General features: G+C 44.0%; 11 protein-coding genes and 1 pseudogene across 15 annotated transcripts in view; 9 read left to right on the forward strand and 3 right to left on the reverse strand.

Annotated features, from left to right (window-relative positions):
* Window positions 1-6,652: 6,652 nt before the first annotated feature.
* Window positions 6,653-10,847, forward strand: slc2a11b (solute carrier family 2 member 11b; the record flags this gene model as incomplete). The annotated part of the gene is made up of 12 exons (XM_083645330.1): window positions 6,653-6,724; window positions 6,919-7,017; window positions 7,509-7,669; window positions 7,764-7,888; window positions 8,053-8,182; window positions 8,353-8,501; window positions 8,733-8,920; window positions 9,139-9,249; window positions 9,329-9,430; window positions 10,220-10,295; window positions 10,423-10,550; window positions 10,650-10,847. 12 exons carry the CDS (start codon window positions 6,653-6,655, stop codon window positions 10,845-10,847), a joined length of 1,539 nt encoding a protein of 512 aa, XP_083501456.1.
* A 3,855-nt stretch (window positions 10,848-14,702) lies between these two features.
* On the forward strand, window positions 14,703-24,900 carry rbm19 (RNA binding motif protein 19). The gene is made up of 25 exons (XM_083644436.1): window positions 14,703-14,803; window positions 16,196-16,240; window positions 16,330-16,512; window positions 16,960-17,073; window positions 17,364-17,411; window positions 17,942-18,176; window positions 18,255-18,511; window positions 18,654-18,713; window positions 19,175-19,253; window positions 19,403-19,474; window positions 20,034-20,243; window positions 20,362-20,492; window positions 20,655-20,779; window positions 20,914-21,010; window positions 21,183-21,293; window positions 21,444-21,644; window positions 21,737-21,806; window positions 21,959-22,080; window positions 22,305-22,365; window positions 22,590-22,669; window positions 22,764-22,819; window positions 23,936-24,052; window positions 24,145-24,250; window positions 24,390-24,510; window positions 24,614-24,900. The coding sequence occupies exons 2-25, from the start codon at window positions 16,205-16,207 to the stop codon at window positions 24,694-24,696; spliced, it is 2,775 nt and encodes a 924-aa protein (XP_083500562.1). The 5' UTR covers window positions 14,703-14,803; window positions 16,196-16,204; the 3' UTR covers window positions 24,697-24,900.
* A 217-nt stretch (window positions 24,901-25,117) lies between these two features.
* Window positions 25,118-29,608, forward strand: plbd2 (phospholipase B domain containing 2). The gene is made up of 12 exons (XM_083644231.1): window positions 25,118-25,327; window positions 25,547-25,640; window positions 25,766-25,924; window positions 26,036-26,136; window positions 26,245-26,459; window positions 26,665-26,759; window positions 26,859-27,019; window positions 27,828-27,923; window positions 28,067-28,138; window positions 28,237-28,389; window positions 28,553-28,715; window positions 28,839-29,608. The coding sequence occupies exons 1-12, from the start codon at window positions 25,149-25,151 to the stop codon at window positions 29,007-29,009; spliced, it is 1,659 nt and encodes a 552-aa protein (XP_083500357.1). The 5' UTR covers window positions 25,118-25,148; the 3' UTR covers window positions 29,010-29,608.
* A 955-nt stretch (window positions 29,609-30,563) lies between these two features.
* On the forward strand, window positions 30,564-34,900 carry LOC310783464 (transmembrane protein 248). The gene is made up of 7 exons (XM_083644328.1): window positions 30,564-30,699; window positions 30,895-31,087; window positions 31,973-32,243; window positions 32,366-32,468; window positions 32,662-32,800; window positions 32,913-33,053; window positions 33,265-34,900. Exons 2-7 carry the CDS (start codon window positions 30,929-30,931, stop codon window positions 33,283-33,285), a joined length of 834 nt encoding a protein of 277 aa, XP_083500454.1. The 5' UTR covers window positions 30,564-30,699; window positions 30,895-30,928; the 3' UTR covers window positions 33,286-34,900.
* Window positions 34,901-35,281: 381 nt separating this feature from the next.
* morc2 (MORC family CW-type zinc finger 2) lies at window positions 35,282-57,669 on the forward strand. 4 transcript variants are annotated; one of them, XM_083645166.1, is made up of 29 exons: window positions 35,282-35,423; window positions 35,995-36,180; window positions 41,274-41,327; window positions 41,458-41,492; window positions 41,593-41,661; window positions 41,823-41,913; window positions 42,024-42,132; window positions 42,403-42,562; window positions 42,697-42,808; window positions 44,473-44,526; window positions 45,071-45,196; window positions 45,297-45,376; window positions 45,491-45,573; window positions 45,911-45,996; window positions 48,083-48,223; window positions 48,310-48,464; window positions 49,835-49,963; window positions 50,058-50,163; window positions 50,285-50,417; window positions 50,506-50,592; window positions 51,087-51,308; window positions 51,470-51,718; window positions 52,837-52,965; window positions 53,300-53,357; window positions 53,489-53,627; window positions 54,159-54,326; window positions 54,979-55,072; window positions 56,203-56,391; window positions 56,601-57,669. In XM_083645166.1, exons 2-29 carry the CDS (start codon window positions 36,113-36,115, stop codon window positions 56,667-56,669), a joined length of 3,195 nt encoding a protein of 1,064 aa, XP_083501292.1. In that variant the 5' UTR covers window positions 35,282-35,423; window positions 35,995-36,112; the 3' UTR covers window positions 56,670-57,669. The 4 variants fall into 4 exon arrangements, with proteins under 4 accessions (XP_083501292.1, XP_083501295.1, XP_083501294.1 ...); XM_083645167.1 differs by having other exon boundaries at window positions 35,283-35,414; XM_083645169.1 differs by lacking the exon at window positions 52,837-52,965.
* Window positions 57,670-58,263: 594 nt separating this feature from the next.
* Window positions 58,264-66,936, forward strand: LOC310783966 (acyl-CoA dehydrogenase family member 11). The gene is made up of 15 exons (XM_083644907.1): window positions 58,264-58,352; window positions 59,141-59,423; window positions 60,914-61,137; window positions 61,406-61,505; window positions 61,617-61,734; window positions 62,155-62,297; window positions 62,489-62,641; window positions 63,386-63,480; window positions 63,885-63,984; window positions 64,097-64,237; window positions 64,335-64,427; window positions 64,621-64,728; window positions 64,830-65,001; window positions 65,470-65,536; window positions 65,651-66,936. Exons 2-15 carry the CDS (start codon window positions 59,160-59,162, stop codon window positions 65,763-65,765), a joined length of 1,893 nt encoding a protein of 630 aa, XP_083501033.1. The 5' UTR covers window positions 58,264-58,352; window positions 59,141-59,159; the 3' UTR covers window positions 65,766-66,936.
* Window positions 66,937-67,464: 528 nt separating this feature from the next.
* slc8b1 (solute carrier family 8 member B1) lies at window positions 67,465-78,010 on the forward strand. Its single transcript, XM_083643947.1, has 14 exons — window positions 67,465-67,910; window positions 68,445-68,597; window positions 70,475-70,532; window positions 70,869-70,974; window positions 71,084-71,251; window positions 75,183-75,296; window positions 75,387-75,455; window positions 75,570-75,700; window positions 75,871-76,012; window positions 76,123-76,244; window positions 76,537-76,690; window positions 76,799-76,879; window positions 76,996-77,063; window positions 77,217-78,010. The coding sequence occupies exons 2-14, from the start codon at window positions 68,521-68,523 to the stop codon at window positions 77,406-77,408; spliced, it is 1,482 nt and encodes a 493-aa protein (XP_083500073.1). The 5' UTR covers window positions 67,465-67,910; window positions 68,445-68,520; the 3' UTR covers window positions 77,409-78,010.
* Window positions 73,138-74,151, forward strand: LOC310783155 (alpha/beta hydrolase domain-containing protein 17A pseudogene; annotated as a pseudogene). Its single transcript has one exon. The product of its transcript is annotated as an alpha/beta hydrolase domain-containing protein 17A pseudogene (transcript).
* Window positions 78,011-78,159: 149 nt separating the features above from the next.
* Window positions 78,160-92,955, reverse strand: tpcn1 (two pore segment channel 1). The gene is made up of 26 exons (XM_083644182.1): window positions 92,276-92,955; window positions 89,102-89,235; window positions 88,678-88,854; window positions 87,439-87,552; window positions 87,071-87,201; window positions 86,663-86,751; window positions 84,445-84,479; window positions 84,257-84,315; window positions 83,945-84,044; window positions 83,606-83,722; window positions 83,351-83,475; window positions 83,209-83,257; window positions 83,048-83,111; window positions 82,860-82,904; window positions 82,708-82,764; window positions 82,533-82,586; window positions 82,358-82,430; window positions 81,724-81,831; window positions 81,457-81,618; window positions 80,397-80,512; window positions 80,158-80,204; window positions 79,973-80,041; window positions 79,760-79,856; window positions 79,138-79,277; window positions 78,964-79,044; window positions 78,160-78,859 (listed from the first exon to the last, which is right to left on the reverse strand). The coding sequence occupies exons 1-26, from the start codon at window positions 92,364-92,366 to the stop codon at window positions 78,734-78,736; spliced, it is 2,460 nt and encodes an 819-aa protein (XP_083500308.1). The 5' UTR covers window positions 92,367-92,955; the 3' UTR covers window positions 78,160-78,733.
* Window positions 92,956-93,569: 614 nt separating this feature from the next.
* On the forward strand, window positions 93,570-97,435 carry drc10 (dynein regulatory complex subunit 10; the record flags this gene model as incomplete). The annotated part of the gene is made up of 4 exons (XM_083645331.1): window positions 93,570-94,247; window positions 96,182-96,415; window positions 96,555-96,626; window positions 97,083-97,435. 4 exons carry the CDS (start codon window positions 93,570-93,572, stop codon window positions 97,365-97,367), a joined length of 1,269 nt encoding a protein of 422 aa, XP_083501457.1. The 3' UTR covers window positions 97,368-97,435.
* A 759-nt stretch (window positions 97,436-98,194) lies between these two features.
* On the reverse strand, window positions 98,195-100,765 carry cfap73 (cilia and flagella associated protein 73; the record flags this gene model as incomplete). The annotated part of the gene is made up of 7 exons (XM_083645332.1): window positions 98,195-98,272; window positions 98,360-98,518; window positions 98,606-98,827; window positions 99,877-100,074; window positions 100,193-100,297; window positions 100,424-100,556; window positions 100,710-100,765. The coding sequence occupies 7 exons, from the start codon at window positions 100,763-100,765 to the stop codon at window positions 98,195-98,197; spliced, it is 951 nt and encodes a 316-aa protein (XP_083501458.1).
* A 12,032-nt stretch (window positions 100,766-112,797) lies between these two features.
* The window catches only part of tbx5b (T-box transcription factor 5b), a gene marked incomplete at both ends in the record, with an annotated part of 13,742 nt that continues 10,151 nt past the window's right edge, over window positions 112,798-116,388 (reverse strand). The window contains 3 exons of the mRNA XM_083644469.1: window positions 112,798-113,387; window positions 114,919-115,145; window positions 116,338-116,388. The exon at window positions 116,338-116,388 is cut by the window's right edge and continues 41 nt beyond it. Coding sequence (XP_083500595.1) covers window positions 112,798-113,387; window positions 114,919-115,145; window positions 116,338-116,388 — 868 coding nt within the window. The remainder of the gene's footprint in view (window positions 113,388-114,918; window positions 115,146-116,337) is intronic.

Raw genomic sequence — 116,388 nt, forward strand, 5'->3', positions numbered from 1 at the left:
CATGCCCGTGACACAGTCATTCAACAAGAGCTTAAACGTATTGTAAGCCAAAATCCCACTATTTCCCTACGTGAGTTTAGAAAGGAAGCACTCACCTGGGTGGGCGGCCGAGAGAAGCTCTCTAGGCATTCACGCTCTGTATCAGCCGATTGTTCCGCTGCGATAGAAGTAGTTGACTGCAATGCTGTTAAAATGCCTAATAACCCTGCTAAGATGTCTAGTAACCCTGATCTTGCTAGTGTCATGGAACTTCTTTTGAAACAACAGGCTCAGATCGACATGCTATGTAAGCAGATGAACATTCCTCCTGCTGAATCTAACAAGCCCTACAGGTCCAACCTCCCATTTACTGATGATGGGGTCCCGATCTGCCTGCAATGTCATCATCCCGGCCACATGAAAAGGCAGTGCCGCCAAGGCCAACGTCCAAGGGCTGACAGTCTACCCCACGGAGATGCACGCAGGCCGGGTATGAATCCCCCTCTAACTGCCACACAGTCTTCTATCCTGGATAATGTCTTTTCTGATGCAGTTTGTCCAAAGGTAGTTGAGCAGCTAATTGGGAAATGCTCCATTAAGGAAGTTTTAATGGGAGGTGTACCTGTGTCTTGTGTAGTCGACACTGGCTCTATGGTAACAACCATCACAGAGTCTTTCTTTGAAAAACAGTTCAGGCCATGGGGTCCCCACAAGCTAAGGGAGTGTAGGTGGCTTAAGCTGAAAGCAGCTAACGGGTTGGGAATCCCCTATGTGGGGTATTTTGAGGTGGACATTGAGGTCATGGGGCGGGCGGTACCCAGGCGTGGAGTGCTCGTTATACGGGACCCACCAAACTTAAATCCTCCAGGGGCAGACCCAGTGCCTGGATTATTGGGCATGAATGTCCTTGATAAATGTTTTGATGACTCACTCTGGCAGGCAGGAGGTGTTCCCTCCTTATCAAAAGCAGCATCTCCACTGGGGGTGACTCCCCAGTGTCATAGAGTAGAGGCCCACCCCGCTACCAGGGAGAGTAAAGTTCGTGTGGGTAGCAAGTCTGCAGTCTACATACCAGCAGGTAGCATGAAATTTATCTCTGTGATCAGCTCCCAGGATAGGTGCAAAGCACGTAGGACAGCTTTATTAGAGCCAGGTGGGTCCAACCTGGGCCATGGTCTAATATTGTCTCCATCCTTGGTGGTGATAGAGGGGGGGAGGGCAATGATCCCAGTGGTCAATGTGGGAACTACAGGGGCTACCCTCAGGCCCAGGCAGCTGTTGGGGAAGTTCCAGCTAGTAACCGGGGTGGAAAAAGGGGTGGAGTTCATAGAGGGGGAAGATGAACAAGAGCAGTGTGCCACCATATCTCTTCAGTCAGCTGGCCCCGACATGATAAATGAGGAGTTGTCAAATCTTCAGTGGCCACAATTAAGTGCAGAAGAGCAAAAGCATGCCCGAGACCTACTGCAGAAATACAGCCATGTTTTTGCACAGGGGGAGGGTGATGTTGGTTGCACAGATTTGATTGAACACGAAATTCATTTGCTAGACGAGGCCCCGGTTAGACAACGCTACAGGCGTCTTCCACCTTCCCAATATGAAGCCGTCAAGGAGCACATTAAACAACTGCTAAACAATCAGGTTATTCAAGAGAGTTGTAGCCCTTTCGCTTCCCCTATCGTGATTGTACGCAAGAAAGATGGAGAGATTCGGTTGTGTGTCGATTATAGGGGCCTGAATGCCAAAACGAGGAAGGATGCGTATCCCCTACCTCGTATCGAGGAGTCCCTTGATGCCCTGGGTGGGGCCCAGTGGTTTTCCACCATCGACCTGGCCAGTGGCTATAACCAGGTTCCTATGGCCAACAAGGACAAAGCTAAGACTGCATTCTGCACACCTTTTGGATTGTTTGAATTCAATCGTATGCCATTCGGCTTATGTAATGCCCCTGGAACCTTCCAGCGCTTGATGGAACGGATCTTTGGTGATCAAAGCTTCACATCTCTGCTACTGTATCTTGATGATGTCATTGTGTTCTCCAACTCTGTCCCACAACACCTACAGCGGTTGGAGATGGTCCTGCGGCGGCTGGAGCAGACAGGGCTGAAGGCTAAACTTAGCAAGTGCCACTTTTTCCAAGAAGAGGTAAAATACCTGGGTCACCTGGTGTCAAAGGAGGGGGTGTCAACGGACCCAGAAAAGGTATCCGCCGTGGCCAACTGGCAGCAACCTCGTAACCTCACCGAGGTACGGTCCTTTCTGGGTTTCACCAGTTATTACCGCAGATTCGTACAGGGGTTTGCAAAGCTGGCGACGCCGCTCCATCAGCTGGCTGCAACTCTGGCCAAGGCTCCCACTAGCCGCCGGACCCCTACCATCACCCCTGAGCACTGGACCACAGAGTGTGAGAAAAGTTTCACTCAGTTGAAATCAGGCCTGGTGAGTGCCCCTATACTCGCCTTCGCAGATTTCAAAAAGGATTTTGTTGTGGAGGTTGATGCGAGCCATCTGGGGTTGGGGGCGGTTTTGTCACAGGAGCATGATGGGAAGCTGAGGCCCATAGCGTTTGCCAGCCGAGCTCTCAGAAAGTCTGAGAAGAACATGGACAATTATAGCTCTATGAAGTTGGAGTTCTTAGCTTTAAAGTGGGCTCTCTCCGACAAATTCCGTGAATATCTATTGGGGCATAGATGTATCATTTATACTGATAATAACCCACTGAGTCATTTCCAGACCGCCAAGTTGGGGGCCGTAGAGCAAAGGTGGGCCGCCCAGCTGGCAGCGTTCGACTTTGAGGTACGTTACCGGCCTGGCCGAAATAACGGTAATGCTGATGCACTTTCTCGCCAATATACAGAGTCTAAGCCGGGGGAGTTGGAGAACATCCGGCCAGGGACCTCCGTGCCACTGGATCTGCAGTTGGCATCCCCCCATCCACAGCCCCTCCCAGTTAACACTGTGAGTGTACTACCCTCCAGGTCCCGCAGTGACTTGGGGACCCTGCAGCAGGCCGATCCAGCCATCAAGGCATTTCGACCATTTTGGCAGCGGGGGGCCAGGCCAAACCATGTGGAGAGGAACCGTCTGAGACCGGACGTGATTGACCTCATTCGTCAGTGGGACCGGATTCATGAACGAGATGGGCTTCTATACCGGCTGTCCCATGCCAGTGATGGGGGAGACGTGTACCAACTGCTGCTACCACAACAACTGAGGAAGGAGGTACTGGAGAGTTTGCATGATCAACATGGCCATCAAGGCATAAGACGCACTATGGAACTGATTCGGCAACGCTGTTACTGGCCTAGAATGGGGATAGATATCGAAGGCTACTGTAAGAACTGTGAACGATGCACGCTGGCCAAAGCAGAGAAACCTGCTGTAAAGACATACATGGGCACAGTGGTGGCCACACGGCCACTTGAGATTTTGGCCATTGACTTTACTGTTTTAGAGCCAGCTACTGATGGGAGGGAGAATGTCTTGGTTCTGACGGATGTTTTTTCAAAATATACCCAGGCCATACCAACTCGTGATCAAACTGCAAGGTCAGTAGCCAAGGTTCTCATCAACAACTGGTTCAATATATTTGGAATCCCCACAAGGATCCATTCGGATCAGGGGAGAAATTTCGAAAGTGCTCTCGTTGATCAGCTGTGCAAGATGTATGGAATTTTAAAATCCAGAACTACCGCCTACCATCCTCAGGGAAACGGCCAATGCGAGCGCTTCAATCGCACCCTACACGACCTTTTGCGCAGCCTACCACCAGAGAAGAAACGCCGCTGGCCGGAGTACCTGCCCCAGCTTGTGTGGGCGTACAACACAACTGCCCATCGCTCTACAGGTCAGTGCCCACATGTGCTCATGTTTGGTGTTCAACCCCAACTGCCGATAGATTTCCTCCTGGGAGCAGAAATGGGAGCTGGGCCGGAGCTGACTGTCGATGATTGGATACAGGAACATCAGGAGAGACTCCAAACTGCGCATGCTACAGCCCAAAGGAACTTGGAGAAAGCAGCGGACTACCGGAGGAAGGTATACAACGAACACATAAATGACACACCCCTGAGGATAGGACAGTATGTCTACCTTAAGAACCACAAAGTTCGGGGGAGGAACAAAATTCAGGATGTTTGGGCCCCGGAGCTGTATACAGTGGCAGAAGCCCCAAACATAGGGGGGGTGGTGTATGGAGTGATTCCTCACGAAGGGGGGGCAGTGCGAAGGGTCCATCGAACTGAAATACGATGTGCTACTCACCACCAATCTCCCCCTAGGCAAAGTCGTGAAAAGGCTACCCCAGACCCGGTGCCACAGACTCCACCACTGCCTGTCCCACCTCCCCAGTCCAACCACTGGGAAGGGCCCTTGACCTTGGTATGCCAGGAGGAACAACTATCAGATGGTACGTCATTGATGGACACCCCCGTGGAGCCGGGCGCAGCGCTGACTGACAACGCACCAGAGCACCATACACCACGTGCGACCGGGAGTCCAGCGGGAGCATTGGAGGAGGTGGACCCTGAAGATGTTGGCCCCCGCCGCACAACCAGAGCCACAGCAGGGAGGAATGAAAACCCTCATAATCTACCTAGATCGGCCATAGCAAGAACTGAAACGATAGGTGCGTCTGCCTCTTCGAATTTGCCTTCTGGCCCCGCCCCCTTTAGGCCCTGGTGTTGACTTAATCGTCGGGTGACGATTCAACTTGGGGGGGACGAATGTGGTGTCCTGGGACACTCAGTGGAGGCCCAATAGGGCCAATCATTCAATTAAGCACTGTAACTCTCCACAGCTGCATAATCACCACACCAGGGGTGAAGGCATCATTAGGGTAGGTCTGGCTTGCTTGTCTCCATAGACAGAAGGAGACGTTCACCTGTCTGGTTGTACGTCGTGTCTCTCCCACACAAGGCACGACAGGGACTCTTGACTGCATTGCTCATTCCTGTAAACTGGTAGGCTATGCTCTGATAGCTGAGGTTTTAATGCTGTTATGTGTGGCTGTGTTTTAAATTTGCTCTCTGTGCCCACAGAAGGAAACTGGAGAGCTTGATGCCGGCTGTATATTTGGCTTTCACTCAGTGCTCTGACTGGTATGCCGTAATGGAAGTTGAAATTTACACTGTTGTGTGTGTGTGCTAATTTGTTTTAATTTTATCTATCTCTATGCCTGCAGAAAGTATAGGAAGACCGGGCAGAGACTTATCCATTTGGCCCATTCGTGGCATGTAACAAGTATGTGTTTTGGTTGTTTTTGGTTTATTTGATTTATTTTGTTATATATGCCATTCTAATGGTGTGTGTGTGTTTCTCTTCCAACCAGACGGACAGACATATCTCAGTGTGGGGCGATCAGCCACTGTTTCCTAGGGCTTTTATTGTTGGGTTGAATATTTCCATTGTTACAAAATACTCTGTGATTTCTACATGGTGATTAGACCATTGTTTGCACAACACCAGTGCTGTAGTTGTGACCTAAACATTGTCAACCTTTGTACTCCTTTTTGGTCGACCACTGACTCGCAGCTGGGCCGGGCCAGCGCGTCCTGACTCTGGGTGGGCTGTCGGGTGTCCGCCTCCACCTTCGTCGCAGCTGCCGGTGTGGGGCACTGGTGGGGGGAGCTTTTCTTCATCCTTCCACGTGAGGTGGTATAGTGATACGTTTTAGTCTTAAGTGTGCACAGGGTTGGCGTGTAGTCTGTTGTTTGTAGTGGGACAACAGGGGAGTGCATGCTTCCCCTTTTTGTAGTGGTCTTTGCATGCTGGCTTGTAGTGCTGTTTTCCCTCCTTCTCTCCTTCTCACTAGGTGTTCCGGTCGGTGGGCTGCGGCGGGGCGTGGGAGCGCGCTCAGGCACCCCGGGGGTTTTCGGGCGGAGACGGTAGAGGTGGTTGGCCAAACTGGATGGCTACAGGCAACTGTACTTTTAGGATAGGCACTTTTATTTAAACTTTGTAATAAAACTGATGATTGTTATAAAATACACGTCCATGCCTCAGTGGTGATTCCATTTGAACAAACGGTCATTTATCCTTTTTGTCATTGGGTCGAGCTCCTTCCGCTCTTTAAACAGAAGGTGGCGTTGTCATCCTGGAAATTCTTAACAGGTGCATTTACAAACTCTTAAAAGGTGCATCCTAAAGTGCGGGTTACCACACTACATATGCACTGATCTCCCGTGGGGACTGGAGCCACACCATGAGAGTCAAAATGTAAACTGGGATAATCAGCTGTGCTGCTCATCTCACAAATGCAGGGTCCTTACATACAGTATGAGACAGTGTTGTGAAGAGAAATGAACAGGCTTTCATATAAGATAAGATACAATACAATACTGTACTGAGTGAGGACACAGTAACAGCAGAGATATGATCATCCAAACACAAGTTTCCAAACTTTTTGTGTCGAGTTTACATTGGACCAGCAGTTATCTCTATATAAACTGAATCAGTTTCCTTTCTTCTTCCAAGATTTGGTTGCACGCTAATGAGAGCAGAAACCCCGTGGCATGAAATCATGCAGTGGCTGATATAAATGTGGAAAAATGTCTCATCCTATAAAGGTTTCCCATTGAGATTGAGCATGTTGTGAGGAGAGTGCGAGCTTTTTACATGCAAACGACAATAAGGATTTCTTTTTATATTAACCATTTTAAACATCGTGGACAAAATGCCAAATGAAAATGGAGATGAATATCAGCCCTTGCTTAATAACATCAAAGAATCTGAGAGGAAATTTAAGGTATGTAGTTTAAAATGATTCAACATTTTTAGAAAAACAACATTGCCTATATTCTTCTGCAGTTAATGCATGACAAGTTTTTATCAGTCAGCCAAGGTTATGCTCATATAGCGATATTGCACGTTGACTGCCTATAAAATATCTTTGTTTTGAATGAATGATGAATCTCTATTGTGTGTCTGACTTGGCTGCAGTTTCCAAACAAATCACTGCTGCTGGCTGTCTGTGCTGCCTGTATAGGGGGGACCTTTCAGTATGGCTATAACATTTCCATCATCAATGCACCCACCAAGGTAAAAACAAAAAAGACTACTAGCCCACTAGCTGTCAATCTGTGAATGGCAGGAAGTATGTGAGAGAATGCCAGACAATGCAGGCCAGCATTTATGTTTCTTTGTACAAGCACAAAAATCATTTGAACGGTTGTGTGTGTGTGTGTGGGGGGGGGGGTCTCATAAGTAATGTCACTCGAGCAATTGTTCTGATGTCATCAGTGATATCACTCGAGCAACTGTGATGTAGTATGAGCCAATGGCCCACAGTTGCACGATGGCGCCTAGGTGGGTGGGCGGTGTCCGTCTGTCTGTCAGTCACGATTTTGGGAGCCTGCGGAGCGGGCGATTTCCATAACTGCAGCCATGGCGCATCATCCGGAGTCTCAACCCTAGGAATCGAGCATGCGTAGTGCGCGAAATTCCTAGTTTCATAAATTAGATCACGGATTACAGTAAGTCATTGTTAGTTCATTGGTTAAGTATTGATTTCCTCCCCTTTTTTCCTCTAGCCTGTGCAGAATTTCATCAACCAGACCTGGCTGGAGCGTTATGAAAGGAACATCTCAGAGCAAGCTCTCACTCTGCTGTGGTCCACTATCGTATCTATATTCACCTTAGGAGGGTTTATTGGAGCATCTATTGGTGGAACATTGTCTATTAAGTTGGGGAGGTATGGAGATAAAGTTAAATGATCTATAAAATGGTTACTCTTCTTTTCCATTGTTCTCCTTTGTAACATTTTTTTTTTATTACATCTGCTGCAGGAAAGGGACATTGTTGGCCAATAATATATTTGCCATATTGGCCGCAGTGCTGATGGGCCTGAGCCAACCTACAGGATTATTTGAATTACTCATCATTGGACGTCTTCTCACCGGATTAAATGCAGGTAAATAATTCAGATACACTTAACGACCTTATTCCTATCTTAGGGTCCATAGAAACAGATAGAGAAGACATCCTACCCCTTTTTTCTCTGTAAAGGCTTGAACACCGCATATAAAACAATTGAGATGCTTAATCTTGGGTTTAATCATAATGTTATTTTCAGAGGCATAGGCATCTGTGTTCAGCCTCTTTACTTGGGGGAAATAGCTCCAACGCCACTTCGTGGTGCCACGGCAATGGGAACCTCCATTTTCATCACTGGTGGCATCTTGACTGGACAAGTGATGGGTCTCAAGTGAATACTGAACATATTAACACCACACAACATTCCTATACACTTAACCTTTAACCAAAATATGGGTTTCAAGGTTTAACATTGCATCCCCTTGATTGCTAGGCTAATTAGTTTTGCATAGTGTGATTTGAAAATGCTGAGCAGACATCTATATAAGTGTGGCTTTACAGAGAGCTGCTGGGTGAAGAAGAGTACTGGCCCATTCTGCTCTCCACCACCTGTATCCCAGCGATCCTGCAGCTTCTGGTCCTGCCCTGCCTCCCAGAGAGCCCGCGCTACCTGCTGATTGACAGGGGGGATGATGAAGGCTGTAAAAACGGTACGATGAGAGCAAAGATGCCCTCCCACTAATTTTGGTTTCAGTGCCATGAAGTGAAAATATGAGGCTGTTTTGAAATGTATCGAAATCATTGTGAACTTTGACCGACTTCATGTGGTGCACATGACCACATGGTTGGAAAAGGCGCTTCGGGGGGCAAGGCAAAGAAATGTTGTGCCAGGTCTGTATAGCCGTGTGAGTGAGCGTGTGTCTCGTGTCTCCCATCTGCAGCACTGAAGCGACTGCGCGGCACGGACAACTGTGACAGTGAGATGGAGGATATGGAGAGGGAGAGGATTATGGCGGTGGGAGTCCAGGCCAAGAAGCCCTGGGAGCTGTTCGCTGACCGCAGTCTGTCCTGGCAGCTTCTCACCATCGTCCTGCTCAACTCCGCACAGCAGCTCAACGGCATTAACGCTGTATGTCCATTATAATGTCTCACCATGTTGAATCTGTTCCACACTGGTAGTTCCATCAATCCCCACTACAACATCTACTTTAGACTTTATGATGAAACAAGCATATTTAAGAAGTAAAGCATAAGCAAAAGAAGTGAGTTTCTTGATTAGAACAACAATATAGTCAATATTGTTGCAAGGGGTGCACATTATGGTGTTCTTGTCTGTATTTGCCACAGATTTATTTCTATGCAGATTATGTGTTTAAACAATCCGGTATTCCCCATGATAAGATACCGTACGCAACTGTTGGCACTGGCGCCTGTGAATGCATCACAGCTTTAATTTGTGTAAGTATCAGTTACTTGCTGTATTTTTGTGACTGCCGTGCTGCAGAAAGCCTGGTGACCTGCTGCATGTGTCTAACAGGGTTTGCTTATTGAAAGACTGGGAAGGAAAGTGCTCATCACAGCAGGATATGTCCTGATGGGGATCTGCTGCATTTTATTCACTTTGAGCCTCACCTTTCAGGTAAGTAACAGGTAGTGTAAAGAAATATGCACAGGCAGTGTTGTGTCATGCATTTTCATTATGTAACATTTTGTTGTTTTTGTAATTTCCTTAGGTTTAGCTACTTGACATGACTTTTTGTGAATTTCACAATTCTCCTCTTTCCTTTATAATTTTTTTCCCTTGGTATTAAAGCCCCATTATGTAGTTTTTCTATTTTGGGGGAAACTGCGCCCTCACAGTTTACATATTTTAATACACTTCCCTGTTTGTATGTTCAGATATCAGCCTTATTTTGCTGTTTGTGTTTGTACTCTCTACTTTGCTAACCTTTCTGCAGTGTTTATAACTGATTCACTGGAAAATAAATTACCTCCAAATATCCCCAAATGTTGTTGTCTCGACATGTTTTAGTGAAAGAAGTGGGTAATCACGCTGCTGATCAAGCTAGCGAGTGATAAACACGTTTTACTTCCTATACGTACTTCACAATAAAAGCATCCCATTAGTTGAGCATCCCATGAAGGAGCTGCACAGGAAATTGAGTTACAAGTTCCAGGCAACTTGACATGCTCCGTTACAGGGTGCAGGAAAACAGGCAGAAAGTGGGAATGATAGAGGCGCCACTCTTCCTATTAGAAGTCAGTATACCATCAAAATGATGTAAAAGCTGTTGTAGTAAGGTAAAAAAAAGTTACATATTGGGGCTTTAAATTTATGTTTTTCCTGCTGTGGAACCATATATAAAATTACTTAAATTATATGCTGGTTTGTGTTAAGAGTGCTTTTATGTGATCTCTCCTCTCTCAGGCTGCCAGCTCACTTGTACCATACTTAAGTATGGCATGTGTTTTTGCTTTTATCTTGAGTTTTGGCTTAGGACCAGGTAACTGACTGAATTACCTTTAATTATACTCATCCTCCATTTAAAGTCTATATGTATCATCAGGAGCCACTCTGGCACTGTTGTTACATAACACTGATTTTCTTTTGTTGTTTCTTCTGCTCTGAAGGTGGCGTGACTAACATCTTCACCACAGAATTATTTACACAAACCACGCGCCCTGCTGCGTACATGATCGCAGGGTCTGTGAACTGGCTCAGCTTCTTCCTCATAGGCATGCTCTTCCCTTTTATTGTGGTAAGTGTCAAGTGATGAGATGTAAGGAAGTAAGTAAGACTTACAAGCTTGACTGTTTCAGCGAGTTGGTTTCAACAGTTAGATGTTCTGTCTCCTCAGACCGGGCTGCAGCAATACTGTTTTCTGGTGTTCTTGGTCATCTGCTGCTTGGTTGCAATCTACATCGTCCTGGTTGTTCCTGAAACCAAGAACAGAACTTTCCTGGAAATCCATAATGAGTTCCAGTCCAATGACAAGAGCAGCAAGGCCTCCAGCACCAATGCCCCGAGGACAATACTGATCTCAACTCCTCTATGACATGTAACTGATGGAGTCTAGCATAACAACAATTTAAAAACACATTCCATGTCTCAAAATATTTGTGTCACGAAGATGAAATTTTGTCATGGAAGATTTTCAGTGTTGTCATTTCCATGCATTTGATATAGTCCAGTAAACAGCAGTTTAATTATTTGCATGCTCAACACAATAGATCACAATTCTGCATAATAATCAGTCATAGTCATAGTGTATGGTGGCTGGTTTTAAGTTCAGAGATTACTGGGTAATTCATATATTCCTAATTATATATTTTGTACTCTATAGCCAGTTTGCATGCATAACGTGAAACAATCTCAATAATTTGATGTAATATTTTGATAAATGTTATATTTGATAACATTTGTAACTCTTGTGAAGGGCACTATCCATGAATTTTCAATAAAAATCTATTTATGAATGAATGAATGAATGAATGAATGAATGATTTTATTTCGAGTGTTTAACAAAAAACAACCGAAAAGGATAGGTGAGAAGCCATAGGCTTATGGTAACCTACCCACTTACAACAACACATTATTGCTCAATCAATCAAGATAGAAGACAAGTAACAGTGTCAATTCTATTACAATTAATGCTAAGTGACTAATAAAAGATAACAAATTGTAACCGATTGTTGCTAAGAAATGAACAATGACTTAATGTAAAGAAAGCATATTGTGATAAAGAATATAAGATAAGTAATAAATGAGACATGGTCAATAGCTTAAGTAATACAATCTAAGTAAACAATTCATATAGAGCAAAGAACAATACCTACAACTCATCCACCGGATGTTATTATATTATTATTATACAAGAAGATTTATCAACAACATGTTCACAAATATCAAAAGGCTCAAAGTAAGTCTCCTGCTTTCCCGTTTATGCGATTTAGGCTGCCTGACTTTCAATTTTAATTGGCAGCCTATTAGCCTTTTAGCAAGGCATGTGACCTGCAGAACAAAGAGAAGGCTGTCAGGAGGAAAAGGTTGAATAGCTTTAAGAAAGAAAATTGCTACAGAACAATTGATGCATAACTCTTACATAGGCTAGCTAGATGACCTGCTTCTCGCATCATATGGGTTATGTAAATAAATAAATAAATCACATACAATACAATTGTACTCTAAGGATTTTGTTTACCATCTGAAAAAATTAATTCGGCCTGCAGTCTTCCTACTTGGTGCTTGTCTACAAACGGTATGATAGTGCTGTCATCATTGCCGTGGGTTGCCTAAAATCGGTCCACGGGCCGCAATTTCGCCCCTGGGCTGGACTTATGCCTGCTGGCTTAAGACCTTCAGACCAGTCTCTCTCCCTCCTCACCGATGTACTTTTTGGTCTGTTCATTTGTTTATTAATGGCATTTCTGTTGTCTAGGGATTTTCACTTAGTTTTACTTAAGAAATAATTGTTTTAACTTTTACTTGGTGTATGACTCACCTCATGTGTTACTTCCTTGAGCCGGGTTACACATGAGGGGTCATACACTAGCCTGCTTGCCTGGAAGCAGGCTGCGGGTCTAAGCCCTTGTTCACACAGGACGCCGAACATCGCAGAGCTGAAGCTTGAGAGGCAGGAACAAGCTGAACTGACGCCTAACCGTTCAGACAAGAAGCCTTCTCTTTTCCTCTCAGCGCCTCCTCGGCGCGCCTTGAACCCGCCCACAACTCCCATTGACTTGAATGCCTGGCAGCTTCAAGCTTCACGCTTGGAAAATATGACTGAATCCTGAACGATCGCTTGAGCAAGACGTGAGCTTGGCTTCAGTGTGGCTTCAGAGTGACATGCGCGCGGGTGGTGTGAACGGCCTCACCTGTTAACAAGGACGCCTTAATGAAACTTGTGGGTTCAGCGTAGGTTGAGCGTTGATTCGGCATATGGTGTGAACGGGGGCTAAGCCTCGGTTCACACCAGGCGCTATTAAGAAGCAGCGCTTAACAGAAGCTGTGTGCCACGCTAAACCGGTCACACCAGAAGCACTCTCTTTTGCTCAGCGCCTCACTGCGCTGAATTGACTTCATGCCTAGCAGCTTGGGTGCAGGACGCTGCATGCTTGAAAAATAGAATAGAAGCTGAAACTATCGCTGCAGCGTAGCTTCAGCGTGGCGTGGGGCTGGTGTGAACGGTCTCACCTGTTAACAAGGACTGTTAACTGCCATAGTGCTCGTGGCTTTGGCGTATGGTGTGAACGACGGCTAAGCTCTGCCATTGGTGCCGACCATTTCAGTCAGAGCAAAAAGGGATTTCCCTTCCTGTGTGTCGCTCTCAAATGCCTCTGCCGCTGTGAAACAACAACCACACGCTGAAAATGGCAAGTTTTGACGAAGATTTGGATTGTGCAATAAAGCAGGCCTGACCTGCTTGGTACTTTTGGTGGATGGTTGTAAAGATCTGTTGATGTCTGAGGAAGAGCAGTAGCTCGAAACGTCACATGTGTTGGATGGCTGAATAAAAAGGTAAATTGGAGCTTCCCCTCTTTTATACTGTAAAGATAACAGAACCTTTTTTACCACTAGAGTCTCAGTCCAGCGGCTAGATCAAATTGAGAGTAAAAGCAGCCAGACTATCTCCTGTGCGGGTATGGTGCAAAACAAGAGTCTGGCAAGTGAGACTAGTCATATGCCAAAGTAAAAGTTTAAACAATAATTTAAAAACACAAACTACATTAACAACCAAACAGAACAAAAGGTGTACACTGTACACAGATGAGGAGGGCCCAATGAGTGCACTGGGCCCAGGTGCACCCAATCAGCCCCCAACTCCTGGCTCCTGCAAGACAGGACCAAGAGAGTGGGAGGGTTACTTTCAGATGTTTTACAGAAAGTGTATGAACCCTGACCAAAATAGTCAGACATTCTGTCATTGTGTTACTTATGGTTGGAATTCCAGTGAAAATAATAATTATTTTTGCTGGGGAATCGCCTGGAACCCCCCTCAAGGACCCCGGACCCCACTTTGACAACCGCTGGCCTAAAACACACACCAAGTAGAAGCAATAACATTGCCAAATCCAAAGTATGAAAATTGGCTTATAAAAGGTGGGTAAACAAAAGACCCCTTATACAGCTTGTCAACATTGAGCTGCGCGCGCAACGTGTAGGCAGAAAGTCCTCATCCCAGCATAGACAGACAGCGAAAACTCTGTCAAAGCCCCGCTGTCAGGACTGCTCTATGCCCATCTGCAACACACAGTTATATTTTAGTTTTAAAATGCAGTTCTCGGCTTACTACCACAGCTTATCGCCTGGTGATAAGCAATGTGCATCGAAATTAACGTTGTTTAATGGGACATGTCTTACAGACCCATACGCACTGGCGCTGTCAATTGGCCAAGCCTAGTGGCCGGCAATACATATCGTGCATTCCTTTATAACTGGGGATAGCGTAGATAATTATTCTGTAACTTGCAAAGATATATTGTTATGTTGATAATGCACACAACTCAATGACATTATGTAACGTTACTTGGTCGTTAACTAACCGAGCGATGTGGCTGAGCAGCCTACAGCTACAGGCAGCTTACCTGATTATGAAGAGCACTACAAAGTCGGGCATTTTTAATGATGTCCTCGTTCCAATCAGTTCAACTTAATAATGACATTATTTAACGTTACTTGGTCGTTAACTAACCTAGCGATGTGGCTGAGCAGCCTACAGTTTCAGTTCAGGCAGCTTACCTGATTATGAAGAGCACTGCAAAGTCGGGCATTTTTAACGATTTCCTCTTTCGGCTTGCAACCAAAGACACCTACGGTTAGCATTAAAAGCAGTATGAGTTGACGGGATTCGGTAAAACTTTACTCCTTGCTTTGTTGATAGTGTAACAGACTGTTCAGTGTTGTGTTGTGTTCTATTGCGTGTGTGCGAGGCTAACCGTAGGTGTCTTTGGTTGCAAGCCGAAAGAGGAAATCGTTAAAAATGCCCGACTTTGCAGTGCTCTTCATAATCAGGTAAGCTGCCTGAACTGAAACTGTAGGCTGCTCAGCCACATCGCTAGGTTAGTTAACGACCAAGTAACGTTAAATAATGTCATTATTAAGTTGAACTGATTGGAACGAGGACATCATTAAAAATGCCCGACTTTGTAGTGCTCTTCATAATCAGGTAAGCTGCCTGTAGCTGTAGGCTGCTCAGCCACATCGCTCGGTTAGTTAACGACCAAGTAACGTTACATAATGTCATTGAGTTGTGTGCATTATCAACATAACAATATATCTTTGCAAGTTACAGAATAATTATCTACGCTATCCCCAGTTATAAAGGAATGCACGATATGTATTGCCGGCCACTAGGCTTGGCCAATTGACAGCGCCAGTGCGTATGGGTCTGTAAGACATGTCCCATTAAACAACGTTAATTTCGATGCATAACATTGCTTATCACCAGGCGATAAGCTGTGGTAGTAAGCCGAGAACTGCATTTTAAAACTAAAATATAACTGTGTGTTGCAGATGGGCATAGAGCAGTCCTGACAGCGGGGCTTTGACAGAGTTTTCGCTGTCTGTCTATGCTGGGATGAGGACTTTCTGCCTACACGTTGCGCGCGCAGCTTGCTTTGTTGTCATTGTGACGTAGGCGTATAATTGGTCTAAACAAACACTCCAAGGTGAGTAGCTTACCCACCTCCGTATAATATTGTATAGGTTTGGAGCAAAGCATTAAATTCAGGATTTACAAAGTGAAATTAACTACTAGCGTTAGACTAACGTTAACCAACGAGTTATAATATTGAGCTTTCGCTAGATACCAACTTGATGCAGCTCCAAAAAGTGAACCACTCTCACGCTCTCGCCTCTTTCTATCTGGCTCTGCGGCTCTGCCCACTTGCTCTGCCTCATAAATCAAACGAGCATCATCGTACAGGGTTACATGCTGCCACTCCGACGTGCTGCCACTCCGACGTTCTGCCACTCCGAAATATCGGCACTCAGAAAGGGATCATGTCTATGTTCCCCGGGTTCTATATTCCCCATTTTCCCACGCCAAACCTAACCTCCCCCCATGCCTAAACCTAACCTCCCCCAGACCCTAACCCAAAACCTAACCTCTCCCACCCCCACGCCTAAACCTAAGGTCGGCATTGCGGCTTCTAAGGTGAACGACCGCCAGTCCGAATAATGGAAGTTAACGTTCGGAGTGGCAGGGCTTCGGAAAGGCAGACAGTTACCATCGTACAGAATGAGTTCGTCCGAGTCATGGTCCGAGTCCGATTACTCTAGTCTTACCAATTCCCCGGATGATCAGGCTCCTCCTACTCAACATGGCGACCTAGCGAAGAACTCCACGCTTGTTTGTTGACATCCACCAAAATCCAAGTTCTCGTTTATTTTGTGAATTCACAGTCTGTAACCATGTCAAGACTCATCGTTAAAAACCTTCCCAACGGGGTAAGTAGCTAACACACCCGGGATAAAGCCATAGCTAGGTGTGTGTATAGTGTGGTGAGTTTACAGTATCTGAACGTGTGTGTCTGCAGATGAAGGAGGAGAGGTTCCGGACTATGTTTGCAGCCTTTGGGACCCTGACAGACTGCACCCTGAAGTTTACAAAGGACGGCAAGTTTCGTAAGTTTGGTTTTGTGGGTTTCAAAGCCGAAGAAGATGCGGACAAAGCGCTGAAACATTTTAACAGGAGTTTCGTGGACACTTCCAGAGTGACGGTAAGTCAGCTCAGTGCTACCAGCGGGTTTAATGGGCTCTACACATCAAGAGCGATGCGAGTGTGGGCCTCACATGTTGTTGATATTAACACACACACACACACACACACACACACACACACACACACACACACACACACACACACACACACACACACACACACACACACACACACACACAGCTGGTCATTTTATACAATTTGATCAGCTAATGGGGATCCTTTTAATAAACAAATAAATAAACAAACACACACACACACACACACACACGCTTAACACTTTAATCGTGGTACTTATGCTTGTGGTTTTCATGCTGAAAGTGATTGATTTATGTGTTTGACCTGTTGCATGAGGATGAATGTTCCCTTAATTTACGGTAATGCACTGTCTCCGTAAGTGGCTCTGGATGAAAGCATCTGCTAAATGTCTAAGTTGTAACTTGTCCAGGTGGAAATGTGTAAGGCCTTTGGGGACCCGACTAAATCAAAGGCATGGAGCAAACACACCCATAGCTCTGGCCCAGGAGCCACCTCTCCTTCAGATGACAAGGACAGCAAGAAGGTAATGCTGCAAAATGTCTGTAAAACTACTATAACTGCTCATAAACCTGAGAAAATTACTTAGATGTGTCTGTTCTCTCTCCACTTTAATGAGATTCAGAATATTGATTTGAATTACAGACTAGAGATGGTCAAATAGACGATGACACTTAGGTTATCCCAAAATATACAGTGTTTCACTTGTCTTGTTTCTCTCTGCATAGCTACACTGTGTTCCAGTTGGTTGTCAAGTACCTAGTCTTTTTGTTGCTATTTGGAATCAAATATATTTCCTTTTCTTTCTGCCTTTAGAAAAATAAAAAGAAAGAGAAAAAGGAAACCTCCAGTGTGCTGGGCAATGTAAGTCAGTCTCATGTTCATGATTAGGATGCAATATGTATCAGTAACAACTGTGTCTGTGTATTGAGCACAAATCTGTCTTGTGGGCTGAAACAAATTCACTTCTTCACTTTAACATCTGAACTTGTATTTTTTGCTGCTGTAAAATGCTTTGCCCCCCCCCACCAATTGAGATTGAAATTGTCATAATATAAAATAAATAATAAAATAATTGGCAAAGTAAGGTACAGCGTCCAAATTGGTGTTTTAATTTAGAGGCTATGTTAGTCTTGATTTAAGAGTTGCAACTTGAACTTGCCAGGTAAACATTGTCTGTCAGCCAGAGGTTTATGAGGACTGCAACCACTAATTCCTTCCTAGATTCAGTACAATTCCCCAGTGTATGAGCCAGCAGTCTGGCACACTGCAGCAGCCTAGCATGCTCTATTAAGCATAAAATAAATAGATGTTATATGATATACAGTAAATGCCATGTGTTGTTTATGTGATGTTTACTCACAATGTGCACTGCATGCTTGTGTGTTTGCCAGCTGGAGGAGGACCAGGGTTTCAAGGAGTTTATGTCAGTACATCAGAATCGCAGTCAGGTACCAACCTGGGCCAATGACTCTGAGCTGACTCTATCAGCTGTCCCCGACACTGGAAAAGCAAAGGCCCAGGCCAAGAAGAAAGCGGCCTCTGATGATTACCTCAACTTTGACTCAGACCAGTCAGAAGATGAGGAGGAGGAGGAGGAGGAGGAAGATGGTGATGGTGAAGATGAAGGTAGGTATCCCTTTCGAAGTTTGGGTTGATAGTGTGCGTGTTTGCGCATGTGCAAAAATAGTCTGTTGCTGCTTTCAGGTGCCACTAAAGAAGCTCTTAAATCCAGCTTGTCGGATATGGAGTACCTGCGATCAAAAGTGGCACAAGCGGAGGACACCATGGGGGAGAGCGGAGAGGAGGATCTTGGTGAAGATGGTGATGATAAAGAAGATGGTTGTGTCCCGGTGCATCAGGCCGACAGCGCCTATGAGAGTGGCGACAAAGACAAGGTCCCAAAGACCAAAACGTCAATCTCCTCAGTGGATAAGAAGCAGGGCAAAGCTGCCAAGCAGGAGGTGACTGATCATACAGCTCGGCGTCTTCTCTCTACGTGTTTAACATTACTGCTTAATACAGCACAGCACTTTCTTTCAGTTTGTAATGTATTGCTTAAAGCCCCTCTATCTCTTTCTTGCATCCATCCCATGCCTTCCCCAGACTGAGCCCACTACAGAATTTACAATCAAACTGCGAGGAGCCCCTTTCAGTGTTAAAGAGGTGAGTGAGCAAGATCTCCTTTGTGTTGTGTATTTTAGTAGGGCTGCGAAATATACTGATATTATATTAATATCATGATATGAGACTAGATATCCTCTTAGATTTTGGATGTTGTAATATTGTGATATGGCGTGAGTGTTGTCTTTTCCTGTTTTTAAGGGCTGCATTACAGTAAAGTGATAGAGTTTTCTGAACGTACCAGACTGTGCTAGCTGTTCTGTTATTTGCCTTTACCCACTTAGTCATTATATCCACATTACTGATGATTATTATCAAACATCTCATTGTGTAAATATTTAGTGAAAACACAACATTTAGTCCAATGCTGAGATATATATAGCATCTATCAGCATTCAGCCTAAAAATATTGTGATATGATTTTTGGTCTGTATCACCCAGCCTTATATTTCAGTATACAATTAAGACATAATAGCATTTTTTTTTATGTGTGATGTCAATAGCAACAGGTACGAGAGTTCATGACCCCTCTGAAGCCTGCAGCCATCAGAATTGGGAAGAACGAAAGTGGCAATAGAACAGGTATGTGACTGAAACTTTTGGAAGATAGACTTTTAAGTTGTTTTTGGTGAGCATACACGGTATATCTCGTGGTACAACAGTGTATGTCTATATATACTGTATTCAGTATATGTATCACTACAGATATCTGGGGTGTGTGTATGTTTCAGGTTATATATATGTGGACTTGCACTCTGATGAAGAGGTGGAAAAGGCCCTAAAGAAGAACAAAGACTACATGGGTGAGTAAAATATGTTCCATTCTGTTCATGTGCATATTCATGGTTACTCCTGGGTGTATGTTAGAGGTCGGCGAGACGTTTGAGCATCTTAATACATGATCACTTATTACATTTTTCACAGGGAGATCGTGAACATGGTTATATATTATCATAACTTTTGCTTTTACCATTTATATTCATTGCTTTCACCTAGCTTCTTAACCAAATCACAGTGCAACTTTTCTACTAACTAACCTTAAAGCTTAAACATGTTTCAACAACTTGCCTGAGAGTGCTTTGTTGAGTTATTCATTTTACTAGTGTTTAATAAATTTGTTACTACCTTTTTTGTGTGTGCATATACTTTCTGTAGACTGCTTCAAATGATGCTGCAAAAACTACTTTTACTATTGTACTTTTCAGTAACTTGCAACCTAGCCTTAGAAAAGCAGAATGATTTTTTTTGTGTATATCGTGAATCGTGAAAATACCTGAAAATGTTGTGATGCTGTTTTGACCTCACCTAAACTTAGTGCATGTATGGGTCCTAAAGAGATGAGCCTTCTGCGTGTGTTTTCAGGTGGGCGTTACATTGAGGTTTTCCGTGTGGACAGCTGGAAAGGAAAGGATCAGAGGGCCAAACGGGACAAGGAAAGTGACAGAGACTTCACCAGAAAGTTGAAGGAGGATGAGGAGGAGGAAGATATCGCTGAGTCAGGACGACTCTTCATCAGGAACCTTCCCTACACTTGCACCGAGGAAGAGATCAAAGACCTATTTACTAAACATGGTGCGTTAAAAAGCACATGATGCACACATATACACAAGCAAAAGTGCATGCAAGTTTGCTGTCATTTTTTTTTATTCATTCTTATTTATCCAGGTTTATGATTCTATGCTCTCTGCAGGTCCCTTATCTGAGGTGATGTTCCCCATTGACAACCTAACCAAGAAGTCTAAAGGATTTGCTTTTGTAACCTACATGTTTCCAGAAAATGCAGTAACAGCTCTGGCTCAGTTAGATGGACATATATTTCAGGTATCTGATGAGTGAGTGAGTGAGTGAGTAAGTGAGTGAGTAAATGTAAATGTAGTGAGTGAGTGAGTGAGTGAGTATCTGCAATCTACTGAGTGCACTTATCTATTTTAACTCGATTTTGAGGAGGCAGAATGCAAACGTTTCTTTCTCACATACTTTCAGGGCAGGATGCTTCACCTCCTTCCCTCCACAGTGAAGAAAGAGAAGACTGAATCCTCAGACTCTGGTCCCGGCTCCTCGACTTACAAACGGCAAAAACAAGCTAAGAATAAAGCTTCAAGTGCCAGGTACACATGCTTACACATTTGTATCTGCATGTGTAAATCCATTTAAACAATTTCAGTTTCTTATGCTACATTGTATTATCTCTGCCTATCGGCTTCTGATTTTCTTTGAATTTCCTTATTCCGCTCCTTTCTAGCTCCCACAACTGGAACACCTTGTTTCTGGGCACAAGTGCTGTGGCAGATGCCATCGCTGAGAAGTACAACACCACCAAAAGTCAAGTTCTGGACCATGTGAGCAGCACCCCCCTTCTTTTCTCCTCTACCACATTTATGCATGACCCCCCATTTTACGCTCCAGCACAGCTCATCTACGTCTGCTACATACACCTTGATTCTGAAACAAGAACCATTATGCACATTCAGACTAGAGTCACTCTTAAAAACGTAATGTCTTCCCCTGCAGGAGTCGAAGGGTAGTGTTGCAGTGAGGATGGCTCTGGGAGAGACCCAGCTCGTCCAGGAGACTCGCCAGTTTCTACAGGACAACAGTGTGTGTCTGGACTCCTTCAGTCAGGTCTGTTAAGCAACAATTCTTCTTTACATGCATGAAAGCAGAGTCCTTACCTTGAATCCCACTCTTGCCCTTTGTTGCATGTCTCTCTGCCCTCACTTTGCTGTTGATCTCTGCTACTACCTATCAAGAAATGTGGCTTCTTGCGTCCAGGCAGCAGCAGCGAGGAGTACAACTGTGATCCTGGTGAAGAACCTCCCAGCGGGGGTGACTGCGTCGGAGCTAGAGGAGCTGTTCTCACCCCATGGCTCTTTGGGCCGGGTTCTGCTGCCACCCTCAGGACTCACTGCCATCATAGAGTTCCTGGAGCCAACTGAAGCTAAACGTGCCTTCACTAGGCTGGCCTACAGCAAGGTGAGTAGCAGCTGTTCACCAACGACACTGTGCATTCACAGGAGAGAAACTTTAAAGTCTTGTGCTTACTACATTTCTCAATTCCTTGTTAGTTCCAACACATCCCGCTGTATTTGGAGTGGGCACCTGTTGGGGTGTTTATGGCAGCCAAGCCTGAACCAGGTAAAATCCCACAAACACACTCACAGACATACAGTACTACAGTATTCTTCAACATTTGAGTTTGGCTTTGAATGTTCTCTAAAAGGAAGTTTGTAGATATGAAAGAGATTATTTGAATAATCAGAATGTCTTCTGGATCTGTCACTTATCAGCAAAAGAGGCGGCAGTGGAAGAAGAGGAGGAGGAAGAAGAGGAGGAAGAGGAGTCTGCTCCGGGTTCCACACTTTTTGTGAAGAATCTTAATTTCAGCACAACAGAGGAGAAACTACATGAGGTGGGTGAATTTGGGAATTAAACTCTCACTTTCATTGAATAACATTGAACAGGACTAAGAGTCTAGAGCCCCGCGACGTTGAGAAAGCTTCTCTGCCGGGAATCGAACTCCGGTCTCCCGCTTGAAAGTCTATAAAGTGGTGAACAGAGCAAGCGACCAACATACCAAAGGGATGATGCATAAAATTGATAGATGTTGAATATTGTTTTTTTCTTTCTTTCCAGACATTCTCAAAATGTGGTAAACTCAAGACCTGCACCATCTCCAAGAAGAAAGATAAAACAGGTACTAAAAATCCACAGTAATAGCTGTCACGTATTTGAACAGACTTAAACATTAACTTATAGGCTTTTCCTGTCAAAAAGTTACACATAATTTATTAGAAAATATATGATTATGTTGTGAGGGGAAATGAGCATTCCTTGCATGTGTGGTGTCGGGCGCTGTGAGAGCAGTGGGTGAAAATAAGTGTTAGGAGTTAACTTTCCTAACTGTTGGTTTGACTCTAGGCAAGTTGTTGTCCATGGGTTACGGTTTTGTCCAGTATCAGACTGCAGAAGCAGCACAGAAGGCCATCCGGCAGCTGCAGGTATTGCACCCATTTCCTCAGTAATACACTTACACCCCATCTCCATCACCTTCTTGTCTGCATTTGGCTAATGCGGTTTCCCTCTCTCCTCCAGCACTGTGATGTGGACAACCACCAGTTAGAGCTGAAGGTTTCAGAGAAGGCCACAAGGTAAGATGGGCTCGAAAGAGGCTTTGGCAACTTTATTGGCAAAGAAAATATTGCTCACTTAAATAGAAGGTGTTGTGTATGAGCCTGAGCCTCACTTACACAGTTGACTTGTAATAAGCCAGTAATGAAGAGTGAGTAATAGCATAACAGAATAAAGCAGTCCATAAATTTAATTCAAACAGATTCTCAGTATCGGAGTTTGATGAGAATAAAACAATTTGCACTGATTCTGCCATTGTCCCATTCTCTGCTCTTTTTAAATAACATGCAGCATGGAGAGAAGTACACAGCAGTGGCAAATGCACTTTTCTGGCTAGTGAAGTGAAGCAAAGCAGGAAACATACACTATAAGAGAATAGGGGGGTTAAACAGCTGGGCTGATATCTTGAGAGAGCCAGCCATCCTTGAATGTTGTAATGTTCTGGAAAACAAGTTGTATAATGACTGAAATAATATAAGTATACAAATACAATATACAGATATGGCAATTTTCTCCATAGTCTGTGTAGTGACCTTGTTGTGCATTAAATTAGGATTTATGTAAGAAAACTCTTCTAAAGACTCCTTCAAAAGACCTTGGATAATGTTCAACAATACTTGATTTGTGACGATCACTGTACAAAGCTCAATCTGTGAAGCCTTCATATACTTCAAGGCCTTAAAAACACAAACCTAACATGGACCTACTTTGTTCTTTTATTCCTGTTGTGAAGCATTGAGACCCAGGATGCATCCCACGGTGATCATTATTTGTCTGTGACATTTGTACAGGTTACAATAAATCCAGAGAGAATATTTAGTTTAGGTGAAAATCAAATCAAGGTAATGTGGTGAAGGTTTCCTCCAGGATCTCCAGTGACTCTGATAGTTAGAAGCTCAAATGGGCAGGAAATAAGTCTGTCTTTTCTTTTCCAGTGATATTCAATGAATGCATATTGGACTATCATAAGTCGATGCCTGTTATTGCAGTAAAACTGGGTTTATTTACTGGGGCAGATGACTTACCTAATCAAAGGGCTGGATGTAAGGGGGTTATGGTGCAGAATGCAGCTTGCAGATAAGCAGTTGATCACTACCATTGCCGCTCACTATTCAGCCCTGTTTCCCCGTGTTTAGGTCTGCCGAGGTGTCGCGCAAGAAGAAGCAGCTTGATAAGAAGCAGACGGGATCCAAGATCCTTGTGCGCAACGTTCCCTTCCAAGCCACTGTCAAGGAAATTCGAGAGCTCTTCTGGTAACAACCACACACACATAGTTATTTTTGTTTAGACTTTCAGAGCAGGATAATGTTGATAATGACATGATTTCATCCCTCTGTCCTCACAGCACTTTCGGAGAGCTGAAGACAGTCCGTCTTCCAAAGAAGGCAGCTGGGACTGGGAGTCATAGGGGGTTTGGCTTTATTGACTTCCTCACCAAACAGGATGCCAAGGTTAGTGTATGCGTTTTTTGTCCATCTCTTTTTTGTATTTTGAGGTTTCGGAAATGTATTGGAAAATTTAGAGCAGCAGTGCTGGAGTATATGTACCAATGCTATGCTGATAAATGCTATGCTTCTGTGTCCTCTTCAGAAAGCGTTTTCTGCACTGTGCCACAGCACCCATCTGTACGGGAGACGCCTCGTGCTGGAGTGGGCCGATGCTGAGGAAACAGTGGAGATGCTGAGACGGAAAACTGCCGAGCACTTTCATGGTAAATCTACCAACTTCCACTACAAAACACAAAATGTAATTCATTGAAATAACCACACATTCACAAGCTTCTTTCTCCCCTCTCATTCATTTCTTCGTCTCAGTGGCCCCCAAGAAACGACGGCAGGCAGAGGTTTTGGAGGGAATTATGGAGAATATGGAAACTGGAGGCGCCCAAGACAACTGAGATCAGACAAGCCTGAACACTGCTCCTGTGTTATTCTGTGTTGACAGGACAACATATGGACTTGAATTGCAGAAGGAGCGAATTAAATTCAGTTTATCAGCCAGCCGCGGTCCAAGTTTTACAGAACTTCACCTCTCACTAGTCACTTCCCTCATGTAATTACAGATTTGTGGTGTAGAAAAGATGACTGTAATTTTTTATATATATCACATTAAATCATGTTATAAAATACAGTGTATATGGTATGTCTGGTATTCTGTTAGAAAGGGGCTAGTATTGTGTCTGTGTGTTAGAGATGATGTTATGTCTGGCAGATGGAAACGCAGGAGGGGCGGGGGGTAGAGCCGTGTGGGCGAACTTGTATTTTGAAAGGTCGTGGTCATGTGACTAGTCATATGACTGGCGTTTATTTTGTAAACATGGCGTCCAGGATTCGAAAGGCGTCTGCGACAATGAGGAATATTTCACTGATTTCATTTTCACTCGTGTTGTGCTTTCTCTGTGGATCGGGTCGAGCTGAAATACGAACTGCCGTGATTGATAAGCAAACCGGACAGCTGTCTGTCCTCGAGGGATATCACGACGAGTTTGTCGCGTGGGCGAACTTTACCGACGACATCAAAACCTCTGGGTGAGTTGACGTTCACGGCAGTTTATAGTAGTAGGTCTACATGGTCGGTCGCCACCGACTATCATCGATTTCCGTATTGGGCTCAATTTTGTTATTAATACGGAGGGTTTCCCTTGATCTTTACTCTGTGTTAAGATGTGTAACGTTACATATAAAGCACACAAACATACGCACATACTTTAGTCTCTGTTTCCGTAATTTCATGCCCCTTCATTTCAGTTGGTCTTTCCTGGAGGTCACGACCAGCAGAAAGTACAATGACAGCATGCAGGCCTATGCAGCTGGGGCGGTGGAGGCTGCACTCACATCACAGGTCAGACGAGGTCACCAATCTCCAGTCTCTGGGTGCAGTCTGGGCAAATCTGAATTGTGTTGCCTGCAGCTAGTTACACACTTACTAGTTCAACTAATATGTAAGATGATGTGTGTTCATTTTAGCTCATCTATAAGCACTGGATGAACACTTTGATGAGTTACTGTGGGCCGTCCACATTTGAGTCAGGCTACTGCCAGCGCCTGAAGGCTTACATCACAACCAATCTGCAGTGGATGTGGGAACAAATAGAGAAGCAGCCAAATTTCCCCTACTGGCACCAGGTTGGTACTTCATTGGTGTATGTAGTTTATTGAAATGGTAATACTGAACATAAACTATTCAGGCCCAGAGCTGCCGTGTCGTGTGTCTCCATCTGTCTCTCGTCTCGTCAGGTGCATCTGGCGCTGCTGCAGCTGAAAGGTCTGGAGGACAGTTATAACGACCAGCTATCATTTCCTACAGGGCCCTTCTCCATCAACCCATTTGGCTTCCTGTGAGTGATAATTCTGTATGATTCAGATGTGTGTACTCAGTTTCTCAGACCAGAAACCTTGCCTCTTACCCCTGTCTCACATTCTCCACCACTACTCTTCCCAACCAGACTTTTCCAAATGGGTGGGGATGTTGAGGACTTGGAGTCTGCTCTGAACAAATCCAGCCAAACTCGACCCCTGGGATCAGGCTCCTGTTCTGCTCTCATTAAGCTATTACCGAACAATAAGGAACTGCTGGTGTCACATGACACCTGGAACACGTACCAGTCCATGCTGCGCATCATGAAGAAATACAACTTTGACTTCAGCATGTCTTCTGCAGGTAGTCCATTCCTGAATGTCAATTTGTCTAATATAAGTTCCTTTACCTCCCCATTTTCTTTTATACCAAATTTTGCAAAAGGGTGCTCACTTTTGCTAAATCAAAACACAATTCGCTCCCCCAAGTTTGCAAGCCTCAGTGATGGACTGGCATCACAGTTGTACCGGTTCAACTCGGATAACTTTATGTGGTCTGATGTTCTCAGACAGTGGTCTGCTTCCTGGAGGAACCCAAGCATTCTCCTCTTACCCTGGATCCATCTTCTCTGGAGATGACTTCTACATCCTAAGTAGTGGACTGGTGAGAGCCGTTTGTACCAGTTGTTGTAATCATTGAGAAATACAAAATTAGGAAGGCTGGATGATGTGGTTCCTTCAACTCAGTCTAGCTTGTCTGCAGGTCACGTTGGAAACCACCATTGGCAACAGCAACCCTGCTCTCTGGAAGTTTGTTCGACCCACAGGACAAGTCATGGAGTGGCTGAGGAACATTGTGGCCAACCGACTGGCTGAAACCGGCAAGCAGTGGGCAGAGATCTTCAGCATGTACAACAGTGGAACGTGAGTTTCATTAGAGCTGTGCATCTTCACTGATCTCACGATTCGATACGATTCGATTATACAAGTCTACGATTCGATTCGATTCGATTATACGATGCATCTTAAATCGATGCATCACTTTTTCCGCAATACATGATTTATTTTTTCTCACTTTCTTTTTTCTCACTGTGTGGCTACTTTTAAAATAAAAGTGCATTTGGAATTGCATTGTATTATGATCCATAATTAAAATAAACAACTGCATGTACTTACATTCTATTTTATTTGATTATATTTTTTTATTTTTTTATTTTTTTAATAATCGATTTTTGATATTTGTTAATCGATTCAGAATCGTCCTATTAAGCATCGCGATGCATCTCTGAATCGATTATTTTCGGCAGCTCTAAGTTTCATACACTCTGTCTTTACGTTTTCACTTTATTAACCCCCATTCTTTATCTTTACTATAGGACCAAATGGAATTTTCAACCTAGGGTCCGGGCTGTGTTAAATTCCGGCTTATTTCTTTGTTTTATTCAGATTTCTATATGATGATTAGATTTGAGTGGGTGTAGAGACCATGAACTGTCCTATGTATGGGCAGGAAAGGAGGCAAATAGGCATTATGCAGCCTCTTCTAATCAGCCGTCACATGAGAATTTTGCCACGTTACATATCAGTTAAGGGCTAGTCAGCATTTGTCTTGGCTGAGTAAGCTACTTCTACATTCTATTTATAGATCTCTCAAAGAAATCACTGAAGCTTCATGGGCTAAAGGTCATTCATTCAGGTTAGACTGAAGTGCGCGCATGTGTGTGTGTTGCAGGTATAACAATCAGTGGATGATTGTGGACTATAACCACTTCACTCCAGGGAAGACTGATATTGATGAGGGGCTACTCACTGTGCTGGAGCAGATTCCGTAAGTCTTTGCAACCCCATCTTTAACAGGCTCCAATACTGGCCCTTTAAATATTTGTGCAGCCTCTGAATGGCCTGTATGTGCCATCTGATTCACTGAGTGATATGTCTAAAATATGTTTGTCTTATCTCTTAATGCTGCAGGGGACTAGTTCTTTTCACTGATAAAACACGTGAATTGCTGGAGAAAGGCTATTGGGCAAGTTACAACATCCCGTAAGTTCCCAGCACTCAGGAACATCAAGTTTCATAATTTGATTGCATGTGTTTTAATTGTGTAATATGTGTGTGGATATTTTATTTTGTTCGTATAGGTACTATGCAGAGATCTTCAATGCCAGTGGCTGTAATGAGCTGGTTGAGAAATTCGGCCCATGGTTCTCTCTGGATCAGAATCCAAGGGCTCAGATCTTCAGACGAAACCAGACAGCAGTTACAGACTTGGATTCAATGGTCCGCCTCATGAGGTAAGGTCAGTGTGGTGGAGAAGTTTGAGGTGAATACTTCTGTAAGGTCCTGAACTGGTCCTAGTGATGGAAACACTTTAATTCAACTTTTAACACTGTTGTTTACATGCATGATGATTTCATTGCCATGTTCATGTTTGAGGTGTTGTGTGTCTCCTTTCAGGTACAATAACTTTAAGGAAGACCCATTGTCCCGATGTGATGGCTGTAATCCACCTGGTAATGGGGAGAATGCCATCTCAGCCCGGTCAGACCTGAACCCAGCTAACGGCACGTACCCCTTTGGTGCCCTAAGGCAGAGACCCCACGGAGGAACGGACATGAAGGTTTGTATCTTTCTCATTTCATTTCTCACCCTCGCCCATACGTCTGTCCTCTTCCCTGAATAGCCCCTGTTTGTGAAAGAGACGCTTCCTAACTCTGACCCTGGGTTGTGTGTACCTGTGCAGCTGACCTCATATGGGATGTTCAGTGAGTTCGGTATGCTGGCAGTGAACGGGCCAACCTGGGACCAAGTGCCGCCCTTCCAGTGGAGCACCTCCCCTTACAAAGACCTGCTGCACATGGGTCACCCTGATACTTGGACATTCAAACCTATAAAAGTCACCTGGTCTCCTTAATCACTCTGCCACACACAGACATACAGGTGGCTTCACAAGTGTACATACAATCAGCAGTGCTGTTGGCAGTTTTGATAAAAGGGAAATGATGCCTTCAATCCAGTGACACATGACATTAACAGCCATGGTATTCATGGGATGTCCACCCTCAGTGGCTGTAATGTCCTGGAATCAAAATATTGCACTATGTATAGTGGAAATGCAGAGGATCAAAGAGAGCTGTGAATGTGAGGCAATATTGCCTGATCTGGCCAGACAAAGAACCCTTGCTGCTAAAGTTTTTTTTTTTTAATGATTATTATTATTATTAAACAATGTCCTTCTCTGTCTTGTTTTTAAAATAAATTGAAATTCCACACAGATTTATCACTTGGCCAGTTTTTGAAAGTTTTGTAAATTGTTACATTAAATATTGTTGTCCAAGCCACATGAACAAATTCTATTCAAATTAAACTGTTTTAAAATGTATTTAACTGTAAATGTTTGAAGTCTTCCTTGCTTTACTCTGGTTCAGATCACCCAAATTAGTAGACCAGAAAAGTCTATCTGGAGGAAAATGTTCTGTAATATTTTTAATTTGTTTATTCTTACATCATGTATCATTAAAGGTCCTCACATGACCAATGAATGTTTTTTTCCCCAACTTATTCAATTGGACAATTACATTGAAAGAATTCTTAACAAAGCACCATTTTCAAACCATCTTTTAAAGTGCTGTTGAACTGAATCTTTGTCATTCCATATAAAGTGTCTGGAGAGAAACTATCAGCTAATATTTTTTATTTTATTTATCCTTTATTAACCAGGTGAGTCCCATTGAGATCGAAACCTATTTTTCAAGGCTGTCCTAGGGAAATGCAGTACAAAAATTAATCTTATTTGTGAAATCTGGCCATGTCAGCTGGGATGTTCACACACATTTCAGCAGAATCTCAAGGCCACCTGCTACTATAACGGTGTTGAGGAAAAAATATATTTTGGGCTGTATTCAAATGAATCTACAGTACTGTATAAACGGGCATTAAGCTTTTTGATACTTTTGTAGGCCGATTTAATAAATATACAAACTTATCTCGACATTCTTGACTTTCGAAAATGGAGCTTTTTCCGCAAATAAATATTTTCATAATTAAAACTTTGTTCATTATATCAATCAATGATGGGAACAAATCACTATATAGCCTATATACTTTTCAATCAATATAACAAGTGACCGTAATTAGACCTGACACCACAGAAAAGTAAATACAACAATGCTCGGTCTTTGAAACATAATTTCTATGCTTTGATCATGTTTTGTCAAATCTCCAATAAACGGAGCTAAGCTCAGAAATATATCGGCACATTCTGTATAGCTATTTTCACAGATTATTTTGGCACCAATTACGATCTAAAAGCAATTTCCAAAACAAGCCAAAGTGCGTCTTTACTTTGGGGGTGGTGCCATGGCGGTCGACGTCGCAGCATAAATATCCAATGAGGATGCGAGCTCTTACATCCAATCAGAGTACAAGTAGGAAGTAAATAGATCTGGTTGATTTGGCTGTTCGGTGTTGGCAGTTTCCTGTTGTTTTAACTGAACTTTAAACTTTTAGATGTTGAGCACCGACTTACATAAAGCTGTAACGTTAGTAGGCCTACTTTGCTAGAACTGGCGACGTAGTCGATGAGGACTCTGCGCAACTCCAAGGTATAGTAATCTGCCACAGGTTCTGATGATTGACAAGTTACACGGCGGCTGTAACTGAAAATTGGCTTTGATGCTTATTTGTTGCATTTTCATAATGTCAAAACACTCACCAATCAGATAATACCGCCAAATTTGAATTGAACCGAACTTGCAATTCAACTGAATTGGTTTTGTTATGCTGTTCACACTTCACAGCTCACGGCATCCCAGGTATATAAAGAGTTTGGTGATGGGGTTCTGGCAGCCAGTGACAAATCTTAGAGACTACGTATCCCTGAATCCTCCAGGGGTGACCTTTTTCCTGTGTTTGTTGACTCTGGCTCTGTCCTTCATCTGCCTCATCTCATACAGCCACACCCACACTCTGCCTAACCCTGATACAACAAAGGTCAGTATTTGTTTATCCAAACTTTTTGGGCAAAGACAGAACATGTGCTTTCAAAATGTGAAGCATGCAAAACAAACACCTGCTCAGTGCTGACACACCTGACAGTTTATTAGAGTTAATTTCCATTTCCATTACGTCATTTAGCAGACGCTTTTGTCCAAAGCGACTTACAATATCACAATTTGTCAACAGTACAGAAAACCACTATGCAACACAATCAATGACAGCTAAGATATTTTGATAGACTAGCACCATGTAGGACCACCATGTAGCACCATTTACTTGCACCAAGCGGGTATGACTGAGCTTATATATATATATATGTATATATATTAATATAATATTAAGTTAATTGTTTTTCTGTGTAATCTTACCTTTTGTGCAATAGAGAGGCAAAGTGAACGTCACTATCTGCTTCAGCACTGTACCAGAGATTTTCTTCCGCAATTTATTTTCCCATAGACATTTTGTAAAATGCGTATAAAAATAGTTTTACTTTGTCAAACCAAACAGTTCAGCTATATTTAGAATCGGGAGAGACCATAGAACATTTCACTCAGACCAAAACTTTAAAAAAACAACATTGAAAAAATATATTCTTTAAACCCGCAATGTTATGCGGTCTCTCCTGTTTCCAAATATCTATGAACCGTTTGTTTTGAACAAGTAAAACTATTTTTATAAGCATTTTACGAAATGTCTATGGGAAAATAAATGGCGGATGAAAATCTCTGGTACAGTGCTGAAGCAGGAAGTGATGTTCCACTTTGGCTCTCTATTGGAAGGAGCATACTGTAGTGCAGGTGTGTTACTGCATGTACATGTGTTTTTGTGTGTATCGTTGTGAAATTGATGTGCAAAACCTAAGCTCTCATCTCCCGACAGGACTGGAACCACCTCCTGTCATCCTTGGCACAGCTCCAGCTGTGTGTGAAAGCCAATGTCAGTGCAGTAGAGCTAGTCTCTCCCGTCACATCCCCTCTGATGGTGCCGGAAACTGGTGGGAAGCCACCCGTTAACTCTACCAAGAGCCCTCCTCCTGTCACCCAGTTGCATCTGAAGGTCCCATTGTTTGTGTTACCCAGCTCAGACAGTTACCCCCCAAAAGGACTGAGTCTGCACACCAGCTTGGTGGCCAATCAGCTAGGTCTTGCAGGTTGGCATCGCATGATGGCTTGCATACAGTTCATAAAGTACTTGATGCATCGCGGGGTATAATAATTGTGTTGTGAAGCAAAGTACAACTGTATCATTCTTTCTATTTTTTACACTACCCAGGCAATGAGACGGTGACTCTAAATGTATTGTCCCAGCCGAATGGAAATGACACCTACACCTGCCTCACCATCAGTGCCCCAACATACCTCCTGCCCCTGACCATGTGAGTTCACATTATGCAGCATACTATTACACACTTTAAAGTCTGTTTGTAGGACCCAATGGAGACTTATTTAAACAAAAATATATTAGTAGTATTACAGTAATTATACATTATAAATAAAATTACAATTACTAATTACTTTATTATATATATATATAAAATTCTGTCAACACATGACTAAATCTTTTTTAAGACTTCCTCCAGATTGTCCAGCAAATGAGAGAATCATTTCACCTATCCATGTGGAACCGAGCAGCGAGTCTCCGCCGTCACACACCTGCTACAGCCTACAGTCCAATCATGACCCCACACTCACTGTCATGTTAACACGGGTACAATTATTACACACAGATGAAAACATCATTACTCTACCAGAGTCTACCATACTACTACAGATACCCTCTTTTCCCCCAACTCTTTCTACTTCTTCTTTTCATTCTCTAGGAGCAGCAGGGTGTGTCTGAGCGACATCTGTTGGAAGTCAGTGTGTGTTTACTTGCCGTTTGTTTGATGCTCTGTTTCGCTGCAAGTCTGACAAACTCACGGGCACGACGCTACCACAGCAACGGACAGGATCCGCATAGTGTAACGGTTCATTCTTATTCATTCTTGTCTGTTGTGTTTCTGTAACCCTGCCTATGGTATGATATTATAGATTACAGCATTGGCTCTCATTGTCAGCAGGCTATGTTTTTAATAAGTCTTTTATTATGCCCCCCCCCCCCCCCCCCCCTAATCAAGTTGTGAAATGTGTAGAGATGATTGAACCTAACCTTGTTGTTTCCTTTAATTGCAGGAACCTTTGATGGAGTCCTGAATGTTTTTCAACCACTGGCCACTGCATACTGAAGAAATCAATTGGTGGACAGGAGAGAAGAAGGAATTTATACTTTGTACTACAGCATGCGCTGGGACGTGTCATCAGTGATGTTAGCTGGGGTCGTAAGGTGTTTCGGGTCTGTCAACATCATACACCCTCGCCCAGTAGACCCGGCCGATTAAGACCCCGAAGCAGCCGCTCACGGATCAGCCTTCCTACTCTGTCTGCAACGTTGCCCGCGGAAGGGTTGATCATGCCCAATCCGCTGCAATAGAGTTAGTGCTACACCGCAGCATTGAAAGACTCTTCGGTGCATGGAGGGTCTAAGGCCCTGTGGGTGACTCCAGGCCGGGCTCCTCCTACAATGTCACATTGTATACATTTGGTCAGTTCCCAGCAGGAATAAAAACAAGACTTGGTCAAAACCTAGTATATGGCTGAACCGTGTCCCGCCGACCACCAGTGGTGTAACTTCATCAGTCAGTCAGATTTGTGTTTATAGGACTGGTCCCGCTGTTACGCTCCGGCCAGAAATAGACCACCAAACAACAAAATGGACCCCGCAATGCAATGTCACTAATCACCAATAGCGGATTAACAGTTTAGTGTTGTAGAGTGGATTTTTCCTTAAAATAGTAGCTCAGGGACCAGGTTACCCTTTTAATATACCGTAGCTTGAATGACTATTCCAGTACTCCCCCCCCCCCCCCCCCAACACTCTGAGGGATGATCATGATTTTATCAGATTGTTAATAATTTTCTAGTTTTACTAGACCCAAGGGCTTTGGCTTTGTTTGGCTACTGTCTGTTTATTTTACTGCTTTCATTTCCATACCTGAGGTTGAGACGTCCTTGAAACAAGATGCATCTGTGAGTAATCAAGCGGCCAGAGCCTGGCCAATTTCCCAGACTTAAGGGAGAAGAACTGCAAATGTCAGGTGCAGTACATTTGAAATTCACATGCTTGTCCTCTGTCCTGTCAATGGCAATGAAGTGGTGCATCAGTCTAACACCAGCAAAACAGTGCTGTACAGAGCTAGAACAGTCTCGTGACTAAGCACTTGTCCTGTAGTACTGTAACATCCTATCCTCTTCAAAGAGACAAACTGCAAGTGTGTGAGTAACTGATCCCACCCAGGATTGTTTTGTGCTTCAAATAATACTATATCAGAAACTGATGTCTGCAGTGCACAATATGCCCATTCTCATGCTTGCAGCAGAAGGGAAATGTTGGTTGATGTATTTTACCTGCCACTTTTGTATGTAACCAACACTTTCTATTTCTATTTTTATGCTTGGCTAGTTTTGGGATGTGCCACAGCCACTCTGTTTTGTGCACTTCTGTTCTGTTTAAATTTAAAAGTGGCTTGGAATCAATCCATGCATATGTCTGGACTTGCTGCATGCACACATGTGACATGCCATTGATGGTAACAATAAAACATGTTAAATTACTGCAGTTGCTGGTGCCATGAATGTCAGAGAACTGTTGCCCAGCAAACTGGAGTAAATCAACTTGGCTCCTAGTGCAGTGGAACCCAGGGCCAGTTGTAGAGATGTCCCTCTTTCCCACACAGCAGGAAGGATATAATTTAGCTTTTATAATTTTAATATTGTGTACCACTTTTCAAAAAATTTTAACCAATATGTTTGAATAATTTATAACAGATTTGCATTTCCTTTTGTAATAAAAGCTTTCAACAAGTATCTGTTTTCACACCGCCGCCCACCTAACAAGCACAGGTGAGTAGGCCTACTGATCAACTGCTAAACAACTTCAGATGAGGTTCTCATGAAATCTCCAGCATGTTCCCCAACATTGTAGCGCTACTACTTTTGACACCACCTCGTCCTTAAATTGCAGGATTCCTCCTCCAATCAGCGTTAACATTACTCACAGATCGCTTTCCTATAGGCTGCGTATCGAAAAATATAGGCGGGTTTTCTCATTGGCGTCTGTGTGCGCGAGAGACAGTCAGGCAAGGAAGGAACCCGACTGCTTTCCGCGCGGCCTGCGGCGGATTGTCTCATGTTGTTGAAAAAGGAAACATTACGTTACAAACTCTCCTCGGACGGATTATTGCATTAACGCGAAGCCACCCCAAAGCCGCCCTCATATTCAAACGGTTTGCAAAGTTGGTGAAATCAATTTGACATGGCTATCGTTGCATGCTACAGTCGCTAGCTAGCAAGCTAACCTTACGTTGTCCTATACGAGACGCTAGCGAGGTTATGCTAGCTACGTTGCTAAGTTACTTATTGGTATAACCGCTAATGTTAGATAGATGTAACGTTAAGTTAGGCTAGACAGACGAGTCGTTAAGTAACGTTAATAGTTTTGTATCCTGTTATGCTCTGTGATCACAGTATTGTGAATTAACGTTACTCCCTAGCAACATTGGCTGCCCAATATTCTGTGGAAAATAGAAAAACATTGTCTAACGTTAATAATACCAAAAATACCAAAATTGAAAGGATCTCAGGGCAGGCAGGCAGGCTTCCCACGTGAGTTTACTGGATGGAAGGAAGTGGGTGTTTACTGGGCCTTGTTGGGAACAGAGCAGCAGTCACATTGTTGTTATTATTATAGGCAATGCTATGTTAATTTAACGTGTTCATGGAATCAGGTAACGTTCCAGGCTCTTTCAACAGAATTATCAGAGAGAAACCTTAACGTGTAGTTTTCTTCCCTCTACTGTTTTTCAGCGCCTCAATTAGTCGGTTGTTGTGGTTTAGGATGAAAGCTCTGGAGTAGAGTTTGGTGGGTTAAGAAGAGGCCAAAGACAAGACCAGGAAGAGGGCAGCAAATAGTAGTAGAGTGGCTATGGCCTTCTCAAACTACAGCAGCCTCAACAGGGCACAGCTCACTTTTGAGTACCTGCACACAAACTCGTAAGTACCAGTTAACCTACAATACATGCCTATGGACGTGGATTATACAGCATTTTCACTGTAGAACAATCTAATGGACAGCCGCTTAGGTGATTGGCTCAGCAGATCAGGAGAGACAGATGTCCTTAGCTGATTGGATATTGGGAAATGGAGAAGGGGCAGTTGTGATGTCACTCGAGCAATTGTGATGTCACCAGTGATGTCACTCGAGCAATTGTGATGTCATCAGTGATGTCACTCAAGCAATTGAGATGTCATCAGTGATGTCACTAAGGAGTTACAGACCCTGAATGACGAGCGGCATGTACGCATGGGGTGCTCTAAACTATGCTGTAGAGGTTGGTCTTCCATGATTGAAATTCAGTCAAAGACCACACTTCAATCATGAGAGACTCGTAGGAAGTTTTAACAAGCTTTATTGAACAAATAACCAGTTTAAGTGTGGCGTATGGCTCCATGATATGATGACGCTCCTCTTGAGATGAGAGAGGGGGACGTCAGTGACATATAGGATAGATAATCCCGGGGGATTTTCTATCTCATACAGCACTGACGCCCCCCTCTCTCATAGCAAGAGGAGCGTCACATCATGGAGTCATACGCCATACTCAAACTGTCTATTCCGATTCAATAAAGATTGTTAAAATGATTGAAGTGTAGTCTTAGACTGAATTTCAATCATGGAAGACCAAAAGGCATAGGTAAAGCATGCCATATACCAACTCATTCTTGCAAACCTTTTTGCTAGGCTTACAGAGCTTTAATTTTGCATTCACCACATGAGCTCAAATGTTTACAGATAATCACACGTTGTACACCCAAACAAACACCTCTTATACTGCTGTGAATAAACCAAACCTAGATCAATCTACACATCAACCATCTTAATATTGTTGATGTTCGTGATTATCCATACAACCAGTATTATCATTTCACAGATTAACAAAGCCTAGTAGAGCAGTGGTTCTCAATGGGGGGTCTGGGGACCACCAGGGGTCTTTGAGGGAGGCCCCAGCAAGTTGATGAATTGCTAAACTTGAGCATTTGCAGTAATTATTCTACATTCTCCCATTGTGTTAACTTCTTCTTAGAGAATATAGAATAACGTTTAGGTCATAGTTTGACTGTTATCTACCTACCTACAATACAGATAGTCATGGAATTCTGGACAAAATCATATCAAAATCTCATCATCTCATGGGGTGCAAAAAGTTTTAAAAAGAGTGATCTTCACAGACAATGAGCACATACTAAATTTACGTTTCAACATATTAGCCTGTGCGTACATCATTCCGTATTGTCTTTGAATGTCCCTATCATCAGACAGGTCATCAGTTAGATAATGTCCTAAATATTTAACCTCTTCACATGTTTTGAGGACAGTGCCAGAGAGAGAGAAGGCGGGGAATGACAATTTATTATCTTCCTTGCTTCTGACTATCATAACATTACTCTTTTTCCCATTAAATTTAATATCAAAGTCAGAGCCATATTGAGAGCATACTCTTAGTAACTGTTGAAGACCAGCACTATATGGACACAGGATAACCAGATCATCTGCGTACATCAGGTCGTTTATAATGGTATCACCAACCATGCAGCCTGTTCTGCAACTGTTTAGCCGATTGGAAAACTCGTCCATGTAAATATTATAGAGAAAGGGAGATAAAATGCTCCCCTGTTTTACTCCATTGCATACATTGAATGGAGCAGATGTAGAATCACCCCATTTCACATACACTGACTGGTGTGAATACCAAAAAACTAGGATTCTTACAAGCGATGTGGGAACCCCTTTGCTTTGCAATTTATAAAATAATTTTCCATGGTTTACACGATCAAAGGCCTTAGAGGCATCAATAAAACACAAACATTGTGGAATTATGTCTGTTATACAAATCTAAAATCTCTTAAAGCAAAAATACACATATCTGTGCTAGTGCTGCACGATTTGGGGAAAAGGTGCGATTAGCGATTAGGGTGGACAATATTGCGATTGCGATTGTGATTGCGATATAATAAACAAGAGTTTTTTTTTTACCTTTATTTATACAGGGGGAGTCTCACTGAGAGCAATGCTCTCTTTTTCAGGAGTGCCCTGTTCACATTCACACACACATTCATACCTGGAAGCTGACCAGTACAACCACAGTCTGATCTGCTGGCCACTGATCAGCTCCACTGGAGCAGTTGGGGTTAAGGCCTTGCTCAAGGGCACCTCAGTGGTGGTAATGAGGGAGGGGCAAGCGCTGCCTTTTCACTTTCCCCACCCAGATTTATCCTGCCGGTCCCGGGGATTGAAGCTCGCTTCTCTAACCGTTGGGCCACCACTGCCACTAGGTATCTAGGGATGTGCCGGCATGAGTTTTTGACGGTATGATAACCTTGGACAAAAATACCACGGTTTCACATATCACAGACTAAAATACATGAAATATGTTACAATTTAAAATATATTAAAACTAAAAAAATAAAACAATTTGAAATTAAATTATCTTTACAAAAAAATAAAACATTTTGAGACATTTGCCTGTCCCAAACATGTAAAAAAGAAACACCAGTCAAATAGAAACTGCACTGTGTTACAGCACATAGAAGATGGCTCAGCAAAGTTGCAAAGTTAGTTACATGTCTGTCCAGCAATACTAATGAATGATACACCCCGTTTATTTATTTTGTAGCGACAGATGGCCTTAAACGCCACACTCACGTGACGCTTCTTGAGAGAGAGAGGTGAGAACGTGCATCTGCAGACTTTTAACGAGGGGACCATGAAGGCGTCATGTGACAGGCTAGTTAGCTAGCCTGGAGGTGATGCTGCCAGTGCTGGCAGCTGCGACAGTGTTTTGCTATCAACCTTGTTAATCTCGTTATATTCTTCATCACAGCGGGTCATCCCCACTGTGTACTTAATCGCGCACTAGTTCTGCATAAGCACCTGCAGCTCTCTCCTTATTTTACTGACGTTCTCACTGATCACACGGCTGTTTACATGCGTTTCTGAACGAACGGCTAGCTAGTTATTAGCATAGCTTGCTGTTAGCGATCATGGATGTTCTCTCTCGCCCTCTCTGTAGATAATATGTACCTTGCTGCACATAACATTACTTATTTGCGGGAGTGCATGGGAGAAGTCTCCCGCTAGTATTGATGCCCAGTGTGATGGCTGAGAAACGTGTGTTTGCTGCGTCGCGTGTAACGTTAGTTTAAAGGAGGCTCTCACACACAGTGTGTGTGTGTGTCACACACACTCAAAAAGACGTGAAAAAAATAAAATAATCGCACACTTTTGCGGTTATGCAATCGCACGTGCTGACATCGCGATTGCGATTGCGATTTGATTAATCGTGCAGCACTAATCTGTGCCATGTTTAGGTTTGAAACCAAATTGATTGTCAGCAGTCAGGACGAACTGTTCCTATTGTTTTTGTGCTGGTTTGGTTCAAGCCCCGAAGGGGCTGAAACCCTATTGTTTTTGTGCTGGTTTATTATTCTGGTTGTCCTTGTCCTTGTCGTTGTTCATCTGCCTCGACGCAAATTCCTGAGTTGGTAAATGGCAGAGACCTGAAATTTGGCACAAAGATAGATATTGGGTGCTAATTTCTGCTCAAGGAATATTTTTCGAATCGGCCTGAAGGTGGCGCTATAATTAGAGGTTTTACCTTAAAGGCCATAACTTCCACACCCTTTGTCTGATTTTTTTTACATGTTCAGGTGAATCTGCTCTACAAATTTGCCTCAAGGACCCTCAAGGTCCGCCTGGAAAATTTTTGAGATATTTTGAAAAGTTTGGAAAACACATTTTTGACATCTCCTCCTAGACCGTTTGACCGATTTCCACCAAAATCGCCAGGAAGCATCTATGGAGCAAGTTCTACAATCCTGAATGTTGGATTTTTTAAATCTACTTTCGTTTCGGAGTTATTCATCGTTTTGTGAGAGGGTGTGGCCTCTCAGCTAAACTGTCATAACTTCATGACCGATTAACGAATCTTCACAAAACTTGTTGGCGATCTTCGGAGACCATCCCAGACCATGTGTGTCAAATTTTGTGCAATTCAACCAAAAGGGGGCGCCATAAACGCCAGAAATGGGCGTGGCTTAACACAAAAAAGGCCGTAACTCCGCACCTGTTTGTCCAATGATCGCGAAACTTGGCAGATATATCAAGGAGGATGTCCTAGTCAAGATCAGACGTTTTGTCATCATTGGTGAAATTGGGCGGGGTCTATGGTGTAAGCATGTAATAGCTGTAAATCAAGTCCATTCGCATAATCGGTTGCAAACTTCTCAGCCTCATCTGGAATGGCATTTCTGACATGCTATTTCGCAATTTGACCAAAAGGGGGCACCGCAGATTTAAAAAGTGGGCGAGGCCTAACACAAAATATGCCCTAACTTCACACCCGTTTGTAACTCCCAGGCTGTTTCTCCAATTTTCAAGCAACTTTTTTTCCACATGTTCACCTGAACGTGCTCTACAAAATTTGCGTCAAGGACTATTAGGTGTTCAATTTGCGCAAGGCTTGAACCCCTGCCATTGCTGCTTGCGGCGATATTTTAACATGATTTTGCATACATGATGAACCATATCGTGATATTTATTGATAATATGGAGAAAAATCTTTATGATTATCGTGATATTGATCTCAACCATATTGCCCAGCCATATCCTTATGTCAAATCTCTCAAATGGCGATGATCATTTTCTGCAATTCCAGAATCTGCACAGCAAACCAATTTATGGCTTCAGGGATGACGTGAGAATCCAGTGGTGTTAGAAGCAGTTAATCTAGCTAAATTTATTACAAAGTTACTGTATTTGAAAGCCTGTTTTTTATTCCTTCCCTACTGTAATTTTTCCAGATTTGCATTGATGCACAACCCTCAGGTGCCTTCCTGGTTAAATGCCAAGTTAAATACATAATTAACACCTACACAACACTTAATACATGGGTTTTAGATCCTGTCACCAAGTATCTCTTATCACTAGTAGAATCTCAGTCCTTTACCAGTTTGCACTTTGAGCCCAGAATGAATCCTTTTCGATAGTGAAGTAACTTGAATGAAAACGATTGGCTGTCTGTTTTCAGGACAACCCACGAGTTCCTATTTGGAGCCTTGGCGGAGCTTGTGGACAATTCCAGGTACCCATAATGATTTGAAACAGAGCCACTGATTATTTACAAGATAATGTGGTTTGAGAAACCTGATAATAGCGTTATTCCTCTCTTGTCTTAAGTAGAAAGTCTCACAATTGATTTCTTTCTTTCACAGAGATGCCAATGCCACGCGAATAGACATCTACACAGGTGCACACCACACCTCACTCACACCCAGTAACACACTGAAGTACATACATATTTACAGTCCTGTCCTAACGCATGTTCACCACCCCTGTTTGGCTGACAGAAAAGAGACCAGAACTGCGGGGCGGCTATATGCTCTGTTTTCTCGACGACGGCACAGGAATGGACCCTTGTGAGTGCCACTCTGCCATAGTTACAGTTACAAACATGCTTGTGATTAGTTGATTGATCGAATGATTAATGGTGTTTCATGTTGGTCCATTTAAGTTTTCTGGTCATAAATGTACTTTGTGGAAACATTGGTACTAAGTGAACACCTTTTCTCTCTGTTAGATGAGGCAACCCACGTGATTCAGTTTGGAAAGTCTAACAAGCGGTTGGCCGAGTCCTCTCAGATCGGCCAATATGGAAATGGATTGAAATCGTAAGACCCGAGCTGAATTCCCAAGTGATTCTGGAACTGTGTGGATATACTTAGTTTGATCGTCTTCAGAAATAATTGAAACACGCACACGTATGTTTGTATTTCCACAGGGGCTCTATGCGTATCGGGAAAGACTTCATGTTGTTCACAAAAAAGGGAGACACCCTGACTTGCCTTTTCCTCTCAAGGACATTCCACGAAGAGGAGGGACTGGATGAGGTCAGAGACGAGGATTAGATTAGAGTTGTACAACGGAAGATGTCCTGTTTATTACTGCCTTATGGATTACTATGTTGCCCCTTCTATCTCCTTCATGATTGTGAATGAGCTTGCTATAAGCTGCATCAGGCTGCCCATTGTTTATAAGTTACACCAAGGGCACAGTTCTTACTCCAGACTGGGAATTAGCCTGATTTTGGCGGGACTCATCAGTGTTTTTCAGACATCTATGAACTTCTATTTTTATGTTGTTTGGTCTTCGGTCTTCAGGTGATAGTGCCCCTCCCCACCTGGGATCGGAAGACCAAGGAGCCGGTAGCCACTGACCCGGAGAAGTACGCCACAGAGACAGAGCTCATCTTCAAGTATTCACCCTTTAAAAATGAACAGCAGCTGATGGAGCAGTTCAACAAAATAGAAAGTAGCAGTGGTAAGTGTGTGCATGTGGACTTGTTTCATGTGTGTTCTCCATATCAAGAGTTTCATTACAAGATGAGATATCATCAATTGAACAAGTTCATGCTTACTATTCCAAAATTTTTGCGGACTTCTTTTTGTGAAAAGGTACTCTGGTGATCATCTATAATCTGAAGTTGATGGACAACAGAGAACCTGAGCTGGATGTAGAGACTGATCACCAGGACATATTGATGGCTGGGACACCTGCTGAAGGAGTGTATGTATTTGTTTGATTCTCTGCTCCAAATTACTTGCTTAATATAATCTGTTAACTATGAGATCACTAACCCACATCGATGGGAATTGTTTTTATTAATCATATCGTTGATTGTCCTCATCAGAGGTTGTCAGTCAGGCATTAAAGTTCTCCGTCGCCCGTAGTCCGGGTTGTTAGGGGATGCTAACCTGACGCTGCCATTTTTTATTTTTACCGAACCATCTAGGAACTCGATCTTGGAAATCAGTTAAAAAGAGGAAGGCACTTTCAAAAAATCCTTGGCAGGTGATTGGACGAGCCATTTGTCTCTCACCGTCTATCACAGACTAACTTAAACCACTTAGGACCGCCGCCTCCTTCCTCGGACGTGGAGTTGAGTCAAAGCATATCTGGCAACATGACAAGTGGATTTCTTGTGTGATCTCGTTCTCGCGAGTCCAGCTGCCTCGCAAGCTTAATGGGATGCCACCCCCCTTGAAATAACAATTGTCAAAAACCATCCCCTTTGTAAAACTGCCACCCCCATTTCATCCCTCTTCATGGCACTAAGATATATCATTTAACCTCATAAAGAAATGTGTAAGCCGCGACGCCCGGGTGGTGTAGCGGTCCCTCACCACCAACACAAGGGCTGCAGGTTCGCGCCCCGTGTTACCTCTGGCTTGGTCAGGCGTCGGGACAAGGGTATGTGTCCTGTTCACTGCACTAGCACCTCCTGGGAAGGTGAAAAGAAGTGGCTGGCAACTCCACATGCATCAGAGCCGCATGTGGAGAAAAAAATCGAAAAATCCCCAAGCCATTTATTATTGATATTAAATCATTTTAGAGCAGGAGTTTTCAAAGTGGGAGGCGGGCCTCCCCAGGGGCGCTCCAAACTGTTTCAGGAGAGGGGAGGCTCAGTGAATGGCAGTGAAAAAATATTGCATTACTTATTACATAAGTTATCAAAAGGAGGTCACATACAGTAGAATAGCCTAAATGTGTGTGATTTGGTTAAAAGAGATGCAGTAGTTCAGAGATACAGTAGTTTGGGGGAATTTTACAAATACATGCCTTCAGACAGACCTTTTTTATTTGTTGTAGTTTAAGTATGTCAACAGCAATACCAGCTATTCTGGCTCAATTATTGAGTGGCAATGGGATAAAAAACATCTTGATTGGTGGAGGGGGGCTTTCTCCAAGTGTCAGCATCTGAGGGGAGGCTCACAGTCTCGGACTTTGAAAACCCCTGTTTTAGAGAATATAGCGCATCTGGAGTTTTCTGTAAATCCCAGGGCTGGGGGCACCTGCATTCAGGGATGGACTGGGCTGACCATCGAGCCGCTCGTAACTGTGGTTCACATTTTGAGTAGAGCAGCTCAATGTGGCGCTGTTTGGACCTGTAACTAGTTTTAACTCATTTTCACACGAGCCATCGTAAGTGAAATTACTATCGCCTAGTGTAACTATTGCTACCTAGCAGGGTATGGAAAGTTAAGGAAGATGTAGCTATCTATTGTTTCATTAACTGCAACTAAATATTAGCTTTAGATAAATAATTTGCAGTGGTGCAGCCTATCATATATTATCTTTGGTTAAACTGAATATTGTCATTTAAAAAGTATCCTATAGATACATCCATCAGTCGTGTGACTTCTGAATTCATGCACTGATCTGTTTAACAGAGCCAAATGGAGGCAGGACTCACAGATTGGAGAAGACATACCAGTAGAGTTCAGGTGACTCAATGTGTAACAAAGCCAAGTGTATTCCTGGTTTTGGTAAAGATGTTGTTGATGCCATAAAAGTGATGCCCATCTACTAACTTGCATCCTTGTGATAAGGAGCTATGTTAGAGCCATGTGGTTATCTGAAATGACCAACATCCCTCCAGCCAATCTTAATGGACAGCCAGTCCATTGTATAATAAATATTATGGGTGGTATTTTGTGTGATCACCTTTTAAAGTTAATGCCCATTCTATCAGTATCATAGCAACAAGAGATGGAGGGAGTCGGGGTCAGAGAGACAGGAAAGAGCAGCCACGCCAACCAAACACCAAATCTACACCAGACACTGCACCATCCATGGCATCCCCCCCCCATTTTTATTTTGTTTTATTTAATTTTCTTACTTGGAACTTGTTTTACGAAATTGAGATGGGGAATATGATTTGGCCCGGTGGGGGGAAAGAAATCCAGTCAGATTTTTTACTTTATTTTTTTTTTATTTCATCCCGGGGTTGTGTGTGTGGCGATGGGTGCGTCATTTCCCCTCCCACAGGAAACCAGAGAGGAGGTCGTTCCGAGCGTATGCAGCTGTGTTGTACATTGATCCACGCATGAGGATCTTCATCCAGGGACACAAAGTCAGGACCAAGAGACTGTCCTGCTGTCTTTATAAACCAAGGTAGGGCGTTAATATGCACAAGCAAACACAATTGTACTGTGTCTGTAACTACCTTATTCCAGGGAACAGGTGTCCATGTGTGTTTGTGGTTTGTCAATAGGGTTTATAAATACACATCGACTCGCTTCAAAACTCGGGCTGAACAGGAAGTGAAGAAGGCAGATCATCTTGCCAAGATTGGTGAGTCCAGTTTAGCCGAATGTATTTATTTCATTCACGCTTGGCATTGCAGTTTGACCTAGCTGTGGCTGTCTTATTAACTGACTTAATGATTTTGTGTGCATTTTTATTCAGCGGAGGAGAAAGCACGCGAGGCGGACAGTAAGCGAGTGGCTTTGGAGATCAAATTAGGAGATGACCTGTCAAAAGAGTCGCGGGTAATCCAAACGGTTTTTTGGTGCATCACACTATCATAACCAAGTCTATGCTAAAAAATATATTGTTAGTATGTGGTCAAGATGTAAAACCAAAACTGGCACCAACACCTGATAATTGTACTCCTACCTTAACCCCAACCTTAATCTGTAGTAACTCAAAAACGTACACCTAGATTTTAACCATTTTAACAAGCATTTTCACTTTTTACACATTACCCAAACAGCTGCCTTTTTGTTTGCATGTGGCTAAATGAAAAATAACTCACCCTCTTAAGTGTTACAATGCCTCTATTCACTGATCTCTTAATTTCTCCCCTCTGTTGACTATTTTCTCCAGGCAATTCTGAGAAAAACTCAGGACGCAGCCATGATGCTCCGACGGGATGCTGACATGAAGAAGAAGATCCAGGAAACCAAGCAGAGGTATGAGTGACAAAACTGTAAACCCCCAAAGACAACTGTACCAGTCACATGAATTGCCTTGCCTTTCTTTTTCATGGTATAAATACAAACAGAGAAGATGGAGGCCGTGTCGACTGGGCGTCTATTCCTATTAAACACTAGAAGTACGCTGGGGAGTGCTGATCCCAGCGCACAATATGCAAGGAAGAAGGTTGAAAATAAAGTTAGCTCAGCAGCGGTGGTTAGCTTGATAGCTGACAGCTAACAACAAGCTAACAACACACGTACCAATCTGCTCCCACAATTGAGCCTTTCTGTCTCTGTTGTCATAGTTTCTCCATATTAGTTACATGAAAAGCAGCGCCCGATAGAGCTGTGCATCTTCACTGATCTCACGATTCGATACGATTCGATTATACAAGTCTACGATTCGATTCGATTCGATTATACGATGCATCTCCGATGCATCTCGATGCATCGGAGATGCATCTAATGCCTCCCACACACTAGAGGATAAAAGGCCCGATTTAATGCCCGATTCCCCTCGGGGGGGCGTGGCCCGATTCGAGGCTCGTCTCAACCGATTTTTTGTCAAAATAATTGTCAAGTGTCTGGTGTCAATAAATTATTGATTGAATCGGAGCCTGCCCGATCTCGAATCGGGCATATCAAACATGTTTGATATTTACGATGGCTGTCTCCCGACGGAACCTGCAATAGCCAATGAGAGCGAGCAGACCGGGACGCGTCGACGCGTCATACCCGGATGTTAATGCTGCGCTACGAGTTGTGGCAACAGCAGTGCCATGTAGCTCCTCTCTCCAGCATCCTCACAGCTTAAAACAGGGTGGACAGCGGCGGATGGCTCTCCAAACATGTGCCGAGCGGAGCGGTTTGCTTCAAGGGAGCAGATATGCTGTAATATGAGCTCTCAGACAGGACGTTGTTTTCCCTCATTTTGCGAGGGTGTCCGCGCTGCTTGAAGTGGACCCGCCGCTCGGTGCATGTTTAGAGAGCCATCTGCTGTTGTCTGTGGGAAAAAATTGCGGTTTTGTGGGATATAAACAGCCTACAGTCTAGTTGCTGGAATCGCTGTGAGTCGGTACTTCAAACGGCTGGTGTGTGGTCTCGCAGTCTGGCCGAATCGTCTAGTGTGTGCGTTCAGGCGATTTTAATGTTAAAATCTGATGAAATTGTCCTTATGTCTGTGGTCTCTCATGTTTTTAAAATCGGTTAAGATTTGAAAATCCTCTAGTGTGTAGGCAGCATAAAATCGATGCATCACTTTTTCCGCAATACATGATTTATTTTTTCTCACTTTCTTTTTTCTCACTGTGTGGCTACTTTTAAAATAAGTGCATTTGGAATTGCATTGTATTATGATCCATAATTAAAATAAACAACTGCATGTACTTACATTCTATTTTATTTGATTATAAAAAAATAAATAAAAAAAAATTAAATAATCGATTTTTGATATTTGTTAATCGATTCAGAATCGTCCTATTAAGCATCGCGATGCATCTCTGAATCGATTATTTTCGGCAGCTCTAGTGCCCGATACCAGCGTCTTTCTGAAAAGTTCAGATATTTTCAGCTGGGAGCCGGAGCACTAAAAAGCCAGAGCGCTCTGAAAAAAGACGCTGGTTGCAGCGCACCTTCTCTAGACGGCCGTAGGCGCCCGCATACGCTCTCTGCTCATTGGAAACAACTGAAAAAAGATGCCGGAGCTTAGGAATAGACGCCATATTGACACACAGCCTTACTCTAATGTCTTGTCAATATGCAAGCTAATCTTTTCTTAGCAGCAAGCAAAAATACATCAATCAATTTTATATTTATATAGCGCCAAATCATAACCAGAGTTATCGCAAGGCGCTTTACAAATCGAGCAGGTAGAAGACCAGGCTCTTTATTTTAGACGCAACAATTGAAACAATTCTCACATGTACTGGCGATTTTGTGGCAATTGAAAGAATTTCCCAACAAGAGCATGCACTTGGTGACAACGGTAAGGCAAAATAGGCCTTTAACGGGGAAGAACCTTTGAGCAGACCTGGCTCCTGTTAATTTGTCCTCAATCTCCTTTTCCTTTCTCCCTCCTCAGAGCATTAAAGGAGCCCAAAGAGCTGAGTTTTATATTTGGCGTGAACATAGGACAGAGGGACCTGGATGGGATGTTTGTGTACAACTGCTCTCGTCTCATCAAGATGTATGAGAAGACAGGGCCCCAGCTGGAGGGAGGCTCGTGAGTAACTTGCACACAGAGACAGTCAAACACAGCAAGGTACAACTACCAGTTGAAATTCTTTTATTGATTGTTTTGTTTTTCAGGGCCTGTGGAGGTGTGGTGGGAGTAGTGGATGTGCCATACCTAGTGCTAGAGCCTACACACAACAAACAGGACTTTGCAGATGCTAAGGAGTATCGACATCTACTGAAATCCATGGGGGAGCATCTAGCTCAGTACTGGAAGGACAGTAATATTGGTGAGTTTTTCTGCATTGCAGCATCTCCCCTGTTGATTCCACAACAGGTACCGTGGCAGAGCTCCGTCAACAGACTGATTTCAGTTAAACGTTAATTATCTGTTCCGTTTTCCATCTGCCTGCCTCTGCTAGATCCTCTCCTATGTCTTAGACCCTAGTCCTCTGCATGTTCTCGCCAGTTGACTCAGCTGCAGCCTGCTGACTGTTCTGTGTGGCCATTACATTACAGTAACAGGGTCTAAAATTCGGTGCGGGTATTGTGCATAATTTAAATTCCCACAAATCTGGCATTAATTAATGCGGGACAAATCCCGCACACATATACAGCGATATCTAATAATATTTAACCTATGTCCAAGGCGGAGCTGCCTGCATGGGCAGTGCAGTGCAGCTGTATGCACGCACACTAGGGATGTGATGTGACAGGGACAATGCATATTATTGGACTTTGCGGTAAATATGCCAGAATTAGCCAAAATGCTAGTTTACATCTGTAGTCGATCACTAATGTATCTATAACATTACTTCATCTTCAGCAGCGGTTACAAGCATTTTTTGATTAAATTACTCAATTACCGTTGCGAGACAAACATGAAGTTGTGCACTTTCTACACCGATATGTCTGGATATACAAGACTAACGTTAATTGATGATTTATCGTAGGGCGCTCGAGACTTAAGTGTCACTCCACAGAAAATAAAGAGCTGGGCGATGTTTATAGGCTAATTGACAAACGTTAGGTTAATTTAACACAAGTCAGGTAACATTAAACTTCCATGATGCAGAATAATCGCCACCACCGAGAGTGGCTGAGCCTGCTTTGACGTTTTCATCTGACGATAACAAGGATAGTAGGGTAGACTGGGGGAAATTGTAATCCCCACCCTTTTTGACATTTCGCTCCTAACTCACAGATAAGATCAAATACAGCAATCATCCTATAAGAAACGTATATGTGCACCAATTGATATATTTTCACTGGGTGAATTTAGGGCAATACTATAAAATAAGTAACAGTGAAACTATATAATATATATATATATATATATATATATATATATATATATATATATATATATTTGCAAAATGAATTGTAGGCCCTGCTAAATTACTGTTGGTGCTGCAGAAACATTTAGTTATATTTCAAATATAAAATACATTCTAATGTTCGTAATGTCATGTATTTTTTTTACAATATATTTTTAAAAAGCAATTATTTAGTAATGAAAAATAACCAATAATTATTTTTTGTTGGACTCCTTGGGGCAGAAATGCCAATACTTCTGGCATTTATTGAATAACTATCCTTTATTTGAATAACTAGCCTGTTGCTGTATTAAATTCTATGTATGTGTGTGTGTATTATGCAGCTCAGAAGGGCATAGTGAAGTTCTGGGATGAGTTTGGCTACCTGTCCGCCAACTGGTCTGCACCCCCTTCATCAGAACAGAGATATAGGAGACGTCGCGCCATGGAGATACCTATTACCATACAGTGTGGTAAGATACAGATCTGTGTACACAAAACACACAATCACAGGTACTCACCTCAGCAGACTTACACCCACCCTCCGTTTCTGCCCTCTTTCCTTAGATAAATGTTTGAAGTGGAGAACGCTGCCCTTCCAGATGGATGCAGTGGATAAACGTTATCCAGACAGCTGGGTGTGTCTGATGAACCCTGATGGCACGCAGGACAGGTGCGCACACAACACAGTTTTGATGGATTTGTCTCCATTTCTGCCAGTCAGCATGGGTTGAATTATCTGTATCACTTATGCAGATCTATTTATTATGTGATATGTTCATGTTGTGTTTTAGGTGTGATGCTCCTGAACAAAAACATAACTTCCCATGTGGTGTCCTGAAGAAAGACACCAAGACAGCTGAAGACAAACAGAAAGAGCTGACAGAGAAAATCAAACAGCAGCAGGATAAACTAACGAGTCTGCAGGTACATCTCTCTCTCTCTCTGTTCTATCTCTCTCTCTCTCTCCTACAGACATACATGAGTATGTAAAGACTATATTCCCTTCTCTCAGAAAACCACCACCATCAAATCTGCGGCAGATTTGAAGAAGCTACCTCTGGAGGTCAGCATGAAACCAACCACAGAGAGCTCCTCTCAGGTACACACGCTCCAGCCTGCACTTATTATAGTGTGCTCTTTCTAGACCTGGGCCATTTTCAAATACTTAAAAAAAAATCCTTTCTTACAGGATAATGCTGGTGTTTTTAATGCATTTCTTACCATCAACCAATCCTATGAAAATAACAAAATCGACAATGTTTTTGTTTGCATCCCCTCCTTGTAGTCGATGCCCAATGAAGCCATGTCCCAGTAGTCATGGCGTTTTGTGTGTGTAAAAAACAAAAAACATTAAAAACACGTCAAAGAGCCATGTTGTTTCTGTGGGCAGGATATGTCATCATTGTGATGCACCAGGCCAGCCGACTTTTTCCACAAACAACTTAATAAGCAGACTGTAAACACATTTTGAGATCTCAGGAAAGTAGTTATTTAGCACCGAAATAGTCTCCATTGAGATGAAGAATTGGTTCCTATTTGATTTGGTCATAACGACAATAGTCTGACTTTCCGTTTCTCTCTTTGACCCCCTAGGCAACCAGGTCCTCACGCCCCCGCTCCCCGCCTCTTCCATTACACCTCAAAAATGCCCCGAGTGCCCCTCCAACTCGTTCCGCTCCTCAACGGCCCACCCGAACGCCTGCCCCTCCGCCTCCGCCATCCAGAGGCAGACCTGCAGCAAAGCCTGCATCGCCTGCAGCAAAGCCTGCACCCAAAGCTCCTGTCAAAACCCCCCCACCCACCCGCGGCTCACGGGTAAGTTATAGGATTTATGGCCATATATTCTGTCGGTACTGCAATGTCAGGAATCGTTGCAGAAAGTTGTTAATATGGTTGCACATGTCTGTCTAGTGCGGTCCTATTTGTCAGTGGTATTTGGTTGCATAACCAGTGATGTCTGATCCCTCCCTCCATAGACACCAGCCAAAGCATTGCCTGCCAAATCAGCACCTGCTAACCAACGCAAGAGAATTGTAGAGCCAGAGGACAGTGAGGAAGAGGATGAAGATGAGGAGGAGGAGGAGGAGGAAGATGAAGATGACAGTGAGCAGGAGAGTGAAGAGGAAGAACCACAGACTAAGAAATCCAAGATGGCTGCAGCAGCTCCTAACCGTGCGAAAGTTGTGGAGAAGGTCCTACCTCCCAAACGTGGGAAGTTGGCAGAGGTATACACACACACAATAGTTCAAAATTGATAGTGGATGATCCATGGCATTAAACATTCTTTATTGAGACAGTAGAAAGGTTCAGAGCTAAACAGAGACTGGGACATACAAGAGGAGGTTCTGGTTGAATTAAATCAGCAGTGACAAGGGTTTGCCCGTTCCAAATGTGCATCTTACCACTACTACTACAACACCTTCAAAAATGGTAGATGTAGTAACCAGCACACAGACAGAGGCTGTGTGTGTGCATCAACATTGAAACTATGACGCCACAGGTCTCTTTCTGAGGAATTGTAGCATTGTATCAATGACAGTTGATCAGTGTTTCTCATGCCACAATAGAGTTTGACTGCCACATATATTAATTTCAATTCAACCTCTTCATTTTGCTCTCAGAGTGCACCAGATTGATGCATCTTACTTTAAAATGTACAAAATTTTCTTTCAAGAGGGTCCAGGGTCTATCCACCATGATCTCTCCAAATCCTCAGGGAAACACTGTTGTGTACATGTGTGAGTGAGCGAGCATGTTATTGTTCTAAATATACTTTTTTTTTTAGTTTAAAGGCAAGGTTTACCTTGCCTTTGGGTTAGTCACACAATTTATTCTCTTCAGCTTGATTCCTTCCCAGCCTATCTGAATTCTGTTGTATTGATACACTGCATAGAAGTTATGGCAAACTAAGACCGTTTAGTTTTGCAATCTCAAACTCAAAATGTATAGTAATTGTGTTAGTTGAAGGTGTGTCGTTGATGTAATCGGTTACAGCTCGAAGTGGCGATGGGGTCTTGAAATTTATTGGAAGGGCCTTGAAAAAGTCTTGAATTTAACTTGAGGATTGCTGCATAGACCCTGTATTATCAACTGTGCAAACCATGAACCATCCAAAAGTTAACGTTGATTTTGTGAATCAGTGTGGTGAATTGTGGAATGCAACTGTAAGGACCGAATGACCTGAAATCCAGATAGCAGCCATCTTTATGGCCCTTCATCACCAGTAATAACTGGCTACAAAGATGCAAAGGTGGCTACAGGTTGGTACTTACGTGGCCAGAGGTCTCTTTAAGTAGGTTACTGCAGCTCCAATCAGAACGCCTCTGTGCTGTTGACCTTGCAGGTCGCCACACCTCCACAACCTGAGAAGAAAGGCCTAACTACTACTCCTACTACACGGCAGCCCCCGACCACTCCCTTCTCTGTCCCCAAAGCCACCCCCATGCAACAGCAAGGCCAAGCTATGGCCAAGGTAGATTTACCCTGTCGCGCTCTCTACTAACTTGAAATGGAGCTGATCTGCCTCGGCTCACGCAACTTCTCAATACTACAATGTTTTTCTCTCTTCTCTGATCTGGGTGTACGGTTTTCCACAGTCTCTTCTGGTTATCTTCTCTGTGAATAGACGCAGTCGTGTCCTTCTCTAACAACTCTCTTGTACGAAGCATGTCATTCTCACCCAACTACTAGAGACCACCCTTGGTCTTTGATCTCTCTACTACTTGATTGACCCTACTACTCATCCCCCCAAAAAGGAATAATATCTTTTTCTGGCTGCGGTGGTGTTGACTGTGTTGTGTTTGCAGGCACCTGAGAAGGCTCCAGAGAAGGAACCAGAGAATGATGCTAAGAACGCTCAGAAAGGTGAGACAAGGGACAGGTAGCTTCAAGCACAGGTGATGAGTCGCTGCTGAACTTTGGAGGGGAAAAAGAACCATGAGGCTGCCGTGAGGAGGAATTTGAGCAGTTGTTTTGTTTTATTTCCCCCCCTGCAGATAAGGGAGTGCTGGTGGAAGTACGGGTGAATAAGGAGTGGTTCACAGGCAAAGTCATTGCTGTAGAGACCAATAAGCAGAGTGTTCGCTGGAAAGTGAAGTTTGACTACGTACCCAGAAACACGCCAAAAGACCGCTGGTATGCGTATATGTGTTCTTGGTGTTTGTGCACTCAGCACATTTTGCCATCATGTCCTAGATCAGCGGTTCACAACCTTTTCCAACTCAGGGCCCACCTCCGACCCCATAAAAAATACTGAGGCCAAATAATGCATGCTCAGAGCACTTGTTATTTTCCACAGTTACTAACACAGCATCTGAAACATGTTCCACAGTCACTAACACAGCATCTGAAACATGTTCCACAGTCACTAACACAGCATCTGAAACATGTTGCAGTCACTAACACAGCATCTGAAACATGTTGCAGTCACTAACACAGCATCTGAAACATGTTGCAGCATTTTCATTGTTAGTTTTCAAGGAGCTGTCCAACAAGTTTCTTTTAAAATGTGTTTTAATATAACACCCCAACCTCACCCCCCACCTCCCATGATTTGGCGGCCTACTTGCAATACCTCCGCGGACCATCAGAGGGCCGCGGCTCACAGGTTAGGAATCGCTGCCCTAGATTTATTTCTCTTAAATGTGTGTGTCTGTGTCTGTAAAGGGTATTCAAGGGTAGTGATGATGTTCGATTGATGCGGCCACCGTCTCCGATCACTCAGACCCCTGACACCCAGCAGGAGACGGAGAAGGGGCCTGCCCCCATGGAACCAGACACTACTCAACCAGGAACTAGTCGAGAGGTGACTGATAGCATGGTCACCATGATGAGGTAAGCTGCCTATTGCGATTCTACAAGTATTGCGATTCGATATTACAATTTTTTTTGATTTTTGTTTGCTTTTTTTAACAGTAGACCTTGGGATTTTTTTTAATCATACACTTCTAGAGACTGTATACGAGTCATATTTCCAAAAACAATAAGATCACATCAGTCTTTCTGAGATTTATTTCAGCAGCATCATTGCTATACTGCATATAAAAGTGGTACATAAAATATACAATGTACACAGGTGTGTGAATTGACATGCATATGAAGCGTCCGTAGCACAAATAATATAACGTAACAATATATATCATTTATTTATTTACATATTTATTTTTAATTATTGATTCGGGTATAAAAAGATTGATTCAAAAATTGGGAAATAAAAAAAATCACAATAATCCCCCCCACCCCTAATATTTAATCAGTGTTAAATTAGGATTGTCAGGGGCGGAATCATATCGTTTCAGTCAGTTGAGGATGAATATTCATAAGATCTTAATGTATTAGACAATATAGAGTCTGGTTGTGGCCAGAAAATTGTCTCTGGTCTCAAGTACAATACTCATACAACTATTACATAAAAAAAAAGCACAGCAAAAAAAAGTTTGGGGTTTCTTGAGGTGATTATGGTGAATTGTGTGCTTTATCTTTCCAGGACAATGCTGAAGTACTTCTTCCCTCCTGATTTCCGGATTCCAAAGGATGACGTCAACAGCATGACAGCTGAGGAGTTGGTGGCTTTTCCTTTGGTAAGACAGATATTGGATGATTTTATGGATTGGTCCTCAACTCAGTTTAGCTAAAATTGATAGATGAAAATGTAGTTTTGCACTTTAAGTAATCAAAATCTTAAAGATAATCTGTATCTGCCTGTGACACAAGCTGAATCCAAATGTCCGGACTTCACTGCACTTGCAGACTTGGCGGCGTAAGAAAAACCCAATTTAATCATAGTCCGGTCTTTATTTACAAACATTTCTGTATTGGAATGTGTGTATAGCCTATATGTTGTATAGAGATAAAGACCTCTGTCAGCTGCTTATATAATGTCACGATAAGTACGACTGAAGTCCACAACCCGGAGGGTGGACATTTGGATTCAGCCATAGATTGTGTCCCAACGTGTTACACATTGAAACTAGAAGGCACTATAGCATCCCACTTAGCCACAGACCGCAGTGACCAGGACGCAGCATATATATATATATATATATATATATATATATATATATATATATATATATATATATATATATATAATTTTTTTTATCAAGTTTTACTCCCCAAAAAATATCATTTTGTTGAGTGAAACTGCAGCTTTAAAGCTGCTTTTAAAGGCCCATTCCGTAACTTCTGACTCTTAGTTGGGTGGGTCAGGGTTCTGATCTGACTCACTAAATTTGCATAATGATATCAGAATGGAGTATTGGCCTAGGCGGAAGCATGCACTCTCCGAGTGCACTTCTAGTTTCTGCTATAAAGTTGAGCATTTATTTTAACATGGGGTTGACTCCCTTTTGGAGCCAGCCGCAAGTAGCCATTCGAGGAATTGCACTTGTAATACTTCCCCATTGGCCTCAATGCGACCAACCAAGACATCCCCCTCCCCTTCCCTGGGCCAGACCAACTGCCCCGCAACATCAGCTCCACTGGGCTACAGTTATGTGAATCCATTTGGAAGTTAGGCCCCTTTTTATGAGTGACCACGCCCATTGTCACACATCCTTTTGGCCAGTGTGTGTAGAAAGTTAAAACGTAGTGAAAACATGATCTCTCTGCCAACTCCGTTCCCGGAGCGAAGACATTTTCAGATCTGTGTGCATGTGTTTTGTGTGTTCATAATGACTGTCAATGTATTCTTGTGATTCTCCCCATTTAGAAAGAGTATTTCAAGAGTTATGAATTGGGTCTCCAGTCGTTGTGTAACTCGTACCAGAGCAGAGCTGATGCCAAGAACAGAGCTGTGGAGGAGAATAGCAAAAACCTTGAGAATAAACTGAAGGAGGGAGAGGAGAAACTACAGAAATTACGAACCAACATTGTAGCACTTCTGCAGAAAGTACAGGAGGTAAAGCTGGCTGCTTATTGTTTTATACTCCACATTATTGATAAGCCACTGAACAGAAAGTCTCTAGAAAGTGGGGCAAAATATACTTAATAAATTTTGTCTTTTTAGCAAATATGTTATTACTGTAAATACGTGCTGGATGTAATTACTGTACAGTACTTTGCATGTGTATTGCTTATAAACATGTTTGTTTATTTCAACACTTTCAGGACATTGACATAAACACAGATGACGAGCTAGATGCCTACATAGAGGACCTTCTCACCAAGGGCGATTAAAGAAGACCGCGAAGTCAACTAAAGAAAGAGTGGGACAAGGATACTGTCACTTGCACACAAACTGACTGACTGGACAGCTCTTCATTCTAGCCTAAAGATTCATCCTTGGTTCTTGCTTCTGTTCTGGACATGCAGAGTGCTTTCTACTTGCTTAGGCTCTGAGGATATTCTCAAGTTCAACCCTTCCAAGTTGTTGCATCACATTATCTTAATTTTGGCCTTTTTGTTTCGGTGTTTTAGTTGGCACCAGCATGCTCCTTTAGTTTGGGCAGGTTATCTGGTGGTCCTACTTTGTTGGCCTTTTGGCCTGTGGTTTCCTTTTTAGTCCTTTTTTTATATACCTGCTTGTGTACTGTATGTTAATCTATGTTTAAGCCATCCTATGATTGTTCATTGAAATAACTTGTGTAGGATTAATACAGTTTCTGCTCCCTTTATGTCATCAACTAATGCTTTGACATACTCTGGTCTGGATGATACATTTATTCCCCCTTTTGACACACCAATAAGTAATTCAAGACCTGTTCAACTCAACAGGATATCTTCTCCACTCTGGCCTGTATTGAAACATTCAGTTTTCTTTTTGTGCATCAAAGGAAAACACTTGTCAGTGTTGCTCATCACGCTCCTACATCCTGGACCTACAGAGGCGACCAGGTTTACCTACCTACCCTGCTGTTGGGTGCGGTGACACCCACAAGCAGGAACTACTTACTGGGTTTTATCAGTATGCTTATTTTCTTAAATCCCTCCTACCATTATACTATGACTGTTTTCTGTTTATTTTGAGAAACAAAAAAGAACATACTTCAGTTAAACGCAAAGGTTTTGTGTAAGAAAATATTCAGTGCCTGTGTTTCCTCCTTTAAACAGATTTTTAACATGTCATGGAAATGTTTTATTAAAGGGTGCATGTTTTCAGTCTTTTTGTTCTGATTGGAACAAAGAATGCTGTATTTTTTGACAAATCTTTACAACAATAAACCGGCTTCAATAACGACTGAGGCATGCATCCTTGTAATTATTGCACTTCCAGAAATGGCAACAGCTGTCAACAATGCAATATAACATTTCCCAAGGTACGGTATGTATATTATTCAGTGACAGTATTTTTTTTTTAATCTAGTTTGAATTAATGCTTTTATTTTGAAAATTCCAGTCCGCTTTATCCAGCCGTTGTAATTAACGTACTACATCAATTAATAATAGTTATAATGGCAAATGCTCTTTCTATTATCTTTGGCCCCATGGACCGGGGGCAGTATGGTTACTATCTGCTGACTAGAAAACAAGAAATATGGAATGCATCATACCTACAGCTGTGCCCATGTTTTTGTGTGTGTGTGTGTGTGTGTGTGTGTGTGTGTGTGGGGGGGGGTCTGTAAAAGCTGTTACGGTAGCCTATGTATTGCAAAAACTAGTCAAATCCATCCTCCAATTACCGTAGTTGGGATGGAGCTTTTATTTTGAAGGCGCGGAGAACAGGTTACTGTAGCCTACTTTACGACTAACGTAAGTCTTTATTATTATCTTGCATATAACCAGAGACGGATCACGGATCATTTGAAAAGTCTCTGATATAACGATAGCTACTGTACGTTTGAGGTTACGGTATATGCGATCGGCTGGATTACTCATTCAAACTGCTCAATCGTCTTGTGATTGTTTGGCTTGGTCCTAAAGGTTTGGTTGTCCTTATTGCATACTGTAACTACATCGCCAGCGGCTTATGTTGTATTGCAAGCACGACTCCTTTGGTGTCAACAATGTTGCCAGTATTCAGGCTATAGCTCAAGTGTTTCAAATATGATTACTGACCCCATGATTAGTCTACTGGCCCAAAGTGTATTCTCTGCCGTGCAAAGAAAGAACCGAGGACTCGACCGCTTGACCTGAGCCAGAAACTTGAAGTGAAGACGCTATCCTACGACTAACATCCTCTTCTTCTAAATAAATATAGTTGCCGCTTCCAAATTGTTGCATAAAATCCACTTTTCTGTCTTTGAAAAACCAAAAATCATTAATCTGGAGCAACCCGGAAATACGACTCACTGTTTACTAAGTAATGGCCCCCACACTTCCGAAATGGTATTGCAACTACATTTCTGCGTTTGTGCAATGGTTTGTGCCAAGCAAGTTGAAATACCATATGGAATGGCTGGAATGAAAACCGGAATCTGCTCACCCGATATTTGAAATACTGAGCAAGCAGACAGCAAGAAAACATTTGTTTTCGTGCTGATTAACCTCTCTCCCTCACACACGCATTCACGCGCACACACACACACACGCACACACACACACACACACACACACACACACACACACACACACACACACACACACACACACACACACGAAAAGACTTAATATTGTTAATTTGACTAAATTGTTAGAAGTAAATGTCAATTTCCCTGACTGCCTGTACACTACATATCAAAACACTGTGTTGACCACTTGTCTCACCTCAGCCTCTCTAGGTCTTGAGCCATGTCGGTGTGCTCAGCCCTCCTCAGCCGCTATGTAGCAGCGGGGCGCGGGGTGCCAGGGCTGCTCCGACACATCACATCAGCCGGTGCAGCTGCACCAGGCACAACAAGACCCCATGATGAGCCTCTGTGGGAGGCAGAGGGCCACCTGCTGTTCTCTAGAGCCAGGGCAGGGCCCTTCTTCCAGGACAGGCCACTGCTGAACAACCCCTTTCTAGAGGACGCCCTGCTGAGAGGATACCTCAGGAGACACCTGCCTGAGGAGGTGAGAAGGGAGCAGCGCGCTGCTTTCAAGTGCTGTCAGAAATATTGAGATTATGAGCTGAGTGTGCATGAAGGAACCAACCACGGAACCAAAAGGAAAGTTGGAATTTTCACATTTCAAGTGGCTGAGATTTATGTTATTTCTTTAACCTTTATTTAACTAGGAAGTCCACTCTTGGGATTCAGAATCTAGATCTAAACTATCAAGTAGGCCAGGGATACTCAACTTGCTTTGCCCAGGGGCCACTTTCGTGAAATGATAGAAGGCCAGGGGCCAGTTAATAAACAAACAATATACATTTTTCTGTCGCGGATTGTAGGTTTTTGGGGTGTCAGCTGGAGTTTAGTCTGACAATGTTGTGCACACCGGATAGATAGTTAGGTTAAGTTAGTTAAGTACATACATAAGTGCCTGGGTAGCGAGCAGACAGCAGTATTTGACAATTTAGCAGCTAAATTATAGATTATTGAAAGATATTCCATATTCCAGACTGAAATGCTATAACAGAAGTGGAGTATTGGCCAGAGTGACATGAACATTTGGACACTTATTCAGCGGGTATCTTGCATATTATTATTTTTTTCAATTCCATCGCGGGCCACAAGTTGAGTATCACTGAAGTAGGCCTAGTTATACAATTATACACAATAATACAAAAAAAACAATTAAATACATTATAAAAACAATAAACAGTTAACAGTTAAGAGCACATCTGACCCAGCAGAGAGACCGCCACAGCGACAAATCGCAGTGAGTAAACAACCTATAAAAAGCAAGATCAGAGTCCAATCGACTCACCATGTGTCTCACAAAGGACTTAAAATCGTTCACTGGGATGATTAATATTTCAATCATTTTCCAGCTTGATCTAAGTAGTAGGGCTGACTGAAACAGAGCCATAGAACAGTGCATAGAAGTGTTTCTCAACGTAGGGTCCGGGGATCACCAGGGGTCCTTGAGGGGATTCCAGAGGATCCCCAACAAATTGATGAATTATTAATTATTATTATGATCATTAAGCTGCCTTCACATGATAAGCGATCTCTTCTTTTCTCACCGCAAGGTAGAGCGGAGAAAGGTCAGTGGTAAGTAGGTCAAAGTTTAAAAAATTTCGATTGGTGCGCAACGCCAAGGGCCGCATAGTTGGGAGGCTGCGCTCTCCCTATAGGAAAATAATGGCACAGCGGGCGCAGAGCTGTTTTATCGCATTTTCAAGAAGTCAACACAATCAGAGAATGTAGAAGAATGACTGTTTTGATCATAGTTTTTCCGTTATCATTCTACCTACAATACAGAATCTGCACAAAATCAAACGATAAACATCACATGGGTTCTGTGGCTCTAATGTGGACTGAGTTAGGGTCCTTAAACGGGTTGAGAATCATTGACGTAGAACATGGAAGCCATTTCAACAACTTGATGGTTATAGAGATATTTTTTGTTATTTTCCGTTATTGTGAATTGATGTTTGATGGACTCTTTCCCCACAGGCAGCATTCTCAGACCTGTGTGCGTTTGGAGAGCGGGTGGCATGCGAGGTGGACGGGTGGGGCCGGGAGTGTGAGGTGACTCCTCCGCGGTTGGTGCAGTTTGACCCCTGGGGTCGCCGAGTGGACCACATCGTGACCTCCCCGGCCTGGAGACGCATGAAAGACCTGTCAGCGCAGGAAGGGCTGGTTGCCATTGGCTATGAGAGGCCGTTTGGTGAATGGAGGTCTCTTTTATTTCAGTTTTATTTTGTAGTTTTTAATAGGACTCATTCAAATAAAAATGGAAATTTCCCTTATTCTCATATCCAATTGTTAGCTGACAGGATTGAGACTCAACACACAAGACATCATGCTAACGATCTGTGGTGTGTGTGTGTGTGTGTGTGTGTGTGTGTGTGTGTGTGTGTGTGTGTGTGTGTGTGTGTGTGTGTGTGTGTGTGTGTGTGTGTGCGCGTGCGTGCGTGCATGCATGCGTGTGTGTGTGTGTTCCAGCCGTGTGTACCAAATGAGTAAGCTGTACATCTACTCTCCCTCCTCTGGTCTCTACACCTGTCCTCTGGCTATGACTGACGGAGCTGCTAAAGTCATCCAGGTGTGTCGGGGAAAAAACATCATCCGACACTGAGTTTCGCAATTAGTGACGATGAGAATGTTGATGTTGATGTGAATTTAATGTAGTGATGTTCGCTCTGTGTATGTGTAGTCCCTAGGTGTGCCATGGCCAGTAGATGAAGCCTACAGACGTTTGACCACTCGTCACCCTGAACGCTTCTGGACGTCTGGACAGTGGATGACTGAGAGAAGGGGAGGATCTGACGTGGGTCAGTAACACACTCTTTATGACCTATTATGAACTCCACCTGACAAAGGCAAACAGCAGTAGCTTATTTTTTTTTACTTTATTTTATTTTATTAAACCTCTATTTAACCAGGTAAAAGACTCATTGAGATTTAAAATATCTTTTTCAAGAGGAACCTGGCCATTTGTTTAAAAGTCTCAAGACGGACGAAGGTGTAGATTTCATAGGAAGAATTCTAGGCATAAATGCTCTTAAACGATATACAGTCTGCCTCTGTCGACAGTACTTTCACTGTTGTTACAGGAGTTAAACTTTGAGGAAATTCTTCTTCGTTTCAGTACTCGCACAGTTGCTACTCTTTGGTTTGGTGGTGCAGACCGACAGTGGATCCAGGGCTGTAATGCCGTGTCGCTTGCCTCTCCCTCTCTTGCATCCCTTCAGCCAGCGGCACGGAGACGGTGGCTGTCCCCCAGGCAGACGGCTCATACAAACTGCATGGCTTCAAGTGGTTCACCTCTGCTACAGATGCAGACATGACTCTCACACTGGCCAGAGTGCAGGACAGAGAGGGAGCAACCACACCGGTATCGTTCCCTTCAAGAAAACTCTGTTTGACAGGTTTATTCAATCTGCAGGGTGGTGGTATCAGGCTAGGGTGGTGGGAGACAAGGAATTCTAAATCTGGATTATTACAGTGTTGAATATTCATGATTATTTGAATTATAGATCAAATGTAATAATGTACAGTGTATGCGTGCATGTCTCCACTCCACAGGGTAGCAGGGGCTTGTCTCTATTCTATGCGGAGGTGAGCCGAGACCAGGAGGGCCGGCTGAAGGGTATAGAGGTTCAGAGGCTGAAGGACAAGCTGGGCACCAGACAGATGCCCACAGCTGAGCTACTGCTGGATGGCCTGCAAGCACACAGGGTCAGTTACATAATCATTCATCACAATGACAAACCGTGGATGTTTTCTCTGGTTTGTATAGATCATTTGTAGTGGTAATGTGTATACTGGTAGGAGCATTGCAGTTGTTCATTCCTTTATCACAATATACAAAACAAAGAACAATCGGACACTGTTTTTGCCAGTTCTCCGTGTCATAAGGTACACCTATTTCAGAATAAAAGCCCCCAAAAATTACAAAATATATATATTTTCTCATATATTTCTATATCAAAGATTACTTCATACAAAACGTGTATATTTTATGGTTGCTTAATGGTTCCTTCATTCATATAAAACATGTAACTTGTAATTGATATGAGTGATAACATGATGGTGGTGGGTTTCTGGGTGTTCACACCCCAAAAACCCGGTTTCCTTTTTCTTGGAGGCATGGCTGCCTCCCGGTGGCTGGAATGTATTCAGTTTTGAGTATCTAGACTTTGTGACAGCTCAAGATTATTATTAGCAAAGCATTTTTGAACTCTTGAGTTCAGTTGAACTGTCTCGCCACAACATCCTGTTTCAAATAATGTCAAATTACAGAAGCAAAAGATGCAATGCTGTTTCCCCAGGACTTAAATGTCCTGCTGAGACAAATCTGGCTAATTTATTTTCAGAAAATAAGCTTTTTTGGAGATGAGAATTTACCATAGAATAACTTATTATGTGTATACAAAAACATGTCATACGCCCTCTCATCTGTATTGCCTCCAATATACACAGCTCTCGGATGAAGGAAGGGGTGTGGCCTCCATAGCGAACATGCTGACAGTAACCAGAATCCACAACAGTGTCTCTGCAGCAGCAGCCATGAGAAGGCAGGATGTTTATACTACCCATACTACTGCACGGAGCATGATGTACTAGCTTGCAAAAGTGTGATCTGATTAAGCCAGTGTTTCCCAAACTATGGGTCGGGACCCAATTTGGGTCGTGGACCCGTAGGGGGTGGGTCGCCAACTGGTTGTCATGGCAACTCATTACCCTATGTTTTTTGTGAGTTTGGGTCCCAGGGAGACACAAAATGTATCTTTTGGGTCCCAATATGGAAAAGTTTGGGAACCCCTGGATTAAGCCATTGAACTGTGTGTGTGTGTGTGTGTGTGTGTGTGTGTGTGTGTGTGTGTGTGTGTGTGTGTGTGTGTGTGTGTGTGTGTGTGTGCGTGCGTGCGTGCACGCGCGCATGTGTGCGTGCACGCGCGCATGTGTGCGTGCATGACAGGGTTCTCCAGTTGGCTCGTGACTACGCCACTCGTCGCACAGCCTTTGGAAAGTCTCTTAAAGATCACCCACTCCACATGCAGACCCTTGCTAGGATGGAGGTAAGCGTCACTTAACAGATGCACAAACTTACTCTAATCGTAATGAGCATAATTGTAGACAATCTAGCCAATGCAGTCACCCATGCTTGCTTCCGTCTTCCCTGCCTGACAGGTGGAGACCCGTGGAGCCTTCCTGCTGCTGATGGATGTGTGCCGCCTGCTGGGCCGGGAGGAGACCGGCATGGCGACGCAGCTGGAGACACACCTCCTGCGCCTGCTTACGCCGGTGCTCAAACTCTATACTGGGAAACAGGTGCGCGCTTGATACAAACACACTGTCATGGTAAACTGTTGACTGGCTGCGGTGACGTTGGTTCTTCCCGGTCATTACACTCTGTGTTTTGTCTCAGGCGGTTGCTGTGGTGTCCGAGGGTTTGGAGAGCTTTGGTGGACAGGGCTACATTGAGGACACAGGGTTGCCGGGGTTACTTAGGGATGCACAGGTAAGGTGATACCATACATGTGAATGACAGGGACAGCAGGGGGAATTGGCCAAGTACAATTTGGGAAAAAATGGGGGGGAAAGATGGGGGAAAATAAATAAAGAGGGAATGACAAGACTGCTGTATGCTTAACATCTGCCTTATTCCAGGGACCTCTCAGTCTCATGCTATGTCTCTGTTTTCCCTCTGTCAGGTGTTAAGTATATGGGAAGGCACGACAAATGTTTTGTCCATGGACGTGCTGCGCTGTGTGGCTCGCAGCTCAGGAGTGGTTCTCGAGGCTTACTTCACCCATACCAAGGTCAGATCCTCTCAAACCAGTTCAGTGACTATAATGTGATATTATTCTATGACAGAGTTGCACAGGAATGTGATGTGCGCTTGTTTTTCTTCTTCTTGTAGTCCCTGCTGGCAGGTGCCTCCAGCATTCCCTCGTTGAGACCGGCTGTGAAAGCAGTAGATGGCGCCCTCTCTGGACTGGGGGAGTTTGTACAAGTAGCAGCCGCCAAACCACCCAGCTACCTACAGCTGGCAGCTAGAGACCTGGCATACAGCCTGGCTCGCATCTACATGGGTAGCTGCCGCCATACCACACACACACACACACACACACACACACACACACACACACACACACACACACACACACACACACACACACACACACACACACACACACACACACACACACACACACACACACACACACACACACACACACACACACATTTTTGTAATATTTTATTCATTCATGTGATCATCACACATAATAGTAATGACGCTTATCCACTCAAATATATTGCTATCATTGGGCAAAACCCTTATTATCCAAAATGTCCAGAACGACGTTTCCTTTTTAGCATAATGGCCAGGCATTTTTCAGTGTTATCAAATGTGTTTTTGAAGGGGTTTCATAAGCCCATGATGAGCATGTATAATCATTTATTGCAGGTTAACACATGAGAAATTACCAAAATTGGAATTACGACAGTTTGGCCTCTCTTTCTCACTGTTTTGTGAACTAATTATATGCTTATTTCAGGTGCCCTGCTCATTGACCATGCTTCTTGGGAAGGAGCCTCTCCATCTGATACTTATGCTGCTCTCAGGTAAAAACAAACAAACAAACACACAACAGAAATTATATTCATAGTCATCATTTATATTGATGCCATTATCAAGTCCCACTGTTGATGTAAATCTTTGTATCATTAACATACTAGGTGGTGTGAACAGGACTTGTGTCCAGTGGTGACCAAGGAGGCTGGAGGCTGGTACAGTTCCAACACTCCACCACTGGATGCTGCGTTGGTGTACGACCAGCCACCCCAACACTGAGTGTCCAATGAACATTGAAAAACGTGCCTCTTGATCTGCTGTTGATGAATCTTCAGTCTAACACAGTTGTAGATAGTTATTGTATCATAGCATTGTAAATTGTATAGAAGATTGAGCACATACATGGTGAAACATAATGGTTCCTTTCTGTATCCTATAAGCTTGTGTTGGAAGTGCTGGAGGAGGACCAGTAGGAGGTGTTCCTCCTTTTTTTGGGGGGGGGGGGGCATTTTTGCCTTTATTGGATAGGACAGTAGGCAGACAGGAAAGGTGGAGAGAGAGGATGACGTGGCCACGCAAAGGACTAAGCCAACCGAGAACAGTTGTACCTTTTGAGAGCAGTCACTCACCACAGAAAGTTTGAGAGCAGTCACTCACCACAGAAAGTTTGAGAGCAGTCACACACTAGCCTGGGTAAACCCATCCCCCACGTGACCTGCTCTCAGACCTGTTCTCAGTCACTAGTGACTGGGAACTGAGAGAGCAGGTCACGTGGGGGCTGGGTTTACCTAGGCTAGTCACACACCACAGAAAGTAACAGATGTAACCATTTTGGACAAACCAATAGCTTTCTTTGGCTCGAAACCGAGAACAGTTGTACCTCTTGACAGAACTGTTGTCAGCCAGTCACACACCACAGAAAGTAACAGATTCACCTTCCACAGTGGTATGCGCTCTACCAGGTGAGCCACTCATCAGGCATGATGAAGCCTCCTGCGTGAGGTGAAACGTTGCTGTCTTGGTGGGGGAATAAAACACGGGGAGGGAGAAGATATCTTGTGCGGTAACCTCTGAAGTCTATGATACCAGCACTCATTGGAAAAGTCTTGGAGGATGTGCATTCTTTAACTTTTTTTAACTAAATTGACACAGGCCTTCCCTTCCTTCCATCATGGCCACCTAAGAATCCCTAGATATCTAATTGGCAATTTCAGTCCAACTCTCCACCGTGATAGCTCCACCCCCCACACACCCCGATATGTGAAGCACTTTGGGTGCCCTGAAAAGCACTATTATGCTATAAATCCAGCAATTATTATGTATTGTAATATACAGCCTATCTCATTCTCTCTCTTTGAAGCATTATGTGATATTTACTTCGAAATCTAAATATAAAGTCTCAACTGAGATTCAATTTTTTTTAGAGCACCACTTGAATTTCTTTCTATAGTATAGTGCAAAAATGTTGGTATACTGAGTATACCAAAATTTGTATTGGTGGAGCTTGAACAAAGTCAATAAATGAATTTAATGCTGGACTCCAGGCTTCTCACATTTATCATCAGGACAGGATCGCTCTGGTGCTGAGGTCCGTTTCTTGGATACCTGAATGAATGATGTTTGACCAATTCTTTGACATTAATGCTGCCTTCATATACTGTCGGAAAAATAGCCATTGAAAAATAGCCATTGAAATCTGAGCACACATACACGACCCAACCAAATGGCAGCTAACTTGGAAATTCAACATTTATTTATTTGTTGATTTTTCTTGATGGGGGTGGGGGGGGGGGTTGAAGCTGCAACGAAAAAAACAAAACAAACGACTGACAAACGGAATCCAAAAATCAAATTTATCTTCGCCAAAATGAGAAAATCTGAGTTTATGAGGAGCAATTGAAGGCAGCACAAGCCCTTCAAGGAAAAGTAGGTGGGGTTTCGGGGGTTTCGATGGAGTGCACTACTTTTGTGTACAGAATGTACAAGGAGGACACTGGAGGGTGGGAAAAACAACAACACACGAGTGGTTTTCATTAAACAAACAGTTGGTTTTGTCACAGCGCTCTCCTTTGAGAGAGCATGGTGACGCGAGGTTAGATAGTCACAGCTGTTCGTTCGGCGCCGCTGAGTTGTGTGGGCAACACGGCCGACAATCAGGACTACACTCGCCTGGAATCCTCCAAAACAGGAATGGAGGTGGCTCCTGGATAGTGAATAATGACGTGTTTTGCTGTGTGCTCTGCTGCTGTTGTCGGATAGTGAATAATGACATTAGGTGTTTTGCTGTGTGCTCTGCTGGTGTTATCGTGTCACCAGCAGCTTTCTTCGGGCTCCCATGTCCTCCCAGCCCGTCCAGGTGTTGGAGTAGCCTGGCTGTACTCTCACACCACACGGGAAATGCTGTCCCAGAGCAGCACCGACCAGGTTTGTAGCATAGCAAATCAGATCATGTGAACTGTCAACCGTCTAACGTTACATTTTAATTTGCCTGTCAGGTGTGCTGTGTAAAGAGACTGTCTATAGTTTGTTTACTGGCTTGATTGCGCAATATTATCCCTTGAACCTGGCAGGTCGTCAGGTTTGCCCAGCTGTCACATGGTCACAGTCCTGAGTGTTGACTTGAGGTGGCCATCTGCTTTCTTTTTCCTCTTTTTTTGTGTGTGTCAAAACCCTTCAGTTCAGAAACAGACCCACATTGGATGAAGAAGGCTTTGCTTCAGGAATTCATCTGAGAAGTGTGTTGCTGTCTGTCTATGCTGCAAGTGGGCAGATAAACTCAGGGCAGAGTGAAACCTCTGATCAGAATAATCTCTCTCACACCTCTCATTCTGCTGACTTCTAGTGAATATAGAAAGAATCAAATTGAACTGTTCTTCAGAAAATATAAAATTTAAGTAGGAAAACTTAACACCACTATCTTTCTTTTGCTCTGTGTGTGTGTGTGTGTGTTCGTTCCAGTGTGACCTTGTGATGAACCTCAGTGCTGTGGAGCGCTGTGCATTTGTGAAGGACACACCAGACTGCAGCCTGGTCGATGGCTTCATCAGCTACGTCTACCTGGCCTTCTGCCTGCTGCCTCCCAACCTCACACCTCTCACCATCACTCTCTGTGTAAGCCGCATGTACTTGTGTGAGTGAATGTGTGTGTGTGTATACAGACAGCTCTGGCAAGATTAAGAGACCACTGCAAAATTATCAGTTTAGCTGGAGATGCTACTTTAAGATTTATTTTCTTCGAGTGGTCTCTTAATTTACCTTCCCGGAGCTGTGTGTCTGTGTGTCTGTGTTCACAGTTCTCTTGGAGCAAGCAGCATATTACGCAGGTCAGCTACAGCAGTCCGTCATAAGAGGAAGCTGACGGCACTGAGGGAGAACCTAGAGTTATCAAACTTCTGTTAGGCTCAGTCAGTTCCCAGTTTGCTAAATAATGGATTTGCGTGGGGATTTACGCTGAGAATTTGCCTCACCGCAACGGAACCAATCAGATGTTCACACTGAAACACTGACAAATAGGAGTGACTGCAACAAACAGGCTTTTGAGTTGCCCTTTTGGCTTGTAAAGCAGCTGAACTTGTTCTAAAAATGCAGATAAAACAAAACGTATGATCTGTGACTCACCAGTGTGTATTGTACTCAAAAGTGAATTGGCCTCCTTTATGTGCACGCTGCCTCGGTCATTGCTATGTTTTGATTTACAAAGCCATTCTACTTTTCATCTCTTTTCAGCTTGGAATGTGGAAATTCCAATCTCTGTTCTCTGGTCACTGCGATTTTTCCCAAAGTCCGAACTGAACTAGGAAAGAAAACCTTTTGGTTTTCTGCACCCACTGCATGGAACAATCTACAGTCTGATCTGAAACGTCATAGCTTACTAACCCTGAACCATTTTAAAGCTAGCCTGGGTAAACCCAGCCCCCACGTGACCTGCTCTCAGACCTCTGGTTCTCAGTCACTACATAGTGACTGGGAACTCTGAGAGCAGGTCACGTGGGGGCTGGGTTTACCCAGGCTATTTTAAAGTTATGGTGAAATCTATTGAAAACGGTTCTCTGTGTGCACCTGTTTTATCAGATAATTTTAATGTTACTCAAATCTATGTGTTTTATTGAAACTTTGTGTTGCTGTTCTTGGCCTGGTCTCTCTTGTAAAAGAGACCATTCTCAATGGGACAAACCTGGTTAAATAAAGCCAAAAAAAGGAAGATAAAGAAGTCTATATTAAATGGTCTTAGTGTTAGCTCCAGTCTGTTCTTGTTTATTCTACCTGTTCTGCCAAAGAGCTCTTGTTGGAGTCCAGCAGACTGGAGTAGCACTTCTGTCTTCTATCCAGAGTAGAGTGTGAGTATAGAGCAGAGCCCATCTCACCCTATTGTCTTTATCTCCCTCCCCACAGATTATATGGCTCTTCTTCTTGTTTGTTATTCTTGGACTCACCGCATCAAAGTTGTAAGTCTCCCTCTTGTTGCCAGTATTTATGTGGGCGTCTTAAGAATTAATTATTCTGGTTCCTTCCCGTCAGTGAATGCACCACAGAATAGCTAGTGATTACATTTGGCTTAGCCAAGTGTAATGTCACACTCACAGGCCTGCAAGTGCACCACACACATGTGCACGCACACACACACACACACACACACACGCGCGCGCACACGTGCCATCTTTGGGACAGCTTCTAGTCGCATGGAAATTGGTCACATGACTGTAGTGAACGTTTTCTTTTAGTCATTGTTTCGCTTGAGTTGTGTGTGAGATTGCTACATAAAGCAAAATTACTTCTGCTTTTTCAGCACCACCCCTCCCCTCTTTCACTCACAGACACACACACACGCGCGCACACACACACACACACACACACACACACACACACACACACACACACAGGCTGAACACTAATGCACAGTAAGTAGGTCATCAGACCCTGTCTTATATTAAATATAAAATGCTCTGAAATGAAATTGTGTTTTTGCTGTTTTCTCTGTTTCCCTTCAGTTTCTGTCCAAACCTCTCGGCCATCTCTACTAGTTTGCGACTCACTCACAACGTGGCCGTATCCTTTACCTCTCTAATCAGAATCAACAGTTCCTCATTTTTATGATTTCTGGCTTCCTCATCAATCAGCATAACACAGTAGGTTTGCTGAGTGACCAGCAGTTTCTTTCCCGTCTGAGTTATTTGTTTTAGCTGCCATCAGCTCTATAGGTCTCTCTGACCGTCAGTCGGCAGAGGCAGAGTAGGATGGGCTGCCCCTGCCATCCTGCATACTGTATGTGGTTACAGCTATTGTGAATTTGCGCTTGTTAGTTTCTCTTTCTCTGTCATTCACTATTTTTTATTACATTTCCCACCGATGAATTACCGTTTTCCTTGACTGCTGTGTGCTGAGGGGGTGACATTTCTGGCTTTTGGTAATGGAGCTCCTGATATCTTCAGTGCTGTGGCGGCTTTCTCCCACCCACACACTGCTGGTCTGGCTGTCGGTGCACTGTTCGGTAGGTGCAGACCCCCCCCCCCCACACACACACACATTAACATGAATAAATACCACAATCCTTTTCTTCCTGATCCACCCTCTCTCTCTCTCTCTCTCTCTCTCCATAGGAGCTGGTATATTTGTGACCACAGTAGTTGCGGGCAGCGTGTCATTGGTCAAGCCTTTCACTGTGGCGTCCCGCCCATTTATGCGTGATGTCATCTTTTACATGGCGGCCGTGTTCTGGACTTTCGTCATCCTCTACAGAAGGACCATATCACTGGCAGAAGCCCTGGGTATTCACACACACACACACACACACACACATACACACATACACACACACACACACACACACACACACACACACACATGCCGTCTTTGGGACAGCTACTCTATATTGAAAAACGTTATTCAAAGTCTGTCTCGACTTTCGCGTAAACCCCGCAGCACACTACGTCATGCGCCAACTCCCCCCACCCCCGCCCCCTCTCTACTCTACAGGTGTTCCACATGTGTGAAAGCAACAATGCCTCGTGTCTGAAAGGGTACATACACACCACGTAATTCCCAGGGAATGATTTTCCTGAGCTACCCTGAGATAATCCTGAGTCCACCTCCGAAACTGGCTTATCATTGTTTCGTTTGAGTTGTGAGATTACCTATAAAGCAAAATTTGTTCTGCTTTTTCAGCACCACCCCTCCCCTCATCAACAAACACACACACACACACACACACACACACACACACACACACACACACACACACACACACACACACACAGATAGGCTAAACACTAATGCACAGTAGTTGGGTAAACATCTGGTAAAAATCTGATGTCACAGTGTCTGTCATAAATCATCAGTGATTTCACTCGAGCAATTGTTATGTCATCAGTGATTTCACCAGATGTCACCAGATGATGTCATCATTGCATTAGTGACATCACTGATGACATCACAATTGCTCGATTGACATCACCATTGGGCTGTGAAAAAGAGGGAGATTTTCTGGGGTATCGGTGAATGGCTTATCCTCAATGCACCCCACCCCCGTGCCCATGTAACCCTACACCACAAATAATAATATAATAAATACAAGGATGTACAGTTAATTACTTTTTCAGTGTTAAATTCATAACTCACAGTAAAATAAATCCCGGCAATGATCAAATAAAACAATCATACAACATGTACAAAAGATGTGATGAAAAGTGAGCATCTAAAATTTACATCACAAAAACGATCAAGTGCAAACATTGAGTGTCACTGAATATGGAATATGGTAGAATTTCTCCTCTGTGCTTCCATGGCTTGTTTGTGTTTGTCAGGTTTAGCATGTTTGCTAATGTAATTTTTGGAACATACTGGCTACATAGCTTGCAAAATGACATAGCCCGACATAGCTTGCAAAACGCATAGCTTGCAAAACATAGCTTGCAAAACGCTTGGCATTTGCTAATGTGGCTAGCAGTTAGAAATGGGAAGGTCTCGCACTGAAATTTGGCAGCACATCTCTTCTTCTTGGGACGTGTTTGATTGTGGGCCTCCACCGAGAGCTTGAACGAGCGCAGTGACAGTTACGCACCATGCGTCACTCGACACTGCGTCTGGGTTGGGTTGCCAGGTACCACAACACATTCTACAAATCGGTAGATTAGTGTAGAAATGACCAATCAGGGAGCACAGCGGGAGAAAGTGTTAAAAATCGGGAGAAAGTGTTAAAAATCGGGAGTGTTAGCAGGTATGCATCACTGATGGATGATGTCATCATTGCATGAGGCTCGCGTCACATCACTGATGACATCACTCACTGATGACATCACAATTGATCGAGTGACATCAGTGATGGCATAATGTTATGATATAATCAGTGATAACATCACTCACTGATCATATCACTAATGCATATAATTGTGGAGATCTCAAGTTGCACCGGTCCTACTATAGCCTATGCGGAAGGCTGATGATGTCACAATGTCTATATGTCATCAGTCTCTGTCATAAATCACTGATGATATCACTTATGTATAAAATTGGTGATGTCACCAGTCACTCGAGCACTCACTGATGTAATGTCTGTCTACCCATTGTGAATTGCTGAGTGACTACACTAGGGAATGTTGTCACCCTTGTGTGCCAATCCATTTGAAGACCCAGGGATTCCAGAACCCAGCAGAACATGAATAGTCTGTCTATCCGAAAGCTATGCTGCATCTTTTGCTGCCCCCCTTGCCCCAGCAGCATTGCAACCAAACTGGCTTTCCTCCCTCCAGAGCCCACCTATGCCCTTCTGCCTGACCCAGATCCTGACTGGATCAATGTTGGAGCTGGTGCCTCTGGACCCAGCAATGGGGCTGCTGAGGCACCTTTTAGAGCCTCAGAACTGCGCTCCCGGCTCCGCGGTGGTGGCAGAGGACACGCAGGAGGTGGAGGTGGAGGCGGCAGCGAGGGCAGGTGGAAGCTGCATCTGAGGGAGGGGGCAGAGTTCCTATACTCCCAGAGAGAGCTGGACGTGACAGACGTGTTCCTGACCAGGTCTAGCCGAGGGAACAGGGTGGGATGCATGTACATTCGCTGTGCCCCCAATGCCAGGTTCACAGTGTTGTTTTCCCATGGTAATGCAGCAGACCTGGGCCAGATGAGTAGCTTCTACATTGGCTTAGGCACGCAAATCAACTGCAACATCTTCTCCTATGATTACTCAGGCTATGGTGTTAGCACTGGCAAGCCCTCCGAGAAGAACCTTTATGCAGACATTGAAGCTGCCTGGCACGCCCTCCGATCTCGGTATGGCATCAGCCCTGAGAAGATCATCCTGTACGGACAGAGCGTGGGCTCAGTGCCCACGGTAGACCTGGCATCACGGTTTGAGTGTGCTGCTGTGGTCCTCCACTCCCCTCTCACCTCTGGCATGAGAGTTGCCTTCCCCAACACCAAGAAAACATACTGTTGCGATGCCTTCCCCAACATCGAGAAGGTGTCAAAGATCCTGTCCCCAGTGCTGATCATCCACGGTACGGAGGATGAAGTGATCCACTTCTCCCACGGCCTGGCCCTGTTCGAGCGCTGCCCCAATGCTGTGGAGCCCCTCTGGGTGGAGGGAGCCGGTCACAACGACATCGCCCTTTACAGCCAGTACCTGGAGAGGCTACGGCGCTTCATCAACCAGGAACTGGCTGCTCAGCACGCATGAAATATGTTTTTAGCTGCGGCAAAAAGTTCACCATTCTTTAGCAGGCAGTTTTCGGCGTAGGAGGCTTTTTTTTCTCAGCATGGTCAAGTGTTTATTTATTTTTTTAATTTACCTTTATTTATACAGGGAGGGCTCTTGAGAGCGGGCTCTCATTTACAAGGGCGCCCTGGTACAACAATACACATACAGGAAAACAAAATTGCAGACAGACAAGACAAGATTAAATACTGTACTGTACTTAAGTACATTAAATAAAACATGCACACTCCTCGCGCGTGGTGCTCTCAATGTGCGCTTTGAAGGACTCTAGGGGGATGAAGAGTTCCAGTTTCAAAGTATCCTGGAGTCTGTTCCATTTGCTAGGGGCAAAGAAAGAAAAAGCTGTCTTTCCGAGTTCAGTCCTCGCACGTGGAATGAGCAGTCTGATATGAGACTGTGAGCGGGTATGATGACTTGTGTTGTTCTGAAGACAGAGTGAAGACAGATAAAGGGGAAGCTTTCCAATTAGTGCTTTGTAAATAAATACAAATTTATTTACAAAGCACAGTGTGGGTGTGTTTGTGTTCATGCCAATTGGCTAAAAGGGGGGCCGGGGGGGGGGTTTCTCACAATGGAGTGGGATGGCATCACAATGGAAGACATCACAATAGAGTCGGAAATTCTCATATCTGGTCACAGCTATTGGGAATTGGAACTTGTTATATATTGGTTATATTGTGTTTTGCCCAGGTAGTTTGTGTGTGATCGGCATTTTCTCCTATTGTTGGCTGTGGAAATAATGGCAACATCTCCTGCTTCAGGCTGCGTTCTCAGCTGTTTTCTGATGAATAGAAAAAATCCACACCAAATATTTTTTGTCCAGAACACACTGGAAAGAATCGCCCAGTCACAAGGTGCAAATTATCCTGGGTACCCCCCCCCCCCCCTGTATTATTTTATTTAATGGCCATTAATTTCATTTTATGACCTTTCATTGTAATCCCCCCTCCCCCCTAGCCCTAATTTATTCCTCATGTATTTCCTTCTTCTAGGGTACATGGGCCTGTATGTGGTGTATGTATTGACTGTTATCATCAGTGCATACATCTACAACCGGCAGAAGCACTCGGCGAATGTGACTGTTCGGAATGGTACACATGTTCCAGGTGAGAAACACACACAAACGCACACACAATCACACACGTGCACACACACGATTCAGTGAGCTACCACTACTGAGAATACTTTCCTTGCAGAGTTCCAGTCGTCTGATTCAGATGATGAAGTTCCCTGCTTGATCAATGGGACGATCCAGCAAGAATATGGTAGGAATGCTGCACTGCTGTATACTGAACCATATAAGTTAATATATGCAGGATTATTCTGCCTAGTCAGTCAGTACTAGTGTGTGTGTGTGTGTGTGTGTGTGTGTTTTTCAGAGTCAGAGTATCGGCCCCTTCTGCCCTACTCCGAGTCCACTAGTCAGATCCTGCTGAGTTCTCTGAATCCGGTGGACCACAGGAAGTGGAGGAGGAAGTCCTGGAGCTGGAGAGTCCTCAAAGTACTGAAGGTGTGTGTGTAACAGCTGACTGCAAAGGGGCAGAGTAAAGATATACACCCAGACAATGCAGTGAAAAGCTGATCAAAGTCGTATTAAATGTTATGAGAATTCAACACACTGCCGACCAGCTGTGCGTGTGCTGGGCTCGCTGAGCTGCAGTTGTCTCCTCTGTCCACCAGACGCCGCTAGAGGTTCTGCTGCTGCTCTGCATCCCCGTGGTCGACCCCGATAAAGACGATAGGAACTGGAGGCGCCCGTTAAACTGCCTCCACCTCGTCACTGCTCCGCTGGTGTGTGTGCTCACCTTCCGGTCTGGAGCATGTAAGTCCGTCTTCCATTTTGTGCCTGTCACCTGCCTGGTAAAGCGAGTGCAGGTCAAATGACATGTAGGCCTACTGTTAAACCGTCACCTTCTCTCATTCACTGTCTAGATGCAGATTATATGATCCACGGGGAGTTTCCCCTTTGGCTGCTGACTCTTCTCCTGGGCCTTTTCTTGTCTTCCATTGTCTTCTGCACCACCACCAATGACTGTCCTCCAACCTATCACCCAGTAAGTATCTGGAAATTAAAGATTTGTCCCAAAATATACAAGATATGCACTATTTATGGTTGAATAAAAAGTGCCACCTTCAGCCCTTTTCTTACCTCAACATATTAGATGATGTATTATATATGATTTTAAAATAATGAGCAATGCCTATTATTCAACATTTTGTAAACAAACTGGATGGATATGCTGTGTTTAGTGAAGGCCTTCACGTTTCGGCCCTGTGATTATGAAACGTGTGTATAATGTAGACATGGTTCCAAGTTTGTCTCGCCTTGTGTGTTTCTCTCTCCAGCTGTTTGCTCTGTTGGGTTTTGTGGTGAGTGCAGTGCTGATCAGTGCAGCAGCCTCAGAGGTGGTCAGTCTTCTGCACATGCTCGGTGTGGTGCTGAGTCTCAGCAACACTGTGCTGGGGCTGACTCTGCTAGCCTGGGGCAACAGCATAGGAGGTGATATGCATGGGCTTAACGCCTCAACTTCCTGAACCTATAATAAATTTGCTTATAATTAACTGAAACAACCCGGTCCCAACTTGTCCAACACGCTTCTGTTTTCAGATTGTTTTTCTGACATCACCATTGCGCGCCAGGGTTACCCACGGATGGCCATATCTGCCTGTTTCGGGGGCATCATTTTCAGTATCCTTGTTTTCCTATGGGGTGTCATTGTGTCGCTAATATGAAAATATATCTTGTGGACATGCATTGTGCTGACTGCATATGACCGTTTATGACCTTGACTGGGGTTCCACCAGACATGTTGTTAGGTGTGGGTCTGGGCTGTCTGATGCAGATGGCTAGTACGAGCCACTCTGAAGTGCAGGTACTCCTCCACACATACATCACCTTTTTATAATCTATGAGACAGAATCAGCCAACTGTACAGAAAGTCACAAATACTCAAGACCTATTCTTATCTGAACTGTATCTGTCACACATCAATATTATGCACTTTTTCTTCTTCTCCCCTCTTCAGCTGGATCCAGAGGGTTTGTTGACATGGATTCTCGCAGGATCTCTGGGTTTGTCTTTGGTTCTGTCCTTCGTGATCGTTCCGCTGTGTCGGTTCCACTTGGGTCGGACCTACGGGATCTTCCTCATCGTCTTCTATGCCATCTTCCTTCTCATTGCACTGCTCACAGAGTTTGGCAAGATCCACATTGTATAGACACTGAAAGGCCATTTTGAACTGAGGGACAGGCCTTCCACAAGAGAGATCGCCACACTGGATCAGAGGCTACACTGAGTGGGACACTTTTCACATGGCACCTTACTGTATAACTAATTTAGTGCACTACTCATACTAAACAATCAACAATCAACAATACACTTTGAGCTCATGACAAACTATCTTTTTTTCCCAGGATACCGCTCAGCAATGTATTGGAAAAACATTATTTGTGAAAAGGGCTCTGATCATTTTCCCATGAGCATGTGGCTTGAAACACAGCCAACATGAATGTTCTCCTCAGGGAGAGTTGAAGCTAATCACATGTGCCTTTATTCAACTTGTTTGCACTGACTGGAGCTGTCGGCCCACAGTGAAAACACTGGGATGACTGTTCTTAACTACCACAGTCCAGTAACAGAGCCGTGGTGCAAATGGGTGTGGTATATTTAAAATCAGTGTGAATGTGATAATGTGCTGCAAATCAAAAGTAATGTTAAAATTCGGTTTGTACAAAGCTGCTTTTGGGGGAAAACACATTTTGTGTTTGTGTCAACATACCCTTCGTATATCTATTGATTAAATCATTTTGGTTCAGTGTTTGCATTTGTAGGTCTTAGTTTGACAGATGTTACTATGTGTGCTATGATATCAATATCAGTGTGTAGCCTGCTGGTTTTTCCCCACTACACCATTGAGGATTACAAGTTACTACAAAGGTACATCGATGCACTTGACAAAGTGAATAGTTTATTAAAATTACTCCTTAAGTAGTTCAAATACATTATAATACACTTAGAGAATAACGAGTTATATAAAAGTAAAATTGTCCCATCAGTCTGTTGAGACATTAGTTAAGAGATACACTGTTGCGTGGAGCTAAGAGGAGTGTATGTTTGTGTACTTTTGGTTTTGGGAGAGCTTATGAATAGTACCTCTGTTAATACTGATCAGATGAGCCATTAAACTAAGGCATTGGGTGTAAATACTGTACATGATCTACAGAAGGTCACAACAGGCCTACAGTGGTATACATACACGCGCCATAGAACACCCTCATAACTCACTGCTGAGAAGGCTAAAGGAGGGCCATGCTCCCGCTTCATTGGTCAAGCTACAGACCTGTACAGCTGTCTGTCTGTGGTGAGGGCTCCAGTAAGGAGGGAGTCACTGGTTACTGCTCTCACCCTCACATCAGTCCAAAAGGCCCAGGGCTGGTTACCTGCTGGGGGTTGGGGATGGGGGGATGAAGGCATGGAGTGATGTGCTTTCTCAGCATTTGAAAACTGATACGGTGGTGTGTGTAAGTGGTGGCGAAGAGTGTGTTAATTGATGCTGTGAGGTCCAGTCTGAGAGTTGAGCTCAGGCTCTGGGGAGGGACTGTCCAGCTCCTGATCCAGGCTTTGGTCCGGCTGCGGCAGGTTTTCCCTCGAGTACTCGGCGTACCACTCCTGGAGGAATAACATGAGGAAAGCAGAACAGTGAGCTGTCAGGGTGCTGCGATGGTCCAGCTGACTGCCACGCAATACACGATTACGGTACCTCCTTTTCTCACCTGAATCTCCTCCTCATACATTTTCTGGCTAAGGTCGCTCTTAGTCCTTGACCTTCTGCCTAGGTACACCAGAGACGAGAGCTGTACGCACCGAGAGAAGGAGGAAATGCTAGTTAGTAGGATTCCTTCTAAAGAGGTCAGACAGAAGCGTCTGTCGTGTGTGTGTGTACTCACCCCACTCCGGTCCATAGCTTGTAGGACTCCCTGTAGCGAGTTGATGGAGGACAGGCCTGGGCAGGTCTGTTTGTACAGCTCCAGAGTGGCCAAAACTTCATCGCGACTCACCTCTGCTTCAAATACTATCCCATTCTCATCTAGAACAACAGACACAGATTAAACTGACAAACAGACCTCTGATTCAGACACTATACTGTCCTCCAGGAGGTCTTTGTATTAGTGAGTGAGTCTGCAAACATTTTACCTGAGCTGGAAAGGCCACAAACATTCAAGAATAAATTAATGGTTTCATTCCAAGCATAAAGTTCAAGATATCAAGATCCAAGATAACAACTTATGTGAGTTCTGCTTTCATTCAATGATTCAAATTTCGGAAATAATTTTATCACAGTAGGTGATAAACGGAGGACATCTCCTTTCGAAATGGAACTATTCATATGCTCTGCTCTACATATCATAGTTTGCAATTGCTAACAAGTACACACACACGCACGCACACACACACACACACACACACACACACACACACACACACACACACACACACACACACACACACACACACACACACACACACACACACACACACACACACACACACACAGGCGGACAGTCCCACCCTCTGGGTTCTCCACTGGTTCCCTGTTCTTGCGGCTGTAGTTCATACGGAACACAAACGCATCCAGAATAAAAGCCACAATGATGGTCATCACCACCTGGGGAGGGCAGAGACACAATGTTACAGTATCTGTTACTCACAGATCAAGGCAAGCATGCAGTGCATACTTGCAGAATGTAGACAATCATGCACGCCTGCCTACGCATGCCTCACCATGGTAACAATGTAAAAAGTCATGAAATAGAGCCTGGTCCAGTGGGTTGTCATAGAGGTCACTCCTTCCTGTGGGAGAGTGGACATAGCAGCAGTCAATCAGCCACACCCACCAATCAATGACAAGGCTAGAAAGTGGTGATAGGCTGATAAAAGAATTGGACAGAAAGATGACATGATCTTACCATGGTGATGTACCAGTTGTTGACCACAGTCAGTTCAAACAAAGTCACTAGACACACAAATGCACACATTTTGAGAAAGAGAGGCAAGAAATGATTGTCAGAAATTAATTTGGTTAGCATGGCAGTCATGCCACTGGGGGTTCAATTTATCAGTGAGGCCATCCATACTAGTAAGATACGGTAAGGTACTTTGGCTATGATAACACATGTATGTAGAAAAATCAAAATCAAGGGTATACCGAAGCTGCTGAGAATGTTGTTGAAGTTATTGAGATACCAGTAGCCCTCCTCCAGCACTGTTTTGTTGCCAATGGTGTGTTTGATCAGTCTGTAGGAGTCTGCCACTGTGCTGGTGCTGAGAGGTTGATTGAAAAAAGACGAGTACAGTTAGTGGAAATTAACTTAAATTAGAGCTATTGTGCCTCCGGGTTTAGGGGAAAGGGGAAGACAATGGTTGTGCAAACTAGTGGTCGGCCGATACAGGTTTTTCAATTTTGCATTTACAACGGTTAGTTTATACATGAGTGTCTCGCTGCAGGCACCTGCACTGTCTGCTTTGTCTCTGTTTGCTTAAGTAGATCTGCACTCTGTCTGCAGTGCACTTATTTAAAAAAGTATCAGCTAAATAAATGTCCACAGGGCTCGAAACAAACTTTCTCACAACCTTCCAAAACTGTCACAAACCACATTTTTGTATGTTTGTTGACAGACTTGGTTACATGCCAAATAGCCAATCTAAGCTTTCTTTTGATCTATGCTTGTCTTGTTTGATCTATGCTGGTGTTTATGCTCTTTTAGTATTATGTTCTTTTATGCACTACACTACAGTGACTTTGGGTGTTTTTAAAGGCGCCTCCAAATAAAATGTATTATTATTATTATTATTATTATTATTATTATTATTATTATTATCTAATCTACCAAGTAACTAGAGGTGACAACAATGTGATACTATAGGGTGGGGATTATGTCCTGCAAATCAACTACTATCTATCTTTCATTAAACAATGTGCCAACTTAGCTTGGTGTATTGAAGCAGACAAACACACACTCATGGTGCTGATCTAGTTTAAAAGTTTGTACACAAGTTTCCAGAGGTGATGAATTGCGTTGCACACACCTGATTTGCATAAAGTAGACTCAACCTCAACTTTATGTTTTTTATTGTACAGCACTTTGTGACCATGGTCTTGAAAGGTGCTATATAAATAAACGTTTAGTTACTTACTTACTTGAATCAACTCTAATCAATCGATGACTATTATGGGTTAGCTAACCAGACTGGAGAACATGACTCACTTGCAGCAGTTGGGGTAGACCACGTCAGCAAAGAACTCCATCCCCACAATGGCAAAGGAGTAGTAGAAGATGATTAAGGTCAACCCCAGACTCGCCATCCTGGGGAAGAGCTCAAACATGGTGTCCAACACATTGCGATACCTCTGCTTTATCTTAAATAACCTGCGAGCAAAACAGAGGGCAGACCAAAAAGACACATCAATAGCAGCATACCTAACAGGAGGAGATGGTTACAAGCTGATCCTAGAGATTGAAATAAAAGCCCACCTGAGTAGCTGAAGTGGTCTGAGCACGACAATAAAGTAGAATGGCTCCATATTGAAGGCAAGAGCAATCAAGCCCAGGAAGGCAAAAACCGTCACAGAGAAGTCAAACCTAGACAGGCAAACACAGTAACAGTTAGCACCCACACATCCTGCATTTGATAAATGATGAATCTATTCGCAGAATAGCCATTTTGGGATTACTGTTGAGCAATATAATTGGTGAATTCAAATGTCCAGACTCTCATGGGCTGAAGCCTCACAGACTATGAATTTTTTTACGTGTACTAAGCTGACTGGAGTGCCCACCATGAAGACATGAGTTCACAAGGACGCAGAGCTGCATGACTGTGTAAAAGGGGCAAGTCAGACAGAGCGACATTGACCCGTCGACTCTTTTATATCTGTAGTGCAATGAACTATGGTAAATCTCACTAGTGAAGTCCAGTAGCAGAGTATCTGGAAGGCAAGCCTATGTAGAGCTCTTCCAAAAGTCTGCATGGACTTTAATGAATTTGAACAAGGGACCTCTTGGATTCATGGCAGCGCACCACAAAGTCCACAAGTCTGGACTTTTGGATTCAGCACCTGTCACATACTGTATAAGTCAAAGAGGAGAGTTGAGCGTGATTACTCACAGATTCCACCCAGAGCTGAAATAAGCGATCGGTCCCAAACCGGCTAATTTCAGTAACACCTCGACACCATAAACTGAAAGTTGGGAGGACAGAGACAGAGTTGATGTCAGAATAGGCCACATGAAGATTATTCTGACTTTGTACGTGAGTGGGAGCCAGAAAGTGGCCTACTCACTGGTAAGGAAGACAATGTAACTCCATGGAACAAATTTGGACCAGGAAAATCCACCTGTGGGAGGAGAGGAAGGTGAGAGATCCACAGTATAACATACTCTTCTTCAGTATAACACTCTTCTTCAGTATAACACACTCTTCTTCAATCGAATCAGTGTGACTGGGCAGGATCTTACTATTCAGCGTATACGTCTCCACAAGGATCCACACGCCATTGACAGCCACCACCACATCTGCAGTCACAAATAAAGGATGGAAGATAAATGACGACATCATTTCTCTCTATATTGCGAAGGACAACTGGGCGCATGTAAATTATGACACTTACACATGGCATATTGGAAGGCCTTTGACTTCACCAGCAGGTTGATGCCTATTAGAAAAGAAAGCATAGAAATAGGAGAACATTGTAGATATAGTGGAACTGAGGGACAAGGAATGGAGAAAAAGATTACTGGCCTGATTTAGGAACATTCATTCAGTCTGTGGATTAAAGAAGAACAAGAGAGAACTTGCCTCTGAAAATGAGGAAGGTCGTATGTGGAAGGTCATCAAACCAGTATTCTCCACTCCGTCGCGCCTAAAATAGCACACAAATATTCTAGTATATAACAAGGATACAAAAATAAACGTGCAATATGTCCACACAGTCAAAGGTGAATGTCTGGAAAACCTACCTTCCATTTAAGGCCAATAGCCTCATAGAACTTATAAAAGTCCTCCAGACTGTAATAGAGCAGATTCAGCTTAAGTTACACTGGATGTCTCTTGAGAAAGATGCAAAGTTCTTGAGAAGAAAATCGTGTGTCAGGTCGTTACCTGAGCATAGGAGCCCCTGAGGTGTTAAGAGTTTTATAGGTGAGGAAGCGGTCTCTTGCAGACATCCGTGGTCTGTAAAAACGCATCAGGCCGTCAAACTGCTTCAGAGACACGCCCATCGGCCTCTGGAGGGAAATCCGCAGCAACACATAGCCAAACACACACAACGATGCAGTTAGAACAGCTACGAATGCTTTACGAAAGACATAATTTGTACCCATGTAGATTACACTATATAGAATGGTGAGGGTGTACCTGTCGGCTGACTAACAGCTGGAAGGCGTGGTCAATAGCTGAGCGTTTGTGAAGCAACAGAGATTTAAACTTCATCTTCTCAACACCATTGAAGGTATCGAACACCACAGCCAGGAGCTGGAGAGGGACAGAACGTGATTGAGTGACAGTGTGGTGATGTTGATGATTTATAATAGTCAGTGTCTCAGGACTGATGTAACAGGGTTGACCAGTTGTCATATGTTGACTGATGCTGTGTAGGACTAGGACACAATATTTCTCAGTTACAGTTTTGAATGTATGTCAGTTATGTAGCTATTTTTCAAATATATCAGATTGGATATTAAACGTTATGTGTACCAGGTTCATGATGAAGTAGAGCTCTATGGAGAGGTAAACGATGAAGAAGACACAGGACCAGCGGTTCCTGGAGTATGCTGGCATCATCACGTCCGGGAAACTACCGGAAACAGGAACAGGGTATAAGGTCATTCTTAACCAGTGAAAAACTCAGAACAGTCATAGGATACAAAAAGAAAAGTCTGGAATTGGCACCAAACAGACATGCAGTATAGGCAAACATTTATGTTGAGCTTTAAAATTGGGAAGGAGGTTATGTACAGCATGTGTGCAAAGGGAACAGAACAATACTACATGTTCTGTTGTGCTTACTTTGCTGTGGTCAGCAGCACAAATAGACTGACAATGCTGTTCTCCAGAGTGTTGAAGTACTGCGGGGAGAAGAGAGTGCTAAAGTCAGGAAATGTGACCAGTGAGCACAGAGCAAACTGAGTCACTCAAGTCCCCAACTTACATAACCCAAAGAAACTAATGTCAGCCAGAAGAACTACTCCACGTACCGGGTCAGCGGTGTTCGGGGAGAAGAGGCAGAAGCCTAGGGGGCGACAACAGACTAGTCAGACACACAAAATAACAGAAACCAGTGTTTTTCTTTTAAGGAGAGCAGGGGTCTGTCTCACAAAGCCAGTTCAACATCGTCAAGCTATCTTTGCATTAGCTGGCTTCACAAAACCCAACATTGATGATCCTGGATAACCGGCCTCAGGTAGCTGGTTATCAACTGACTGTGAACACAAGATTTACCTATGCAGCTATGAGAGCATTTACATGAAAGAGGCGGGGTTTGTAACAGACAGCCAGCCACATGACATAAGACTAAACGATTGATCACTGTATAAAGTAATATAATTGAGCAAGGAGAAGGAAACATCACATCAGCACTCAACAAATAATTATGAGGTTATGTAAACATGCTGCTAACAATTTTGACACTAGTAGATCATAAAAGTGGGTATAAGAAAGAAATGGATAATAATTGTGTCTTTCTGTCAAGAACAAACTGTCATAATTAAGACGCAGTGTTCATTCTTCTCACTGATACAATATGTCTTCTTCACGTTGAGGTTGTGAAAGATTTCATATTCACAAGTCAACCTCATGTTGCCCAGGTCTGATGTTATGGGAATATGAGCGTAGTCTGTTGCATTAAAGGCCGGCTTTACCGTGGTGAATATGAATATATATTAAATCTCACGCCCCTAAGGTTTTCGAATCCGTTGAAATTTTTGAAATTGGTTGTTTCCCGCCAGAGATATCACCAGAAATCCACTCTGTGTGGAGGGGGGGGGGGGGTGGTGGAGGGGAGGGGCGGGTGCGGGGACCCGAAATACTACATTTCCCACAATGCACTGGGCTCGCGTGGCCTTCGTTTCCATGCCCACCCCTCAGGCAATTGGCTGATATCAAACTCCAGTAGGTGGCGGTAATGCACATATATGTTTGCCAACCGCCATAAAACTCAAAGAAGAAGAAGGCTTCGACAATAAAACAAGAGAACAAGAAAAAATCGAAAATAAATCGAAAATAAAATTGCACCAAATTGCACCAAATTTAAACCGATGTATATATGTCGGGAGATGTCTTCATAAAAAAAAATTCATGCATTTTAAGGCATTTTCGTAGGAGTTACGCGCATCTGATGTTGTAACTATTTTCTGTAAAAATGTGTAAAAATGTGTACATTGCTCAGCGTTGATTTCGTTACTTCAACTCACCTACTACTAGATGTAAAATTTGACGAGCTTTCCAATGCCGCCAGTCCCGTGTCTTTTGGTGCTTCCGTTCCAGAGATATGGTCTCTTGGCAAGGAGCTATGGAAAGCTAACCTAGCTACAGTATGCTATGCGGGTGAACAAGATGGCTGCCTTTTGCTTTTCGTCGAGAGCTCTGAAGGGGCGTGGAGGACCTCTAGAGGCGGGACCATGGCTCACAAGACTTGTAGTTCATAGGCGCTCGAGTTCCGCAATGGGGAGGGAGGCCGGATGACGCGTAACGCGTCATCCGGCTTCCCTAAAATATGTGAGAGATGCCTGATAGGTCAGGCAGTGAAGCTCCAATTTCAAAAATTTCAACTGATTCTAAAACCTTAGGGGCGTGAGATTTAATATATATTCATATTCCCCACGGTAAAGCCGTCCTTTAATTACTGTCAGTAAACCTATGAAAGAATGTCAACACTTAAGCAACAGTAGGCCTACATTTCATTCACTATCGATAACTATGGTCAACTAATGTAAGCTACCTGCTGCTTGTTAGGCCGTCTTTTATAGCCAGAGTGAGCCAATAGCCTGGAAATGCTACAAAAATTATATATATATATATATATATATATATATATATTCAAGTTTATTCATATAGGAAAAAAATATCTGATGTAGCCTAATAATTATGATATCTCTGATATAATAAATCCTCATGGATCATCATCATGGTTTCCAGAGAGCTGATTGGTGAGGAGATGGGATAGCCTGAACCGAAGCTGCTCCCGAGCAGGTTAGCTGTGCAGCAGCATAGGTTACCATGGTGATCTGCCCCAGTTAAAAGTGAACCAGCGTGAGATCGAAAGCCAAGGTTAAGCCTGAAATTAGTTTGCTAATCCATTAAGCTTGCTTTATGAGACAGGCCCCAGGCCTCCACATTTTAATTGGTTTTAGTTGCAGGAGACAAAAAAAGAGAATCAATTAAATATTTTGTATGAAAAGAATAACTTATTCTTACCCAAGATAGCAAATATAACCATGAAGAAGAGCAGCAGTAGGAGGATGTCAATAAAAGGGGGGAGGGACTGGAAGATCTGACGTAAGTTTCTGATTGGACGAAAGGAACTGTCTGTCAGTGACAAGAAGGTTTAGCCATTAAGTTATAAGTGATGTCTGTATGTACAGGGGTGGACAAAATAATGGAAAAAGCAGGTCAAAGGCCAATGTTAGGAGCACAGAACCTGGAGCCCTAAGCCATGGAAAAAAAGGTCTGGTGAGCCTTATTTTCTTTTTGAATAATGGCTCAATATCCCACTAGACACAGTTACAACAGCATCCCCACGTAGATGATATTCATGTATTGTCAAGTGTAGGCGTTATTTTGTCCACCCCCTGTATGTGTGTATTGGATTATGCCATCATGTACCTGCGCACGGCACCACAGTATCTACAGTCCACCAGGAATATGGGTCTGAGAGCTCTGGTCACTCGCAGGTGAGACGTCTGTCTGATCAGAACCACTATGGCCTCCACAAACTGTAGCAGCAACACGCACGTCTGCACACAGACAAGAGACTACTCAGAACAAGAAGTTCAACACCCTGCGGCCTGCGTCAGTCCATCCTCCGTGTCAGTAGGCTAAGCATCTGCCCTGCTGGAGTGCCCTTGAGTAAGACACAGAATCCCTACCAGATCCAGAGGTGTTGATCTGTAACTGACCATGACCTCCATATGTAGGAGCAAAAACCATGCAAGAAGAAAATGTCCATGTGGGGATCAATACATGATCATTACCTTCACCATGGTCCTCTTGTGTCGTATGAAGGTGTGGAAGCCCAGCCAACGTAGTTTCATGCATAGTTCAAATGCCACCATGACCAAAGCCAGCAGCTCCAGAGTGGCATGGACCTGCAAGGGCAGCAAACACACAACTACTGTATGTTTATGGCCTGGCATCCGGGTAGTGTAGTGGTAGATTGAGATTGCCGAACAACACGAGGGTCGCAGGTTCGAGCCCCAGTGTCACCTCCGGCATGGTCGGGCGTCCATACAGGCACAATTGGCCGAGTCTGCGGGTGGGAAGCCAAATTAAGGGTATGTGTCCTGGTCGCTGCACTAGTGCCTCCTCTGGTCGGTCGGGGCTACGTCCTGCCGGTGAAACTCCTCGCTGTCAGGTGAAAACCTTTGTCATACCACCACTGTAACATTCTGGAACAGCATCTCTTCCTGAGCTTTGAGAATCTCAAGGTCTTGAAGAGTGCCTGTTTTTTCCACAAGTGGCACCAGGTCAGACACCAGAGGAGACTGCAAGGTCAATCGTAGACGGACCACGTTTGGTCAGAATGTCCTGTCTATAAAAGGCAGCCAAATATGGAACAGTCTCCCCGTCTCCATAAGGGACAGCCCCACCCTTGCCACTTTCAAAGGCAGTCTCAAAAAATGGCTGAAAACAAACCAGTCATGTACTCACAGGTAGTATGTTTTTCTTCTCTTTCTTTTTGTGTATTATGTAATTTTATTTTTATAAGAGTAATTGCTGCCATGTATTTTAGAGTGTATTGCTGCTACTTATGTTTCACGTAGTTTTAGAGTGCTGCTACCTATGTTTTATGTATGTTTTATTATGTTTTACATTTTATGTTTATTGTGTTTTATGTTTTATGGGGACAACGGATGGAAATTAGCCTTGTGCTAAATCCGGCAATTTTTACACTTTTACTATGTTCCAGGTTTTATTATCTGTTCTATGGTTTCTGTGTTCATTAATTTTGCACGGTCCCGTCCAAATAAACAAATAAATAAAAAGAAGTGGATGGCGACTGCACATGTATCGGTGGAAGCATGTCTACAACTCTCCCCAGATTGGCAGAGGGGGTAGAGCAACAACTGGGACACCCTAACAAGGAATGGGCCAAGTACAATTGGGGAGAAAAGGGGGTTTGAAAAAATAAAAATGTTTATGGCCTCTGGATAGGACACATGCGTACCTGAGTGTGTGTGTGTGTGTGTGTGTGTGTGTGTGTATCCACTTACGTAGACATCCAGGCGCAGAGAGGGCACAGCTGGAGCCTCACACAGCGACAGCACCATCAGCAGCAGGCCTGTCAGCAGCTCCATCATGTAGAACAGGTGGTTGTGGGCAAACAGGTAAGCTGCCAGTGCCTTTGGGTTTCGAGGGTGGGTGAAGAACTTATCATTGTTCTCTCCTTCCTGTATAGAAAATGCAAAAGACACATACAAACCAGGCATTAGTCAATATTTATTTTGTGTTTTGCAGTTCCTTACAGCTGAACAAACAGATGTATTGCAGCTGTGCATGAAGCAGAAGCAGACCATATAAAGAGTACCGGTACAAGGTTTAGCTGTCTACAAGTAAACCATTATATAATCACATGATCTCTAATCTCCCAATTGCACTTGCAGTAGTACTTATAAACAACTGTTTGTTTGTGAATACCTGCAGATAGATGGCTGCCTCTTGGTAGTTCATCTCCCAACTGTGGCGTAAGGATGCATTTTGGGCTCTGCAGTTTTGTGGTCCAGGTGTTGGAATCACAGCGTTGTTAACGATATCATAGTTGCCCCCTCCATCTGGAAGAAAAGACCAAAGTGTATTAATATAGCCTATATAAAGTCTATATATATACATATAAAAAAATCTGTAAGGAATATTAGTTTGATCTCTCAAGACAGAGTTTCTATTTGCATGAAAATCTGTCAGCATGGTCGAAGAAAATCCAGATAATAGTGTTCATAGCAACTTGCAAAAGAACACTGTCAAACAGCTCGTCTTTTAGCTCCGCAAGCAAAATTTTTTTGTAGTGCTGTTGCTGGTCGGAGTGTGAACACAAGAACCAGATATAGTGGTAGATAAAATTAGCATAAAGGGGCGTGGCCAATAGCCTCAGTGTTGAGATCCGGTTATTCAGGTGTTGAAAACGAGCTTACCCCCAGAGGTTAAAATATATATTTATTTATTTATTTTTAACCGATGGATTCCCAGATTGAAATGTTGCTAAATGTCCACATCTCATCCTGAGTTTAGTACACATGCACACACATGACACGGAGACACACACGTCACTCACACACACACACACACACACACACACACACACACACACACACACACACACACACACACACACACACACACACACACACACACACACACACACACACACACACACACACACACACACACACACACACACACACACACACAGGCGTGCCCCTACCAATGCTGTCTAGTTCTAACTGTAAGGTGTATGAGGAGAGTACAGCTGGACTCTGGTCACGGGTGTGATCTTCATGGGAAGCAGCTGTCTCTGCCTGCCCAGATAGGCACTCCATTGATCAGCCTGGATTTGTTTGGATGCCTGAAAGTGTGCGTGAACGTATTACGGTCCCTGAAGTCCACAGCAGATGTGCATGTGTGTCATTCACAGTCCGCAAGTCCTGTTCCAGCGTCCACACACATCTGGAGGTAAAGGCAGGCAAACATTCCACTCAGCCCTGATGCAAACTCCACAGATTAAAGCAGTGTTGCCGGTGACAAGCAGAGTCTTCATGCAAGCCCTTGCATAACCATTAGAGTCCAGACCGAGCTGGGAGATCAAAGTGACTCTGGAGGAAACCATTCAAAACAATCCACAACGCTAATGAAAAGTGAAAGAAATTAAAGAATACTTCTTTTGACAAGTGGTCTTTTCTGTTAGAAAACAACTCTTATAGACAGTAACCTGGATGAGAGGTAGTGATTCCAGCAACATTAACTCTGTAATGAACTCCCTGCCTCGGTGGTGGAGTTTGCACTTTGAACACAGCGCTACCTGTAAATATGAAAACGAGTGTGAGACACTCTCCAAACAGCTCACTTTCCCTTCCCCCAGACAGAGAGAGATGAAGTCTGTAGGTCCTGCAATGAAGGAGGAAGAACAAGTCTCTTCCCCGGATGGGGAAGAAGTCTAGATGTCTGACTAAAAACACTGAAGAGGAAGCATGCCATGGAAGGCCTTAAAGCAGAATCAGACAATGACTATCTTTCCAAGTAACATAAAAAAAAACCTCAGGATCATCAAAATAAACGTTGAAGAAACTAAACTCCAGATGAACTCAGTATTTTATAACAGCCCTCACCTACAGATTAAAGCAAGCCTTATCATAAATAGAAGTCAGTTCCCGACGTCTTCAACAAACATTCAGTCCATGTTTCTCTGCTGTCTCTATGCAGCTGCATAATTCCATCCTGTGTGAGGCTGTCAGGATCCTCTTCCCACATGCATCACATCACCGCCCGGCCCCAGGCAGGCACCACTCTTTGGAATAGAAATAAAAGAGCTGCAGCAGTATGGAGACCAGATGCGTCGTAAAAATCACTCTCTGAAACTCAGGCGCGGAACTTTCCTGGACACCATGATGGCAGCGATGGCAGAATCAGCTCAAGTGTAAAGATCAAACTCCAGTCCGGTGGAGGCCTCGCTGTTACACTGACAGGAGTAAAGCCTGTGTCTGTCGTGTGCCATTCCAACCCCTCGTTTGTTTGAGAACAATAACATGTGTGGAGCTCCCGGTCAATAACATGGTGAGGTCAGGCTCGCAGAGACACAAACAGACTCAGCGGTCATCACTGTTTCTCCCAGGGGGGGGGGGGGTATTTTTTTGCGCAGCTCTTGGTCCAACAGCCCCACAGTTTGATCCTAGCCTGTGAGTATCACAGAGGAGAAGATACAACTCTAAATGCAGACTTCTTTCTCCGGGTATCTGGGTTCAAACTCTCCAGAAAACTCCCACAACAGCAACCAACAGTACAGTGTGATCTTTCCTCTCTGTCCACCACTCCCCGATATCCTGGAAAAAAGACCTCTCCTTTTCCTGTCCACTTCCAGAGCCAAAAAAAACCCTCTCATCTCATACACACACTCTCTCTCTCTCTCTCTCTCTCGCTCTCTCACACTCACTCACTCACACACACACACACACACACACACACACACACACACACACACACACACACACACACACACACACACACACACACACACACACACACACACACACACTGCCAATGAGCACTGGGCTGGGGGGGGCACTAGCACACAGGCTGCTGAGACTGCAGTTTCTCGTGTGTGGGTCAGTTTGTAGCTTATATGAGGGATACAAAGGCAGCAGGATTACTACACAGAGTGGACACATGTAGGCCCACACACGTGATCTCAGAGGTGCAGACATCTCTTTTTCTGCTTTATAACAGTGTGGTATGGACATGCAGCATGTATGCATCTGACAGCCAGCAACAGATCCTCAGAGGAAACCGCCCAACCGCACTGTTTCCAGCCTGCAGAAGTGCACCTCTGGTAAGTAGACAATGATTTAACAAAATTGACTGTGATACAAGGTCACAATATGCATCAGAGAGCTGAAAAGTCAGCTACGTCTTCCTTGTATACTGAATTAATCATGCCCTAAACTTGTTTTCTCTCATAGGAAGCTTCATTTCTAAGATCATGACAATAATGTACTAAATGACGATACAATTTCCATCATAATGGGCGTATAGTGGTCTCAATGGAGCCAGCAGGCTCCGCCAAGCAATGGTGGGTACCAATGCGTATTGTGTAAACAAACTTACTCTCATCTCCCCTCTCGTTCTCGTCGCTGAGCAGACCGCTGTTGGCGTCGTCCCAGGTTAAAATGAGCGGCACATCGTCATCAACCTCCATCCTACAGTAGCATAGAAAAGGCTGCAAGAAGCCTCGATATTTCCACCGTTCTTATGCAGCTCCCTCGATTTGCTAGGACAGCTAGCTAACGTTAAATGTTACCAACGCTAAACCGCTAGCCAGCGTTAGATAAAAGCGCAGTTTCCTGTGCTAACCGCAACAACTTGACATCTTGGATCTTGCTCACTCTTTGCTGATTACTATAGCTTACTGTTAACGTTAGTTCTTGTTAGCTAGCGTGCAAGCAAGTGCTTTTATACTCTTTGCTAATTATTGTTACAGAATGATAGCTAACTAACAGTTACAAGTTAACAAGAGCTTGAGGTGTGCCACACAAGAAGTAACGTTTGCAGGCGTGCCTGTTGTTGGCTGCATTGTTTTGGTCTTTGTCCGAGATGACATCTGTCATTGAGTCCGGGCTCACTGTCACATCGCGGCGAAGCTAACGAGCCCTCTCCTGCGGTGCCCGGGTATCGTTACGTCCATCACATCAACGCAAAACACCTTTTTGGATCTGGAAAATGCTGCCCGTGTTTTTAAAACAATGAATCGATAACTAAACGCAAGAAACAACTATCTAACTCCTACCATAAACATTTCGCACGACACAAACGTCGATATCTGACACAAGCACGTGATACGTCAACAGACTTTTGCGACACTGAAGCGATTCACGGCAGACTGTACCCAGATTTTCAAAATAAAAGTCAAAGTTTGGAATCTAGGCGATTCTTGCGGATATGTAGCGTATTGTATCAGAAAAAAGTGATACAAGTATCAAATTAATTGAATATATGAGACATGTAACGTTACTTATTCATGTAGAAAAATCAATCGCACAATCAAAACACACGCGCTATACATCCATGGCCACACGCTGTAGATGGTATCTTAGCAACTGAGAAAACTGTCAACAAAACTTGTGTTTGTGTCAGCAGTAAAGATTCAATGCTATTTTTTCTGTTTAGGACCAGTGTAGGGCAAACTAACGGTGCATTTGAACAAATTTGAGCGGCAGGTCTTAACAGGGATTAAACAGGTAGGTTAGTTCACTTTACAGTTGTAGATGTTATATTCACCTAACACTGTCAGGCATCTAAATTAACACTAGCTAGGACCACAATGGAAACAAGTCTTTGATTTTATTGTGTTTTAGACTGATTGTCTTACTAAACTTAGTCACTTTCATCTTCCAATGACAGCATGTCTGCAGAGGTCACAGCCATGCTGGTGGAGGATGCCAGTTCTCTGTTGTCTTCGTCTTCGTCTTCCAGTCTCCAGCAAAAGGCCAAGACACGGGAAGATGCTCTGAAGAGGCTGAAGCTGCCTTCCCTTGAGGCACAGCGCATCTCCGGCGTATTGGAAAGCTGCATCAGCCAGGTTGAGATAGTGGCCATGCTCCCACCTGTGTTGACCCACTTAGACAGCCTGTCAAATGGTCTTGACAAGGAGTTGAGTGGGGCCCTTAGAGAGCATCGACTCTTGGAGGAGAGACTGGAGAGTCTCAAACAGGGGTCAGATGGGGGGCAGGATGGAGAACCTGGGGAAGCAAGGGAGAGAGCGAGGGCTCAGCTTGAGAGGGATATCAAGAGCTCCTTCAGGAATGTGTTGAGGCTATTCCGAGCCCATCCTGACTCCATTCTTGCCTTAAGGGCAGAGGTGGTTATGGAAGCCATGGGGAATGAGAGCATGCAGAGTCTAGTTGGAGGACTGAAGAAGTTTCATGGGTTTATGCTAGAGCGGCTGCTGACCAGCTCTGAAGAGGAGCGACAGCAGAGCCTCTACATGGAGGAGGTGTCTGCACGCCATGCCCACAACATGGAGCTGATGGCATCGCTGGGAGCAGAAGTAGATGCAGCCATCATGCACAGGGATGCAGAGGTGAGGCATCAAATTACATTATATACAAGATACAAGATACAAGATGTTTATTGTCACACGGATGTACAAGTACACACGGTGAAATGCTTGAGCTGAGTTATGTTCCGTTACAAGTCATCATCATCATCGTCATCAACATCGTCGTCATCATCATTGTCATCAACATCGTCATCATTGTCATTCACATTATCATCGACATTATCATCATTGTTTCCTGTCATGCTTAACTGGTACATTAACATCAGAACATTGTCATCGTTATTGTCATCTGTTCCTGTGCTTTTCGGGTCTGTGCCGTATATATTGCGGATGCCCATAAATAATCTTTATATGTTGTTGTTTTTTTTCCAATATGTTTATTGTCATTTTTTTCTTATACACAACATACAGTGACAATACAACTTTAAAGAGCAGACACTTTACAACATACACACACAATCAACCTGCAACAATTCAAACTAAATACTGATAAAACAAATCAAAACACTTCCTCCACATTGCTCACACTTTTTTTTATTTTATTTTTTACAAACTTTCAGGCAAGACCTCCGCCTCCATCTCTCATGAAACGCATGTATGGCTCCCAGAGCTGAGCAAAATCTTTCCCTTTGCCCTTAGCAATGTACGTTAGTCTTTCCAGGCCAATACATTCCGAAAGTTCCCGTTTCCACATTTTTAGTGATGGCGCATCCATATTTTTCCAGCAAAGAGCAATAGCTCTTCTGGCTTGAAGAAGTCCGAAGTCCAGTAGTTTAGCTTGTTTTGTTGTTTGCACAAAGTCCCCCGGATAGATACCAAGCAATCTTTATATGTTATGTTAATTAGTAGTTACAAGTCTTTGTCTATATATTGCGGTTGCCCATAAATAAATCTGTACATGTTATCTTAGCAGCTGGTCATAATGGTGGGGTAGATCTGTTTATTGTTTAGGAGTCTGGTGACTTGGGGGATGAAGCTATTTCGTAGTCTGCTTGTCCGGGTTTTGGGGGTTCTGTATCTCCTACCAGATGGTAGCAGGGAGAACATGTTGTTGAGTGGGTGGGTTGGGTCCTTGATTATTTTCCTGGTTCTCTTGAGGCAGCGCTGAGTGTAGAGGTCTGCCAGTTCCGGCAGCTCGCAGCCTGTTACATGCTAGTTATATGATGATATAAAATGAGAGACAGTCACAAGGAGGTAGTTTATCCTATAATCCTATTAACAATGAGAAGTGTATGTCTATCTGTGAGTGAGCAGAATTGTGTTCAGCCACAGCTATGCCATTTTACGTGTGATCGCGCTGAATCTTTCAGCACCCCTGCTGGTGACCTAATGGAGCTGGATTTTTGAATTAGGTAATTAGGGCCGACTTAATGGGCAAAAATGGCTAATTAGTTGTCAAAATGAGTCAACACAGGTTCAGCACAATGGAGAGCTCCATTGTTAGCTACTGATGGAGCTCACCTGAGTGGAGGACCACAGCTGAGGGAAGTGGACTATGAAAACCCTCTGGGGAGAGAGAGGAGAGGCTTCATGTCAACTCTGTGAGCAAAGGCCTGACTAAATGACCAGTGATCGTGTGCTCCAACGGGTATCAGAGTCAGAATAATAAGAATGCAAAGCCTGTGTGTGTGTGTGTGTGTGTGTGTGTGTGTGTGTGTGTGTGTGTGTGTGTGTGTGTGTGTGTGTGTGTGTGTGTGTGTGTGTGTGTGTGTGTGTGTGTGTGTGAGAGTGAGTGAGTGAGTGAGTGAGTGAGTGAGTGAGTGAGTGCGTGAGTGAGAGAGAGTGAGTGAGCTAACAATGGTTGTGCAGCCTGATACACAGCACAGTTATTCCGCTAGTAATAAGAATGGCCAATGTAGCGATGGAAGAATGAGAGTACTCACTTACACCAATAGATCTGCTCTCAACTTTTCTCCTGTCTCATCTCTCCTATCTTTCTCTTGACTTTGACTCAGATTTCTAAGAAGAACGATGTGATAAAGAAGTTGATGGAGTCTCTCGACCACATGGAAAAGATGTCAAAAGACTTTACATTGCGGACGCAGCAGGATGCAGACAAGCAGAGCCAGTCGCATGTCAAGACGTCAGAGATGAAGCAGACCCGCATGCAGCAGGAGATCGATCAACTGAATGCTCAGCTCAGCAATCTGATCCTTGAAAACCGAGAGGCAGAGACAGTAATCCGCGAGGTGATCCTCATATGCAAGTTTATATACCCAATGTTTCACATAAAAATGTCACATTTAATTTCCTCCAAATAAGGGTGGTTTCGTACACACATCAAGTTTAACTTTAGTCTAAAACCAGCCCTTTTTTCTTCCCTGGCAGAAAAATTACCAGGTGGAGACAGAAATAGAAAACCTGATCCAGAAGTATGATGCTGACATGGAAGAGAAACAGGTACAAACTGAAACCTTCTGCCTTCTCTGCATGGCAAAAGTGGCAATAGAGATATGTTACATGCACAGAGCACTCTGGATACTACTTTATATCCTGGTTCATGTTCAGGATAAGGTGTTTATATGCATCCTTACATCATGGTCACAAATATTCATCTAACTAAAAGGTTATTCTGAATATTACCATGGAAATGTAATTTGCAAAACCTAACTGCAAACAGGGTAACTTTGTTGTTTGACCAGGTTGTTTAGATGTCAGCTCTTAAATGTGATTGCCAAATAATGTTGGAGTATTAATGCACATACTGTATGTATGCATCGTATGTTTAATAAGATTTCATTTCATGCCTTGTTTTGATTGAGCTTTCTCTTTACTGTGGAGTATCTTCTTCTTTTCACCATCACATCTCTTTTGATACCCCCCACCACCCCCCACCCCCACCATGGCCTCTCTCAGGTGGAGCTGGAGGAAATGCAAAAGGCTTATGAGGAGGAGGTGTCGGAGCTGAGGCAGCTGGAGGAGGCCTACACTGTCCTGGAGGTGGAGTACAGCCAGATCCAGGAGGAGCGCTGGCTGGCAGAGGAGAGGAGGAAAGAGGAGAGGAGGATGCTGGAGTTGAAGACCAGAGCTGCCATTATCGCCCAGGCCTGGTGGAGGGGCTACTGCACCCGCAAGGCCATGAAGGGCAAGGGCAAAAGCAAGAAGGGCAAGAAGGGAAAAGGCAAGAAGAAGGGCAAATAAACCATGATCCTGGTGCTGCAGTGAGACTCTCAAGTTGTAGAGAATGGATGTTCATATTTTCTGGAAAAAGGGCTGTTGAGCAAATACTGGTGTTACATTTGTCTCAGTATGTTTGTCATTTATATGTTATTTTTAATAAGTACATCTCTTATGGGACCCACATTGTAAACTGCTTTTTCGTGTGCATTTGTTGTTATCTTCAAGATGTAATGGAATGTAGCTGTTTCTAGCTCTTCATAAACAATATTTACTGTGTGGATACAGTGTTTCAAAAGGTAATGCAAAATAATCAGAAATAATGAAACAGTCAAAGAAAATTTAAAACATTTAATATTTCACATGTACCGGTAATACTTTTCATGATCAGAAAACGTCTGACATTGTTCAGATTCCTTGGGAATGACAGTTGCTATTCGCTAATTGGCCACAGAGTGGCAGCACAGGACCTTGTGGCCTGTGTTCTGAATCTATTGTATGTCTGTCTGTCTATCTACCTATCTATTTTTAAATAGTCTGTACAGCACAGTATACACAGCTACTGTATGCTCCATACGGTCTTGTGTGAGGAGTTGTGTTGCCCTGTTACAGCTAACTTTTCAAATGAGAAAGCAGAAGGACAATCATTAATTAAAACAAAAGTGAAAAATTGCATAAAATAGTTTGCAATTTTGGGCATAAGTGTGAGATCAGGAGCATCTGCGTTTACTTTTGGTGAATGATTGATTTGCTAATATGCACTTCATTTACAAGCCACAGTTATTTTTTCACCACCATGTTTATTATTATTATATATATTTCAACTTGATACGTTAGTCTTGCTCTTCTGTTCAGTCCAGCGTTGTGTCTGTGGGAGGGGGTTTGAGGTCTTTCACTACATCAGTGTGGTTCTGGATGAAAATCTGGATCTGAGAAGGACACACTCTATTAAGTTGATTGTTTCCTGTTGCTGGGCTCTGCCATGACAACACTTACATCCCTGTGAGGATACCTACCTTTTCCAGCTGTTCCTCTGTGTCATCAATAGCCACACCTTCCTCTCCTCCTATCTCCCCATTTGTCATTTGGTAGAGGTTAAGGGTCGCCATCTTGATTTGGCCTAGTAGGAGTGTCTCCTTTGCTCCAGTTTTCTGGATGTGGTTCCACTTGCTTTCCTGTAGGGACAGTAGAGTTTAATGGAACTGGAACTGATCTGGCCCTAGCTGGGATGTCTGAGTTTGACTGGTATGATTGTATGGTACCCATGTGAGAGCTTGTGAGCGTGTCCGGTCGAGCTGTGTCTGCAGCTGGGACAGCAGGTGGTTGTTCTGCAGCAGCAGGCGGCATTGCTGGTCTATGTGTGTCTGCAGGGCTCCTCTCTGGCTGTCGGCCTGCTCCTGGACCTCGCTCTCCCTCTGACAGAGCTGCTCTCTGGTGATCACAAGAGTCTCAAAACGACCCACCAGCTCCCGCACCTCCTCAAACTGTAGGTAAGCACATACACACACACAAACATTAAAGAAACACCCCAAAATGAAAATTCATTCATTATCTGCTCACATCTATCTCAGCTTAAACTCAATTGATGTTTGTTGGACCACCAAACACAGCGATTTGCCATCTAGTTCCATCTCTCTCTTCTCCCAAACTATTGAAGCTAGACCATCTTTTTACAGATCAAATTTCTCCGAAACAACTTGTGCATCATAATCCAAGTATTTTGTAGCCAGTTTTTGTGATGGAGAAATTTCCTCTACATTTTCTGCCCCTTTTTATTTTATTTTCTATTGAAGCTGTAAAAAGATGGCATGGTTAACTTTGTATTTTTAGTTATTAGTTTTGGATGAGGATGATATGGAACTATGGGGGATAACTGGCTATATTTGGTTGTCCTTTGAACTTCAATGGAGTTTCAACTCACATGCGGGCAATGACTGGATTTTCATTTTTATGGTGAACTATTCCTTGTGGGGGGGGGGGAACGTCACAAGTTTGTCTGCCATGTAGTAAATTGCAGGATATTGTAGATCATGGGTTCCCAAACCTTTTCATTTCAAGGACCCCCGAGACAGATATGCATCAAATCCCACACCTCCATTTGATAAGAGTTTGTCCCACATAGCCTGTTTAGAAGATTTTTTTAATTATAGTTTTGGGCATTTTTGCCTTTATTGGACAGAACAGTGTGTAGACAGGAAGGTGGGGGAGAGAGGGGAGGACATGCGGCAAAGGGCCACAGTCGGATTCGAACCAGGGCCGGCTGCAGGAAGGAAGCCTTAATGATACACAGGTGACCCACCGGGGCGCCCCATTTAGAAGATTTTTGACTTCCCCTAATAACTGTTCTATCATAACAGAATGATCTAGTCACTCTTCTACATTCTCTTCAACATTCATTCTAATAACTTTTAGAGGAAAAAATAACTAACAGTGACATTAAGTGACATTTAGTTTTGCTGGACCCTTTCAAGGAGCCATGGGGGGCCCTGCACCCCACTTGGGGAAACACTGCTGCAGACGATGCTTACACTACCTTAGTCATTTTAAGGACCTGTTCCAGGAAGTCCCAATACAGATTGCTGCTTTGCACCCGGCGCTGCAGCTTCTGTTTGATCTCCTCCAATGCAGCGCACTCCTCCTTCAGTCTCTCTATCTCTGCTTCCTTCTGAAGCACAACTTCCCTCTCGTGCTCGGCTTTCTTTGCACCTCTGCTTCTCTTAGCATCATTCTCCTATAGGGGGGGGTGTTGAGGAAGAAAGTCATCTGACGCTCAGTTCCATCCATGCAATTGCAATTACTGTACCATATAATAATAATGGGGTCAGGCATGAAATGGTCGTCTACTCTACCTTGAGAAATCTATCGAAGTTGAAAAGCGACTCCTTCAGTTTCTCTTCCTTCAGGAGCACTTCATCTCTGCGCTGTTGCAAACTCTTCCTTTTCGCCTCGAACCCCTGCATAAACACATGCAGAGGGACTGGCAAACATGGACATTTAGGAAGATTTATGATACATGGATATGTGGGGCAATGACCATTAAGAAAAAGAATGAGAGTGTGTATATGCATTTTGTTCCTCACGGGACGTGCATTGAGTAAATTCTGCACCTCTGTGTGCGCCATGAGCTGTTTATCAACCTCAATAATCTCTCCGCGTTTCTCCAGCATCTGTGTGGCTCCTGTCATCTGATACTTCTCGCCCACCGGCAACCTCCTGCTCACACACAAGTAGAAAGTGATTACTAAGTTATTACTACCTTATTACTAAGTTATTACTCTGATAGATTTAGCTGCATGGGCTTCACACAGACAGTCAGAGAGAGAGAGAGAGACAGAGAGAGAGAGAGAACACACACAACATACTCACATTAAAACCTGTTCCTCATGGATGGTGCCGAAATAATCCTCTAAATTCATGGCCATTTTATCTGATGCATCAAGCCTTTCAGATGGTGTTACACAACTTTTTAAACGTCAACTTCCTCTCAAACAGTCTCTCCTCCAGGGGTGTAGTGCCTCAGTTTCCATGGTAACACCCATACAAAGAGCCTTTACAGCCCCCAGTGGCGCAAACAGGCACACCATGACGTATTTCCTCCTCCCATGTGTCCGCAGCACAAGGCCTCATCAAATCCTGAAGCATGAGGTTCAAACATCTGATTGGCAGGTGTGATCTTGAGATGTGTGATCTTTTCACTTTAGGCACAGAATTCACACTTAATATGACCCCTTTCCTCTCGCCACAGCGCACGCAAGCACGTACTACACACACGGCACTCATCATTATACAAAGACTTAGCCTGCGTGTACATATCGACACTTCACTGTAAACATGTTAAGGTACAGTCAGTGACAAAATCAGTGTAGTTGGTACACATTTCTGGTCAAAAGATGATTATGAAGCATCTTTCTTTTCTCACATTTTGAAATGGCAGTATTGAGGTCAGTCCAAATATTTTAGTTGAGTTTAAAACAATAAACGTATGGTAATTTGGTCATATATAAAATTACTAAATGTGTGTCCCAGGATTTTTGGCTGATGCATTGTTTTATGTCCCTTGTCATTGATTTAAATTTATTCCAAACCCTGGACCAAAGTATTGTAGTGTGTGGTAGTGAATCTTAATCTGAAAACCAGTTTAGATGCAACATTTGGAAATTTACATTTTGGCTTTAACAGAGTCTAAAAAGAAGATAATCTGGTGGTATTGGTAGGTCCCCAAAATCCATACAGTTATTGTATAATGAGGGTTAACTTTGTTCAATGCTAATGCACATCTGAGATTAAGGGACTGGTTTTAAGATGTTTGCTAGCATGTTTTTGACTTTAAATGTCAGAAGCAAGGGCAGTCAGCTATTTTATTTCATATTCATAATCTAATCTGAAAATAAATATAATAACTACAGAAAAATAATCTGTCACTGTGGCAATACGATCACGACTGAGTGTATATCTAAAATACTTGTTATCACCTCTCAGGAATATAGGATGGAGAGAATGCCACTCTGATGCTACACGGTCACACCAGTAGCACTGCTCATTAAAGTGACAGTGTGGCATTAGCATGCATAATGGAAAGGCTGTGTGCTGTTATTTTTACATAATAAATGTCAGGTGTGCCAAGGATGGTGATGCTGACAGTGACAGCAGCAGAACCAGAGAACTGCATCTGCGGCTGTAAATGTATAGCATGGGTACACGCACATACGCACACACACACACACACACACACACACACACACACACACACACACACACACACACACACACACACACACACACAGAGACACAGACACACACGCACGCACATGCACACACACACACACACACACACACACACACACACACACACAGACACAGACACACACACACACACACACACTCACAATGTGCGCGAGCAGAGATAGAGTGGAAGAGAGAGGCAATGAAGGGGAAAAACAACAACACAGATAGCTGGAGGCAGAGATGCCACTGTATTCATTTTTGATGAGTAAATGGCTTGCTGCACGCACACGCACACTCACACACACCGAGCACTGTATTAATACTAATGGAATGACGCTATTAGAATAAAAGCATGCTGTGTGGGATGACGGGGGACAGTGTGAGGCTGAGGAGATGGAGACATCTCACCCATGTAAACACCAGCACACCTTTTACCAGCCAAGGAGCAAGAGGAGAAGATGAGGTGGTCAGAGCATGTGATGGCAGGCAGACAGCCCCACAGGGCAATAAGAAATAGCACCATTGGTTTTAGTTAAGTCCATCTCAATGGAGGGGACACGGGCGGGCGGGGGGACAAAATAATGAACATCTGACAATATTAATATCACATACCTAATAAAGAATAGTCTCGTCCTTTGTGGTTGGAACAGTCCTCATTAGGATGCTGTTATACAAGATCTGAACGGTGCTTAGTGAGATATTGGACCGTTCTTCAAGAAGGAAAGAGTCTAGCCTTCATCTGGTGTTCATAAAACCACAGTCGAATTGTTTTGGAATTGTGTACGAGGGCCTTGGAATATGGAACAGTGTTTACACCATAGGATGCACCTGGTGGTACCCTCAAATCTATTCCATGGCCATTATACGACCGTGCAGTGCAACCATCGCTTCTAATGACTCCCACAAGATGGCTGCCAGTACCATTAAAAATCCACCGCCATGTTTTAGCAGTTGGCATCAGACATTGTGGGTTGAAGGCATCCTTTGCTTTCTCCAATTGTATGTACCCTGCAAAATAGTGAACAACAATTCACTAGACAATATGACTTTTTCCCTTTGCTTGTGTGGCTCCAGGTTTTGCCTTCATGACACCAGGTTCTCTTGTCTTTTGGTCTTTGATACAAGTGGTTTCTGGCTACCAGCTTTATGTAGCTGAACACATATACTGTATTTAGTTTTTGTTGAGTCTTTGTCACATATGTGTTGATTACATTTTGAAGTGCCGCAGTGGCAACTACTCCAGTGAGCTTCAACTTGCAGCCACTGTTCCTCTTTGCCTGAGGTGGTTTGTCCGTGTTTGTCATATGTTGTCATAATTTTCCAGACAGTTCCACTTGCCATATTAAATAATAGTTTGGGTGACTGATGGTTCTGCAAATCAAGCGTGACTATTTGGCCTCTTGGGAGCTCAGTTGCCTCATGTTGCTTAATGAAAACACACAACGTTTGTCAAACCTCATGCAAAGTTGACATAGGCCAACTGCTAATTGGCATTCAGCTTAACATGACGCGCCTTTGCACAGTAGCTGCCTTTGTGATTGTGATTAAATTCATTAATTCAGTTCAGATTCTTTTTCATGTGGTGTTTTCGTTATTCTGTCTATAGCCCCTGTATAGGCTTTGCATTCAGCTATTCTCCAATAGCTCCAACTTTCATTTCCATTTCAACTCTTCTCTGACACCCAATTTGTTTGTTTGTAATAATGGAAATATAGGAAGGGAAGTTTTTCTCTACTCTTGAGCTCACTGTCAAGCATCAGTTCAAATGGCTAAAATGTAAAAGTAAAATTCATCAGTTAAAAAAAAACATTGGTGGGTATCTTCTGCCTCCTTTAATCTCCCATTCTCTCTTGCCCTCTCTCTCTCCCCCTCAAATCCACACACACACACACACACACACACACACACACACACACACACACACACACACACACACACACACACACACACACACACACACACACACACACACACACACACACACACACACACACACACACACACACACACACTTAGAGACTCTCACACTCGAGTGGACAGGTAACAAACATTTAGGCATCCATTATTAAAGGTCAACAGTGCGGTGCAAACAGATATGAGAGGAAGTCTGTGTTTATGCTAATGCCCTTGTCAGACAGAGGGGGCAGCAGCTCTCTGACACCATCTATTAATAATGAGACAAGATCACAGACATGCACTGGCTATGGACAACACAATGCTGCTTTTTGGGAAACAATGGGCTCTGATAGGAGGGTGAGTGAGTGTGCTGAAGCCCTCTTCACAGGCAGAAGGCTGCATACGGTATGCGTGCAGAGCTTGGCACAGAGGAGGGTGTGTGTGTGTGTGTGTGTGTGTGTGTGTGTGTGGGTGAATGGATTTGTTTGTTTATTGATGTTTATGTTTTGTGTTTGTCTCACAGCAGGGGTCTTGTCTGGCCTGTTTGCAAACATCCCCTGTACACGAGTAGAGACACGCCTCCAGGGAAGCCGAGGAGAACCGAAAGGTGCAGAGAGAGAGGAAGAGGAAGGCCTGCTGCGCGTTGGACCTTCTCAACAGGCAATCCACACAGACACCTAAAAAATAATGTGGTCTGAATACAACAACAATAAATGTGAGTTAAATATTTAGAAAACATTGCCTACTTTAAGAAATTATATCTGTGACAACCAGTAATCAAAAAAGCTGAACCAAGGCACTCTTCAAAGATTAAAAAAGCTTTAATATAAATGCTTAGTCCATTACTGGACAAATTAAAAAGCCAACATGTTTAGGCCAGGTACGGCCTTCATCAGGGCAGTAATAAATGATCAGTTCACACAAACCATATAACCACACGGGCAGGCCCGTAGCCAGGGTTTGAGAAATACCGAGGTCATTTTAGCGCGGCGTGGGGGGTCCAGGGTGGGCTGGGCCATTTTAAAGTAAAATGCTTCAATCTGGTGCATTTTAAGAGTCAAATTAAGAGGCTAGATCTATAAAGAACTACAGACATCACGTTAGATTAATATCCTCTTTACTGTGCTGTTGCTTTACAATGATACAAAAATAAATGTCTCCCCATATAATATACATTATATTCTGCATACAGGTCACATGGCAGAATACTGCTCAATTAAATACAATAGCCCATCTACACAAACAACACTTACAGGGGAGTTAATTAACCATTCACTTCAATAGAACTGTCCCCAAAGTCTAGCCCCAATGCAAAATGTGAACGTTGTGGTATGTCTCTTCCTTCTATATAGCACACAGAGAGGAAGCAATAAATTGTTGCATTTCTGATCAACTATGTCATATACTATGTTATTTATGAGGGCTTTAAAACATCAATGACAGATGAATAGATCTGGGGGCCGGGGCTATTTAAAAAAAAGAAAGAAAATACCGAGGTCATGACCTCGTGTCCTCAATGGTAGCTACGGGCATGCACACAGGTAGACAATTAGTTAATTACTTAATGTTACCCCATTTTGGACCAAAGAGCACCTTCTCACAGTCTGACCTCACCTGCATGGAACGCCGCTGCCCTTCTTTCATTATATACTGTGACAACCAGTGTTGGGGTAACGCATTACAAAAGTAACATATTACTTTTAGCAGTAACTCAGTAATCTAACTTATTACCAATAGCAGTTGTCAAGTAACACAAGTTACAAATTCAGTTTGATTCTTTTTATTTTTATCAGAGCACATATTTAAATTGAATTATGTGTTTTTATGCAAATAACCACTATAGATGACTATAACAAAGGAAAAGGATAACATTTTGAATTTTGGACGGTTTCCCGCGGCGATGTCATTCTGCTACTGCTGTTATTTTGGTGAAAGTAATGCAAAAGAAGTGTAATAAGTAACAAGTTACTCTACACAGACAGTATATTGTAAAGTAACATGTTACTTTCAAATGAAAGTAACTAGTATTATGTAGTATATTACATTTTGAAAGTAACTTGCCCAACACGGTAACAACCCACAAACTCTTGGTTTATCGTAATGCAGTGGTTCTCAAACGTTTCCATGTAAAGGACCCCTAAACTGACACAAATTAGACCACGGACCCCCATTTGATCAGATTTTGTCCCAGGGCCCCCAACTGATAAGATTTTTAGCTTTTGTGACAACCCTCCCACTCTCCTGCCCTGTCTTGCAGGAGCCTGGTGTTGGGTGCACCTGATGCAGTTCGTTAGTAACTAGACAACACAAACTACATTAAACAAATGAACAGAACAAAAGGTGAGGAGGGAGCCATACTGAATTGGTCTGCAGGTCTTCTTAAGCCCAATGACTGCACCGGGCCCAGGTGCACCCAATCAGCCTAATGACCCCCAACACCGGGCTCCTGCAAGACAGGGCCAGGAGAGTGGAAGGGTTGTCACACATTTAGATGTTTTCTTACAGAAAGTGTATGAAACCCATGGCCAAAATAGTCATACATTTTGTCATTGTGCTACTTATGTTTAGAATATTAGTGAAAATAAATGATTACCCTTTTTGCTGGGGACCCCCTCATGGACCCCTGGGGGTCCCCAGACCCCACTTTGGCTATATGAGTGTCCCCAAGAGTGATGGAACCTCATTTATAAGCAGTGACAACAGCTGATTTAGTAGTGGAAGTATTGTTAATGTATGCATCTAAAACCGTTTCAGCTTCAAAATGAGGGGACTGTCTGTGAGACTGGCTACAGCCGGTCTGTGTGTTGACCAAACAGGAGGAGTGGCAGGGTGGTGTTCAGTGAAGTCCTGCTGGTAGTGATATCATTATGCTGTGTGCCCAGTTGGGACAAGGGGACTGTCTGGAGTGAGGTCAGGGACTACAGGGGATAATCTCTAGATTGAATTTTTGTGTGTGCGTGAGTGTGTGTTTCTATTATCAATGTATGTGTGTCTATGTATGTGTGTAGTGGTCTTTGTGTGCGCATGTGTCCGTCTGTCTAGCTGTACACGAGTCTTGTGTCTGGGTGCATGAATGTGTGTATTTGAATGTGTGTGTGTGTGTGTGTGTGTGTGTGTGTGTGTGTGTGTGTGTGCGTGTGTGCGCGCGCAGTGTGTGTGTGTGTGTGTGTGTGTGTGTGTGTCTGTGTGTGTGTGTGTGGGGGGGGGGGGGGTTGTGTGTGTGTGTGTGTGTGTGTGTGTGTGTGTGTGTGTGTGTGTGTGTGTGTGTGTGTGTGTGTAGGATTAGCGTGCCTCTCCAGTCCTCTGGCTGTAATCAGATGGGACATTGGCTCCATGACGGCCCACTGCCCCCACCACCACCCACTGTGCCTCTCTCCCTCTCACCCCGTCATGCATGTCTGCCCGCCGGTCTTGGGACCGCAGAGGACCTCAAGAGTACGGCAGTATGTAAAGAGTTCAAACAATTATTCTTGCTCACATCACAGTGTTCTCACACGTTCATCTGGTTCCATATAGGCTATCATTCAACAATGGCCCTGAGCTGTTGAATTTAGGAGAGGTGCAGTGCAAAAGTGAGAGTCTGCCATGAGAGGGGAAGATAGGCAGCGGTCGGCGTCAGATAAACAGCCATCACTGATCAGGTTAGTCTGAGCCCTCTGACCCCGGACTGGCCTGTCTGCTGTTAGTTTGACCCTCAACCCCACCCTTTGTCTGCAGACGCAACGCGCAGAACAACCCAAGTGCACACTGGTGCACGCGCGCACACACACACACACACACACGCACGCACGCACGCACGCACGCACGCACGCACGCGCGCGCACGCGCGCACGCACACGCACACACACACACACACACACACACACACACACACACACACACACACACACACACCCCTCTACTTGGCCTCTTATCCTTGACAGCCCTTATGCTCATATTAAGATCTACTCCAGTGATTTCAGGGCTATTTCAGCCATAAAGTCTCATTTGTGGGGGAATTAGCTTGAGTCTGAGCCTTGTTACTATACAGTGCTTAATAGCATTACCATTCTTATGGCTTTTAAATGTTAGCAAGGACTCATGGAATGGACAGAGCCATTCAAATCAATGTAATTGCCAAACATTAATTGTTTTACTGCCATCGTGCCATAATACACAGCCTTCTCTGTGCTAGACCGAAACTTATAATTACTGATTACAACAATATCAAAATAGATTTTTGTTGCCTGCATTCAAAGATACTTACAATGGGCTCCAGTTCAAGCTATTATGATGGACCCTAGTGCCGCTTTTATGTTGGAAAAACATGCGTGCCTGCAATGCTCGGCTTGCAGATGTGCTCAGCTTCAGATTTTGCGCCTAAACTAGCTACTGTATATATTGTATCATCTCGTCACATGATCAAAACAGAGACTTGACATTGGAGAACAACATACATATTACTCAGTAATCAATCAATCATCATTATCTGTATCTGTGTGAAGAAAATAAGAAATTATTTATTTTATTTTATTTATAGTTTTTGTAGTTCATGTAGAATAAGCATGATAATTTTTGTTATATTGCTACTGACTATTTTACAAAGGTGTATTTCTGTGTGGTGGCAATCTGAATCACTCAAGGGCCCGTTCTCTGCCCAACACATTGTTGGAGGGCCCTGCTCTCTCTACAGGTCACCCTACTCCAGGGGCCCCAGTGCAACCTGCCTGCGTTTCAACTCAACACCATAAGCATAGGAGGTCGGCATCAGCCAGTTTTCCACCTATAATCTTTCAATAGCCAAATTCCAGCATATGGTCTGAACTGACACTGACCAGGACAAACTGGAGGAGGAACAATAAACGACAAGAGGAAAAACTCCTATACGCACTCCTATCCATGCAATTTGAACAATGACTGTGTAGAAGCTTTCCCCATGGCGCTCCAGTGTCAAAGCTGTTTTACCGGTGTGTCATCCTCATCAGAAAAGCACGATGCTGCCCTCCTCCACTGCCCATGAGACCAGAGAAGCATCAGGCTGCTGGAGAGGAAAGATAATCTACTTTACCAATTACACTCCATCTCAGACCACTTATTCCCCACAAAATGACATCACTAATGTTAGAACATCACACAAATGCCTCTCAGTGTCCTGCAAGAGAGTCCAAACTACACATTTATATATTCAAACCAATAGATGCGGCAGTTCAGATTATAATCAAATCAGCTTTGAATTGGTCTCAAATGTCTTTTTAAAAAACATCTTATTTTCCAAGAGAAATCATTCTGCACAGTTAAAGCGGTGCAGAAACACAAGCCCTGTTCCTACCAAAGAGCTTCCTGCTTTCAAGAAAGTCCCAGATTAGACACTGCATGAAAATGTAGGCCAAATGAATATTTGGCAGTCTGTCTAAACGTGCGGGGTCTTATCTGCTTATGCACACAACAAGAACAGAAATGTGTGTGTGTGTGTGTGTGTGTGTGTGTGTGTGTGTGTGTGTGTGTGTGTGTGTGTGTGTGTGTGTGTGTGTGTGTGTGTGTGTGTGTGTGTGCGTGTGTGTGTGCACGCGTGTGTGCACGTGCTCGTCTGTCTTCCTGTCTGTAGCCTATTTCTTCTTCTCAGTCTGTAAGCACCATGAACGAGTAAAGAAGCAACAGATGAGAAAAGGAGAATATGGAGCGGGAGGAGGAGGTGGGTGGGGTGGGGTTGGGGGGGGCTGAGGGGGTGTTGGGGGGGCAGTCGGTCGGGGAGATAACGATAAGCACCACTTAGGCTCTTTGATCACAAAGGATCATCAATCTACTGTCGGACCAGTGTGTCTGTGAAAGTCCTCTACTGATGACTTAAGCTCCTTTATACACACTCACACACACACACGCACACACACACACCATGCACACACATTTGCTGTGTGTTTAATATTACTTTACCACTTTACCAAAAGCTTTATTTTTCCCAACTAACTCCCAACCATACAGAAGTCATCACAGAGCACTGTTACTGTACATGCAAGCATGAAACCATGCAATCCATCTTCAGAGTCAGAGGCCCCTGGGACCTCTCTCTCCCTCTCTCTCTTCTCCCTCTCTCTTCTCCCTCCCTTGCTTCTCCCTGCGCTCTGTTTGTGTGGAGACAAAGGGTTAAGGAGGAACAGACCCTCTGAAGAGCTGCCTGCTTAACCTCTGACCTCACGGTGCATGAGAGAGAGAGAAAGGAAGAAAGAGAGAAAAATAGAGAGAAAGAGAGAGATCTGACAACCTCTGGCAGACGCACAACTAGGCAATATAATGAAAATACTCTAGATAAATCTGGAAGATGAATGATTCAAATCCCTTGCAAATAAATCTCTGTGGGTTACATTGATTTGTTGTGTCAAAATAAGCAGGTGCGAGGAGTGAGAGGTTAGTTTTGACCATGGGAGAAACAGAAACATGAGACGTTGGGAGGGGAAAGGGAGGGCAGGAGCGTGTCTGCATGTGTGTATCTGAATCTGTCCGGTGGTTTGGGTTGGAGGGGGAGTTAAAGAGAGGAGGGGGTGGGGGGGGACCACCAACACTCCCCACCCCAGCCCAGCAGACCCCTCCCCTCTCTGGGCAACAGGTTGTCAGTGAGGCGGTCCAGCTGGTGGAGACTGGAGATGCCAAACAACCTGTCAGAGATAAGAAGAGGCGGACAAGGTATGCACAGCGGCCCAGCACCCACAGCACTCTGGGGATGGGGGGGGGGGGGGTTCTTCACTGGGTGGGTGAGAGAAAGGACTCGGACAAGGAGAAGACATAGGAGTCCCTTATACTTGATAAGATGACATAGCACAGATTTACACATGAAACAAACCCAGATCTGCACTGGTGAATGGGATTATTGGACGCATTTTGAATAGAAGTGATGGAAAAGGAGTGGGCCGTCCTGTTATCAGCTCCTTCATATTGACACATGCACTGAAGCTGATAAACAGCTCCGCACTTAAGCCTTTGCACTCCTAAGGTGTTGAACACACTTTAAATAGCCCAATGGGAATGCCAATTATTTGCCTGTGCTGTGTTTTGCCTATAACTACAAAGAGGAACACTACAACAAATTGACTTACTCAAAATTCTCTAAAATTTATTTTCATTTCTGTATATAAATCTGTTTTTTTTTAATTCCCATAGAACAGAAAATGTTGTTTATCAACTATTTTTCGCCACTTGGAAATGGAGGGTGACATCAGAAACAAGCCTTCAATGAGAAACAAATTACTTCAAATGATACTGTCTCATTTCACAATTTGACAACAAACTAATCTTTACAAATCTAGAGTAATAAATACTATTGGCAGGAACAATACTATAAAACACAAACATTTCCCAAACAAACAAGAGCTCTTTAGATCCCACTGTCACACACACACACACACACACACACACACACACACACACACACACACACACACACACACACACAAACACACACACACACACACAAGCACACAAGCACGCACGCACACACACACACACAAATACATACAGTATCAAGGAATGATGAGGAATGATTCTACCTCTGGATACTGATGGTTTGTATTGGCTCACAGTTGCAGCACTTTCTTTCATGTTACTGCAGGTGTACAACTTGATTATACCAAAATAAAGCAAATTGTCAGTTTCTGTTTTGCACAGTATGGAAACCACAAACCTTTTTTTAGTGTTAGCTAGGAGGAGGAAGTCAATCTGTTACATACTCAGGGGAATAAAAGTAACAGCACTGGACTTACGGTATGAATAATTCACACAAAAATTGGCTAGCACAAAAAAAGTGCTGAATTTCCGGTTCAGAGGGCCGTGCCGATTGGCTGGCTCTCACTGAAAGGAGAATGCTGAATTGGGTGAGTTGGGGGTGACTGAGAGGACATTGGTGACAGCTGTATGATGCTGAGTTGTGCAGTTACCCAGAATGTGATAGAAACCGTGTTCACAGGTCCCTCAGCCTGGTGTAAACAAACTGTTTATCTCTATGGTGCAGTGCCTGCCTCACTGGGAATGAACTCATAGCAGTCTTGAGCTGAGCTGACATAGCCTACACACACACACACCCACACCCCCACACACACACCCCCACACGCACGCACGCACGCACGCACGCACGCACACACACACACACACACACACACACACACACACACACACACACACACACACACACACACACACACACACACACACACACACACACACACACACACACACACACACACACACACACACACACACACACACACACACACACACACTGTGCTTTGCCCTGCTAAAGAGAGAAGTCCCCCTCGGGAGTCGGGCTCTACCGTGAAAGCTGAGATTATTTTGGTCAGCAAATGTTTCTGCTTGTCTGATGGTGGCTCACAATTGACATCCGTCACAATGCAGAGACGGGGACTGACTGAGACAGTACTTTTCATGGGCTGGCCTGACTGGGCTCACAGTGCAAACATTTGGACGACAGCGGTCTTTGGGGAAACACGAGCAATGAGAAACACAGCTTTGATGTTCATTGTGCTGCTTGGAACAGGTTGCTCTGCAGCCAGCCATGCACCTCTGGGCTATATTGTCTTTTTGTAACCTCCGGAGCTGAAGTTTGAACAGCCAAGTCAGTCTGTAATGATCCACGGCTCCTTCCAACACGAGAAACACGACTAGCAGAAGAAGCCTCTTCACACAGCACAAGATCACACGTTTCACAATTATGTTACAATAGTAATATTATATTTAGTCCATATATGGTGCAGCATCTTTCAGAAGAGCAGAAAGGGGTCCTTTGAATTTGAGTCAGAAAAAAATCTCCATCCGCTAAACAGTCCTTCATCGATACACTCTGGTCCAATTAGGAGGCTGCGCTCCACTCTGGGACCCCACCCCTGATGTGTGTGTGTGTCTCGAGTGTGTGGTAGAGAGGAGGAGACAGGTTGGGGGTGTAGCGAGGATACTCTCTGAGTGGGGGGCTGAGCTGCCTGCTGTGGATGTTTTGGGAGGTCTGACGCGGCGGCCCGGCGCTCTGGCTCTGGTAGGGGTCATGAGGGATGGGCTCGCCCACCGGCGGAGAACTCTGGTGGGCTATGGCGCTGAGCCGAGAGCCCTGGGGGCTGGAGCTGTAGGGGGGGTGTGGGGTGTAAGGCGGGTAGGGCTCCATGGGGGTCATGGCGGGGGGCAGAGGGCAGGCATAGGACCAAGATGTACAGCTGAGGTCATCCAGCCGGGGCTCTGAGCCGGCGAACATGCACGCCTGACGCTGTCCCATGTCTGAGCTGTAGGGGGAGTCGGTGAGGCCCGGGGGAGGGTTGGGGGGCAGACTGGCTGGAGGGGGAGGGGGGTAGGAGGAGGGGTGGTAGTAAGACTCGCTCTCGCTTGGCGAACTACCAGTGAAGGGTTTCTTGTACGGGTGCTGGCGGTCTGCTGAAGGACAGTTCTCCTCCACTGTAGAGACACAGAGAGCGAGAGAGAGGGAGAGAGAGAGAAAGAGAAGCAGAGAGAGAGAGAGAGAGAATATAACATTGATTCTCAGCATGTACTTGGGGTCCCTGAGGGTGTGTAATAGTGAGAAAATCACAAAATGATTTATAAAACAAGAAATACACATTTAATAATGGTCACCTATTTACTCCTTTTTTATTCTGTTGTGAAAAAATAAGAACAATACACTAATTAAAAGAATATTTGAAACTTCCTGGCTCCTTCCGGTTAATCAAATAAAATAGCTTGTAGTATGAAAATAAATAGCATGGCTTGGTGTCAGAGTTCAGTGCTCTGTCTGTGCTGCTGTGTCAGGGAGTTACCAAAAGGCATTCCTTCTTGTTTTCACAGCTTGAGACTGAGACAGTGTGTATACAGTAAGAAGGCAAAGTGTCTTTTCCAAGGCTCTCTTCAACTCATGGCATCACCCTATAGCTTTTCTCTTGGTGCAGTGGTAGGCCTGCAGTTACCCTATAGCTTTTCTCTTGGTGCAGTGGTAGGCCTGCAGTTACCCTATAGCTTTTCTCTTGGTGCAGTGGTAGGCCTGCAGTTACCCTATAGCTTTTCTCTTGGTGCAGTGGTAGGCCTGCAGTTACCCTATAGACCAAATCACCGTGACGTCACCATGTAAACAAATTTACTTCCGGGTACCACTTGGGGAAGGCGGCAGGTTTAAATGTGCGTGTTGTCAAATAAATGCTGTCAAACCCTCTCGTTGTTTTCGGCCGACTACTTTCAATTTAAATGGTTAAATGGTTGGTAAACATGCTTGTCCGACGTATCTAGCCTTTCTTCTGTGTTTGTTTTATGTAGTGTTAGCTAGCTAATAAGGTTTGTTTGTCTGTCAAACTCGCTGTTTTTTTACGTTACAGACAGAGTAACCTCGCGTCACCAGGCTCTTCTCGGCGAGAAAGAGCCTGGTACAGACAGAGCTACTGACGCCACGTCAATTTAATTTAGCTTCAAGTCTACTCTAGTCTGGTCCAACAGGTAAATTAGCTAGTCTGGTCTCCACTAACGTTAGTGAAAGTGTTGTTATGAATGATATTAAACAACAACACAACACGGACGAACCATTTTTGTCTTCTTTGTCTGTTTTTGTCTTCAACACGTCAGTTTGTGCCGTCCACCGCCATTATAATGTGTGGACCTCAGGGGTACCCGGAAGTAAATGTAAACATCCCGCTGATTTGGTCTATAGCTTTTCTCTTGGTGCAGTGGTAGGCCTGCAGTTACCCTATAGCTTTTCTCTTGGTGCAGTGGTAGGCCTGCAGTCACCCTATAGCTTTTCTCTTGGTGCAGTGGTAGGCCTGCAGTTACCCTATAGCTTTTCTCTTGGTGCAGTGGTAGGCCTGCAGTTACCCTATAGCTTTTCTCTTGGTGCAGCGGTAGGCCTGCAGTCACCCTATACCTTTTCTCTTGGTGCAGCGGTAGGCCTGCAGTCACCCTATAGCTTTTCTCTTGGTGCAGCGGTAGGCCTGCAGTCACCCTATACCTTTTCTCTTGGTGCAGTGGTAGGCCTGTGGCGGCTGGCTGTGTTGCAGGTGAGGGTGAGGAAGGGCGTAGGTGGCCGGCAGCTCGTGGGGACTGCTGTCACAGGCGTAGGGGGAGCCCACGGCCTCGGGGGAGCCCCGCAGACCCCGCCCCTCCCCACTGAAGGGACTCCCGCTGGAGCACACCCTCTGACGGACTGTGCTGCGAGGGACCACGGGGTAGTCCTTACTGAAGAAGGCAGAGAGAGGGGGGGGGGGGGGGGGGGAGAGGTGGGTTGAGAACCACAGCAGAGGCAGCAGTTGACCGTGTGACTCTTGCTTGAGCGGTGGTTTGTCCACTTTGTTATGGTCTCAGGCAGCCTGGGAACCTGCGGATCTGCGAGCTCGTGTTTTATTTGCTCTGGCAGATTTGCAAATTGGTCTGGCGATGTCAGGCTCAGCCTCGGCTATATCACATAAAATATGCTGCTTTTCCTCACTTAGTCTGTAGGCTACATCTGTGGTCGTCGTGTATTGTTTTCACTCTTTTTTCTTCCGTTTCTTTCAAGTCTACTTCATTTTCCATCCTTTTCAATTCTGATCTGATCTGATCTGATCTCTCTCTCTCTCTCTCTCGCGCTGTACACACTGCCCTCTTGGTGAACTCTGTGGTATGTAGGGGACAGCAGGCCACATCTCTCTGTCTCTTGCTGTGCTAGTGACACACACACACACACACACACACACACACACACACACACACACACTGTTGCGAGATAATTTGCTGCTCTAAAAATAAACAGCCATATATGCTGTATATGTCACTTCAGATAGACTCTCCTCTCCTCTTCTCTCCCTCAACAGCCACAGCAGCACGATAACGCTGGCGAGCTGCTTTAAAACTCCCATCTCTCTCCCTCCTCCACCCTTCCATTTCCCGTGCCCTCTTTTCTGCCTCGCTCAGTAACAGCCTCTCCCATTGGCTCCCCAAACTCCTTAAACTGCCTGACATGCAACAGCGCTGGCCTTGAACAGAGATTAAGTTGACACGCAAACAGACACCAGGCTACCAGCTGATCAGCAGCGACAGCCTAACAGACCAGCAGCAGAGCGGGACAGTGCTGGACGATCAGAATGGGCATTCAGGCTAAGATTTCAACTTCAGGTGACAATGGCTGAGATCTCTATACCTCTTGGCTCAGCTCACACACACTCATGTCTAGACCATATGTACCCCATCATAACAACCCTCCCCCCAGTGAGAGAGAGAGAGAGAGAGAGACATGGGAGAGAGAGGGGAGGGAGGGAGAACAAGGGAGTGAGCGAGAAAAATATAATTTCTAGATAGTTTCTTACAAACGTACACACACACACACACACACACATGCACGCACGCACTGGACACGCACACACGGACACAATACGGGCAAGGCTGTGCTCACCCCTGTAGTTTGGCCATGCGGTGCAGTTCCATGTCATCGCTGCCTCTGAAG

This window comes from Poromitra crassiceps, assembly GCF_964638095.1.
Source record: "Poromitra crassiceps genome assembly, chromosome: 10".
Taxonomy (NCBI): Eukaryota; Metazoa; Chordata; class Actinopteri; order Beryciformes; family Melamphaidae; genus Poromitra; species Poromitra crassiceps.

Bases quoted from the DNA above. Each gene is read 5' to 3' on its own strand.
- rbm19 (XM_083644436.1), top strand. From the start codon at position 16,205: ATGTCAAGACTCATCGTTAAAAACCTTCCCAACGGG. The intron at 18,177-18,254 runs GTAGGTATCCCT...TGCTGCTTTCAG, and splicing joins TGGTGATGGTGAAGATGAAG to GTGCCACTAAAGAAGCTCTT. The intron at 21,011-21,182 runs GTGAGCAGCACC...CTTCCCCTGCAG, and splicing joins AAAGTCAAGTTCTGGACCAT to GAGTCGAAGGGTAGTGTTGC.
- plbd2 (XM_083644231.1), top strand. From the start codon at position 25,149: ATGAGGAATATTTCACTGATTTCATTTTCACTCGTGTTGTGCTTTCTC. The intron at 25,641-25,765 runs GTCAGACGAGGT...TGTTCATTTTAG, and splicing joins AGGCTGCACTCACATCACAG to CTCATCTATAAGCACTGGAT. The intron at 28,390-28,552 runs GTAAGGTCAGTG...GTCTCCTTTCAG, and splicing joins TCAATGGTCCGCCTCATGAG to GTACAATAACTTTAAGGAAG.
- LOC310783464 (XM_083644328.1), top strand. From the start codon at position 30,929: ATGGGGTTCTGGCAGCCAGTGACAAATCTTAGAGACTACGTATCCCTG. The intron at 32,469-32,661 runs GTGAGTTCACAT...ATCTTTTTTAAG, and splicing joins TACCTCCTGCCCCTGACCAT to ACTTCCTCCAGATTGTCCAG. The intron at 33,054-33,264 runs GTAACGGTTCAT...CTTTAATTGCAG, and splicing joins ACGGACAGGATCCGCATAGT to GAACCTTTGATGGAGTCCTG.
- morc2 (XM_083645166.1), top strand. From the start codon at position 36,113: ATGGCCTTCTCAAACTACAGCAGCCTCAACAGGGCACAGCTCACTTTT. The intron at 42,809-44,472 runs GTATGTATTTGT...TCTGTTTAACAG, and splicing joins GGGACACCTGCTGAAGGAGT to AGCCAAATGGAGGCAGGACT. The intron at 51,309-51,469 runs GTAAGTTATAGG...CTCCCTCCATAG, and splicing joins CACCCACCCGCGGCTCACGG to ACACCAGCCAAAGCATTGCC.
- LOC310783966 (XM_083644907.1), top strand. From the start codon at position 59,160: ATGTCGGTGTGCTCAGCCCTCCTCAGCCGCTATGTAGCAGCGGGGCGC. The intron at 61,138-61,405 runs GTCTCTTTTATT...TGTGTGTTCCAG, and splicing joins AGGCCGTTTGGTGAATGGAG to CCGTGTGTACCAAATGAGTA. The intron at 65,002-65,469 runs GTAGCTGCCGCC...TGCTTATTTCAG, and splicing joins CCTGGCTCGCATCTACATGG to GTGCCCTGCTCATTGACCAT.
- slc8b1 (XM_083643947.1), top strand. From the start codon at position 68,521: ATGGCTTCATCAGCTACGTCTACCTGGCCTTCTGCCTGCTGCCTCCCA. The intron at 76,245-76,536 runs GTAAGTATCTGG...TTCTCTCTCCAG, and splicing joins GTCCTCCAACCTATCACCCA to CTGTTTGCTCTGTTGGGTTT. The intron at 76,880-76,995 runs GTATCCTTGTTT...GGGTTCCACCAG, and splicing joins TTTCGGGGGCATCATTTTCA to ACATGTTGTTAGGTGTGGGT.
- tpcn1 (XM_083644182.1), bottom strand. From the start codon at position 92,366: ATGGAGGTTGATGACGATGTGCCGCTCATTTTAACCTGGGACGACGCC. The intron at 79,857-79,972 runs GTGAGGCATGCG...TGCCCTCCCCAG, and splicing joins CTTTTTACATTGTTACCATG to GTGGTGATGACCATCATTGT. The intron at 79,278-79,759 runs GTGGGACTGTCC...CTGTTGTTCTAG, and splicing joins ACCAGTGGAGAACCCAGAGG to ATGAGAATGGGATAGTATTT.